The sequence below is a fragment of the Musca domestica genome, unplaced genomic scaffold, assembly GCF_030504385.1.
Source record: "Musca domestica strain aabys unplaced genomic scaffold, Musca_domestica.polishedcontigs.V.1.1 20, whole genome shotgun sequence".
Lineage (NCBI taxonomy): Eukaryota > Metazoa > Arthropoda > Insecta > Diptera > Muscidae > Musca > Musca domestica.
In genome coordinates this window covers 151,348-273,243 of record NW_026712250.1, presented here as the reverse complement: position 1 = coordinate 273,243, position 121,896 = coordinate 151,348, and the positions used below count along the sequence as shown (strand labels likewise).

Genomic DNA, 121,896 nt, shown 5'->3' with positions numbered 1-121,896 from the left:
CTGTTCGTTATTTGATTCCACGACATTATTGTCGTAATCGTTAGCATATCTTTGCGATACAGTAAATAATATTGGGACAATTTCGTCCTGTTCTCTCCCTCTCCCGAGACTTGTGCCCAATCAAACCTCCCTCATAATGTCACATAGGAAAATCATAATAGCCCATTGTCCCACCCTTTTGTTTCATTGAAATAGCCACAGCTACCTGCTCTCTGGATGCCCTTCCCCTATTCGCTCGAAAAGTGAAAGAGTGAGACGATAGGAAAAAGAGTTAGAGCTGTACCCGGTGCATAGGTAGAAGAGAGAAAGGAAGCCTGCACTGCCTGGTTTGCCTGTCAATGAAATTGCAACGCCGGCGCGTAGGTGCTGTAGACGTGCAACTGGCCTGTGTATATAAGGCCGGGCGTTTTCGTTTTCAAATCAGTACACTTCGAACATTGTTTAAGATAACACGTCAGCCTGCGCTGTATGAAAAATCAAAGGATCTCAAACAATTTTTGACACTTACGAAAAAATCTATCTCCGAATACCGACATACAACCGTAGGATTAATTTATACGCAAATCTCTATCTCCTGGATTAAAACATACCCAAGCTCCAACATGATGATTCACGAAAAACTGATGTCCGGCCAATTTCTTTTAGATCTAAAAAATGGTTAGTATTTTTAAAAGTCCTTCGCTCTAATACAACAACGCATCACTTTGATGCGCTTGGAAAATTCGTTACTAACAGACGCATTCTCTCCTTGTTTCAGATCGCACAGGCCTACTGCAAGCAGCCGCTGCAGTACACCACAGCCATCAGCAGCCAATGCATCTACAGCCACCGTCCCCACCGATGCCTGCACTGGATTTGTATTCGGCATACGCCTACCAGCAACAGTTGCAACAACAGCTAATGAACACGGCCTTGCCGCAACAACACACGACTTCCCATGGAACGGAAGTTCTTGACTTGTCACGCCGATGCGACTCGGCTGAAGCTGCCCGCAAAACCCCCTCACCATACCACACCAACTCTAGTTTGGGCACAGGCTCTCCCGCTGGGTCGCCCACATCAATGGTTTCGCAACAAGCTGCTGCTGCTGCCGCTCTATTGCCTACCAACATATTGTACGCAGCCCAGGCGCAACAGCAACAGTCTCAAAACCCACTGCCTTCCGGCTTGGCTTCATTGTACCCGGGCTTATATTACGCCAACGGTATCAAACAAGAACCCATGTCGACTACACCGCCGCCATCTGCTGGTGTCGTCCCATCCACAGTTCCCGCTACATCGGGAAACAGTCTCTTGCAAACGTTTGCCGCCGCAGTTTCCATGAAGAAGGACATGGCTGAGCCACATTCGCCACAGCAGCAACAGCAACCCACTGCAGCTACCACACCAACCAGCAGCACCAACATTTCCGTTCCCCTCGATGCCAAGACCACTCGTCCATTCAAAGCTTTTCCCCGCGACCCCTTAGTCATAGCAGCCAATTTCGCAGCAACCGATGTTTTGCTTGACAACCCACGTGTCGAGCGCTACACTGAATACCGCAAACGGGTGCTCGAACAAATACGCAGCTCAAATGGCGGTTCGCGCACTGTCACCAACCCAAAAATGCGACGCACAAGCTCGCGCAGCGGCAGCATCCACGAAGGCTCCTCCAGCAACAACAGCGAGAACGAAGAACGCCAGCAGTGCGAGGAATCGAGCGACTGTGATTCGAATTCCGGCAATGACAGCCAGTCGTCAGTGGCCGCCAGTGGCGCCCCAGCCAACGCAAACACCAACACCAGTGGCCAGAACTCTGTATCGACCTCAGGAGGCATAGTCAAAGATGCTGCCTACTATGAACGCCGCCGCAAAAACAACGCTGCCGCCAAGAAGTCCCGTGACCGTCGCCGCATCAAGGAAGACGAGATCGCCATCCGTGCTGCCTACTTGGAGCGCCAGAACATCGAGTTGTTGTGCCAAATCGACGCCCTCAAAGCCCAGTTGGCAGCGCTGACGTCAAAAATGTGAGCCTGACAATGCATCCCTGCCGCCTCCGCCCCGCTTGCGTTGAACGCTTCAATTACAAAAGCCTATCTGTGACACACTCGTAAACTTTACACTTACACAATTGTATTTAGACCTTAGGCCTAGCTGTAGATCGGTTGACTGACTGAACCAATTTTTGGGTTACTCTTGTACATACATACCTCCAACCTCCATCCCCTGCTTGTAGTAGTAAATAGTTTAGTAGTACTTTTATACAAAATAAAAAACAATTTAAAAAAAAAAACGTAAACGTTTTCATTAAAACAAAGGGATAGAATAAAATGCCGCAAAATCAAACGGAGTTAGAAAACTCGCAACATTAGAGGTGTGTATGATAATCCAATAGTTTGTACTAAATAACCGCCAGAAGTCCAGTAAGTGAGAACGAGTGCTGAAATTCATTTTGACAGTTGAGTTGCTGAGATTTTCTTACTCGAAAATGTTATTCGCCAAGAATTGTTTAGCATCATCAACAGCTGATTGAGAAACTGCTGTTTGGTGGCCGATGTAAAAAGGTGCGTACGACAACTTCTCCAGTAAAAGCTGCTCAGTAACTTATACTGCAGAATTATCTCTCCCACTTATAAATATTTCAAAAAGTTCGCGAACAGCATTAAGCAAAATATAGCAAAAACGGTTGTTCCAAACAATGAATGCACCCAACCTTTTAAATTGTTGAGAAAATGGCATCAATTTGGCATGCAATTTTCCAAGTGATAAACTAGTAGTTTAGTGGTATAATACAATTTTGAATTCTAATTATCTGAAAAATAATTAAAACAAAACTGAAGTTACGAGATAATTCATATTGAGTAACTTAGCAGTCAACATAAATCTATTTACTACCACCTTTTGGACAATGATTTATATTCGGACAAGCGATTTAAAAACATTTCGGCTAATTTTTAGTCTTTGCATGATTAATCTCTGTTTATGACGCACTAATTGCTTTGCTTTGACAAATCAGCTAATACTTTTACAGTTTTCTGGCAAAAGAGAATAAAACTACCTTACTGGCAGAGAAAGAAGTCGGTGTATAATTCCTGCAGGAAAAATAACCGGACACACCTTTTATATTATTACAGTGGTGCAAAAACTAGCCTTGGGCAGAACTTATTGCTGTTTTATATGATAAAAACAACTTATAGGAAAAAAATACGAATGCCGTAACATAAACATAATATTAGTTTCTACATAATTTTTAATCAGTTAATCTACGGGGAAACGTTTGCAACGTTTCGTTTTCAATGTTGCGTCAGTTTAGTTTTTGTTTCCACTCACCTACACAGTATGAAATATAAAACAGATCCCGTTAATTCATTTCGCACTTTGAGAAAATACAGTTTTCGTACTCTGATTAGACCAGCTGATTTCCTCCGCATTATCAAAATGGATGCACTTGCGATATGCGTGAGTGTGCGAATATAAAAACAAAAATGTTTACGGTAAGAGATTATTTCAATCACAATGGTCGATTTTCGTTGTGCTTATACGATCTCTTTAATGGACTTTATTTACAAGATGACACGATAAGGCCAGCGCTACTCTCTTCATTAGCTGTCGATATATTTATTAATAATATTAATTAATTTGTGAAATATACTTTGGACTGAAATCGCATCCTGTGTGATCTTATTGAATAGGCTCTGATTTGAACCATGGCGTATGAACCGAACCAAACTTCTCCGCTGCAACAAAAATTTCATTTAACCTCATTTCAATATATTTTTCCGCTACATTTTCACTTGCCAATGGCAACAACACTTAAAATACCACTTGAATTGCTTTGCTTCTCCGAAATCAACAAAATTATCATGGACTATCAGTGAGTAACACAATAAGTCTTCCAATTTCGCAGCTAAAATCGTTATTGCGCCAAATATTATATTGGGCGCCAAAAAATATTCATTGTGAATAAAAAAGTGAAAGCAATTAAAATTCTTTGTTGATTTCAAAGACACAAACCAACTAATGGTGCACAGTTTTTTTTTCTGTTTATTAATGCTGTCGGCTGAAAAAGTATCAAAAAAAATGTATTTGAAGTGAGGCGAAATATCTTTAATCGCTACGACAGAGAAGCTTTGATATTCAGACTGATCATATTTTAATTAATTCTCCTTCCGTCTGACCTGATCATATACCTAGATAAAGTACGTTTACATATAAAAACTCGCAGCAGTATAGATAGCCCCGACTATACTAGCATACATTAAATTTATTGTGATTGGCCAATTACCGGACAGAGAGTTTGAATGTAAACGTACTTTAAGACAGTCATCATAGACAAATGAAAATATGGCAAACAAAATGCTCTCACCGTTTATCTTGGAAAAAATCGGATCAACAGATGTCATCAATATAGTTTAAGCGGTTTGAGTGAGAATATTGAAGTAAAATGTAAAAAATATTATAAACTGTAGGATATTTGTCATTTAAAATAACAAATAAAATGTGTTTTCGAAGTCGAGTGGGTTGAACGCGTAAATGCTGATTTGATTGACTATGCAAAACATGATGAGCGCCATCTGGATAAAAAGACAAAACTAACTTTTCGTTGTCTATATCTTCATTTGTCTATGCAGTCATATTCAAATCTAAACCGATCGTCATCGACGAGATAGGATTCATCCTGGGGTCAAAGAAGAAATACATGAACATACGAGCCAATGAACTTAGAAAGTGATTCTGTGAAAATCATCAAACGTTAATATGGTGGCTACAACTAGTTAGAGTGTAATGATGCCAAGCTATAAAGACCACCTCCGATATCGGCAGGTAAGAGATAATGGAAAAAGAGTAAAACTCCTCACCTATTTATAATTCGTTTTCTTCCAAAAACAGTTTCCACTGCATCGTTTTCGGATTTTGTATTTATTGGTGTTCGCTTTTATTTTTAATTAATATTTATTATTGTATTGTTATAATTAAAAAACATTAATTTTTATGCTACAGATTTTGCTTTTCATGTCTTCACATAACATTTTGAAAATTTGTATTATTTTATTTCTGATAATAAACAGAAAAATATCGCTTTAAAAATAATAAAAATAAACTATTGATTTTTAAACGTTTTCAGTGTCATTTTTGTATACGAGAAGTTCCGATCGAGTGTCTAGTCCATCGTATTAGTAATGAGTGATGAATGCTGTTTGAGGGTTTTACTTAAGTGTATGTAAATATATTTATATAGGAAATGCATATGACAATCCAAGCATACACGCAGACGTTGGCAAGCCGTTTGGAGAGTCATATGTATTTGTTTGCGGGGATGCAGCATTTTACCATGTCAATGTGTATAGTGTTATTTGTTTAGGTTATGTGAATAATAATTACAATTGTTGTTTTGTTGGTATTGTTGTTATTATTACATATTTGTTTTCTTTATTACTATAATGTGATTTTTCTTTTGCATTTTTATTTTTGTTTATTATTACACGAAGTAGTTTACTACTAACTACTAATACAATATTTTATAGTTATTTGTAATTGTTTATGTTTTTTTTTTTATTTATTTATGATAATTTAATTACATCTACTTTTTATTTTGTATTTTCGCTTAGAAAAGAGAATAATAATAATAAGATGTGTGTAAATATATAATAAAGGAAATCATGCCATTAATATGTTACCTTTGATTCAAACATTGTTCATCATCTAATATTTTCGTATCATATAATTAAATAACGATTTAAAGAATAAAGTAAAAAATTATAGTTTAATGTATAAAAATTAGAAATTGCTCCATGTGACTGCTTCGTAAATCCTTGCTCTCCTCTGTTCCAAATCGGTTCTAGTAGCTTAAGGGGTTTGTTTTCCTTGCTTATATATTGTGGGGTTTCGTTGCCCTTACATCCAATGTGTGTCTGCTGTCACGTAGTTCCTCTTCTTAACTAAGTTTAATAGTGATTGTTATACTGCCGCTGGTTCCATCCAGCGCTGTTCTATAATTTATTCTTCTTGTAAACTTGGAGTGGCTTTGTTTTGTTCATTTTTCTTAATTGTTCTACATTTATAAACATAATATGCATTTCTAGTAGAGGTTTGTGGTAATTAAAAGTTTTATTTCCTTTTTGTGATATAGGGTTCTTTTCTTGTTTCTGTATATATTTATGTTATGTATATAAATTAATTTCTTATGACAACAAAGAGGAGATATATTCAACAGGATCCGATGTGGAAGTTATTTAGCCATATATTAAAGCGATTCTTCGAATGCTGCCATTAGATCACTTTGCATATTCATGTCAATCTGACCAGCTCTCTGGAAAGAATGGAAAATAGTCCCATTAGTAAAATACAACAATCGCATTGTTTCTGAATCATTTCTTTAAATATTAAACTGAGTATTGGCTTGGAACAGGTTAACATAGGTACTGGAGTGGTAGGTGCTACTTACCGCTTCTCGTCTTCTTCGTTCTTGTTCCATGCGTCTCAGTTCAGCTCGTTTGGCGGCTGCCCGATCTTGTGGCGATTGCTGCGCTGTGCCCGCAGGTGAACCACAACCCTGTGGGGAAGCCTTGATATCGTCCACTACTCGCGATAATGGCTGAATGTCGTGTACGCTTTTCCTAGGAAGAAAAACATGATCAGCGCCACCCTATAATGCAATGAATCCACTGTTCGGACTTACCTCCCGCTTTCCATAGATTCGATTATGGATGCAGCTAAATGCGGGTTGGCTACACTGCCACCATGTGCATGTGGCGGTTGCACACCGCTTGAAACATTCACCGATTGATGATGCGACCCAGAGAGACTATTTGGACCGGTGCTGCCATTACCGTTGCCGCTGCTGCTGGAATTCGAACTTCCGCCGACAATGTGCAGTGGTGGTTTTGAATGCTGCTTACGCTGCTGCTCTTTTTCGGCCGCTTCCTTTTGGCGCTTCTGTTCCTTTTCCTTTTCAGCGGCCTCCAGCTGTTTTTGACGGTCGGCCTTTTCTTTGGCTTTATTGCGGAATTGCTGGAATGAGTCCATGGCTGGTTTGGTTTTGTTCGAGGTGGGAGTGTTCTGTGGCGATCCGGCGAGTATTGACCATGAACTGGGATTCTTTACATTCGGAGCGAAGATTGCTTGATTGCCAGCTGCACCTGCAGCTGTTGTTGAGGGTATTTTTAAATCGGATGGCGACTGTAGTGGTGGAGCCACCACTGTGCCACCTATCGTCTGCTGGGATGCATGTTGGCCTTTCTTCTCGGGGGGACTAGGCATCATTGATTCGATGGGCTTGGGTGTTATTAGCAGCTTGTTTGATGAATGCTGCTGCGACTGGTCGCCATTGCTACTGCTACTGGAGCTAGCATCCTTTTTTCCACCCATTCCCGATATCGTTGTTCCAACGGTTGGGCCCCCGAGTGACAAGTTGCTAGGCATTCCAGCTGCTCCGCCACTCATCATCATGGCCAGCAAATGATTATCATTTCGACCCGGTAACTGGTCAAAGATAGAGGCGCCTCCCGCTCCACCTCCGTGCGGTAGGCCCAAACTTATCCCAAGGCTGTCGAGTGCGTTTGAAGTTGCCACATCACCCATATTGTAACCGTTGTTATGAGCATGCTGATGTTGAACGGCTTGTTGGAACTGTTGTTGCATCATGGAATTCAGACCTTCCATTAGACCAAATTGCATCAATGGAAAATGGTTGCCATTCATTCCCGGAACGTTTTCTGCGGCTGATGCCGCACCTTTCGACAGCAATTCATTCATAAATTCGACGTGGTGCTGATTGTTTCCCCCGCCATGAGCCTGGCTCGGCTGCGATTGTGCCTGGCCACTTCCAAACACTGGCTGCTGTTGTTGTACTGATGATTGCTGTTGCAATAAATGAGCCGCATTAATACCCGCGGCAGCAGCCATTAGGAAATTATCAGCAGCACTCTTGCTGGTGGAGGGTTGTGCCAACAACGAGGGCTGCTCCAGGGAAGCAAGTGACTGCTCGACAGGGTCATCGAACTGAGGAATTTGTTTGAGACCCGTCGCCAGAGAAGCTGAAGATGGCACCTGTGACGTGGTTGCGGGGCCACCTATGCTTGCTGGCGTATCGACAACGTCCGAAGGTAATTTGTGAAGGTTACTGGCAATGCGAATGCCTCCTCCCGCACTATTGCTTGTGTGTGTAACACTGCTGCTACTGCTGGCCACACTTGTCGCACTAACAGGGCAACCGTCACTGCTCAGTGCGCTGGTGTGTGCCGCAGCCGTGGCCGTCGCCGTGTTAACACTTACAGATGAGTTTGGCGGCATTGTCAAGTCACTTGGTCCATTTGTGCTGCCACCGCCGTTAGCCCCACCAACACCACCTCCGGCACTTCCAACATCAGAACTTACACTACTAAATAGGCCTAATGTAGATGATGTTCCTGTTGTCGGAACGACGGATGGATTCGCTGCTGATGTAGGTGTGACAGAAGGTGTCTTAATAGGATTTATGTTGTTGTTATTTAAAGCTGCTGCCGCAGACAGAGAGTTGTTACTGTTGTTGTTTGATATTATTGTGGCACTTCCCATTGAAGTTGGTGTCGTTACGCCCACTACACAAACGCATCATGCACACGTAGACAAATTCACAATTGAACAACGGAGGGGGAGAATGAACGGAGCGAGGAAGGCAAAAAAATGATAAAAAAAAGGAAAACAACAAAGAATTAATCATTTAAACGCTCACAGAAGCCAGTTCTCCATGCAACTAGAGAGAACTTACTCATTCCGGGAACATGTTGCTGTTGCGGCCCTGCAATCGACACATTCGTTGAGGCCATCAGAGATCCACTATTCAGCATTCCCAGTCCGCCCAGTGGTGTAGTAGTAGCACTTGCTTGGCTGCTTGATCCTGTTAACGTTGATTGGGTACTTATTACTGACGACATGGTTCCTGCTGAAGCCGTGCTCGATGCTGTCGGCACAGTATTCAAGGTTTGAGGTGGATCAGCTGCTATTGCTGCTGTTGAAGCACCAGCAGCTGCCGCCGAATCCGCACCGCCACTCGCACTAGTTGGTGTCGTTATAACTGTATTATTTACCTACAAAATGTTATTGACAATGGCCACAAACAAGAATATGAGTGAATTTCGTTGTTAAATGGGGATTTGATTGAGTACAGTGCCAAGTAATTGGCTGGGCTGCTATCCTAAGGTGGCAATACATGTAACATACATAAAACTCGGCTTCAACGATCGATTCTCGTGATTAAATGACAAATGCAAGTACCGACATAGCGAGTTCAACCGTTAATAAGATTAGTCACTAGAAGTGTTTTAGCTAGACCCGTTTATGTGAGGGTGGTAGTCGGCCAAAGCTTCTCTACAACAACAACAACAATAACAAACTGTGTGTGTGTGCATTGATTCATTAAAAAAATTGCAATTGCCAGTGGCTAATTCAACTAGGATACAGTTTTGATTATGTGTACGACCAAAAATAGAGAACAAATTAGATATAGCCTACGTAAGAAAAGGTGATTTTCATCGCCCCGCTTCATTTGTGCGGAAAGACCGACTATCACGAAAAATCTTGAAATCCTTTGTCATTTTCTGGTTTGATTAAGATCGCCTAATTAGAATTCGTTCGTTGTATAGACTAATACCAGAGGTTGCCTGAAGATACCATGCCAAAGATTGAAGCACCAGGATTTAAAAAAAAAAAAACTATATCTCGTTCTCTTTGGCCATTAAGTTTTTCATCGATTTTCTAACATTTTATGTTATTTCGCTGCATCTAATAAAGCCGATAAAGGTGTTTTCCGGGCGACATTTTGTCGCAGGCGGTCCCAACCCTGTTGAAAATTGACAGTTCGTTCCATTGTCGAATGCCAACTTTTTGCAAACTCTTATTTAAAAGAAATTCAATGAAGGATACTTACATTGCTGCCATTTGAATCGCGGGTTTTTTTCTTTTTCGGTGGACCTTCGGCATCGCCTAGAAATTGTGATGAAAAAATCATTATAAGTGAGTGTTGGCTGTCAACTTCCATAGCTTAATGGTAAATACCTTTGATGTTGGTTTTTAACAAATGAATAAAATACAAAATATCATTTCTTCTATAGAAAACCTGGAAGCAATTGTGTTGTAGCAGCAGCAGCAGCAGCAGTACGACGATGAGCAGTTGAACAATAAGACCGATCATCATAATTTAAGCCTATCATCCCTACTGAATTCCCAAAAAAAAACCGAAAATGGACTAGGTCAAAGATTGAAAAATAGCCGCGATTTGTTTTTTTTTTTTTTTATTGAAAACACGTTTATTTCTTGTATTGTTTCTGTGAATTTTCTTTAATTACTATCATCTTAGATTTATAATTTATTTAATGTTACTTCTTTTTAGATTTATGGGTTTCTTTTTCAGTTTCAGCCACTAATATACGAGTGTGTAAGTGTATGTATGCATGTATGTGTCTATTGGGGATCACCTCCTTCGGTTTGTGTGAACGAAGGGAGGGCGTTAGTTCAAGTTCAAGTTCAAGAATTGGTAATGTTTAGTGTGGCTCTCATTTAGAAATATATTTTGTAATAATAATTGAATTGAATATTTATATATAAATGTGTGAAAAATAAAAATACATGAAAGTAACCGACTATCAATTATAAAAATAATAGTATGTGTATTTCAAGGTGTTCTGTTTGAGTTTTCCTTACATTTTAATGCTAAACAACAATTGAAATGTGTTAGAAAATAAACTAACATTAAAAATATGTATGTATATTTATATATAAAATTTAAAAATTAATATGCTCTTAAACACTTTTAGATATCATGTTTGCTTGTTTGTTTGTCTGTCTGTCTGCTGTCTGTTTTTAACATATTTGTATTACTTTTTTTTCATTAATGTTTATCGTTTTTTTTTTTTTCTTTCTATAACACTTAAATTTAAACTTAGTTATTATAAATGATGCATGCCTTGGCAAAATGTTGTTGCATAGTGCATTTTATGTCATTGAATGTTTTCAGTTTACCACCGCGGGAATACTGTGAATGCAATGCAGAAGGTCTTCGACAGTACTTTCTTCAGTACGAATAAAAGTATACAAGAAATATTGCGTTTAGAGTCCAAATATGGCGGTTGGCCGTGGTATTTTTTTGACTCCTTATCTTCGTCGTTTGTCTTCGTCGCGGTCCAGGCGGATTGTGACCGTATTATCCGTGTCAAGAGAGAATAACTTTCAACAGTCTGCGATTCGATCGTTTGTGAATATTTATTAAACGTCGTGCATATCTGCAAGTTTTCGATATTACTTATGAACTGATTGATTGATTGATTGTAAATTAGAAATGTTGGAGTTAATCTCCGCAATGCACTTGCATTAGAACGACACAAACGCATCATTCGCAGCATTCGGATTTGAGAGCTACTACATTTATGACGTTCACGTTCAAGTTCAACGCTAATTCCCTTTTACTGATTTTAACTATTACAATGTATAATATATATTCTTCTCTGAGGCTGAGAGCTGCAAAACTGTAAAGTAATCGTAATTTAAATACACACAAATGATGGTACACACTTAAGTTTACAATAATAATAACATATTTCACTCTCGTTCTTTATGCTTGTATTTTACAATTTCAAAATTGTACGTTCTTTAACATTTGTTTCCAGTATCAGTGTAAACAATAATATTTTCTTAGTTCATACTTTATATTTGTTTCTTGTTAAAAAGGAATGAAAAACGTGCAAACAATGTGTAAAGGGGAAAGCCGACAGCCGAAATCTATCAAATTAACCGCATTTGGGGAAAAAGCGAACGACTCTTCACTCTCGCTCAGCTATAACAAGTTTAGACGCGCGCTTAAATCACCTAAAGTTTGCCTAAAATTCATGATTTAAGTTGTATTTTTGTACAGGTTGGACCAATTTTCCACTTCTTCGTGATACACAACATATACAAAGGACAACAAGTAAAAATATTATAAAATTAAAATACGTTAATGATTAAAAATATGTGGGGAGGACCAAGCATATATACATATACATATATATATCCATCCACAATACAATAGAGGGCAGTAGAGTTGGAATTTAAGAATGGACTTTGATGGCGTCTCGTTTTACATTAGAAAAGCCAACCCCATGGAACAGGTCCACAAGAATATGGTGTTTAAAAAGTCCGATTCGACCGGATTGCCAAGTTGCGAGGCAAACATCAATGAAGGGGGAGGGGTGATTGGTGGAGGAAGGGATCATATGTATTTAATTCGAATGAGACTTATAGAATATATAGCGATTGAAATGCCAGTCCAATGACTTTAAAATAGATGAAGGGAGGGATGTGTTGCCACATATTCGGGGTGGGGTTGGTATTGAATCCATAGGATCCATTGTACAATTATAAATCCAAACTGACTTAGGCTGCAACTTAAAAAAGAAATAAACAGACTGACATGAACTGCATTTTGTCGCTTGCTTCTATGTTTAGGAAGAATGTTACGCTTGCTGTTTTGCAGGCGTGCTATTATTTTCATATCATTGTCGTTGCAATCCCGAAGAAGGAAGACATTTTCTTAAAGTTATTATTATATTCTTAATAAGTAAGATATGTTGGACACATGACAGTATAAGTGAGGCATATATTGGTGTTTGTTTATCCATGTCGTGGGCGGAGGAGGATATCGTTTTGCAAATCTGTTTGTTTTTAACTTTACACACTTTTTACACATTGTCTGCAAGTGTACTACAATAATTTTAATTAAAACTACGAATCATAATTGTAAAGTTATTTTTACAATTTTGAAATCTGTAACTTGAACTTCTCTTACAAAAATGTAAAATACGCGCGACTTTAACGTGTTTCCTTATTTTTTCGTCAGCCGGTTATCTCGGAGTATTCATATGTATGTTTTCCATTTGGTTTGTTACGTACTTCTGCAAATGCGAAAGAAAGTATTCCTAACTTGTGCATTGACACAGAAGAAACCTGTCCAAACGTACTGACCGACCCCGAAGAAAAAGGCCAGGAAACTCACAATGCAAGTATGCTTCTTTTGAATACAATTTTTATTCTTTTTTTCTCTACAAAACGCATGGGCCTTTGAATTACAAACATTTCGCAAAAAGATACTTTTTGATTTTTTTAGTAGGACATGCGTTTTTGTTTTAGCACTGACGGTACGGTACGTTAGACATTTTCTTTCGCATTTACCGAAGTGAGTTTGCGTCAAAGCCAGGTCAGTGTCAGTATCAGTATCAGTATCAGAAACCTCCAAATAAAACTTTGAAAGTTGTATTTTCATTAGCCAAATAAACAAGTGAACAATTGAAATTTATGTTTTAAAATCTAAACTCAACGTAGCAATGCTCTGCTGCTTTTATTTTATGGTTTCTTTGACGTGTTGATTCAATTCGAGTTTGTCTTACAACTGCTATATGTTGCTTTTTATTTGCTTGGAATGATTGGCTGCCCCCAATACACAATTGCTTCACGATTTTCTTCAAATTCACATTCATATTAGGAAATAATAATAATTGGTAATAATAATATTAATAAGCATAGGGATAATAAAAAAAATCTCTCTACTTCGGAAATAAATATGTAAAACTTAGTGTTGTACAAGTTTAATGATTCAAGCATTAGCCACGTTAGTTAGTAGTATTAAAATGGTTTACAAAGGAAACGTTTTTATTATCGGGAAGATACATACATATATACCAAAAAATACAGTGGATATTCGTGATAGTTAACTGAACTATCTATTTCCACCAAAAAAAAAAAAAAAAAAAAAAAATCAGGATAAAAAAAAATAACAAACAGACTTAATGGGGAAGAAAGAAGTGCCAAATAATTTTATTTTCATGATCGTATGCAAGTTAAGTTTTGTGACCATTCGCGCTTTGAGCTAAAAAAGAAGTACTTATGCATGTCGGACTCGGCTGTATGGAACCATGCGCACAGCGAGCAAACCGGACCGACACTGGCCACATTAATGTCTATAACCGTCGTGGTTTTGATTACAACAGAAGGAAACAAAATTATATTGCACTTAAAAACTGGAACTTTGTTCCAGAGTGTTTTAAACGAAACAAACAAACAACCCACTTATTACACTTTCGTACATCGTGCCAATTGACATATGCAGAAAAAGGAATATACATTATTTTAAATACCTTGAACGGAAGTTATTTTCATTTTTCTTTGAGTGCACAGATCATGATCACAAAACTTTGCCCGTTTATGAAAATTATTTGAAGGAGGCTTTGCTTGAAGTAACACCGAACGCACAAAAACGCAATATAGTGCTATTGCTAAAGCTAACCATGATTAAGGACAAGGTCTTTAAGGTTCATTCAAGCAAGCAAGAGACATCTCTTGATGGAAAATAGAAAATTTGAAATCGAGTCGACTACTCTTTCCCGACAAGCATGAAATTATACGCAAGTTTTGTTTTTTTGAAATTTTCAAAGGATTTAATGCAACTGGATATATATACATTTTATGTATATATGATGATTTTTTAGTATATATATATTTCTCGACTTAAATACAAATATTCTATTATTACATCTATTTTCGATTGTTAGTAGTTGTGTTGTGTATAATGCTTGCAACCATAAAGAGGATGTTATTGTTGAAATCATAAAAAGAAAAGTATCTGAACAAAAGGAATTGCGGTCACTAAAACAATTTAGTGCTTAAGATAACTTGTTGATACATCCTTGTTTTTAGTTTTGTTCTCTAGTATAGGATAGGTAGGTAAGGGGCTAAGGTATATAGTATTAAGATAGGGTAGGTTTCATTTCCGTTTAAATCGATATTCTTGATGGTAATAGTAATAATAATGATAATAATAAAACATAATATAAAACAAAATTATTTGTAATAAATAAACGCGTCCTAACCTGCTTCACTGTCACTCGAATCGCTAGAACTACTATCGCTTGAACTGGACGAGGATGAATCGCTCGAACTAGAGCTGGATGATGGGCGATTTGCAGGCTGAACAGCTTCCACTTTATTCGATGATTCGTCTGAAATGAAAAATGCAAATGGAATATAGTCAGAGAGCAAACTAACATGGGAGAATATTATAGGTGATCTTCGGCTATGGTGTACAAGTCATCAAACTACAAAAACAACACGTATGTATTCAGGAGAAATAATTACCTTTTTTGGCTGTCTTCTTGTTGGTACCTAATTGACCGGTGACATCTTGTAAACGTTTCTCCAATTCCTGTTTCTTTTCGGCCATTTGTTCATCTTTTGATTTGCCAGAGGGCTTCTTGTCTGTGGAAAAAAGAGAATAGGGAAAAGCAGAGTTTTAAATATTTCTGACGTCACATACAACACAAATATAATCAGACTCTTCTATCGAAATTTACTAATAGCACGTTATTGTTAAACAATTGTAATGTAAAATTAATTGATAGGCTTTTCAAAACAAACTAAATCCAATTTAGACGGAAAAATAAAATCATGCACAATAGTCAAATTATAAAACCATCACCAGATTTTCAATTTTGCATTAATTAAACATGTTCTTTCCCTTCTCTTACAGACGAGACTTTTGGTACTACAGGGTATGAATAGAAAAGAAAGTATACATACAAGTGGAAATACATAGGATAAGATTAAAATTATAGTGTAAATTATAGATACAAATCGAGATATAATAGTGATATATAGTTTGTCTTTAGTTCATCCAATTAACACGTTCACTACTTTCCATTCATCTTCGCCTATTGGTTTCTGTTTCTGTTCAATTTGTTTGCATTGGCACTAGTTAGCCGATCTTGGCGGAGAATTTTTTGGTCGAAAATATGTACTGGCGAGATATTTCAACTTAAATTAAAACAAGACTTAAAACACACACATACTATTGAGATGCCCGATGACATCACATTCTCGTGCAAATAAAACTATTGGCAATAGATGATATCCTATACTTTGCTGGAAATGTATAATCAAAATGACCGAGCATGAGGGAACTAAATAAAGAGGCACGTTAAGAACAACAACAAAAACTCTTTATAATAAATTGTCATTTTAACATAAAATTAAAAAAGTTCCTCTTATACTGTATCGATTTGAGGGGTGTGGGTGTGCATAGATTCTTTTTTTTTTTTTTTTTTTTTTTTTTGTATTTCCAAAAGAAGTAAATTTGTCTTAAATTCGTTTCAGCTCCTTAAGAGCTGTTTATGATGTTCTTTTTGTCGCAGTTGCAACATTTGAGTAGTGCGTGTCATTGGGATAAACTTACAGTAAGGCTTACGGGTTTTTTTGCGTAGACAAGACGCGACATAGCTTTCCAGCTCTCGTAGAGTAGAGGGCTTCAGGGTCTCAAAGTCGATTTCTATTTCATCTGGATTTGAGTCGCGCAGCGATGGTTCTCGGTTTTGTATTATGTGCACAACACGTCCTAGTTTATCACCTGTGGAGTAACACTTAGAATAGTTAACTAATTCTGCAGTTTCTGAAACATTAACACTTACCCGGCAGTTTGTTAATGTCCAAAGACAGTTGCCTCTTCTCGTCATATGACATTGGTTTGGCGGTATCTTCCTCCTCCGAATCAAACACCATTGCCTGAGTACTTGGTTTCTTTTTATTGGGTCCTCTTGTTCCAGTTCCAGTGCTGGCACCACCACCAGCAGCAGAAGCAGCACTTCCTTTGGTACGTTTGGAAGCACCCCCAGCTGCGACGCTGGCACCACCGGCTCCGCCTCCAGCATTTGCCCCTTTAGGACCACGTTGCCCTTTACTCTTAGCACCTTTTCCTGTGGTCGCTGCAGATGTCCCTGTCATTCCCGGTGTCATAGCGGATCCCTTACCGCCCGTACCAATTTGACCCATAGCCATGGCAGAGGACATTTCATGGCCGTGCATGGCACCGGTAACACCAGAGGCGGCGCCGGCGCCGCCAGTTGCTAATGCACCACCACCCGTCGCCGGCACCAACCCACCGGCACCTATAGCTCCACTGACTGTAGCCTTCTTCTTTTCTTTCATTTTCTTCTTAGCCTTCTTTTTGTTGGAGGCCTCCTCCATTAGTTTTCTCATCTCCTCGTGCAAGTCGCGAAGTTTTGTTTCCAACATCTTCAACCTCGCATTACGCTCTTCATCGGAGTTGGACTCATTTTCGCTGTCTGACGACTCGTCGGAAGATGATTCAGATGCATCATGTTTGCCATAGCCGTGATGCGCTGCTGCTGCTACGGCAGCTGCATGAGCATTGGCCACCGGTTCATCCGGTATATTAGCGTAACGCATCTCGAAGACGTCTTGAAGTTTGCGGCCCATAGCGACGACATCATGATCTGGGGGATTGTACTTGTAACAATTGGTGAATATTAATCGCACATCAGCTGCGAACTCAGGTGCACTTTTATACTCCCGATTGTCCATTTTCCCCTTAACCGTACCCAAATCCATTGGTTTTTTGATAATATCGTGATAATCGTGCAGCCCCAATAGTTCGGCATCGACTGGCTTATAGAAGGGCCAGGCGTAGCCCGAATGTTTCTTCGAAAAGAGCTCTTTGAGAATCTCATTACAGGATTTCAAGGCATCTGACAGTTTCTCCTTTGACTTCGCCGATCCTGGAACGCCGACGGCGCCTCCTGCTACACCAGGAACCCCACCAACACCCATCGGTGACATGGGGTAACCAGCGTCCTGTGGAAGACAAATTACAGTACATGGATTATAACTACATATCTCTCCATTGTTGCTATCATGTTGTTATGGAGGGGGAAAAGCATGCATGATTTAATTTTGGATGAAAGAAATTAGGCGTTGCAGCGTGTGTGGTGAAAGCATGATGTTCAAAATGAATAAATCAATTGGAAATGACATATACATGTATGAAAGATCAGGGCATACGCCGAGTTGGAAATAAAATAACCAGAGTGTATACATTATTTTACCGCCAACTTGGCTGCCAAGAACATAGCTCATGGCGAGCGGACCAGATCGATTAAGTGATGATATGCAAAAGTATGTGATTGGCTACTGTGTGTCTATATTCAAGTATATTTATTTATGTAGGTATGTATTTTAAATGTACGTAATTGTGTACGCACATCATGCTCCAACACGTTTGCCTACCTTTTTGCCTACCTGCCGATTGGACTCACGCCTCGTTGCGATTTTTGCACTTTTGGATTCAATTTGTGCATAGGGCGATTCAAATGCATTCGCGGTGGGCGTGGTGGTGTCAGCCTTTCTTTTCACTCCTTTCTTCATTTTAGCCGGTTGCTGAGGTGGTATTACAGTTTCAACGCCTGCTGCTGTACTATTTACATGATACGCAGGTACAGGTGCCGCGGTATTAGCAATGGCCGTTGGGTTCGCTCCAATACCTCCGGCGGCACTGCCATCAATGGAATTAACGCCAACTGCACCAGCAACGGCACCCGATCCAACGCCTGACCCCACCAGTGAAACATGGCTAGCTACACCACTAGCTGGGAGGATACTTGCTCCCGGCAGCAATGTACTAGCTGCTCCGCCCGCTAATGCGGTAGTAGTCGTGTTCGTACTTCCCGGTACTGTCTGGGGAGGGATTGTGGAAATAGGTGGTATGCCAGTCGTAGACCCTGGTGTTCCTCCAGACGAAGAAACAGTTCCGCCCATCGCCGAAAGCGGCCGCCCACTGGCTCCACCCGTAGCCCTAGACGCAGCACCAGACGGTGTTGTCGAAGCCCCATGCAGCGATGCGTTTGTCGACGCTGGCTTAGCAGATGATGGTCTGGCTTTCTTCTTACCGCCACCTTTTGGGGTGACAGGCTCTAATTCAATTTCCTCCTTTGCCATGCCTTCGAGTTTTTGCAAGAACACTTTCTCCAACGTCTGGGCCATAACAACTACGTCTTCGCCAGGCTTATTGTAAACATAGCAATTGGTAAACATTGTGTTGAAGTCCTGTATGGCTTCTTTAGCCGACCAATAGTAATTGTTTTCCAGTCGTTTTTTCACTGTCCCCAAGTCCATGGGCTGTTTAATGATCTTGTGATAGTCGGGTAGGTTTAGCTTTTTGGCGTCGACCGGCTGCTGGAAAGGCCAAGCAAAGTGATGTTTCCAAATGGTTTTCATAACCGTCTTCATGAGATACTGTAGTTGGTTTGTATTACGGCCAGGTCGGTCAGGTGGCGGCACAATTGGAGGCTGCACTACACCGTTGACCGGTTCCACGTAGGGTTCAATACGGGGCGGTGGTTCTTGTGACATTTTGTTGGCTTTAATCTCCTCTGTTTCCGTTGTCAAAGAAAATTATTTCCAGCGAAGGTGTGATGCAGTTTTGGTCTGTTTGTAATTTCTATACAAAGTTCGTTTGTGCTTTTTCTGTAATAATCTGTCTTTAACGTGAGAAAGGAGGAGCCATTTGATTTATATATTATTCTGTGGATGTGGAAAAAACACTTATCTAGTGTTGTTTTTGGACTGACTGGTAATCGGGGTTAGAACCCTCCTTCCTTCCCTCCTAATTCGTTGACAAATCCTTCCTTATAGTCACTTGTCACACTTATATATATATAATATTTAATTCTTTGTTATTAAGAAATGTTGTTTATGTTTACTGTGTCTTGCAAATCTTGCGTTTTCAAATCCGTTGAAGTGGTCTGGAATTATTTTGATAGAGCAATTTGTATATCATGCTGGGCATATCTGAAGTAAGATGATCTTTGGCCATATAATGCTGCTTCTGTGCTTTGTCTGACTCTGTTGTTGGAGGCTGCATTTTACGGCAAAAATGACTAACAGAAATAAAAAAAATATACATACATATTAATGACCGTAGGCAGCGAGGAGTAGGAATACTGCTTATTGGAATTGCTAAACTCTGCTAAGGACATTTTTCATACTTACCATACATCTACTGCTAATAAATCGGAAGTCAGCTTAGTTTTTTGGACATTGTGCTTGCGTCTAGGTTTTTTCTGATTACTATATCTCGTGCAATGTCTCGGAGTACCTGTTCGTAGCAAATCTTGACTTGGAATTGTTTTGTGTCTTCTGATAGGTATATCTTATGACTTGTAACAACAAATGGTATTTATTTAGAAGCTTTCACTAAGGAGACGTCAGTATGTACATAGGTATTAAAGTCTTACGGCCTTGGTATTAAGGTGATATACTGAAAAGTAAAATAATTTTATCAGTGGAAAACATTTACGATGGTCAAAGTGAAACTTAATAAGGACTTCTGTTATAAACAAAGAATCAATGCATGCTATCTATAACTGATCTACCATCCTATTAAAAAAAGGACATTTTAATGACGTACTCTGTTTTTATTGATGGATCTTCCTTAAATCCTCAAAAATGTTTGTAAGCAATGCAATGCTTTCGTTTAAAACATAATTCATGAAACTTTTTCATTTAGGATTGTAGGTTTTATAATTATATTGAGTATTCGGATTCCCTTGCATATGCTTTGCTAATGAACGTAGGGGAGGATTTTGATAGGTCAATATCTGGGGGATTTACATTTAATTTTCTCTTTAGATGAGGCATATTCTACGTTAGGTATTGGTCACAGGACGAGTATTTATTTTATTCCAAGTGGCACTAAAATAAACAAATACACAAACGTCCAACGATCAAAACACCTGTTTCAATGTTCGGATGGCATGTAGCAGCAAAAGAAAGTATTGGATAGACAAAATGTTTACCTGATTATTTTGATATTCTTTCAAAACTTGTATCTTTTGATACACAATACAGAAAAATCATTTCTTTTCAAATTCGTCCTGAATGCTGTTGTCCTTTTCTAACGCATATACCCAACACAGCACATTTATCAGTTCACAACGACGCACTCTGCAGCAGATGAGCAGCAGAAACATATCTGGCGAATATAGTACAGTAGACATTGTGGTGAAAACTCGGAAGAATTATCCGATACGATGTCCATTTCGTTGTCTTTCTGTGTATGTGGAGTTATCGACGAGAGTGAATGATGGGCATAGAAAGAGAATTACTGAATGGATGAATGAAGTGGTAGCGGAAAAGTGTGAAGACTGAGGACAGCCGAGTAGCAGCGTAGGGGAACTTCGCTGCGTACAAAACAAAACCAATCAGACGAAGAAAACACAACAAAACGGAAGGATTGTAGAAAATAGTCGTCATGGCTAGAATATTTAAATACTGTTCGAGCTTACAATGATGCTTTTACAGTATTTATTTCACATGAACAATGTAAATGAAAATTAAGAATTATAAAAATGAAGAAGTTTTCTTTGTGCGCTCTCACCAACATCGGCAAAAGACTACAACGACGTGATGATGTACAATAAAAATACAAAAATAATGCGCGAATGGGCTGGATATCTGGTTGGAAGCAAATTTGAAGAAGTCTCTTTCACTCTCGAAAGAAAAAAATGGCGGTAGATTTTTAGTACAAACGAAAGAGACGTAATGTGTTAGACCAAAAGAAAAAAAACAACCAAGCCGTGTTATGACGGCGGTGCGGAACAATGCAGCCGCCACTACACTTTATTTCGACGTCGTCACTCGGTACGAGTGGTGATTATTGTATATAAAGGCAAAATTATCTAAGGCCTATATACAAAATACAATTTCGTGAACAAATTTCCAGATTGCACGATAGCTCTATAAACTCACCACATTCTTTTCCACAAATTGCCTATATGAGGCATTTCTTACAATCTCTCTCACAAACAGTTAATTTATTTCAATGCATGTTCACTTATCAAGGATTATACTAATGTTATCAATTGCATTTGACTAACAAAACTTCTAACGCCGACTTCGTATTTTGCGTGCGCCTCTAGACAAGTGACAAGATTCGGTAAACCTTTCTTTCTAGGACGCCAGGTTTTGACAGTAAACAGAGTTGCATTTTATAGGTCAAAATTAAGTCCATTTATTAAACGTTCTATTGATATGATATTGTGGAACACCAACAATTCTATCGAAATCTGGGGAAGCACAACAAACAATTTTATACAAGCCAATGCTTGTAAAAACCAATTTATCTGAATCGACAAAATAAACACAAACATGGAGTAATCATAGAAAATGTATATATACATATATTTACCATTTCAATGTAAATTCATGGGGATGTTTAATACTTGAAAATTACATTCTTTGAAATCCTTTACAAAATGCTGCTTTTTCACTTTTTTTTAATTGCTAAATTTGTTTTCTTTTTTTGATTTATTTATTTATATACCTCTGTTAGTTGGTTTTGTTTGGTTGCATGTATTTATGATTAGAATCTAAAGAATGCAAACATATTCACTTATAATCCTTGATAATTTGTTTTATTACTAGAATTAACTCCCGCGGGCAACAACAGTCGAGAAACTGGTTTTATTAAAACTTAGCACCTATACCGTTCCTTCTTCGTTGATACAAATAGACGAACGCACACTGGCAACAGCAATTTTTCCTTTTGTCGCTTTTTTTTCTGTCACCAACCAATTCGCATATACACGCGAGCGAGATTGAATAGTGAAAATTTTTGTATTTCGTACTCCTATTCTTCTTACGTTTTTATTCACATTTCTTTCCACATCTTCATCTGTTAATTGCTTTTGGTATTGTTCGCTCGTAGTGTTTTCTGTTGTTTCTGCCGTTTCTCGTTGTTTGTTCGGGTAGTTTCTCTGTATACAGTGCTGTTGCCCAGCGGAGTCTCACTTTTTTCATACACAATTTCCGATCATTAATTCAAAAGGCATTCATAAAATTTCACTCAATATTCTTGAAGCATACATTAAATTATATTTTTGTAGTATTTTTATTCAATTGCAATGGCTTTAAACACTATATTTAACAAATTTTCTGCACAACGTACGCGCACCCGACCGAAAGAACGCGGGTTTCAACCAAATATACATTTGTCGTCGAATTACTCACGAGTAAAATAGGGTAAGGAAAAAATATACCACTATGGTTATTGCATTCTCGCACAACGGACACTACGCACATGTAGACACGAGAGTGAGCGAGACGAACGCAGTGTGTACATTGATTTCGAAAAGGGAGAAGCAAAGAGTTCTACGTGTTTGTACTAAACGCTATATGTACTAAATGAATAACAAAATGGCTCGAATGAAGAAAACATGAAAATGAAAATCTACAAAAAATAATTCCAGAAATGAGCCCATGTTTAATTTGCTGCGAGAATTTCATGGGATCGACTCCATTTAGACCACATATTAAGTCATACATTCACAGTTTGGTCGTTGCCATTTTTCCCGAAATTTTCTGTGGTCTGGCATATTGATAGGGTATGGTAAGGGGGTTAATTACTTGTAAATTTCGTCACGTTCTCACTTGATTACGCATTTAAGTTCTCGTGCACTTTTTCGATTAAATTTAACTTTAGCTCACAACCCTACATATACGGGCCATTGTCCACGTAAAATTTAATGGGAAAAAGGATTTTTCATTGTTTAATATTATTTAGTGCGAAAATATTTCCACCATTTTCACTTTGTTTTATGTGCACGGGAGCAAACGAGACAAACGTAGTGTGTTTTTAGTTCGAATTTGTGTGGTGTGAATTTGAGGGGGAAACAGAATCCAAGAACCTCATCAGTTACGAATATTATGGAAAGCCGGAATCAAGAATACTGTGGGAAGCTTAAACGTTTAAGAGACAACTCAATAAATGCGTTGCGTCATGTCTTGGAACTTGATTCTGTTTCTATAAGAAGTGCAAAAATGTTACTACGATAATCGAATGAATTGCAAAATATATATTTTTTTGCTAGTATATTTTGTACAGAACCTGGTTTTGCATTTTTTCGATATTATAAAGAAAAAATCGGTTATCGTTGCCAAGAAACGACAACAGAACGAAAATGGCTGTTGACTCTGATGTTGTGTATGACATGAAGTTCTCCATTTTTAACTTTGGCAACTTTTTATTCAAATCGTTTGCCTTGTTTACGCTTTACAACTTTTGCAACATTTACTAGATTGAAAAGGAACAACGCAAATTTCAACTTTTGACGTTGATCTTGTTTGAGGATTTAAAGTGCGTATACACAAGCAGCTTAACACCGCCGCGTGGCATATTAAGTGACACTGTAAAAACGAATGACAGATTCGCAATCGAATGCCAATCTGCTTTTGTATTCCCACCTTTAGTTCAACAGAGAAAGTTTAGCAAAAAAAAGGAAAATAAAACGTTAAACAAAATCAACGTTTTAGCGGTTGTTAAATAGTTTTGCATTGTCGCCGAAAATCCTATCATTCATAGCACAAACAAAACATGGGATCGTTTACGATTTTAAGACCCCATATATATCTTCTTTCCAATCTATAGAAACCTTGAAAGTTTAGATTTTCGATCTGTTCAACCCTACAACATAGTATCCAAAGTTAATTTCGTACGCAGTTCAGCTCGTCATTAAGGCATTTACGAAAATAAAATCATATTTTATTAGTTTCACACATTAAGATGCCACGTGGAAAATATGTTAACCATAAGGGCAGAAGTCGCCACTTCACCTCGCCCGAAGAAATGCAGCAACAGGAAAGTGAAGAGGAAAGTTCCAGCAGTGGTGAGGATGAGGAGGAGGATCAAGATCAAGCGGGCGGAAGTAGCGGAAGGGTAAAAAAAGTTGCACCTGGCACCATGCCATCATCATCAGAATCGGAAGAGGATTCCGAGGAAGAAGACCGCGATGCTAAGAAGGGTGTTGCTAGCTTAATCGAGATTGAGAACCCAAATCGTGCCGTAAAGAAGGCAACGCAGAAAGTTGCAAAATTAAATGTTAGCGATCCGCCACCTAAGCCGGAGCTATCTAGACGAGAGAGGGAACAAATTGAAAAACAAAAGGCCCGCCTTCGCTACGAAAAACTTCATGCCGAAGGAAAGACTGCCCAAGCTAAAGCTGATTTGGCCCGTCTGGCTCTTATACGACAGCAAAGAGCCGATGCAGCGGCAAAACGGGAAGCAGAAAAGAAGCTCGCTGAAGAAAAGAAGAACACCAAGGCATAGTTAAAACAGTTGGCTGACGCTTCAGAATCTTCTAATCGATTGCTCTAGGTGACCTTTTGTCATAATAACAAGCTCTTGCAATGTTTTTTTTTATTATATTTAAAATATAAATAATTTTGATTCAACAAATTTCAGATGTATACATATTAATTTGCGGCTTAACGTAAATACATATCGCTACACTGTCAAATACAATTATTACCGTTTAGGGCATTGTCAATTAATGTTACGATTGGTTAATAGTCTTTTAAGGAATACTGGGTGATTTTCGTAGGAATAATGCATCTTGACACAGATGGGATACATGTGGGGAAATTTGCGTTCTTAATATTTTTTGGAAGCAGTACATTCAATTGGACTATGAATTATAGTAAATTATTGCAGGTGACATAAAGTTTGTGCAACAACTCGATAAAAATAGTTACATAGACATTTATTTGTAGAAGGCAATACAATTAACATCAGAAAATAAAAAAGCATACAGGTATGTGATGGGAATATTTCGACTCGTTTTGTCTATTTATTATATCTCAAAACTGGAGTTCTTTATTTTGAAATTGAGAGTAAATCTTGAAAACTTTATTCCACAAATCGAATTAGTTTCCCTTACAGATAGCTTGTATGACGCATACAGGAATGTGATGGGAACATTTCGACCCGTTTTGGCTATTTATTATATTTCAAAACTGGAGTTCTTTATTTTGAAATTGAGAGTAAATCTTGAAAACTTTATTCCACAAATTGAATTGTTTTCCCTTACAGATACGCGATAGTATGATTTGAAAAATGTTAAAGAACTAAATTGAAATCAGATATGGTCAACTTTGTTTAAAGACTTTATTTCATCAAGTTTTACTACACTATGCCCCAAACTTCTTCGAATGCTGAACACAGCTTGCAACATGCTATAGCCCCAGAGAGTGGGTAGTTGCTAATGGAAAATAATCCTTCTGTGTAATCACTCTTTAGGACACCATGAGCAAATGCACCTACAACTAAAACAATTGGCTCCTCTTCTTCACCTTCCTCATTCTTCTTTGGCACTATGTCCCGTATATTTGACAGCAGTTTTCCCGAAAAAGACATTGCGTACTTCTTACAGCCCACGGGCAAGTGGTCGGTGATAGGATTCTTAATGACCTTCATTAACTTGGTAGAAGTATCATTGGCCCGGACGGAAAATTTGTGAAGCAATTGCACCATCAAACCGGCAAATCTTTTAAACGTCCTGGGAATTCTTGTCTGGGGATTTATTTCAATAAGTACATTCTTTTCTGTCCTTATGTAAACCTGTAATAGCCCGGCACGATTCAAGGGAGAGTCAAAAAGCATTAATAGGCACTGATGTGTAATATCTGGTCTGCAGGAGCCAGGGTCTCGGTTGTTTTTGCGCATTATGTTGGCATGGTCGTCGCAGTTTAATAATTCAAAAGTGTTGCCCACCTAGAAAAGAAGTTGTATACAGTATTACCATCAATGCGTTTAATAAAGAATTTGTCCTATTTACCTTAACTGTTTCCAACTGCGCGCCTTCGAGCACAATTATTAGCCTCTTTTCCATGGATCGTACATGTGAAGTTTTTAAGTGTTTTTTGGCCAAATCGAATTCCGGGTCATCCTCCTTATGGCCTTGGAACTTTCGTTTCTTCCTTATAACCTTTCCTTGGCCTCCCATTGCTCTAGTAGTCTTATATATATTGCGACAGGATTTATTCCCAAGATGCTCTGCCCAAGGAAACTCAAATGTTTGTTTACACGTGCATAAGGGATGTATAAGCCGAATATTGAGGCGCCATAGGGATATATTATTCGGCACGCAGTTATTCAATCGAACTTAAGCGGAGAACACACTATCAGTTTTGGTCAAAAGTCAATTGCGTCAGTTTAGTTGAGTTGTGTCACGGTGTTATAGGTCTGTCTGGTTACTCTAAAATATTTAACAATAATGGCAAATAGTTACTGGACGTCTTCTAACACAAATGTTTTTGAAATAAGAGCGATTGGAAATGAGAAGTTTATAAATTCTCAATTCCTGCAGGAATGATAACCAGACATAGAACAGTTTTGGCATGTTTGTTTGGGATACTGTAGTATTTTGTTGTTGCAAAATAGTTAGTTTTAATTATAATGTCGATGTTTTTTTCTGTGAGAAAAGAATGTTGCTAATTGAACTTGAGCCAAACTTGGAGGGTTTCTGGTGTTTAATTCACATATGCTTAATCGCAATAGGTCCGAAATAAATACTACTTTCCAGAGAACGACCCTTGTAAGCCATCATCCACACAAAATATGCCTGATGAGCCGCTTAACTAACGGCGAAACGCGTCGCATAGTGGTGAGTGTGTGATAGTGCCTATCTGGCTTTTCTCTTCACTGCAAATTTCAGATGACTAAGCTCGTCTCGAAAGAGAAAACAAACACTTAAAAAACAATATAGTTTCAAATTCAATGATTCGAAGAGTTTCAAATTCAATGATTTTTCAAAACAATAAATACATACATAAAATTGGCAGAAGTCGGGCACACTTAGAAAAAAATTCTAATCAGCTGGTAGCTCTACCTTACCTTTTTATTGTACCATGGGTACAACCATGGTATAATGAAATAAAGGTAAACATATTTCAAATTAGCATTCCCAGCTCTGCATTTTCTGTAATTTACCTTGTCAAATTTTAATGCATAAAAAACAGACACCTGATTATAATATATTACCACAGTGATATGGTCGAAAACAAATATACATTCCTCGTGTATTTCACAACTGAAATGGCGACCATGTATCACACGATATATGGCAATATTTATTGTCCCCAAAAGTTGTAAATTTGAATTTCAACAATTTGATCTTTTTTCAAAATATTTTTGAATATTATTCAAAACAATACATACACATATGTACAAAATTGTTGAATATGTAAGAATTTGACTTTTGTTAAAAAAAAAAAAATGAAAAACAAACCAAACCAACTGTTGCATACTTGAAAGTCTATTTGACACTATAAGACTCCAGCACAGAGTTGCATTTTTCTAGTTTTTTTCATGGTACAATATGGAGGTAGAAAAGCTTCATAAAACTATAAAAATACAGCTCTGAGATTTGCTCTGAGAATATTTGTTTTTATTTTTCAAAACAATAAATACATACATAAAATTGCCAGAAGTCGGGCACACTCAGAAAAAAATTGTAATCAGCTTGTAGCTCTACCTTACCTTTTTGTTGTACCATGGTTTTTTTGAAGTCGAGCAACCTTTCATCATTGGTTTCATGACAAAATTTAAAAAATTATTGTACCATGGTTGGCATTTATTTATTTATTTCAGAATCAATACATAGAAATCATCTCCATACATTACGCATGTATTGGAGATACAATAAAAAATATAACACTAACATTAAAAAGACAATATTAGAAATTATGAATAATTACAAAAAAAAAATAATAATCATAAGTTGGAAGTTTGGATATCATGTAAAGATTTTGTTTTGGAAGAAAAAATGAGAACAAAGTTTCCTAAGTAAATATGCCTTATTAAGTACACCTCGCCTCTGCATGCTATCATTGCGACTTGTATGCCTGCATTACAGTAAACGAAGAAGCTCAGATAAACAAATAAAAAGCATTGAAATGTCCCAGGCCAAGAGAATCCAGAAATTTCAAGGCAAAGAATCGTTTAGCCGAATGAATTTTTTATATCAAGCCTCGACTCTGATGGCAGGAAAAAATAACTCTCTATCGGCGTATTATGGTGAATTGTGTAAGAACATTGCGAAGAAGTCGGTGCTCAAAATGTACGTATCTGGTATTTTTCTAACATTAACACTTAAGTGACTCTGAGTACACCTGTGCCCTCACAATAAGCGAATTCATCATATTCAAAACATTTTTCTAGGGAACCAAATTTGAAAAGGACATTTTGCAAGCGCTGTTCGTTGGCTCAAGAGCCAGGAACAACCAGTGAACTACATATAAAGAAATCCAACGTGGCGAATAAGGAATCTATCGATGAACAATCAAAAGTAATAAATCAATGTCTATTGTGTGGCCATCAAAGAAAATTTATTGTGAACATGAAATATAAATTTTGGCTTGAAAATGAAGAGGCGTCAGTAGCCGAGGTATTTTCCCACACAAAGAGTGAATGATTGTATACAAAAATAAAAAAAAAATAAATAAAAAAATTCTAAACCCCGCCCATGATTAAATGTTGTTCGCAGGATCAAACTTTTGAAGTCTGGACTGGTAATTTCTTTCTGAAAATCAGGGTTTATAGCATTGACTAACATCATTGTCGTCTATGTTGTTTCATATATTGTATTAGTCTATGGTATGAGTGAAAAACTATTTTTGAGACATCTGTTAGCAACCGATATTGAAAGCTTTCTTCCTCTATATATTCATTTTTTTTACAAAAAGTTGACCATATATCTGAAAAAATGCATTTATTTCAAAGGAAAGATGAAATAATGGACACTCGATAATGTGAAATTTCGTTTCATTTATTTACCTTGCAGTGAAATATAAAGCCCACAGGGACTTATATCTACATACACTACCCTAATATTATACAAATTCAATGTTTTATTAAAACTTAACAATTAACAGATTGATCCTAATAGTTTATTTTACAAATTCACTAACAACTCGAATCCTACACCACGATTCACCATCACCAATTAAACAAAAGTCTAGTAAGGCAGTGAAAAAGTGCAGCAGAATCGATTTAAAAAAAAATACTATTTTATTACTCACTTAAGAGAGTATAACACCCTACACCCTACAAATAAAATTAAGAAGATACCCTTTACTTTTCTTAAGTAAAGAATAACAAAACTGGACTATAAAGAAAATATATAAGAACGGGCCTTCGTTTGTCTATGACATAGCTATCATTTCAATGTACATAGCTTCCATTGTCATGTTTGTTTTAATTTTTATCTTTTATCACTCATTCCCGCTATGTTCCTCGTTTCTTTTCAACGGCGTCGACAATTTCCGACCAGACTTTGCAATCAGTTAGCTCTCCTTTATTGTTTCACTGTTGTTGTCGGTTGTACTTTAGACTTGAGGTCTTGGTTTTCAATTCTTGTTATCAACATTACTGGTAGAATCGAAGGAGTTTTAGTAAATTGAAGTGCGGGAAACTCAAACATGTCGTTGAGGCAATTGGTAGAAGGAGACTGTGGCGGAGTTAATCCTCTCATGCAGTTAGGCGGAGAGTTTACACGCGACGTCGCCCGCAAAGATGAAGGTTTCTCACAGGGAAGCATATTTGAACGTAGCATGCGTCCGGATGAACAAATGGTGAATGAATTTTTGGGACAAGTATCTGCACCGCCACAATCATTTCAGATGGAGACCCTGTTGCAAGAAATGCGGGAAATAGAGCAGGCTAACTGCCAGCCACAAGCAGCACCACGGGTAATTGATGAAGTGGTTGGTCAGTGGTCAAAGGAGTTTGCCAGTGGATTTACCAATCAAATGGCTCGTCATCAACAAGGTCATGTCAAAGATTTTTTTGACGAAGCTCCTGGTACCTCAGCATCCTTTCTAAATCGACACGCTCCATACATGCCAATGTATGCTCCTCTAACAGATGTTGGTCACTCAGACCAGACGGGATTAACGGACAAATTTTTTGAAGAAGCTGGAGCATTGGATGCGTTAGGTCATTCTACAAATGTGCAGAGTGAAGATTGGGTAAATGATTACAAAGCAAGCAATGAAAGTAATGAGCAGGCAGCAGCGAACTACAATGAAAAATTTTGGCAGCGTCTTCAAGACGAATGGGCCAAAATATCGGAGGAATCGGATCATCCTTGGCTTTCGGAATTCGATGAGACCTACGACCCATATAAGGAATATAAGTTTGCGGAAGAAAATCCAATGCAAGATGTGCACAATCCTCTGGAAAAAGGAAAAGAATATCTGGCAAAAGGAGATATCCCCAGCGCTGTTTTATGTTTTGAGGTAGCTGTAAGTAAAGACCCCGAAAACGCCGATGCATGGGAGTATTTGGGCATTAGTCAAGCAGAAAATGAAATGGACCCCCAAGGAATAGCCGCCCTCAAGAAATCTTTGGATTTAAAACCGAATAATCAGAAAGTTCTGATGGCCTTAGCCGTCTGCTATACAAATGAAAGTTTGCAGTCACAAGCTCTAAAAATGTTAACCACATGGCTGGAGAACAATCCGAAATACGGGCACCTGGCAACGTCTTCAAATGCTGAAACTGCTGCTGACACGGCTGCAACGCTGGCATCGTCTTTGATTAGAGGTAATAGACTGCAGGAAGTGCAAGATATGTTTTTGGAAGCTGTTCGTATGAACCCACAGGATGTTGATCCTGAAGTGCAGGAAGCTTTGGGTGTACTTTACAACCTCTCAGCCGAATACGACAAAGCTGCTGACTGCTTCAGCGCTGCACTGCAGGTTGACCCACAGAACGCCAAGGTTTGGAACCGCTTGGGCGCCAGCTTAGCTAATGGATCTCGATCGGTCGAAGCCGTAGAAGCCTATCAAAGAGCACTGGAACTAGAGCCCGGTTTTATCCGAGTCCGTTACAACGTCGGAGTTTGCTGTTTAAACTTAAAGGCCTACAAGCAAGCTTGTGAGCACTTGCTAACAGCACTAAATATGCAGGCAAATGTGGCCGCAAGTCGAGAACTGGCTGCAGGCGCCCTAGGAACTGGGCAACAAATGTCAGAGTCCATATGGAGTACATTAAAAATGGTCATTTCCCTAATGGGTCGCAACGATTTACAAGGTCATGTGACCGACCGCAATCTATCGGCATTGAACGAAGCATTTAAAGATTAAATTCATTTAAATAATTAAGTTTATGGTGTGGGGATTTTTCACTTCTGTAGAATAAGGGTCACTAGTAAAATACTTGTATATATACAGCCATAATAAAACACATACTTTAAAATTATTTTCATTTTATTTCACACAAGGTAACACATTTTAAACGGTAGGAATGACGGTCTCAATTTCACAGCATCACGTTAGTTCTTAGCTAAAACTTTTTTCACCAAAAGCACGGCAACCGCTCCAATTACCACTGACGCAAGGCATATTCCGATTTCCCTGTGAAGACATGTGATAAATTTAGTCAGATGTCAAACTTATCATATGGTGCATTAGAATTCTAATTGAATCTTAGGACAAATTGAATAAACGATAACCCATGAGGAAAAAACGGTGCGATCAAAAATGAAATGACTTAATTCGCATCGAAACTTACTTGTTGATAGATATGTACTTATTTGACATATTTGTAGGTACATGGAATATTTCTCATTTGCTTGATTTGAAGTATTTAATTTTTCTTGCGGCGTAAAAGTATCTACAACTAACAAAAAGTATGTATGGATGGATTAGCAAACGATTTACAATGAACAAAGAAATGGGAACAAATGACTCGGACATAACGCCGAGACCCAAAATGGGCCATACTTTTTTCATTAATGGGAATACATTGAATTGGTGAGGAACAGTGTACCTATATTGACAGCTAGATTAAATATTAGCAGTGCGTAATGGATTTTTTGAGAATGAATGCCAGAGTTATGTAAGACTTTGGAAAAGAAGATAAAGCATGCACGTTCCATATGCGGCCATTTTTAGTTACCTGAGCGGCAGTTTGCCTTTGCAATCCTTGGCTGCCAAATCGCCAACATAGTACTTCTTCATAATTTCCCTTTAATGGTTAAAAATTAAAAAGAAAATAAACATACCAATCTATTAAGTGACCAAATATCGATCCCACCTTGCCTCCTGGCTATGGCCAACGTCGATAAAATCCTTTGTTGCATCCCGTCCCGCTACTTCGTCAAGTGTCTCCTCTCCGCCTGGATGCTAATAGAAAATCACAAGGTACATTTTATCGTAAGAGGTTTAGAATAAAACACCGTTTCATCTTACTTCGCCCCGAAATTTGGTCAAATCATAAACTTTGTTTTCTATTACTACCCAGAGGTCACTTGGTTTGTTGTGCAGCTTTACAGTTTCCAACGTAATCTCAACCATTCTTGTAAATTTAATAAGTTATGACGAATATGATAAACTAATATGAAATCCACAACAAGTTTTCTTCTTGTGTCGGGTTGGTGTGTGTGTTTTTTGTGATGACAAACCAAACGTCACTAGACGTCAAAAACAAGTTTTGATACGTTGGGAACGTCTAAAGAAAAAGAAGAAGCATGCGAAGCCTGCATGTTGGTTGTTAATTCTGAATCCACACAGGATCCAGGCGCAACCCGTGAGTAAGTTTTTCGTCAGAGCCTCTTTGGCGAAAACAGGGGTCACCATGTGTGGGCGAGGTTGACATTTGGAAAGGAGAGGCTTTGTGTACAAATTAAATTTTTATTCGCTTCGCTTTCCTATGTAACCCCCATCTACAACTAGAAAATAAATGTGTGTATTAAAAACAGGTAAAGTTACTAAACACTAAAGATACGTTTCAAACCAATAATGCAATGCTCTAAAATTGGTATTATTTGGTCGCTTCTACCATTGCTTGCTCGTTTTCCAAAAATATATCACTGTCGACAGCGGCAATCACGTTTCTGTTGAAAATAGCTTCCGCTTTATCCATTGGCCTGTTTTAGTATGAATACAATTTGTAGTAGCTTGTTGCCAAATGAGTTTTTTGCAATCGCGAACAAGACTTATTACTAGCATCCAAATCGTTTTGAGAAACAAATATTTTGAAAATTAGTGCGGGAGAAGCGACATCTGTTTGGCCAACCTGATTGTCTAAAAAGTAATTTAATAAGTTAGCAGCAAGTGGGGAATATCGAACATACAATCTTCTGAATTTGGATGAAAGCACAAACGATTTGGTCCAAGATAGCCGCGGTATTGCTGGAACAAGTGGACATGTACAGAATGTCTATCGCAAATTAGTAAAATTATTTTTAATGATAGCCCCCTTATGCCAACGAAGTATACCTTTCATTACCGCAATTCCCGTGTTAGTAAAAATCCTAATGGTATCCTTCACTCGTTACATATCCCACTAAGCTGCAGTTCTAAAGAATATGTAACGACAATACTGTCCTAGTCAGTAACTTTCAATGAATCAAATTTTTAAAAACGATTTCCTCGACATTGTTTCCAGAATTTAATTATATAAATTGTAAGGTGTATATAACATTATTATACAGGTGTTATATATACAATTTGTACATCATTTCATATGAGAATTGCGACGTAGCTCTGCATTTTTGGCTTTTTACCATGTCGAAAATGTGTATCTATATCCTCTTCAGGTAAACATCTATTAGTTGTCTACGAGTATACACATTTAGTTGTAGGAAATCATATGCAGTCTCTATTGCAGTGAGCAATGTTTTTCAAACGAAAATGACAGCTTTGCAATACGCTGATCGCTTACCAATATCATGATTTTATTTTATCCTTAAATTTGAATCCGAGTAGGTGGTTATGTCGTAACATCCTATTGTATATTTGGGTCTTATCATATAATTTCTATACCACCAACCATATCCTACCTTTAAGAATAACTTTAAATTCAAATATTTTTTGATATCCTTTCCATTCCTTGGCATCACACTCACGAAATTATTTTTTTTATTATTTTTCAAAACCAAAAATACACACACAAAATTGGCAGCGGTCGGGCAAACTAAGAAAAAGATTATAACCTGCTGGTTGCTCTGCCCTACCTTCTTATTGTACCATGGGTCTTATTATATTTGTTTTTTTTTTTTTTTTTTTAATTTGCCAATAGAATGAACCGAAACCTGTGCGCCTAATCCGTGCATATTTAAGCATGTCTATTTTGTTATGTATTTGAATCCTATTCCTTAAGAAAAAAAAAAAAAAAAAAAAAAAAAAAACGAAAAAAGAAAGTCGTGTTTTATTTTATTTATTTTCAAAATTAATTTTTATTCAAGAAAAATTGAGATATTTCATCTATCTGAGTAAAAACGTTCGAAAGCACTCGTACTGAATTTTTGAGACATATTTTAGTTGACCTTTTAATTTTAACATCAATGAAAAATATCAATTCTCTTTTATCACGCGCTTAATTTAGAGAGCCTCCGCGAAGACGAAGAACCAAATGGAGTGTAGATTCCTTCTGGATGTTATAGTCGGAAAGCGTGCGTCCGTCCTCCAATTGTTTGCCAGCAAAAATCAAACGTTGTTGATCTGGTGGAATACCTTCCTTGTCCTGGATCTTGGCTTTAACGTTCTCGATGGTATCAGAAGGTTCAACTTCTAAGGTGATGGTTTTGCCAGTCAAGGTCTTTACGAAGATTTGCATACCACCACGCAGACGCAAGACCAAATGCAAAGTAGATTCTTTCTGGATGTTGTAGTCAGATAATGTACGACCATCTTCCAACTGCTTGCCGGCGAAGATCAAACGCTGCTGATCTGGAGGAATACCTTCCTTGTCTTGAATTTTAGCTTTGACGTTTTCGATAGTGTCGGAAGGTTCAACTTCCAAGGTGATAGTTTTGCCAGTCAAGGTTTTTACGAAAATTTGCATACCTCCACGCAGACGCAAGACCAAATGCAAAGTAGATTCTTTCTGGATGTTATAGTCAGACAATGTACGACCATCTTCCAACTGCTTGCCGGCGAAGATCAAACGCTGCTGATCTGGAGGAATACCTTCCTTGTCCTGGATCTTGGCCTTGACGTTTTCAATAGTATCGGAAGGTTCAACTTCCAATGTGATGGTTTTGCCAGTCAGGGTCTTTACGAAGATTTGCATACCACCACGCAGACGCAAGACCAAATGCAAAGTAGATTCTTTCTGGATGTTATAGTCAGACAATGTACGACCATCTTCCAACTGCTTGCCGGCGAAGATCAAACGCTGCTGATCTGGAGGAATACCTTCCTTGTCTTGAATTTTAGCTTTGACGTTTTCGATGGTGTCAGAAGGTTCTACTTCTAAGGTGATGGTTTTGCCAGTCAGGGTCTTCACGAAGATTTGCATACCACCACGCAGACGCAAGACCAAATGCAAAGTAGATTCTTTTTGGATGTTGTAGTCAGACAATGTACGACCATCTTCCAACTGCTTGCCGGCGAAGATCAAACGCTGCTGATCTGGAGGAATACCTTCCTTGTCTTGAATTTTAGCTTTGACGTTTTCGATGGTGTCAGAAGGTTCAACTTCTAAGGTGATGGTTTTGCCAGTCAAGGTCTTTACGAAGATTTGCATACCACCACGCAGACGCAAGACCAAATGCAAAGTAGATTCTTTCTGGATGTTGTAGTCAGATAATGTACGACCATCTTCCAACTGCTTGCCGGCGAAGATCAAACGCTGCTGATCTGGAGGAATACCTTCCTTGTCTTGAATTTTAGCTTTGACGTTTTCGATAGTGTCGGAAGGTTCAACTTCCAAGGTGATAGTTTTGCCAGTCAAGGTTTTTACGAAAATTTGCATACCTCCACGCAGACGCAAGACCAAATGCAAAGTAGATTCTTTCTGGATGTTATAGTCAGACAATGTACGACCATCTTCCAACTGCTTGCCGGCGAAGATCAAACGCTGCTGATCTGGAGGAATACCTTCCTTGTCTTGAATTTTAGCTTTGACGTTTTCGATAGTGTCGGAAGGTTCAACTTCCAAGGTGATAGTTTTGCCAGTCAAGGTTTTTACGAAAATTTGCATACCTCCACGCAGACGCAAGACCAAATGCAAAGTAGATTCTTTCTGGATGTTATAGTCAGACAATGTACGACCATCTTCCAACTGCTTGCCGGCGAAGATCAAACGTTGTTGATCTGGAGGAATACCTTCCTTGTCCTGGATCTTGGCCTTGACGTTTTCAATAGTATCGGAAGGTTCAACTTCCAATGTGATGGTTTTGCCAGTCAGGGTCTTTACGAAGATTTGCATACCACCACGCAGACGCAAGACCAAATGCAAAGTAGATTCTTTTTGGATGTTGTAGTCAGACAATGTACGACCATCTTCCAACTGCTTGCCGGCGAAGATCAAACGCTGCTGATCTGGAGGAATACCTTCCTTGTCTTGAATTTTAGCTTTGACGTTTTCGATGGTGTCAGAAGGTTCTACTTCTAAGGTGATGGTTTTGCCAGTCAGGGTCTTCACGAAGATTTGCATACCACCACGCAGACGCAAGACCAAATGCAAAGTAGATTCTTTTTGGATGTTGTAGTCAGACAATGTACGACCATCTTCCAACTGCTTGCCGGCGAAGATCAAACGCTGCTGATCTGGAGGAATACCTTCCTTGTCTTGAATTTTAGCTTTGACGTTTTCGATAGTGTCGGAAGGTTCAACTTCCAAGGTGATAGTTTTGCCAGTCAAGGTTTTTACGAAAATTTGCATACCTCCACGCAGACGCAAGACCAAATGCAAAGTAGATTCTTTCTGGATGTTATAGTCAGACAATGTACGACCATCTTCCAACTGCTTGCCGGCAAAGATCAAACGTTGTTGATCTGGAGGAATACCTTCTTTGTCTTGAATTTTAGCTTTGACGTTTTCGATGGTGTCAGAAGGTTCTACTTCTAAGGTGATAGTTTTGCCAGTCAAGGTCTTTACGAAGATTTGCATACCACCACGCAGACGCAATACCAAATGCAAAGTAGATTCTTTCTGGATGTTGTAGTCAGACAATGTACGACCATCTTCCAACTGCTTGCCGGCAAAGATCAAACGTTGTTGATCTGGAGGAATACCTTCTTTGTCTTGAATTTTAGCTTTGACGTTTTCGATGGTGTCAGAAGGTTCTACTTCTAAGGTGATGGTTTTGCCAGTCAGGGTCTTTACGAAGATTTGCATACCACCACGCAGACGCAATACCAAATGCAATGTAGATTCTTTCTGGATGTTGTAGTCAGACAATGTACGACCATCTTCCAACTGCTTGCCGGCGAAGATCAAACGCTGTTGATCTGGAGGAATACCTTCCTTGTCTTGAATTTTAGCTTTGACGTTTTCGATAGTGTCGGAAGGTTCAACTTCCAATGTGATGGTCTTTCCAGTCAATGTTTTAACAAAAATCTGCATACCTCCTCTTAGACGAAGGACCAAATGAAGTGTTGATTCTTTCTGGATATTATAATCTGATAATGTGCGTCCATCTTCAAGCTGCTTACCAGCAAAGATTAGTCTTTGTTGGTCTGGAGGAATGCCTTCTTTGTCCTGAATTTTAGCTTTAACGTTTTCAATAGTATCTGAAGGCTCCACCTCCAAGGTAATGGTTTTGCCAGTTAAAGTCTTCACGAAGATCTGCATTTTGTTTCTGAAAATATATTTTTTAAATTATTCAAACGTTATGACAAAAAAAGAAAAGACTAAGCTAGTTTGTCAGTCTAAAGAAAGGTAGAATGTGATGATGAAATTATACTGGTTTCAAAATCATATGAAATAGTCTACGATCAAACAAAATTCTTGCTCATCCCTGTATTCTTAATGCGCATTGGAAGGGAAGTTTTTATTAAAGCTGACTCATATGTGGACCTATAGAAACATTTACGACTACATCGTTTAGCAAAATCTTTCAGTTTCTATTTTATTGAAAAAGAAGTAATACAAAGGCGACGAAGTAAACGAAAAATGTATTCCTGTCGACAATTTTCTTAAAGATTGCCGTGAACAATGCACTTCCACACTACACGAAACGAATGTCATTGACGCCATTTTGAAAATGTTTATGTATGTACAGTTGCAATGGGACTGCTTACCACCACGTACGTAACAATATTCAACGCATACACATTTTCTTCTTTTCGTTGCATTTTTCATGCGATTCTAAGGATTTTCACTTCTCACTGTCGATGATTTAACTAATTGATTCTGCTACGTAATAACCTCGCACAAATGCATCTAAACAGTTTTTTTTAGAAAAAAAAAATATTCCTTTGCAATGTCACACCTAATTTTTTTTAATTAATTCTGTACTGCGTAAATTAAACTCACCTTTACTTTGTCAGTATTCTTTTTATATATTTTATTCAAAAATTAAATTTACTTTTTTTATCTCTGTTCAAGTGCGCTGCTCTCAATACAATAAATTGGCAGCGAGAGAGTGGCTCCTTATATACCCTCTTAGTGGGAAACTGGAATGCCTTTGTTCGATTATATTTACCTCCTACCCCTTCTACCATTGGAAAGTCATACACACATAACATTTTATCTCTCGCTCTTTTTCTTTGTTTGAACTAGTTCTGTCGTCAAAACTACTCTAAAATAATAATAATAATAAAAAAGCATTTCAGAACACAAGCCGAAGAAATATTAAATTTGTTATCGTCCCCATTGTAAAAAAAATATTAGCAATTTCAATTTCATCCAGTGGGCCCAATAACCAAATATTACGATATTTCTGCAGTCTCATTTCTCTTTGAGTTTATCCGCAGTGTTGGAAAACGTATTTAGAGGCAGTATTGCCAACTCTTGGTATACTACGAATTAATATAAAGTTGATTCTGAGGAAATAAATTTAAGCACATAACAAGTTTTGAACGGCAGTTTGTTTGGAATTTACAACACAAATCACACATCCATCACAGAACATAACTCTTAATTGAGTCCCTAACAAGACCAGAAATTGTAGTAAAAAAATTGAGACACTTGCCAACACTGTAATTGAGACAAAAAATTGTTTTGGAAAGTTCATTTCTCACTGGAAATCATTTTTGGAAAGTCGATGTCTCTCTGAAAAACATTTTGTTATTTACAACTGAAAATAAAATTATCTAAGGAAGGAACATTCGCGATTGACAATTTGATTAACTAATAAACATTGAAGTTTAAACTTTTATTTCGATGTCTCTCTGGAAAACATTTTGTTATTTACAACTGAAAATAAAATTATCTAAGGAAGGAACATTCGCGATTGACAATTTGATTAACTAATAAACATTGAAGTTTAAACTTTTATTTCGCAACCCCGTCCATGAATTACATATATACATGACTCATACCAACGTACGTATGTGTGTATTTACGTATGTTTTATGTACATCCCCAACCATCCCCTGAACATTTGTTAGGGAAAAACATTTTTGAAGAAAAACTGCGTTGTTTTCAATCTAATTTGTATATAAGCACGCAATAATTTCCGTGGAATAATTCTTTGTTTTGATTTCAAAGTGCGATAAACAATTCGGTTTCTGCTTTATTATTATTGTTGTAGTATATATGTATGTGGCATATCTGTGCATATGTATGAATGTGCATACAACCATACGTGTTATGTGCTGGTCATTCCCCTGAAAGAATGTCTTTTAACAATTTTAATTCTGAAGTGCGTGTTTTCCGAGACATTTCCCTTGAAAAAATGACTTGGAGCTTATTACTCAAAAATTCTTCTTTTACCATTTAATAGAGTGAAGGAACAATGCAAAGCAGCAGCTGCGTTGTGTCTGATACCTACCTATGTACATATAATTTTCTTTCCTCTTGAGAAATGCATATTTGTTTGTTTCCTTCTTTATTTTGGGGTTAAAAAATAAATATTTTTGAAAAAGTAATTAGATTTTAGATGTTATTCACAGACAGCTGGCACACTACCTTGATTGCGTTGTTTTGACCCATATTTCTTCATTTAGGTACTCTATATCCTTGTGCACTTATTTTTAAAGAGCAAAGGGAAAGGATATCCGTGGTTGTGTTAGGCTAAGTGTACCAGTAGTCGGTAATTTAAGAATTTACTCACCTTCAGAAATCGAATTCACCTGTTTCGAATACAAATATGTACAACTTATTCGGCATTGTTATTGTACATTCCAATCGATTTAACATTGACAAATTTAATAATTAAAAAATAAATGAATACTTTGTCTTTTTCAAAGATGCCAAACTTCTGCCGACCTTTGGATTGCTGTTATCCTTTGTATACTGGTCCGCCATATTCACATCAAAGATAGTAAAGATTTCAGATCTGGGTTATATCGACTACTTGATTCACCTTTACATGAGAAATGTAATAATTTTTGGAAAATTAAGAAATGTGACTGAGATACCAGATAAAGTGAATCGAAGTATTCCACTTTAACTAATCATGAGAACAAGTATTTTGACGAACATATAACATTTATTTCCAAGTTTATGCGAATAATTAATAAAATTTTAAACATTTTGTGGGGAGGTACCAGAAGATGTGTGCCGATGAATTCTATATTCACTTCAGATCTCTGGTTACCAAGTTTTAAAAGAATCGCTGACTTGTTTCGCAAATTATAAGAGATATTAATATTGAAAATTGTGACTCTTTGCGGAGGAGATACCTTATCTATCACCTTCACACCAGATCTTGGATTAATAGAAATATTGGGATGTGTGAAATTTGGCGGATGCCTTCTACGCATTGTTAAGCGTTTTGGTTATTCAAAATGTTGACCCTTTGTGGGGGAGGTACCAGAAAGAGTGTACCGCTATATTCCGTCTTAACGCCATGTCTTAGCAGAAATATTGGGATGTACAAAGTTTAATGATAATCTGATGCCCTTTTCTCGTTTCATCAGCTTCATTGTTATTCAAAATGTTCCATCTTCACACCAGATCTTTTGTTAGCAGAAATACTGTGATGTGCGAATGGTGGAAGCTTATTTTGCTTTTTATAAGAGTTATAATTATTCAAAATGTTGAGGTACCATCTTTGAAATCGATCCAAGTTTGCTAATAATATTACGATGTACCAAGCTTGGACCGGACCGGACACTTCCTTCAAGAGTTATTGTGCGCATCAACCAGCCAGACAGACGGACGGACATTGTTAGATATGAATATTGAAAATTGTGACTCTTTGCGGAGGAGATACCTTATCTATCACCTTCACACCAGATCTTGGATTAATAGAAATATTGGGATGTGTGAAATTTGGCGGATGCCTTCTACGCATTGTTAAGCGTTTTGGTTATTCAAAATGTTGAACCTTTGTGGGGGAGGTACCAGAAAGAGTGTACCGCTATATTCCGTCTTAACGCCATGTCTTAGCAGAAATATTGGGAAGTACAAAGTTTAATGATAATCCGATGCCCATTTCTCGTTTCATCAGCTTCATTGTTATTCAAAATGCTGAACCGTTGTTGGGGCAGGCACCAAAGGAGTGAACCGACATATTCCATCTTCACACCAGGTCTTTTGTTAGCAGAAATACTGTGATGTGCGAAGGGTGGAAGCCTTTTTTGCTTTTTATAAGAGTTATAATTATTCAAAATGTTGAGGTACCACCTTCGAAATCGATCCAAGTTTGCTAATAACATTACGATGTACCAAGCTTGTACCGGACACTTCCTTCAAGAGTTATTGTGCGCATCAACCAGCCAGACAGACGGACGGACATTGTTAGTTCGACTCCAAATGTCCTGAAAAAGATTTGGTCCAAAGATACCTAGGGTCTAAAATCGTTATTTCGACTAGGCACCTTTTGCCCGAGGGTATAATGTAGAATTAATACTGCCAACGAAATTTACTTTACGTTTCAATTGGAAGACCAAACTGAAATTTTAATCAATTATGATTTGTTATTGACTTGGTCACTGAAAACGTAAAGAAGTTTTATTTCGATGGGTGCAAACTGGTGGGACTATAGCTGCAGACCATGCAAGATTGGCGCTTGTAGTTATTGCATTTGATCTAACTTTTGTATTACTGCGACAAATCAAAACCAAACCACGTTAAGATTGTCAAAAAAGGCTATTTTTTTTTGCTTCAAATTACTTCAACTTCGTTAGCTTATTATGTGTACATTTTTATTAGCATATTGTTTTCAGATAATACTGATTGAAATTAATTAAATTTATAAATTCGCCAATTTCAGCTTGATAACCATGTCGGACAATTTTATTGCCCAAATATATGGTAAATTTAATGAACTTATCAAACTCGATTTCATCATTCGCCAGTTTTTCATACCGGGAATGCGTGTAGAATTCTTCTCCTGGCTTCAATTTGAACTCTCTAGACTTCAGGTTGCTGCGAATAAAAAACAAATCGATATTTTAGAAAACTAAGGGATTAGAAACGGAAGCAGATGCCTACTTGTAAAAACGTATTGTAATTTTGAAGACATTGTCTATGGCATTGTAGAACTCGGCACTCCTTTTATTTAGCATACACAAGAACAAGATGCGTTTTATGTAGGTGGCATGCTTTCGATAAATGTCTTCGATGGTCTTTGCCGAAACAAGTTCATCTTTGAAGGTTTTCCAGGAGGCTTGCATGGCATTTGACGTTATATGATTTTGCAAATGTACAACAAAGTGATAGAATTTATGGCGTATCAGCTGGACATGTCTGTACTGGGGTGACCTTAGTATGCGTTTTCCATATTGTTTGACGTTCTCCTTTAGAATTTGGTAGCTCTTTTCCAAAATCCAACTTATGCGTCGGACGCGCACAAGGTATTTGAAAATATTAGCATACTGTTCCAATGTTTCCGGGTTCAGAATGAGATTCAGTGGCCAGCTTATTCGATAGCTTAGGCTGAGATTATTCAAAACATCTGGCGACGTGAGTTCAAACTTTTCGGGAACATCGCTTACTATGAATGACAAGTTCTCTGCATTTTTATCCTTTCCTGATCGAATAAATAACAGAACAAAATATTATACGAGTTCACGAAATCTGCTTACTGTCGAAACTCACCCGTAATACTTGCACCCAGAGCAGTGTCCAAAATCGAATGCAATATTTGGTAGTTTAGCAGCTTTTCCGGCTTCGCTCCAGTTTCTAGCTTGCCTATAATTCCATCGCATATAATAGAACCAAATTCTCCGTCCATCATGAAAAAATAGTTGCGCAAGCTGCGGAAGTGATCCAGCACTTTAAGGTCATGTAAGAACATGCGCATAACTTCATTGTTTATCAATTCCAAATGGGTACTCATTGGAATAACTACAGATTTCTGCAGAAACTCAGTTAAAAATTCTGTTAAAGCAGAATCCTTTCTCACCGGCGCCGAATTGTGTGTAAAAGTATTCAATCGCATGAAAGGACTAGTCGTTCCACATTTAAAGTTCGTGGCCACTAATTCTTGACAGCGTTTATATGGATCGTCGTAGGCTCGTTCAGGTAAAGTATCTTTTTCATCGCCACCTTCTTGCTTAAGGTGTTCGGTAAAAGCCGTCAAGGCTGACGCATTTTTCTGGTGCTTGGTAGGAATATAATCGTCGGGAAACAAAAATCCTTGCTTGGCCATAATACCAGCTGTGTTCAATGCACATTCAGGTGTTGCCTCAGAAAGGGTACATGCCGTCGTTGAAACAGCTTGTTGAGTGAATTCTGAAGATACAAGGACACTTACTTTCAAATTGGGTCTACGATCATTTGCGTCTGACATAAGCAGTGCCTCTGGACAGGAGTTTCCATTACGTGTATCTGCATCCTTTTCACTCAAAACGTCTGTTGTTAAGTGAACATCGTCCGATGCCGTTGACATGGGAGTTAGGGGTGTGTCAGTGGGAATTGTCACCTCCGAACTAGCTCGTTTGATATCTAAAGCACCGGTTATAATATTGTATTCACTTTCTAATACTCTCTTGCGATTTTTGGCCCTATCACTGTTCAGATCAAGGTACATTAGTGTTCGGTTCTCCAACGCATTTTTATTGATTTCACTGAATAAATCGTTTTGCATCATGCGTCGGCGATTTCGCTGCAGATCGGTCAACAGGGTTTCCTCTTGGTTTAGATTTATATCTGACTCCATAACGCCTTGGGAATTTTTGCTTGGAATTTCAATCTCCTCAGGTAAAACTTTGAGTTGATTTCCTTCAGTTTCCTTTAACGGTATCTTATTTCCAGCTACATTTGAAAACAGGAAGGACATTGGTAGAAAAGTCGACAGGGAACATAGCGGTCTTAAAAGGGAGTGTAGAAAAATACTTACGAAATATTCCTTTACGCCCCTCTTGAAGGTTTGTAGCGGCAGAAGTGTTTTCAAAGTGGACACAGCATTCAACATCTGTGCCCGACATTGCTTTCTGTCGGTTTTGCAACAAAACATTATCATTATCTGGTAATTCATTCGAGTTTAATACATCTGAGGCGCTACGCTTTATCACGGTATTATTAAAATTTTTTCCTTTCATATCGATTACCGCTGTAATAGTGTCGTGTTCACTTCTTGCCTCTTCATTCCTTTCTTCATTAGCCTTCGTCATGATGTGGAGTGCATCTTCGTTTTCTTGGAAACCCTCTATAAAGTCCTCCGAAGTACATTCTTCATACTCCGATGTTTGTTCCTCGTCCCCGAAACAAGATTCAAATTCTGTTCCAGCTGTACTTACTGGAGTACGAGGCGATGGCTGCACCACAACAGAGGATGGTATAACTAATGATAATTTACTGGCTTTTTCTTCGTCCTTTTCGCTTATTACGTTGTGCAATTCCTGGTAGTACTCGATGCGTTTGCGGAGATTTATATTATCAATTGCCAAACGCTGTTGTTCTACTTTTTCCGCTTCTCGCAGGTACTTGAGTTCAGTTTCTACGTTAAGCTTGCGCTCAAGAATTTTGCGCCTCCTGGCATCTTGCAGCTGCGCTGAGAGTTCCTCCAGTTGTTTTTTCTTTCGCTCTGCTGCTGCCTGAGCCATATCGTTTCGTTCATCATTCCAACGTTCAATGTTAGCTTGAGATCTTTTAAGCATTCGCTGAAAAAACTGTCGTTTTGCTTCTTTCCTGGTTTCAAAAACCTCGCTTATCGTTATTGGATTCGAGCACAGCCTTCGCGCTTTATTAAAATACGACTTGCATGTTTCTTCTAAACGCTCTATCTCAGCCACTGAAAGGCACACCGATATGGGCGGGTATTCCAAGTCAAACAAAGGGTGCTATTCAATTGTTTATATGTGGGTAAAACCAAACGATTACTGTACTCTACTTTATGAGAAAAAAAAAACTTACATTTGGGTCATACGCCTTGAGCAGCATGGTATATTTGCCACATTGCAGTATTTGATCCTCGAAGCTTTGAAAAAAGTCTGGTACAACTTCCCTTCGGACTGAATATGCCTTATCGTAGAAGTATTTTGTATTCTCCCTGTAATGGTCCACAAATGCCACAAAGAGCTCATTACAAGGATCTTCCAACAGACCATAATATATCCACTTTTGTAAGTGCCTGACAATGGAAACTTGTTAATGGTGTTTGCATTGAGAAAGTGTAGAATATATTGTTAATTATTTTGCTCCAAATCAAGTAGTACTTTTCGTTTACGACCACATTGGATCCACACGCATACCTACTGGCTTACACTTACTTACTTGAAATAAACATGACAGCACTTCTTTAACAAATATATTAAGACTGAAATTAAGTCGTTCTCCGTCAAACGCATAATTTCTCTATACAAATAGCCCAGGAATTGAGATCCCATTGGGGGTTTAACACTGGGGTCCACTGTAATAAGGTAAAATAAATGTCTCAGGAGAAATATAGCTTAAATCCGCAATTGCTCGCATACCTTTTGGATGAATGGCCAATGTGTAAGAGAGGCAAATTATTTGTTTCATTACTTTCTTGAGACGCTGGTGTAAGCCTAGTATGTGTTCATCGGAGTGCCCGAAAACGAACTGACGAAAGGTCATCAAGTACTCGTCAATGGCACTACACAAGGCCTACATTGATAATGAGTACATCATATGATAATAGTCCTCCATAAATGTCATCATTCCCCACACCTTACCTTAAACATGAATCCTTCGAACATGAGCTTATAGTCTCTCTTCATTATCATGGTTTGCATTCGTTTGTAGCAGGTTCCACATTCAAGGAACTCGGATACTAAATTCTTGATTGTTGTCGGCAATACGCCTTCAATGGTAACGTTGGACTCCATATGAAACACGATGAGTTCGTCATGCTGGAATGTGTCCGATTGTATTCCAACTGTTTGAAAAGGGACTTGTATTATAACAACTGTATGCGAACTAAAGCTTGTGAGTACCTGTTAACAATTTTAGATCGGTGATAAAACATTTTTCATTCATAATTTTTGCTTGGCTATGATAATTTCTTGTTTGATTTACATAGCCCTGCAAAAGCAATGTCACACTAGCATCGCCAGCAAATGGTTTTAAGCACGAAACTCCGAAACAACCAAGCCCTTCCCAATTCCAAGAGAAAACACGATGCTCGTTTCCAGGGTCAAGAGGTTCGTTATTTGCATGCTTTTGGAGAGGTATTTGCTGCGTTTTCTTGGCTGGTTGCAAACGGTTAATGGGCTGAAAAATAGACTCCGGAAATAACCGGAGGGCACTGGAATTTATACGCATTGCTGTTCCAAGCAAGCGCTTTGTCATTCCTGTGAAAGTTATTTCAGACGGATCGTCATTATACACTCTTGAGTGTGTACTAGCAAATTTATCATGCATGGTACTCAATCGGTCCCTTTCGCCGTCGAAAATGGATCGGGGCAAATAGGGATTATCAGGTGACTTAAGTTGTTGAACACCTTTAAAAAGTCTTGGCTTTGGATTCATTAGGTCATAATCACTCGGTTCGGGATAGTGTCTATTATGGCTGGAATCGGCATGTAGGGTAAAACTGCCCGGCATTAGCAATGTTGGGGGACTTATATAGGCCTGGAAAACGCAATAGATACCTATTAGAATATATACCAATTTTGGGCTGTGAATGAAAAATCATACTATTTCACGTTCATCGTGTCCGCTCCGCTGTAGAGCCAAAAGAAATTTCACTACATGTTTGCCTGGTCCGACATTAAAGTAGGGCTCATTTTGTACGGCATCAATTTGCTTTTCGAAGACTGAGAAGAAGTGCTCATTATTTGCGTGAGAGCCGATTTTAGCCGCAAACATTTGCAGCCCCAATGCTCGCTGAGGTTCAAACTCCGCTTCTGATTCATTTTTGGCATATTTCGAGAGCAGAATAGTGAATGCCACCGCCTTTAGTTTTCTCAGACATTGTTCTCCACTGTCGTTTACAATTCCTTCCTGCTGTAAAATGCACCAACATAGCCGTTTTACTAAATAATTTACACTATCTTTGTTTGCTTCCAAGTCGTGCATTTTTTCAAAATATTCAATTATACTTCCATCAGAATCGAAAATCTGCTTTAAATCCAACCTTATGGAGAGGAATAAAACAACCTCCTTATCATGAATTGGATAAAAATTAATTATTTTCCAAAATCAATTTGACAAAAAATTTTAATTTCGTAGAACACCAAAGACCTCGGACACTTCTTACAAAAGTTTCTTCATATATTTTAAGGAGCAATTTTTATTTGCTCCACTCTGGATCCTGTTGGAAAGATATTTTCATATTCATTTTTTTGCACATGTGTTCGGTTCTAATTAAATTTCCAACATCAAAACTCAATTTTTATAACAAAAATGAAATCCAACTTCACCAGGACTGAACTGGATTTCAAAGTCTAAGTCCAATTTCATCGACGCAGTTGCAAGGCAACAAAGATCAAAACGGGAGTAGGTGATAAATGATAAAATCAAAACAAACATAGGGATAACTCAATCACCTGGAAACGTTCATTAAATGAGCTGCGGAACTAGTACACTAGTTCCAGAAAGAACGGGTAAAGAATGAAAATCAAATATAATACAAACAAAAATTTATCTTCCACTCCAACAATTCGAGGGGAGACCTACTTTTCGTCGAATGGAAAGGAGACGGAAATATATCTTCCACTCCTTTACTGCAATTCCACCCGTTTTTGATCTAAGTTATTAAGGCGAAAAGTGAATGAAATGCCTGGATTCTCTGTCATAAATATGGTCCAAACTGTTCTATATTTTAATTCCATGGCAAAACTGGTGAATATCTATAGTGAGAGCCCGCAATGTTCCTTCCTTTTAGTCAATGATGTTTTTTGTTTTGAAAAATAAAAACAACAACAAAAAATGTTTTTTTTTTACAATAGTTAAAAAGCAAAATATTGTTGCACAGTGCTATCTAGCTAAAATCATGATTTTTTTGTTTAAATATTTTTCCAAGGGGTCAAGCTATAGTGAAAATTGTAAATATTTAAATAAATAAACGCTCATTCAATCTATAGAATCGGTAGGAAAAATACAAGTCGAGTTTAAAACGAAATGCATTATTAGAGTACTTCATTAAAATTCAACATCTGTAGTTAACCAGTATTAAAAATTGTATAAAATAATGTGTTTCTATATTACAAGTGCAGTTGTGTCAGCCCTTTGCCGTTTTGGTCTTTCCGATAATACTTGCATTTCAACAAGGAATGATAAAATCACATAAGAATTATATATATGGCCCGTGCTTTTCTTTTACAATCCAAATTCGATCGATAACTTCTCCGTTTTTGTCGTCAGACACCTGTTCGAAATATATGTGTGTTTCATTAAAAACTTTAAAGCGGGTGTAACCAAAGTCCTGAAAAGATAAACCATTAAAAGGAGTGACAGATGTATTTTCAAATGAAATGTCACCTGGCTGTGGAAAGCACTCCACTTCGGAATATTTTTAAAAAATGGCTCTCGTCCCTCCTTATTTCCGGCGGCGCCTGTTATTATATGTACTGGAGCTTTGGGGTTATGATATGGTGCCGACGCAGAACCGTTAAAAACTGTATAATTATATATTGGCCACGTACGCTCATAGCAGTGTTCGTGTGCCCATATTTCAACATCGACGCCATACCTGTAAAATAACTCCTCTAAACCAAAGCCACCTAGTATTGGAAGACCCTGCCGTACCACAGTATTGTGGTGGGAGCAGTCATCGCCGTTGTCATTGCTGCAATACATGGGCCGATGTCCGAACGTAACTATCCAAGGACGTTTTGCACGATTCTCCGGTAGTGAGGCTAATCTCAGATCTTCTTCCAGCCATTTATATTGAAATACCAAAGGTTTCAGCCCAAGCTGCAGAAAATAGTAAACCTCAGTTGAGAATCCAATAAAGTGAACAGGGCCCATATCAAAACTGTAAAATAGGTTGTCTTTTCCGCCTCCCGGCATGCTAAAACGTGCTTTGTAGTTCGAGAAATTGCTATGGGATAAAACGTGAGGGATTAAATGACGATGCTCTGTTCGCAGCATTAAACAAACTAACTAAGCTTCTTCGTGGTTTCCTGGCACTACCATGTATGGTACATAAGCTGATATGGCCTCTATTTGTCGCATGAACTCGTCACCCACTGTTCCGTCCAAGGAATGCATGTCGTAGGCAAAGTCTCCCACATGCAAGATAGCATCAATTCCGCCCATCTGAATTTCTTCTTGTAGCCGTGGCAAGGATTGAGCATTTTCATTGCCCATGTCTCCGTATATAACCAAGCTGGGGGACCACACGTCCTGTTTCGGCGGGGTTTTAAACCAATAGAGCGAAGACCATCCCAAAGCACTACCGCAATGGTATATATATCGTGTATTTTCCTTTAGATTTTTTAATGATACCTACCCAAAAATTGCTTCAATAAGGTTGCACATCAATTAATCTCCATATAGTACTTACTCTGTGGATATACTGGGTCTTTTTGGCCTTGCCGCCATCAGTGAACTTGGACGGTCCATATTTATTATTTGCGATATTTGTTAAGTTCCCCACCCCATATTTGCATACGGAAGCCTTGGTGTTGTCTCGAGTGGACCAGGTAACAACATACTCATAAACATTTTCTACAATAGATTTACGATGAAGTCTTTTATATATTCCTTACATACTTGGGACAAAAAATAACAAAAAAAAACCAGATACGTGAATGAATTGCTGACAAAGACTGCGTTGCTAACCCGTTGTTTTAGTTTTGAAAGTTTCTGTCTCCAATAAAGGGACCATAAAAAACATACTGTGGTCATTTCTAAATAACAATCAAATCTACTCCTCATACGGCTGAGGAAGATAAAGCGTATTTAAAGACAGAGGCATGCGAGAGTTATCACAGCCGTTTTTGAATCTGTAAGGAGCATACAAACGTAGTAACACACACACACACCAAAAATTGAGTATAGAGAATGTATTATCAATAAAAGAGTCAATTTTGCGACAGTCAATAATAATTACATATATATGTGAATAAAGATAAATGAAACGTATATTGTCCACTACAGCTAACACGTCAAAATTTTGGGTCACAGCATAAAAGCAAGAGGATTTCATCGCATATTACAATAGGATAAAATTGCAAGCAGCATGCTCCCAGTGAAGAAGCGGGGAAAATCACATATCAGCGTAGGAACAGTGCTTGTCTTTGATTATCCAAAAGGAATCAACAATATTCCCGTTCTTGTCGTCAGAGACTTGTTCCAAATACAGATGGGTGGCGTTGAAAGCCTTCATGCGGGTGTACCCATAGTCCTAGACGAAACAAACTTATTAAAACAATGTGGCATTTTAGGAGACTCATTGCATACATTACTGTGGAAGGCGTTCCACTCGGGCAGTACTTTAGAAAACGGTTCCCGGTTCTCGTTGCAGCCTGCAGAGCCAGTTATAATCTGGATAGGGGCTTTTGCATTTGTGTATGGATTCTCCGTCGAACCGTTGTAGACCTTAAAATCATAAATCGGCCACAGCCGGGTGTAGAAATGTTCGTGAGCAAAAAATTCCACATCAACGCCATACTTGTAGAACAAGTCTTCCAAACCAAACATTTTCACAATGGGCAGGCCTTTGCGAATATACGTCTCCAGTTTATCATTGCAGTCATACTCCTTGTCATCGCTGCAGTACATGGGCCTGTGACCATACGTAATTATCCAGGGACGGATTGCTCTATTTTCCGGTCTATTCGCTTCCTTTAGATCATTTTCCAGCCATTCATACTGTTTTGTTAGCAGCTTGTAGCCGTAGTTAAGAAAGTAATAGACCTCAGTAGAGAAGGAGACAAAATGGACAGGTCCCAGATTGAAGCTGTACCACAAGCTGTCATGACTACCGGGCATACTGAATCTGGTTTTGTAGTTGGAGAAATTGCTGAAATTAAAGTTAGGCTTTGTCGATCACTCTGCATATGTATATTTCCTGTAGCATAAGGATATTACTATTTTTCCTCGTGGTTGCCAGGACAAACCATATAAGGGACGTAGGCGGCAATGGACTCGATTTGACGCATAAAGGCATCTCCGACCTCGGCATTGTCTGTGTCCATATCGTATGCAAAGTCTCCCACATGAATGATGGCATCATACATTCCCCTTTGTGTGTCCTGTTGCAAGCGGGATAACGATTGTGCGTTTTCATTTCCCATATCGCCGTATATGGCCAAGGAAGGTGACCAGTTTTCCCCCAACGGTGGCACGACGAAGGAATATGTTGCCGACCAACCTAAATCGCTGCCACAATTATATTCGTAACGCTGTCTCGGTCTTAGTCCGCTCAGAGTTACTTTGTGAATGTACTGAGTGGAACCTTTTGGTCCACCGTCCACAAATAGTTTTGAAACTCCCTCAGCCCTTTCAAGCGACTGTGGTTTTCGGAAGCTTTCGCCAAAAAGTACTGCAGACTGATTTGTGGCATTGCGTGTAGACCACGTTACGACTATGTCATTTAATCTCTCTGAAAATTAAAATTCAAATGTCTCTTTTTATTTATTTTTAATTAGCTAGAGCTTGCCTATTTAGAAAAAAATGGAATTACACTAATTTCGATTTATTTAGGCGTGTGTTATTTTGCGATAAAGGATGATGAAGTTGTTACTCTGGTCCATCCAGGAACACACATAGCAGGAAATTAATTATTCAATTGTAAAACGTATTATATAACAAGCTAAAAAATATAAATTGAAATCATGAGCCTAAAACTACCTCGAATCTGGCAAGACAGACATGCTGCAAGCAATGGACGAAATGGAACTCTTCAATCAAGTTGACGATTGGAATGAATGCGGATGAAAAGGAAAAATTTAAATGCATCATGGACAGTTGCTGCCATTGCGAGTTCCATTTTAAATAGCAAATCCTAGAAAAAATTGATAAAAATATCCAATATCGAAAATGGTAGTGTTCGAAAGTGGGTCTATGAAGATCATCGAAAGTAAAAATAGGAACAATAGCCCTAACTATTACTTTATATTTTTATTTTACAAACAAATGCAGTGTCCTGCGGATAAAGATTTATCGAAGCGAAGATTTTCAAGTCATTCAGAAATTTTTGCAAAACTATAACTATACCTATACATACATATCAACAAATACATTTCAAAAAGTTACGATTTCTCTTGAAATATATTCAATAAACTAAATGCGTCACATTTTTCCTGTTATCAACAAAGCCACTTGCTTTGTTAAAGCCCAAACTACGGCAATTTTCTTTGTTGATGATAGACGATGATTGGAAGCACAAACAAACAAATATACACACCTCCATATGACAAATGGATTTGCTCCGGTTGAAAATACACTGCAGCGGCATCCAAACGCTTTTCCAAGTTTGCTTGTGCTGTAAGGGGAAACGCAAAAAGTGCGCAGAGGAACGGCAACAACATTTTGATGCTAGAATGATAGAATGGTTTCACAAATTCGTTTTGTTTATTTTTTTAAACTGGAACAAAGAAGCAAGAACAAGAAGAGCCTCTGTGCAATGACTACCAATTGCACTTACGAATGACTACCCATTTTATTGCCATATCTCTTAAGTGCCCCGTAGACGGTCAAAAAGCATGACATCAAAATCGTGTACGTGTGCATGAAGCCTTCAGTTCACACGGTTCATGCATTAATTTGTTATTGATTACGTGTCGTAAAGACAATGTCGATAACCGGCGATACATTTTGGCGATTTTGGCCGTGTGTTAAAAAGAAAGAAAATAAAAACAGTAAGAGAAATAGCAGAGTCTGGATGAAAAAGTGGCACAAAAAATTGAATTCACGCTATTCATGAGAATATGCATGATCCCTCCCTCGACTGCACACACGTCAAAATCGAGCGTCATGCGCGAGAAAAATCAAAAAAATGCTGATTTTGCTCCATGCATCGTAGGTGATTGAAATCACAAAACAAAAGATAAACAATATCCAAATAAATGTAAACAAATTTTGACTTTACATATGGTTTATAAAATTTGCAGGAACACTTTGTTATTGCGCCATGGATGTGAGCAAGGTAGAAGAATGGAGGTAGATGCATCAACTCTTGCGAACATTGATATGTCAAAAATATTTAAAAATATGTCAAAATAATGAATTTTAAATACTTTCTTATACGATGCCGTTCATAGGCTGCGATTTTTAACATATTTCACTAATTTAAATAATATTTCATTCCAAATTTAGAATTTCAAAAATGTTTTGATAGCTTACTGTACCATTTTATCATGGATGTGAGTAAACGATAAGCGACGCTGGTTCCTCCATTTCTTCTTAGTGAACAAACAATTGTATATTATTCGAATAATAGGGCTTTGTAGTTCTCTTCTTCATTCTTGGGTAAATCGTATAGCTGTAAAGGACTACTTCTAGTTCTTGGAAGAGGATATCGGAGTGTTTCCAACAGTTGTAACGTAAAAAACATAATGTCATATTCGCGACCTGATATGTCTGCTGCTGGATGGAGGTATTTTGCGAAAGCCACCAACGATAACTGGATGGCAAAACTCGACAGAAATGGAGAAAAAAATTGATCTGTTGGTTTTCGGATACGCAGTGCAAGATTTTTCGTGATGATGATAAGGCACGCGAGATTGACCAGGGCAAACACCTCATACCGTGGATGGGCGACGACACTTTGAAAATTGACAGGTTAATATTTGTTCTTTCTCCATTTAAAGATATTACTGTTTGTCTGATCTTTTAAATGCCGATTTGCTGTTCGCTTGTATAAGACCGAACATTCTTTAGAAGCAGAAAGGACCACACTATTTGTAGTGGAGTAGCTACATACACACATACCGAATATACGAAGCAGTCCAATCAAAATAGACTCCTATTGCGTTACATTGTGGACAAGAGTCCGTACCATTGTAATTCAACTGGGAACCGAATGCAGTGCAATTGTCTCAGTTGTGCGGTTGAACATTTGGCGATTTCGATTTGATTCTTCTGTGAAATGAAATTCTGTGGTTAATGTAATGCAAATTTTCAGGAGCGTAAAAATAATATATGTACTTTGGCGAACATTTGTGTAGTAGTTTTCCTCAAAACTATCCCAGGAAAGCCATGCTTTTCAAGAAAGGATTTATGTAATGGAAAGCCCTCAAGTTTAAAAGAATGTCTTAAACTCAACAGAAGTCAAAATAAGGTAGTTTTGCAGCTGATATTGTTGTTTGTAATCAGATAAAGTATAAAAAGTACAAAAACCGTATGAGTCAAATTTAATTTTTCTAAATACATGGAGAGCAAGTTGAGTTCATGGGGCTATGCTAGGACCATTTTCAAATTTTTATTTTTTTTTTAACATTTTCTTAAACCTGATGCAGGTTAAAGATACCTGCATGTGATAAAAATTTCAGGTTATTCTGGGAATAGACCTAAAAATCAACTTAAGCCATACATGGTTCGCTTGTTTTGTTTAATGACAAATTATATCCTTTGGCTTCCATCGCATTCAACTGGTAATGTACAAGATTGTTTCAGATAATTGCAGTTGCATTTCGCTATTAGTTAGTTGTCATCCCGGGCAACGCTTCAAATAGGATAAATGGGTGTATTTGCATTTGTTCGCAACCAATGAACCCAATCCTCAATCTAACTAAACCCAATCTAAAAATAATTTCTTTATTACTTTTTGTGTATGATACGTGTTCCAGATAGAATGCACTGGCTGGTACGTATTATTATAATATTTAATTCAACCCACTGGACTCTGTGACCATTAGTTTAGCTATTGTATCTTTGCAATAATGGCTTTTAATATTTTGTCATTTCCTTTTTTTTCAAACAACCTATTGTTGACGGCCACTGTTGCAACTATGGGATGCTCCTCACTGCCAAAATCAATTTCTAGATATGATGTACGTGGAGCTCTCTATGATTTAACGCCGTATGAGCCTCCACCTGGTGGTGGTTATGAAAATCGACTCGACTGCTTAACTGCCGAAGAACAAAGGGCCGAACAGCTTTGCGAAGAGGAACGATATATGTTTTTGTACAAGAACGAGGAAGACGTAGTAACCAACCAAGGTAAGCTGGAAACGAATATAAGAGGTACCCACAACATTACATAACCACGAAGCGTTTCTAAAAGTTCCTTGGCGATAGAAGCCTTGCGACATGCGTTATTTTTTAAGTACCTATATAATTTTAAAACGAAAACCGACAGTTTGTACATTTAGAAGTGCAGATTCCACGTAAGTAGCTTTCTTCAGGTTGGAGTTAGCTGTTGAGGTGACCTCGCAAAAGTGAAAATCGCTCACAACAAGAGTCCAACATTGGAAATAATAACAATATTTGACCGCAGGTAAATATTTTCCATAACTTACACCCGATTAATGTTTATTTTCAGACTCGCCGACTCCATACATCCCGGCGCCTGCAGATTTGGATTCGAATAGAATCCTACTATTGATCAAAAACCAATTTCAATTACATTTTAGAATATGTTCCTAATAATTGTTAAATATTTTGAGCGGCTTCGGCTATTTCGATTATGTTTATCTTAATGTATGCCATGGACAGTGACTCATGCTGAAATGTTGTGTTTCTTCTAACGTTTTTTTGGGTTTATTTTGGGCACACTTGGCTACCGTTCTACTCAACTCGCTGCAAACAGAGGAGGAATTGAAACGATTGAAACAAGAAACAAATGGTGGCGGCTACAGTCAAGTGGGTCACACTTACGACGAACCGAAGCAGAGTGGTCCAGAGTTTAGTAATTCGCCAACATGTGAAGAACCTGAGCAAATATTCCAATTGCCTCCAAGTTTTTACGTTCCTCCAGACATGCACTTGGTGAGTTTAATATTTCGCGTTTTTTTAATGTGGATGTTAAAATTTTAAGGCCAAAATCATTTCAACTTTAGCCTGAAACAATGAAACAACACGCAATTATTGAGAAGACAGCTCGATTTATTGCCTCACAGGGTGTTCAAATGGAGATTCTCCTGAAAGCCAAACAGTCCAACAACATACAGTTTGAATTTTTGTCGCAAAGTTCCCAGCTATACCCCTATTACAAACATGTTATAAGTGCTATTAAGGCCGGAACATACCCTGAGACGTTCAGCAAGAAGGACACTGGCAATTGCGAAGACGACAGTTCATTTGCAACGTCCGGAGACGCAGACGTGAATGCCGAGGAAAAACCAGTTGTTTTAGTGCCCATGGTCAAGTACAAACCATCGGCAGATTGTGCGTATACGCAGTTGATTAGTAAAATTAAGGGTGTACCATTGGAAGAGTTGCACGATGATTCATCACGGCAGAGTGCAACATCGCAACAAGAGGCGACAAACGTTTCTCCATGCATCACTCCTGTTCTCTTGCAATACAATGGCGCAACATTTATGACGGAACAAGATGATGGGTCCGATTCTGGTAGTCGAAAGACAAGCAACATAGCGGCAGACGCAAATTTAGATGATACCGTTCCCAAAGTGGAGATTCTAAAGAATTCCAGTGCATTAGCTTTGGCACAAAACTACTCTTCAGACTCCGAAAGCAACGGCGAAGATGAGAGCTCTTCCACGCCGTCATTCAATAAAGAAAAAACTCCACCGAATCTGGAGTTCCCCGTACCAACTGAGAATCTAAGAAATATAATTGACAAAACAGCGGTGTATGTTATTAAAAACGGACGCCAGTTTGAGGAGACACTGCGTAGCAAATCGGCGGAACGTTTTACTTTTCTATTGCCAGATAATGAATATTATCCATACTATATGTACAAAATAACAGGCGATGTTAATGCCGCTTCGAAGGAAAGAAAGCAACGAAAAGCCAAAGAAGTTGCAGAGGCGCTGATGAATAAAAAGGGATTGACGCGAGACAAAGTCACGAATCGTAAGAAGACAAACACACAATAGAATCATGATATGTTTTTTTTTAACGAGTATTGGGTTTTATTCCAGATCCCGTTTGCTTTTCTATAAAAGCAAAAGAAGAGTCATCCAACGCCACACTACAGCCTCCAGTCCTGCCACAAGATACAAGTGATGACGAAGAAAAGCAAGTTTCACCATCTCCTGCCGCGACGAACATAGTCACCAATAGGGCTGCTACGACAACAGCGACAACCAACAACCCCAACAGGCACGTCCCAGAGCATGTGCAAAAGGCTATTTTTGAGGTTGAATCGCAATTAATGGCACGAAATGCTCAAATTGCCGCTGCAGCCTTAGCCTTCCGAACTTCTAGTATTCTACCCGTCAATAATTTGCTTCCGATGCCAACGATTCCTGCAACTCACCAACCTAAGCCCGCCCTGCTTTCGGGGCCAGCGGTACTGTCGTCGAATTTATCAGCCGCAACAAAAGCCGAAGCAGAAAGAAACGCGATATTTGAGCAGCAGCAACAGCAGAGACATAAGGAATTAAAAAAAGGTATCTATTCCGACCACATGCATTCGAACTAACTGATATATTTTTCTATAACATTAGCCGAGGAGAAGGTTAAAGACAAATTGGCTCAAATTGCCAGGGAGAAATTGGGTGGACTTGTATCAAAGGAAAAACAATTGCAGCTCGAGCGAAAACGAAAAGCTATGGCATTCCTGAACCAAATTAAAGGTAAGTCGACATTCCGAGCACATTCTGCGTCTGAGACAAATATTTAAGGGCTGTTGCGCATTTGTCAATTTTAAAAATGTAGAACTAGTCGTGGTCTTAACTAATTAAGACCATATATTTATAAATTGTCGAAGTGGGTCGTATAAGAATTTTGCCCTCTGTAAGGAATGATATTGTGCATATAAATTACTGATTGGAGGCCGTGTATGGGACATCAACCGGTTCTTTGCATAAATTAACTCTGTTCTTCGTTATGTTTATGATTTGTGATGTGGTTTGAGTTCTGAATTTGTTTTATGACGAATACATTGAATTTCCCCTTCTTATTTGTCATTATGAGAAGATACTATTCCTATTTTTTTGTTCTGGAGAGTAAGTCATTCCTGACTAATTGCAACTTCACTTGTTAGCTAATTTTACTCAGGAGCTCTGGCAATAATCTCACCGGTCGCACTTTATTCTCCAATACCCTTCCAATCTATAACTAATCGAAGCCATACAGAAGATACTATTCCTATTTTTTTGTTCTGGAGAGCAAGTCATTCCTGACTAATTGCAACTTCACTTGGCTAATTTTACTCAGGAGCTCTGGCAATAATCTCACCGGTCGCACTTTATTCTCCAATACCCTTCCAATCTATAACTAATCAAAGCCATCAATAACGAGAAAGCTAGTTGTCTCCCTACATTTAATTCTGATAAGTAGTAACAGAATTAATTTATTTTAGCCGTCGCCTCAGGAGAAATCAGCAATCAGGAGCAGATTACAAAAACTGATGAAACTAACGATGAACCCTACAGAGAAGAAGGTGCTAGCGATTCGGAAGATTCTGTGCAATCGATACCCATTACGTCCTACGGACCTGAAGATAACAGCGAAGAAGAAAACCCGGTTAATATTGAGACTGAAAAAGTCATTCCCCAATTTGTACCTGTTAGAGTGACTCCATCGACAAAACTTACCAAACAGCTTGACGATAGGTTGCCCATAACAGGCAATACTAACGTGATCGGAAAAAGAAAGTCACGATCGAGAAGTAGGCCAAAAGAGAGGGTTCCATCTTCGACGCCTGTCTCTGACAATAAGCGTCAGTATAGAAAACAGGAATCGCGATCCACATCGTCTTCCTCCGAAACGAGCAATGCTGGTGTTGAAGACAATAAGAAGCGGAAACATCGGTCGGAGTCCCGATCCAAATCAAAATCACACAAATCAAAGAAAAGCAAAACCAAAAAATCAAAATCGAAGAAGAAATCAAAAAAGTCACAAAAATCGAAATCAAGGACCAGATCCCGATCCCGTTCACGTAGCCACAATCGACACTCGGACCGTCGACATCATCATCGGCATCAACGGGATAGATCACGTTCCCGTACCTACTCCGATAACTATTCTAGTGACAGTTCGGATTGCTATCAAGCTGATCGCTCCCACAGAGATAAAAGGACAACGTTATGGCTAATCCGGACTATGTCTTGCGTCCAAATTGCAATGCAGTGCTCTGACATGGTACTGTTGCGTGTATAGGCATCATAAGCATATTGGTCATAGGCAATAATGTAAAAAAATAAATAAATAAATAAAACATTTTGAGGATTTTTTAATTAAATTATACATTTTTCCATTCAAACTTAAAACAAGTGGAAACGATGTCGTTTGTTTGATCACAGTGCACAGTTTTCAAAGCTTACATATTTCTAGAATTCCAACTCTCCAGGTAGGTATTTATCTATTAGGCCTTGGTAGTAGGGCCACAGAGCTTCAATGTCGGGAACTTTTGCACTTTTGGTGTATAAATCATAGCGGCTGGTTTGGAAAGTAAAAGGTAATGGTATTCTTAAAGCATCCGCTTTAATGTTGTATCAGACAATGTACTTACTTGAAGATCAGAACCCATTTCTTCGTTTCTTCGTCTTCGGGCTGAGCAAGGTGCTGGTAATCTCCGCCGTTGTGCCAAGGGTAAAATGAATGGAAGCGTATTATTTTGCAGGCCATGTCTGGTAGTTTTGTCTTGTTGTGTTTCAGCACTTGATACATGTACTCATCGTGGCCCCAGGACATCATGAGATTGTCCACGCCGCAATTTGGTTCGTACATACCGTATTTGGTATTGTACAGAGGGTTCTGCCCATCCGGGTTGCCTTCGAAGCTGTCCTTTCTGTAAACTATGCTGTCGCCCCAGGCACATCCAACGGGAAAGGTGTCACCTACCACACACCACTGCGGCTCGTCGTAGAATGCCATTATTTTCCCCAAATCATGAATTAAAGCAGTCAAATGCAGCCAATCCAATTCGGGATACTCCTCTCTGGCCCGTTCGGCAGCTTGGAAGGCATGAACGATATTCGGCAAATCTATATCGGGATCAGATTCGTCTATGAGGTCGTTAAGTTTCTCCAAAGCTTGGCGCACCGTAGCCCTCATTGTGTTAAATTTGAGCCAGCGTTCGTGTCGACCTTTCACGAAGTCCACCGTTTGGTTCAAATGCATCAGCCGGTAAGTTTGCCTAACACGCTCCTTGAGCGGATCCTTTTCGTCGATGCTGTAGTCGCGGAACTTGGATATACTTTTCTCCGCGAAAGTTGGCTCAGGCCTCAATAATTCCGAAGGATCAATGAAATCGATCTGATTCTAGGATTAAATTAAATTTCACATTATTAAGATGGCATACGTGTGGACACATTGATATATTTTTGTTTCACTGTATCTACCTCCTGTAAAATGCGCATTTTCCGTTTTTTTTTTTTCAAATTTGCTTTTGAGTTTGTATCTGTGTTTGTGTGTTTTGGGATTATTTAATTTTTCTTTTATTCAAAACAATTTACTAACTCTTAACGCCGTAACCGTTTCGTTCAAATTGAAATTCGCTTTTGAAATGTTTGTGACAAAAGCCTGCTTTTTTATACTCGCCAAGAGAGGGCGAGATCCGAGGAGAGCGAAAGAGAGCGCGAGCCTGATAACCCAAATCATGTGCAATTAAAAAGCGCAAATCGTTCTGTGCAAGGTATGTGTATAGGTTCGTCTATAGTATATTTGATGTATGATGAACGAATTGAATGGATGGAATTCTTTTTCTTGGGTTGGAGAAGTAACCTGGCCTCTCAAGTCTTGGTATTTATCGATTTTCGTCTTTTTTTTTTGAAATTGCAAATGTGGCAAAGGGTTTCTAATCGCGTTTCCCATAAAAATGATGATAACGTTTGGGAATCTATCGGTGGCGCCTAGTGTTAGTATGGTATGCATCTCGGAATATGCTATAAAAATAAGCCAAGCAATGCCCGCTTAGGAAGCATGAATACACATCTTTTCCGGTTAAGGGGATATCAGAGCATGTGCCTACGCTTTGGATGACGTTAAGCAGATTATCAGCATGCAGTAATACGTTGTAAGACTTATTATTTAATTCACATTTTGCAGCAATCGATTATTTAACGACTCTTGACTTTCAAATTGATCGCGAGTGTTAACGTCAAACCATAGCGCTCTGATAAGAAGGGTCTATTTCGCACAAAACTATTCCATTACAAATAAACAAACGGAATGTGAGGGAAATCGCTGACTTGTTATGTCCAGATTAGGTTTACAAGTTCAAAATGTAAATAACAATTTCCATTGTTGCTCATAAAATTTCCATTTTACTCCGACTCTAAGTTCGGCAGAGAAATGAATGCCACCGATTTTCACGATTCACGTTCACGTTTCAATTATTTGATTATTTGGTGTGTTGGGTTTGATCTCGACTCAATTTCATTTTTAATCAATTCTCCGGAGGTTAAACCAAATGGTCGGTCATAAGTTTTCCGAAATTCGGACTGTGCCTTATCGGCGAAAATGACATGCAATAAAAACAATCATAATAATTAACTTGAACATGCTCATTAAATTGTCGTCCAAAAATAATTTTAATTACACGTTGTGGACCAAAGATAATTTATGGAGGTTTAGAAGTTCAAAGCCTGCAGACGTTATCGCGGAAATTCTCGAGATTGTAGCAAAAATAATTCCCACAGCATTAATTGTAGTTATTGTAATTAGTTATGGCGCTGATATGCTTGCGTTTCCGCCTATTCCTCGAATGTTGTCACGTGCCTGGACACTGAAGATCTGTAGATATTTGAGAGGACTGTCGGTTCAAATTCCGATAGATATAAGACATAAATTGTTATATAATGTGTCTATGAATAACTGTTTTGGATTGTCTTGCCAGATAATTAGCCACCATAAGAGTTTAACACAACACGTCGAGAACTAAAAACAATGGGAAAGAACGCCAAACACATCCTTTTGGAAGAATGAGGAGATTGGAAGAAACACCAAAATTAAGATAAACAATTAGCTTAGCAAGTTGCCGAATATCGTTCATGCCTTCCAAGCTGCCGAACGGGCCAGAGAGGAGTATCCCGAATTGGATTGGCTGCATTTGACTGCTTTAACAAACAGACATTAGTAGATTGACATGTGTTTTGACAAATCACCTTAGCCTGCAAGCATAGTTAGAGAAGAGAAGTTAGAGAAGTTATGGAAAAGTTGAGACACTTTATTTGTCGTTGCCTCGTTTTGTCATTGCTAATCTAAGATCCCAGTGTTTGGGAAATTATGCTATACCGGACCTTAATCGAATTGGATCGACTGGACTTGGTCCGAATATTTCTTCCCCCTTTTCATCTTAAACTAATTGAATGTCATTTGTTCATGAACGTCTAGCATTTTAACGCCTAACTTTCAATGACCGATTGTTATTTATTAATAGATTGGTAAATTACAATTTGCAAATGTTACGGAATGCATGCGATAAATTACAATCTATATCTGGCGTAGCATCAATATATTTAAGAGGTGTACATTTGTGAGTTTAGAAACATTAAATATTAAATTCGTGTTGTAATAAATGTCTGTACCTAACACAGTTTTCAAGATGTGAGTAGAGCGATGATAAAATTGTGTCATTTAATAAACTTGTTACTTCATCTTCATTTATTTTAAGTTTATTAAACTTTCAATACTGGACAAAAAACAATAAAGTGGAAGGTACTTGGCTGCCTTGTATTACATAGAGAACAGATTCCATCGGTATGGGCTTTAAACGCCTTTGAGTTTAAGTCAAGTAAGCCGCCTCTAGCCTTTATGATTAGGCTGGTTGCTACACGTGATGGAAATTTTGAAGTAAGTTTTGGGATCGCACTATAATCTAGCAGAGGGTGCAAGTCATGGAACTGAGCATTTCGTCCTGCTATTTCAAAATCAATTCATTCTTTGGAGTGTAAATAGATGATGAAATCTTTCCAATTGAAGCATATTGGAATGCTATTGTTGGGATGTATATAATATATGCCTTGGCATAAGGCCGACCGATTATTTTGTTACCTTATTTTTACTTATTTGTACAACCAATGAATGGCCTAACGGACAATATATCGTCCGTGTCGTGCTTCATATTCCGTACGCATGTTCATGTTCCATACGCCAATTACCAGTTTTAAGAGCAGCACCTTTCCACATTTTCGTCTGTGACTTATAATTTTGTTCAAATTTCTTGGGTAAAAATGACATTCGAACGCTCCGTAAAACATTTTAGACGCGTATCTATTGAAATTAGAATTTATGGTTGTTTTCATATCCGTACTTTTTCCTCTATGGCAAAATAATTTGTTTGTCTGTGTCCTTTTCCGGTAATATTTACTCGGTCAGTTCTTTCGAGAGAGTTGGACAATTCTCTTTCTTTTTTACAGCTCATAAATATCTTACAGTGGTTAATATTTTTATCATTTTTGGTTTGAGTGACTTCAATATCCCTGAAACGACATAGACGACATCTGCTGCTTCTTATGTTGTTCGATGTTGTTAGCGGAGAGAGCGTTAGGTATTTCAATTGGGAAAAAATACCAATATCTGTAGGATATTAGATAGTTAAAAACTATCCCATAATAAGATTTGAGTGTATATTAACAGATGACATCGAAAAATACGCCATTAATCCAGTGCAATTCTCGAACAACGATTAAATGTGTGTTTCGAAATCGAGTTGGTCGAGTGCCAAAATCAGCTTGCAGACTAATGAATATATGGACAACGGAAAGTTAGTTTTGTTTTTTATTCAAGTGGTATAGACAGAAAAGTTTACCCATTCTGGTAGAGGCCACCATGGGACCGTAAATACACTCGACTGCGAGAACAATTTATTCATTTTTCTGCTAATTAAGTTACATGTTTTTATATTTCACGACGTAGTTGGGTAATGCAAATCTAAACAAGGCCAATGTCTTGTTTTCAATCGATAAACAAAATAAATCATAAAAATATTCAATATTTTGTATTTGGGGAGTATTGAGTGAATAGACTTAAGCTCTCTCGCAGCAGGAACGACGAAGCACTTTTTTCGAAGACAACATATGAGACAACTTTCTAGTCTATACCTTTACTTGTCTATGCTCATGGACAGGGCCAACCCTTTTCTCATTCTTAGAGTGAAAATGTCCGATGCAGTGTTTGAATCTGATCATTTTGAAGTCAGGGCACAACCCAATGTTGCCTGCCTGGAATTTTGCATTGTTCAGATTTGGCGATTACCAATCATCGATAGAGGGAAACACTTTGAGCGTGTGTGTGCGGAGTTTATGACCACTCTAGCATTATTGGGCATCGTAAAAGCGATAAGGATCTTTATTTTGTGTGTGTGTGTTTCAGCACTGACCTCTTTGCGATAGAACCAGCCTGCACCAACCCCGATCCCTCGCCGTCATAGTTCAGCGATAAAGTTGTTTTGTTTTTCGTTTGATAATGAATGTTCATATATGTATATGTGTGTGTGTGTTTCATTGTTTACCTGTGGCGGGCGTCGAGATTCTTTCGTTACTATATACCGACTTCCAAAAGAAGAAGAGATACGATTTTACCAATCTTCCCAAATGTCCGAATTACACCGTATGGGGTTTTCATCGAAACTACCCCCATTTGGGGGAAGGGGAGGCATCACTGGCCTACTTTTATCAATGCATGACCTTGCAGCGGGAGTCGGGTATTTGGGGTGTTCGAAGATAACTCGATTGTTCTAGCCAGCCACTTTCGGCCAGTAGTGTTTGTTGTTCCACAAAAATAAAAACAATCACGCGATAAACGATGGGTTTTATTTAGTAAACAAACGTAGGTTCTAGCTAACAACTTATGGGGCTACAACTACAACTACTACTACTATTAGCACAACTAAATATAATCAGTTCTGGGTCGGTTGGTGGTCTGTACATTGGCCGGGCCGGGTCCACTCAACGATGGAATAATGCGCACAGCTCCTTGTGGGGTGCTGCTTTACGCTTTCCGATTGGTCACGATGCTGGCCTGATTGGCCTCGGCTTTTACTATCGTTATATTTTTATAGTTACTGCTGCACTGCGAATCGGCAACAGAGCGACCGTCGCCCTCGTCCCGGCGACAGAATTCAGTGAACGGACTGGGCACGCGTTTCAAGCTCGACAGGGAGCTTGTCGCGACTGGCGGGGGATTGGCAGTTTCCTTGTTGACACTGGTGCGGATTTTGTTCTGTCTCTCCAGGATGTCGGCGGTTGTTAAGTCGCTGGCCTTCACTATGCTGGAGGGCACGTTGCTGAGCCAGGGCTTGTGAGAGGCTTTCTTTTGGACCGTAGCGGCATTGCAACGACAAATAATATCGGCCGGTTCGCCACATGTCGGGCATTGTTCTCTATGCGAGGCGGTGGCTACCATGGAACTTTGGGTGTTGAGAGTCTTGGTGTTGGTCGTGCTAACGGAGGAGGTCGATGATGCGCCACTCAGCTCGATGTCATTGACTGCATCTGACAGGCTCTTCAGAGCCATGGTGTTGGCTGGTGTGGACTTGCAGGTTTCAGTCTCTTCGTAGTTCTTGCTGAGCAACAACTGAGAGAGGGGTGGGGCCAAGCCCAGCCCCAAGTTGCGCTCGTGATAGACCTCGGATATGGTTGGCGTCATTTCTCGGTTCATGTGACGCATTATGGAGTCCTGAATTGTCTTTTGGCTAGGCTTGCTGTTGGCATCTTTTGCAATGGCACCTTGAGGCGTTGCGCTGCTTGATGCAGGTCCACTGTGGGCGCTGGGCTTCAGGTCCTTCTTCGCCTCCTGCAGCAGGTCGTTATCGGATTGCGAGAAATACAGATTGGAAGCATTGAACACAAGGGCGCTGTCATCGTCCTCCGGTAGGTTGATGGGCTTCCTACTGCCGGCCGTGTTATTTCCGGATGCCATCGCAGTCGTTGTCGTTGGCTGGCTGACTGGCGCTACTTGCGAGTTCGGTTCGGCCCTCACATTTAGCCGATCCATAAACAGGGCATGCTCCTTGCTGACTCTCGACGCCACTGAACTCTGGGCACTTCCAAGTTTGATTTTTGGTTTGAGTCGGAATTGAGACATTGGAATTTGACCACCTTTTAGGCTCCTTTCGAATTCGGACTCACTACTATTGGAGTCGGCTGCGTTGCTCACGGTGTTGGAGGCTGGCAAATTGGCATTTAAATTATTATATACAGGGACCATTGGTGCCAGGGGCCTCAAACTGTCAACCAATGGCATGTTTTGACGAGGCGGTGGTAGAGGCGGCATGTGGTTGCCCCTCCTTAAAACGGTGGCGTGACCGGATCCCTCCCAATCGGTGGTGGAACTGGCTGAACTAGAACTATCCGGCCTTCGGCTTGTTGCGTTTGCATTGGACGTCATCTCCGGTATGACCGAATCACCTAAGTAGCCCATTCCCGTTCCAGAATATAGATTACGTATTCTGGTTTGGTGGGCCAGGGCCATAGACACGTTTGGATCGACGGGGTTCTGCGTGGTGACTGGAGGGCTAGGTGTGAACGCAGCATCGCTCTCTCCTCCCCCACCGGGCCTGGAGACGCGAACGGGGCCTCTCAATGTTGACGACCCCAGACGGCAGGCGTTCGTCTTGCCGATGTTGGTTTGCGATATGTATCCATCGGACAGTTCACTGTCGGTTGTGTTGTTTAAACTGGAATCCAGTGCTGGGTACATAGCTGAGGAACTACAGGCCACGGCCGCGGCTGCAGTCGGTATCGACTCATTGTCCGTTCTGCCACCATCGGGCTCCCCTCGTCGGCGTACATAGGATATGAATGCGCCACCACCTGTACTTATTAGGCGCGACCTGTTAATAGGCAGTGGGGGTAGTGTCACGCTCACATTTTGGGATTGCTTGCTGGGCTCTGCAACCAATAGCTGGGGGTGATTTGTCGTGGTACCTGAGGCCACCGTGTCGGTGATGGCTTCGTCGTCGATTAGAGACTCACAGCTACTGGACGAGTCGAGGCCCAGGCTCTTAGGGGCTTCCTGGGTGTCTGAAAAGAAACATTGAAAGTAAACGCTTGGAATGCAATGCCACGCTTACTTACCGAAAAGAGCTAGAAGAGCTTGCAACACAAATTGGCAGATTCGGCGGTTAGCCTGTTTTCCGGTCCGCAGCGTTACTTGGTCTTGGCCGACTTCCGTCAGATCGAAGCCCATAGAAGCCAACAATTCGTGACATCCTGCAACGCGCCAAAGTCTTACCGACAGAGGAATTTCGATCGTAGTTTCCGAATCGGGACTACCCTTGGGCGGATACTGGGCCAAAACATTTCGGATTACGGCTATAATGTCGTCGGCCATGTCGGAGCTACTGACTAGCTTGGCCAGGGCCTGTAACGTCAAAGGAGTTAGCGCCAAAAGGGCTTGAAGACTTGCGGAGCACTGTGACAAGCGATCCTCGGGGTCGGACTGAGGGAAGAAGACACTGGATGGTATGCCGTTGGCGGCGGGCTCAAAGCGGAATCCCACTGCCATTAGGAGATCCTTCCATCCGGCTACGTGTCCGGCTTTGTTTTCAATGCTCTTTTGCGTGGTGTACATTGCGTTCTTTTGCCCTCGATGAATGCGCTGAAGACTCTTCTCCACCAGATGAAGGCACACACGCAAGGCATCGCGGCACTTGTCCGGCGTGCGCATCAGCTCACACAGGGCATGGCCCATTAGGGCCACCTTGTTCGAGAGACGTACATTTCCGCCCACCAACAGAAATCCAGCCCAGTTGGCGGGATGAGCAAAGTGCTTCGTATGCTGAACAGTTTGCATAGCTTCGGCGAGGGCTCTAAAAAACAAAGAAGAAAGACACGTTAGAATAAACGGGCCGATTGGAAACGACGAGGATGCGATACCTTGCGGCTCTGGCTCCCTGTAATAAAGCCGAGTAAAAAGCTCTCAGTAAAATTTTGGCAGCCGTTTCCGGTACCGGCCATAGCGATATCAGCACAGCACCAGCTCCGGCGCACAACCAACTGCCAGCTAAATTCGCAACGCCAGATCCACTAATGGGCTCTATTGAATGATAGGAACTTAAAACGACCAATTTTGCGTTCAACTTAATGTTCAAGACATCGGCTGCGGATAGAATGAAATCGGACAACTGCGGCAGCTCCATGTTGCCACCGGAAAGATCTGGAGGCTCATTGCCTGGCCCAGTGGCATTCTCTGAGTTGGACGACTGGTAGAATCTTTTCTGCGACTGCGAGTCTACGACATCGCCAGGACTCAAGACTACGGCACCCAACTTCCAGCTCAGATTGGCCGCAAAATGAACGCACTCCGCCGTGGGCAATTCCGAGATGACGGCTTCCTTGGTGGCGTTACAGCCAGCTAGAGTTTTGGCCTGCAGCATGTCCGCCACCATTGCTGCTTCCTGCAACGAGGCAGGCGATTCGGACCAACCCCATGTTTCGGCCAAGGTTGCCGGTATGCGCGGGCCACCGACTACCAACGCGGCATTTAGGTTTTCAGCTAGTTCTCGGGATCGCAACGCTTTGCTCTTCACACGCAACGATTGCAGAGACGGCACCGTTATTAGGGAGCACCTCTCCGACAGATATTCGCCGTCCTCTTTGGAACTGCGCAGAATGGCAAAAGGAACCAAATAGAGTTCGTTATCGAGGACCAAAATAAGCTCCTTACGTCCCTGTCTAGACACTGCACCGCCGGTGGGCAACAAGTCGTCAAACGGGGCCATAAGAATATTGAAAAGAGTGTGCAGGCAGCTCGGGCCTTGCCATACCGTTGGGGTTCGACGCGACCGTGACGAGCCTTGAAGGCTTCCGATTGAGCGCGTCGATCCCTGGAGGCTGGCCACAGAGCCACCCACAGAACCCAGGCTGAACAACGAGCTGAGAGAGTAGTTTGAGGAGTTCATGAGGTGATTCCGGTTCACCATGCGAAGGAATCCCGAACGTTCGCTGCTGAAATCGTCTAGCAGATTCTCTGTCGAGGCCCTCCATCCGCTTCCGTCTCCCTCATGCAGAACACTGTCGGAGTTCACTCCCAAGTTGTCCCGTACCATATTGATGTACCGTTCCAGAAGACTCTCCCTCTCCACCGCTCCCTTGGCATGCTCGGCCAGCTTTTCCGACGAAATCTTCAGCGATTCTTCACTGATCTTGACGGCATGGAAGCGCACAATGCCCTTCTGCGGCTGCAAGAACCAGGCATACAGCTCATCGGTGGCCAAGCTGAAATATAGGACGTTGTTCTTGGTGCGATTGACGATGTCGTAAATGTGCTCGCTGCACGTCATCATAGCCTTGCGGGCTACGTTGCTGGCATCGGGGCCGGAGCGCGCTTTGCAACGTTCGGCGGCCACCAATGCCTCTTCGTTGCGCTGCATGGCCACAAAGATCTGCTGCAGGATGTGGTAGCAGGACGTCTGCAGTTCGTAAATATTGCTGCGCGCCTCCGGGCTACGCTGGTCGTAGCGCACCGATTCCAGAAGTTGAGCAGCACTCTCCATTTGAAGTCTGGCGCCTTCATTGTCACCGGAAGCTCTTAACGCAAGACCTATGGACACAGACGAAAAAAACACACACACAATTAGTCAGATGTCCTCGAGGGAAGTTGCGACCAATACTTGCCTAATTGGTGTCTTATTTTCGCCTCTTCTTCCGATTTATTGATGGACTGAGCGACGGCCAGACCCTGTTTCAAATAGGTAACAGCTTCCGAGTGCTTTCCCATCTGATGGTACACCCTCCCTGAAATGAATATTTTGAAGTCAGGAGGCGGTTATTCGATGAGGTGTTCTTGGCTTACCCAGTGATCCGCATGCATGGGTTTTGCTCAGGTGATCCGAGGCCAGTGACAGTTGCTTCTCGTAGAACTTTACAGCATCGTCGTAGGAACGAATGGCCTCGTACACTGCTCCCAAGTTGCCACATGCCCGTGCCTGCATGTAGGCATTGCCCAAGTGCTCTCCCATTTCCAAGTCCATTTTGTGTAGATTCAGTGCACCGTCGTTGTCGCCCATCCGCTGATAGACGTTGCCCAATGCGCTGGTCGCATCCGAAACCAATTTCCTGTCGCCCAGCTCACGGGCGATTTCCTGCTGATGCTCGAGGCAGTTCCTTGCCTGTTCGTAGTTACCCAAGGCACAATGGATGTTGCCGAGGTCGCCATATGCCACGGCCTTGACCTCAGCTGGGCTGCCCAGTTCATGTGCCACGACCAAACGCTTCTCCAGGCACACCAATGCTTCTTGCAGGTTGCCCAGGGCTCGATGGCTGTGGCCCATTCCCCGATACGCCTTCTCCTGATCCCTTAGGCTCTGTAGCGATGTCGCCAATTGCAGGTGGCGCTCATGACACTTGATGGCTTCCTCGTAGTCGCCCAAGGCGTCGTAGCAGTCGCCCAGATGGCCGAGGGCCCTCGCTCTGTCGTGCTGCGTTGTTGGCTGATTTACTCGTTCCAAGGTACCCAACTGTTGCTCCAAGTAGCCGATTGCATCCTCGTAGTGACCCATGTTCAGTTTAGCTATACCCAGGTTACCGAAGGTTTGGGCCTCCATGGATGAGTCCTGCAGTTCTTGGGCTCGTGCCAGTTGATCTTGGTAGCATTTTACGGCGAGCGTGTAGTTGTAGAGGGCCATGTGCACCGCGGCCAAATGTCCGTGTGCTTTGCACTCCCCCTTCAGGTCGGACATCTGTTGGCGCAGCGATATCTCCTGTGTGTGGTACCCCAGGGCCTTGTCGTATTTCTTAAGTAGTCTATGGGCCAGGCCCAAGGCGCCACAAGCTGCCGCTTCCATGGACCGTTCACGCGCATGGCGGGCCAAGGCCAGTTGGCGTTGGTACATTTTTGCCCCCTCCTCCATTTCCCCTGTCCGCACAAGGATGTCGCCGATGTTGCCGAGAGCCCGAAACTTGCCCGACAGGTGGTTCGTCATGTGCGCTACAGCCAGGAAGTATTTCTGGCACTCCAGTGCCGCTTGAGTGTTGCCCAATGCCAAATGGGCCAGACCCAAGTTGCAATAGGCCCTGCCCATGTTGACTTTGTCCTGCAAGTCTTTGGCCAGGGCCAAGTCTTGATCGTAGTAGCGGACCGCCTCTCGATAATTGCCGAGGCAGTAATGGACGTAGCCCAAGAAGTGACAGGCTTTGCCTTCGGCCGACACATCTCCCAATTCCTGAGACAACATCAAGTACTGTTCGTAGTAGGGGACGGCTTGGCCAAACTCTTGCCGAGAACTGAGACAATTTCCAAGGTTCAACAGGGCGCAGGCTTCCCCCTGCGTGTCTTTCAGTTCCCTGGCTATGTTGAGGTGAGCCCGATAGTGGATCAGAGCCATATCGTGGGCGCCCAAGGCTTGGTAGGCCACCGCCAAGTTGCCATGGGTGGACGCTTCGGCACTGCGGTCGTTCACTTCTTTGCTTATTATCAACTCCTGCTTGTGGTACTTAATGGCTGCCTCGTATAGACCAGCCGATGAGTAGGCATTCCCTATGTTGCCATACGCTCTGCCCATGCCAGCGCGATCGTGCATCTGCCTCGCTATGGTGAGATGGGCCTGGTGTAACTTCAGTGCTGCGTCATGCTCGCCCAACAATTGGTACACAATACCCAGGTTGGAGCAGGCTCTTCCCTCTCCGATCTTGTCGCGCGATGCCAGGGCAATTTCCAATTGCTTCTCGTGCCACTTCTTAGCCTGGACAACATCACCGGCACATCTAGCTGCGTGTCCCAGACCAGCATAAGCCCGCGCCTCGATGTTCCTATCGCCCAACTGCTGGGCTATTCGCAAGACCTGCTCGTGATAAGTCATCGCCTGGGCGAAGTTGCGCCGGTAATGGTGACTGGATCCCAAATTAGAGTACGCCTTGGCTTCTTCGACTTGATTGCCCAACTTGCGCGCCAGCCTCAAGTGCTGAGTGTGACAATCGACGGCGGAGTCAAAGTCCCCCATGGCCAAGAAAACAGCACCGACATTGCCTATCTCTCTGGCTTCCTGCAAACGATCTCCGATCTGCTTGACCAGCTGGACACACTGCTTGTGACTCGCCAGAGCGTTCGGATAGTCTCCGGTGGCCGTGTACACATGACCCAAAGATGTTAGGGCCGCGGCTGCGGCCTGTGTGTCCTTGCACTTCATTGCCAGCACCAGTTGATAGCGATGGGCCGTTAGCGCCTCCTTGAACGAACCTTGACTGAAGTAGGCCGAGCCCAAGTTGCCGTGCGCCCGACACTCGCCGGCCGTGTCTCCCAAGCTCTTGGCCACCGCCAGATCCTGTTGCATATAAGCTATGGCCTTGTCCAGTTGATTGAGGACCCAGTGCGCTGAGCTGAGGGCACTAAATACTGAGCCCCTTAGCTTGAGCGAGCACGACCCAATGCGCAGCGCCGCCTCCAACACCGTCACAGCCGAATGGTATTGTCCAGCCTGCAACAACTCTTGGCCCACTACCGATATCACCACAAAGGGCGACTGATCCAGGTTCATGCAACGCAGTTGCTGGAATGTTGGCTCCAGAGCATGCCTCAGGGGACTCTTGATCGAAGCCTCCACCAGTCCGGCCAGCAACTGTTTATTCTGCGGATCTTGTCCCAGGCCGGCGGCAAAGGAAGCAAGAGCCTCGGCGTATCTGCCGAGGCATTGCAGGGCAACCCCTTGTCTAAAGTACGCTTTGGGCCATTGCGGACACAACTCTCTTGCCTTGGTGGCATCCTGCAGCGCCAATGCAAATTGTCCTTGTTTCAGGCGAGCTGCCGAACGATTGCTGTACAAGATGTAATTGCTCGGATCGAGCTGCAATGCATCTGTGTAGAGCTGAACAGCAGTTCCGAAGTCGCCGCTCTGACAGGCGGCATTCGATTGTCGTACTTTTTCCAGGAACAGTGCTCGGTTGGCAGCCGTCAGTTCTGCATTGCACTCGGGTTCATTCTGCAAGTAAAGACCAATGAGAGAGGTAGATAATTAGAAACATGTACTCTTCCCCAAACACACCGATCCCGATGGGCTTGTTCGAAAATTGTCTATAATTGGTGATTGACGTGTCCACCCAAGAGTGTACATTGTAAATGTCATCCGACTGCTCGGCTAACACTATGCCACACCGAAAACTAACTGCAAACCGGTTCTTTAAGCCACAATCGACCAAAGACCAAAGATAGAAGACCAACAGAAAGGGAGGCCACAATGGGTGTGTTTGAGTAAGTTGTTCGGCCAAACTCTTAGCCTATATAAGATCTACCGATTTAAAAAATACATATTCTGCTTTCAAATTCTAAGAGAGTCAAATCGGCAAAGTGCGAAAAGTACTAAGTTTATTGTCAAATTGTTGTCAGAAGTGGTCTGCTTGGCCGACCTTTTAAAGGTCTTAGTCAAACTGATTTAAGACAAAAAGCCAAATGTGTGTTCAATTAGACCGGATAACCGATTTATTCAATACGTTGCTTTGTAATTTCAAGTCGGCACCTCTGAGAAGATTTCAACGGTTTCCGTCAGTACATCCAGTTTAATTTTGGAGACAATTTATGCTGTAATAACCAATATTGTTTTAATGATTGAAACTGTTTTAGGAAGAATATTTAGTTTTGTTCGAGCAGTCGTTCGAGCGGGAGGTGCTGTCGGATATTTTTATGAATACACCGTAAGAAATATTGTAGAACATAATTATATCTTACTACATATTTGAAGCAAATATTTCCGAAATTGTAAAATTTACAACTATTAAGATTTATCTTTTTTTATTGAATTCTATTTTTTAGGAATAGAAATTCATTTCATGTTGATCAGCAAATTTATTGTCCCTCCAAATTGATGGAGATTTTCATATCCCTTGATTTCTATGAAATGATATGTACGTTCTTAGTCATGTCGACTTATATATTTTTGAAGGATATTTATTTCATTTTTTTTTTAATTTTAAAATAAATCATAATTGAAATAATTGTGCAAATATAGCTTCGATTGTTTAAACAAAAGACACTTGCAATATTTTATACCCTCCACCTTGGAAAGGAGGGTATATTAACTTTGTCATTCCGTTTGTAACATCCGTAAATATTCGTCGTAGACCCCATAATGTATATATATTCATAATCAGCATAAAATTCTAAGACGATTTAACGATGTCTGTCTGTCTGTTGAAATACAGCCAACATTATTTGACGTAGAGCGTCAAAAATTAGCAGAATATTGTGTCTAGGATGGTTGGTATTGGAAACGAGATATATCGGTCCACGTTTTGGTATAGTCCCCATATACCGGTACATCCCGATATTCGGTATTTTGATTATTTTTGCCACATTCACCCACGAATATGCCTAAAAATTGGTATTTGTGGGTCATAATTGGTTCTAGTGCTTCCATTACCCTAAGGTGGAGGGTATTAAAAGTTCGGCCCGGCCGAACTTAATGTTTTTACTTGTTTTATTTCAAAACACAAAAAATCATAAAATAATTTTGAATTTCTCCGCCTACCACTGATTTAAAAATATTGTTTTGATAATTATTTGTAAGTGAAAACTTGTGTGTTTTAAATTACGATAATTAAAAAAACAAGATTTTCCTTTTTCAATAAACAAAACAGGTACCTTCATTCATCGCAATAGAAGAGAGAAGGGTAAAATTTACCACCACCTCGTTGGTTTAAGCTTAAATGGGATACTTGGAAGATGATATTTCAAGCAGTAGCAGCAGTATTTTCGCCAACAAGCTCTAACAAGAAGACACTTCTTTCGATCACATTAGGGGATAGGCAGACAAGGCGGTGGGTGATTAAGGTTTCTATTTTTTCTGCGAAATATTTCTGCATTACTTTGGATCGACCATAATATCGAAAAGGAAAAATAGTTAAGCTCGGCGAGCCGAACCTTATATTTCCTACATATTTTTCGTAAGATATCCATTGAAAATGGCAAGTTTAAAAGAAATATATAATCCAAATAGATCCATTATTGCAAGGTGTTTATTGTCTAATAAGACTTCCGTAAAATGTGTTCACCAAAATGTTTGTTTATTAGTGGAGAACGAAGGTAATGTTTACCAGGAGGTAAGGCAGGAAATACCTAGGTTTCGGAAATAGCCACCAAGCATCATCAGTTCCCTTGTTTTTTTGTCTGGGATATTCTCCCCAGAAGTTATATTAAAAATAACTTCGATGACAAAAAAAAAAACATTTTTTACCCCCTGGTAAACATTACCATCGTTCTGCACCAATAAACAAACGTTGTTTTTATAAAAACAACAATAAAGGGATTGAGCCTGACCATTTTGCAACAACAAAATACTATGGTATCCCGAACAAACAATCCAACACGGTTCTATTTTAATTTTTTTTAACACAATTTTTAAATCGGGGGGAAATCCACAAAAATGAATGGAATGGAAATGGGTTATTCCACAAAATACAATCTAAGATAGTAGGACCATACAGTGTTATTGTACAATTATTGTCGAAAATACGTATTTATTTTCTAACAGCGTAAAATAATTCCCTTTTTCAAAAATTTTGTTTGTTGATTTTAATGGGAATTTATACGAAAATACATGAAATTCTCACTAACTTAAATAGAAGAAATTATTGTTTTTCTTCCAAAGAATAATTATATCATTAATTCTACAATTTTGACATTGTGAACATATTTTTGTATTTTTTTATTTTTATGAGAGACACTTGTCAAACATTTTTTCTGCCGATACAAACATTTTGAAAATATTGCCTCTTTTGTTTGCAGTTTTCTGTAGAAGTTTCAACTCGTGAACCAAATGCGTACCTCGAATGAGAGAGAAAACAAAATGTACTTTCGTTTGAGTGTACATACGCCATTCAACATTGTAGTTTTCATTCATAATTTTCAGTCTTCCCAAAAATTTTTAAAATTTCATTAAATTTTTCTAGTTTTCATTTTTAATGTCATAATTTATTTTTTCGATAAATGCTCTCATTTGTTCCGGATGGGACATTTTTTTCGTTGTTCTGAGAGTGATTTGAATTTTGTGTGAAGAATTAAGCAGTTTCTTCACAGTTAAGGATCAAACAACGAATAGAGAGAGAATCAAGTGCAGTGGAAGCGCCATATAAAATCAAAGAGAATCTTAACCTTGGAGAGAGTAAAAAAGTTTTCGAAAGAACATCTTCGCCTGAAATTGGCGTCTCAGAATATTGCAATAAGAGTTGAAACAGCATGTGGGCGTTCGTACCAATTGCAGTTTTCGTAACTCGACCCGATGACATGGACATCAGTAATTCAGGCATGGTTGCATTTTTTATGTTTTCTTTCTTTGTTTGGACTTACCCCACACTCTCTTCGGTTCTAGGAAATATTCTATGAATTCTCATTGGATTTTAAAAGGAAAGCGTCTTTTGTTTGTGGTTGGGCGCCAATTTCAGAAATGACATCAAAGTACGTAGACATGTTTTCGTATCTGCGGTTCAACTCGATCCCTACAACGAACAACGAACAACAAGAACAATTACAAGCTACATACCGATTAAGATCCAGACAAAGCATAACAAACGCCAACGAGGCGCGGCGCTTGAATTCGGCTGTTTTATGTTCCGAACAGCAGATTCGTTTAGGCAAAATAAAATTGAAACCCACAAGAAAACGAAGTGAGGGAAGGAAAGGAGTCAAAGAAAAAAATAGCAAGACAGGAAAATTTGGCCCTTTGAATTGTAGGACTCATGTCTTTAGCTAAATATTTCTACAGAAAAATGCACACATGTTCTATCCTTAGAAGGGACCATCAAAAGATCAGCCCAACATGTACAGTGGCAATCGAACACACAATCACACAACAGCGGATCGCCGTTTCGTGTTTGCCTGGGAAGACATTTACAGGCAACGATTCATGTGACATGACAGCGGCACAAAATGAAAGGAGTCCCGGTTCGCATCTTGCTATTGTTTTTGGTGGAGCTGTGTTTTATTCTGTCCACTAAAGGAGACTCTCGCTTGAATGGATGCCACTTCAAATATTCCATTTTTCGCCAAGGCCTTTTCTGCGGCGACTTGTTTCTGTGCTACAGGTCGATCGGCCATGGAAATCATTCAATCAGGCAGGCAGGCAGGCGAATGCGCAAACACGTTTCGCAAAACACGGCCAGCACTTTGAAGGAATTCCAATCAACACATGCCGATCACCACTGATCGCATTCCAGATGGCAAGCCTTGGCGCATAGTGTTCTTTATTCTCTCCCGTCTACCCAGTCAAGTGTAGATGCGGCTGCTGCTGCCTTCGTGCATGGGAATTCCTTTGTTGTTTCTTTTGTTTTCGCATGGTCTCACAGATGGTTTTCGCATTTCGTATTTTTCTCAGTTGGGCTGACCACGACCACCGCTAGGTTTCTGTGGCGATAATTGCTAATGGAGAGACGCGGCTTGAATTCCAACCACTTTATGGTTTCTAATTATGGGGTCATTACGCTCTGGATTCCAGATGCAGAGCAAGAAGACTACGTTAGTTGCTTTGACGCACAGCATTCTTGTTTCGTTCTCGGTTAATAAGGGAAAGTTGCAACGTTCTGGCTTCCTTATGGTAATTGCAGGTGAGGATCAAATGATGTTCGAGTGGGGTAGGGCCCATTTGTTGCGCCGTTCAGTTTCCAATCGAGCTTTTGAGCCTCCGGATGTCCAGAGGATTTAAAGTTAAACCACCTGAATACAATCGGATGCACGATTACCTACATCAATCTCCGAGTTACTTGTTATTCCTCATCCAGGCCACTAGATTGTGACATTTTTTTTACTTGTCTTGTTGTCGTTAATTAAGCTAAGATACCTTGTTATACCCTCGTGATTCTCTTTACCGCATGCCAGGGACGTACGCAGGAGGAGGGGGCGCTATTCTAACTTTTTGGTTATTTTTACATTGGGCCACGCACTCGATCTGGTCTAGAAATGCATTTCTGCGTACGTCCCTGTCTCGTTGCCATGGCAAAAAGGAAAACCTAAAAAGAATGCATTTCCGAAAAGAGCTTGATTTCGTCTTCGTGATCGTTGAGTTTCCCCAAAACTGTGATTTGACAAACGTGACACGGGCTTGGCTTGTTGTTGTTGTTGTTCTTTCTTTTGGTCGATAGTTGCCCTTTTTGTCTTTTGTCACAGCTACCGCAGCTATTGCAGTGGAACGAAGCCATTTACTTCGATGCGGCCAGACCGACAAACTGCTACTCTTTACGGCACATTCCGATAGCGTTGACCAAATAGCCAACTCCTTCCTGGCTTCACATCTGTCTATGTCTCTTCAAACCTTCGACTTTCATTCTGTTGTGTTTTTTTATTTTTATCTTCTCTGTTTTGTTTGGTTTCCTCAACATCCTCTATGTGGTGCTGTCCCATCCAAATGGACTCGCGAGACGTGAGTTGATCGCAAAGATTTCAAAGTAAACTCGTTCACTTTTACTAACTTCATCCTCATGGCGGTGACTTCTGTCTGTCGGCAGTGGACGCACAGGGTTTTCCAACACAACGTCTGGGTGATTTTGGCGGAATGAATTCAATTCCTGAGAATTTGGCACATTCTCATGATGACATCGCATGGACAGAACTGATTATGCATTGAATGCCGAATGTATTGTCCTTAGGTAAGAATTTTGGCCCTTGTCTTCTTTGCTCGATGCTTTCAAATGACAGTTTAGGAGCGTTCCAGCGTTATTCTCAATTGCATTGCGTCCAACGGCCATTTAAATGATCGTGAGGAATGAATGATTTGATTGTTGGCTTGGAGTATGCCAAGTCAAGGGCGAATTTTCAGGGTATTGATTTTTTTAAAATCCTATCCTGGCTTAGGCATGACACACGTATTTCCAAGTATCAGTCGTTTGGTTGTGTTAAACATTGATAATAATTTAATATTTATAATTTATTAAAAATAAATTCTGCCCGATGTTTGTCATGATCTTAAGAAACAGTCGGAAATGAAGAAATTGTTGGAAAAAGGCGACAGCTTCAGATGCGTTACTAAAAACCCATTGAGTTCTGTCGGACTATATAGGACCCTACAACGTTTAAAAAGCTACACTTTTGAATATATATCTATAAGGGCGAAGGTCCGTTATATGTTAGTTCGATTTTTCGAACCTTGCGATACCAATTTTCTAAAGTTGGCTAAAATGATCAAAATACGGAATATTGGGAGTTAACGCAATATTGGGGCTATTGGAATATAGAAATTTTAACAATTCCGACGAAAAGAGTGACGTAAGCATCAATAGCTGAATAAAACATGGATCTGTAACCAACTTCTATTGCAGGAGAATTTGTGTTCCAAATTCCCCAGGAAACTTGGCTAAAATCGTCGAAATACTGAATGTCGGGAGATAAGACTTTATGGGATCTATAACACAACTTGGACCTGTATGAAGAGTACATTCCAAGAATATTTCCTTCCCACTGGAAATATAAAAACTACCGATTTACAGCAATTTTCGATCGATCCTATTTCAATTTTCAATTCTTTTTTTTTTTGAAATAAAACCCTTCTTTTGTTTGCTCTGATATAAACAATGTTTGAAATGCCGATAATTAAAATTGAAACAATCACTTTAATGGTCGAAACGGTCGTTAATTTTATTTTGATTGGCTTCATAAATTCAGTTATCAAATCAATGGAACGTTATCAGAAAGAAATTCATGCGTTCGATTCAAATAGCTTTTGTTTTGAGATAAAAAAATGCAAATAAAAATGTTGAAATGGGATTGGAAGTTGTGACTCAAGAAGTTGTCAACGCTTGGACATTTTATACGACACAGACGCGCTAGAAAGGCAGAGATCTGACTTCGATGCTTCAAATAAATAAGTTTGGGCACAAACACACATGTACATACACCCCGCTTTATTTTCTCACCCAAATCGCAGTAGAGATGGAAAGGAACCTCTCGACCCGCAAAACCCTCGTATCCGTATTGTGGTATCGAATTTAGTCCAATTCTAAACTTGTTTAGCTTCTAATCCCAATAATGAAGGTCTGCTCTGTTCAAGGTCAAGTAATACCGGGGGAAAGAAGCGAAAAAACATAAAAAAATACGAAGACAGAAGGGACTGCTACAGTTTTAGGAAATTTGTTGTGAATTTCTTTGGGTCCATCATTGGTAAGCCAAGGAAAGGAGCATCTTTTCCAAAACAAATTAATGCCCTATCCCTTAGATATCATTTTTCTCGAGACGCTTCCCATTTTTTCCCTTGCCCGCACCAGGAAAGACTTTCGGTCTGCAATGGCCTGTCAGTCGGTGCCCATAATTTCATATCCATTTCTACTTACCTCTGAGAAATCTCTTTGGGACATTTTTACAGCATCATGTGTGGCACTGTGGTTGGCTAAATCGGCATTTAATTCGTTGCCATTGAAATTTAATGGCAGATTTAATAGATTCTCATAATTTGTCATTTTTCTACAGTGGAGCTATGCCGTGAATGCATCTTAATTCAGTTTCCGTAGGTTGGTGTCCTCCGTTTCGTTTGTCTGTTTTATCTGAAAAGAAAGAAAAGAGGAAAACTATTCTTAGTTCACACTGGAGATAGGCTGTACTAGGTTTCATGGGTTGATGTAAAAATATGACCTTTACGCCATTTACAGCTTTCTGGCGGTCTATGACAGGGTCAAACAAAAATGCATGTCCGTGTGTGTGTCTAGGGGAAAAAGAAAGCATGTTTGTGGGAGCATATGAGAGAATTTTTTTATTTTAAATCATTCAAGTGATTGAACGTAAGAATCAAATATTTATTCTGTTCGCCTGACGGTCGTGTGCATTCGGGTCATATGCGTGTGAAAAGGCAAAAACTTCGTGTATGGTGGAAACCTCCAACAATAATCCATCGGGATGGACCTAAAGTGTGCCCTAGCATTGTTAATAAAGTGTCGAAACGTAACGGATTGGTTACCCTGAGAAAAAAAATAGGAGTTCTTCAAAAAAAAAAAAAAAGTATTGCGACTTTAACCTGTTCAAGACACTGGGATCTATTTTTCATGTGGACTTTAAAAATATATACAAGATAGAATAGCATTAAGCTAGGAATGAATTTCGGACACCCTGCCCCACGAGAACAAACTTTAAAAGCAGATTAAGGAATTGAGCGATGACAGTGAACTCAATAGGAAAATGAAAATATCTTGAAGTATGTGGACCCCGATTGTCAATCTTCGAACTCGACCGTGCAATTGTCAAAGGATAAATATGTGTGTGAAACTGAAGCTTATAAATTAACTCGTTCTAAAGAAGCCGTGATTTTAATAGAAAGAATTGACACTGTGTATTGACACCGACCATAATGGCGGCAGATGTTGCCACACTCTTTTTATACCCTCAGCCACATGGCAATTGATACCGCCAAAACGTGCCTAGTCGAAATAACGAGTTTAAACACTAGGTCTCTTTGGACCAAATTCGATTCAGGATATTTGGAGTCGATTTAGCGGTGTACGTCTGTCTGTCTGGCTGGCTGGTGCGCACGATAACTCTCGAAGCGAGTATCCGATTTGGTCTAGATGGGCAATATCCTTCTGGTACCTCCCCCACAAAAGGTCAATATTTTCATAGAAAAATAATTTACCGCATAGGAGAAGAGAACAGATAGTCTGATTTTATTAAAAATTTGCAAATCGTGATATTTGCATTACCGCAAGATCGGGTGCGAGAATGGACCAGATCGGACTACTCCTTCTAGTACCTGCCCCACAAAGGTTCCCATTTGGAATATCTAATACGCCCATAAAATGCGAAATGTACTCCAGATTCTCTTCAAATCTCACACATACCAATATTTTTACCATTACAAAATCTGATGTGAAAATGGGATATGTCGGACCATTCCTTTGAATACCTTCCGCACAAAGGGTCAACATTTGGAATAGCTAATCGCACATCCCTAAATTTCTACCAAAACAAGATCTGATGTGAAGATGGGATAACCCCACAAAGGGTCAACATTTGGAATCTCTAAAACGTTCACAAAATGCAAAATATACATCAGATTCTCTTTAAATTTCACACCTGCCAATATTTTATTTTAACCATTACAAGATAAGATAGAATACACCGGTTCACATCTTCAGGTACTTTCTTCACAAAGGTCAACATTTTGAATAAGATGGGATATATTGGCCCATTCCTTCCAATACCTCTCCCACAACGGGTAAACATTTTGAATAATAATAACTACTGTAAAATGTGAAATAAGAGTCATCAAATTTCGCACATCCGAAAATTTCTACAGACACAAGATCGGGTATAAGGAACTGATACCTCCCCCACAACGGATCATTATTTTGAATTAACAAACATGAGACAACTTCACACAACCTAATACTACACAAAATCTACTATGGATATATAATATATCGGTCTTCTCTTTCTGGTAACTCTCATAACATGCGAAATATGTCAACGATTTCCTTCAAACCTTGCATATTACAATATTTTTACCAACAAAAGATCTGATCTGAATGTGAAATTTATGAGCCCACTCCCCCTGGTACCTTCTGCACTTTTTAACATAATGAATAATTATAACCCTTATACATGCGAAATAAATCAGCGATTTTCTTCCAAAACCATATAGGGTAAGAGTAGGGTATGTTCAACCACTCTTTCCCTTTTGAGTTATTACTATTTAATTCCCAAAATATTGGTTTTGATGCATATAACAAGAAATAAGATGGGCTGATATTGCCTTCGAAAATGTTTCGAAATAAGTCTACACCTTTGTGCTTTTATTTTAGCGATAATTCTAATCGTTCCTCGCGGAGAACTCGATGATCGAAAGCCTTCCAAGAAACATAAAACAAATGTTGATTTCCTATCAAACAGACATATGCTCCTTGTTGGATAAAGGAAGATGTGCTAATGCGAACAATTTGTACTTTAATGTGGTTTATATTGGGATTTTGTGACGTCACTTCTTTTCTTCACTGTCTGGGGTCAGATGAATTTCTGATGACTTTAGATGGCTTGGACTTTTTAGTTGTGGCCAACATCTATTTATCCACCAACCAACAACAATCAACAACTTTGGGCGCCACTTGTTCAAGTTCAAGCCCTGCTGACAGTTTATCGCAGACAAACGGTTTAAAGACATTTCGTTTGCCGGATGTTGGTTTAGATTTGCTCAGATAACACTATTGAGCATTTCAAATTCAAATCATCTCAAATGCCTACCGTCCGGCGAATCTTTGTTCCCAGAATCGCTATCGCCGAAGCAAATCAAAAAGGCGGCACTTTCAAAAACAAAAAAGGTCCGCTGCAAAAGCTGTGGAACTACGAGCACACTTGATATTTATGCGAATACAGTTCGCGCTCCTAGCTGTCAGAGCTTTCTCATATTTCTGCTTTATCATCGCATTGATTTGTGGTCTGCGTGAACTCAGCCATTGAACATAATATCATTGGGGAGTATTAGAGGCACAGGTTTAGGTGGCGCCGTCATTTGTCCGGTGACAACTTCAATGAAACACTTGTACAGCAATGGTGAAACTAGAAACGAGAGGCAAACGGCGTAAGCGAGACCAGACTGATCTACAAATATCGAGTTGTGTGTACGATATGTATGTGCGTAGCAATGACATGTGAAGATGATGACAGTGCGAAATGATACAATCGACCTAGAAGTTAATTTCGGTTTCGCTTTATGTGCATTCATTCAAACATACATGCATACATCCATATGTGTCTTGGTTCCTCAATGCATTCGAGTTTATATATATTTCGGCTTAGGGTTTGCTTCTCCTCGTCCCCGATCATGTGGAGCAGTACTGGTGCATTTGCGATTTGTTGGTCATTTCCATACCTTTTTCTACAACGTTAAGTGCAATGTTTCATCTTGGAGTTGTCGGTCCTTTGGATAAAATAATGCGCCCTGCAGAATAGCAATGCGGATAATGTTCAAATCATTTCTCTGAATTGGCATTCTCCTCTAATTCCTTAGTTCTCACGTTCACCGTTCACGGCAGAAGATCGGTCATTCAATTCGCCAGTTTACAGCTCATTGCTCAACTGAGTTCAGAGTTCGCTTGGTCTTCCTGTTCGGTACGTTTGTTATTCACATAAAACGCAGTCGATGTCTAGGTAATTTAACGCGCAATTGCCAATGTGGAACACCTACGTACGCTTTTGAAATGGCCATTGTGGGATAGTGAAATCTCAAATAAGTGAACTCTCAAATAAGTTGTTGCCCAATAATGCAAAGGCAGAATAGCAATGCGGATAATGTTCAAATCATTTCTCTGAATTGGCATTCTCCTCTAATTCCTTAGTTCTCACGTTCACCGTTCACGGCAGAAGATCGGTCATTCAATTCGCCAGTTTACAGCTCATTGCTCAACTGAGTTCAGAGTTCGCTTGGTCTTCCTGTTCGGTACGTTTGTTATTCACATAAAACGCAGTCGATGTCTAGGTAATTTAACGCGCAATTGCCAATGTGGAACACCTACGTACGCTTTTGAAATGGCCATTGTGGGATAGTGAAATCTCAAATAAGTGAACTCTCAAATAAGTTGTTGCCCAATAATGCAAAGGCTCAAACGACCTATTTTTCACTGAACACAAAAAAATAACTTTTCTAAACTATATTTTGTATTTGGTGCCTGTATAATTAATTAGGTGCGGAATTATTCAAAAAAAAAAAAAAAAAAAAAAAAAAAAACACACAGCACATCTTCGATTTCGTAAGTTAAGCACCTCCACATCTAAAAATTAAGCTATGAAATTTCACACCGATTCAAATAGTTATAATTAATATACTTGGATATGTCGATCGTTAAATATATTTTTGGTCAGCGTAGAATTTTAGCTCGATACTGCAGTAAACACGATATATTTCGAAAAAATCGAGATAAAGGGCTGCCACTTTGAGTCCCAATACTTTTACTTTTAAAAGGTTTCATTATCCAATAGAGGAGGGTATACACAGTTTGTGTTTGTCTTTTTAACTTGGTTAAAGTTTGAGTTTCACTTTGAACAGAAAATTTTACGCTCGTCGGAAATCAAAAGTATTTCTACTGAATCGTGAGTGTTTGTTTAACAAATGATGTAATTCTATTTTGATTCTGAGAACATGCTGTTAATTTTCTTTAAGATCAGCGGTAGGTGGACTATAAAATAAATCGGAAGTATGAATCGGAACAGTTGACTCACATTTTTGACACTTGATTTTTTTTACAGAAATTTCCTGGCATGCTTTACCGACCATTAACTAAACATTAGCAGCGCTCTTATAATGTGATTAGGTTGTTATTTCTTCGAATTGGAGAGCGACAAAAAAAAAAAAAAAACGCAGACACACACTCACGTGTACTTCCACGCATTGCTGGGCGAAATCGCACCGAATGGCATGCAAAGTATTCAAAACGAAAGACTTAGGCAACAAACGTGTTCCACAGAATGTCGTTCGTCTTTCGGCTGGTCGGAGGTATTGACTTTTCGCTACCGCAAACAAACCGTGTGTTTCTTTGTTGGTTAATTGTCTCTGCACTGCGACCAGCCCAAACGGGTCACTGCTAATTACAGGTGGATGCACAAATTGGGCAAACTGACCGCAAAAGCCAAGAAAACGACTTGAATGGCTTTGTTTTTGTTTCTCCGCCGAGTGGCGTAGACGACAGCGCGATCGGCAGCATGGCCCAAACACAACACACTACTTGTATCAGCATTGAGCTAAAACCGGATCCCGTCTTCATCATCTCGGCGACCCCAATGATCATTTAACCAGGAGAAGCCAAATAGTTGGACAGAGGCATGCTAACAAAACTCGTATGTGGTGTTGCGGTGCTGTGCGGTGCGGTGCGGTGCGGTGCGGTGAGTGAATGAGTGTGTGTGTGCGTGTGGTTGATTGGATCTCCTTCGAAAAACAAAACAACAAAAATGCTGGCAAAAAATACCAAACTAGTCGGGCAACTTTTCTGCTGCTAACACTGAGGAATGTCGCAGAAGACGTCAACAAGAAAAACAACAAGAACTGCTCAAACACAATGTCGCACACAAACACACTCGTCCACTTTGGCTTTTCCCGTGACGGTGCAATTTTCTTTTCTTTTCTTTTTAATCGGTTCATCAGTTAATGAAACTGCAACGTTTTTCATTTACCATTTCAGCTCAGCACGTAACTCCAGCGAAGACAAATCTGTTGGTGGGTACTTGCGGCCCTTTTCTTCCTCAAATTTGGTACCGAATTCGCGAATACATAATTTTTTCAAACATGTAGTTTTCCTTATGATTCACACTGGGAGGCGTATTCACTTCAATATCGATTTCAATTCGAATTCTGCTGCTCCCACAATACTTTCAGAAGGGAATTTGAATAATTTCGCACTTTTTTCCCCGAAAATATTCGGGAATATTTCTTTTAAATACTTATTTTTCACAAACAACGAATCACTTGCAATGAATCTGATATGTATCTATTGCGCTATACAGATGTGCACACAAACACACCTAAATGAATACACTCACACACACACACGCGCACAGAGAGACAAGCAAAGTGACGATTTGTCTTTTTCCGCGTATTTCTTAGGTTGGTTGCTACTCGCTCGCGCTCCGTTCAAAACTGAATGATTTCAAAACAGTCGAAGTAAGTTGAGTAAGTTTGCTCTGTGCGCTTGGACCACAACGGTGATCATATGGTTGGGCAGACTGGAGAGCATGCCTCCATCCACAGAGTTTGGTTTTGTTGCCTAAGAGAAATGTTGCATTTTTGTTTACATCTCATCCAGGGGCTGGGGGCCACATAAGATGAAATGTTCAAGGGAGCAGGAGAAGATGTTATTTTTCCAATATTGTTAGGCGGATTGATAAGTGATAATGTGCCTTACAAGGCATTGTCATGACTCCAATGGAAGCCATAATTTGCCACTGAGGTCGGCTCGAAAGAGACAAGCAAAAAGCGCCCCCGCGCTCTCGCACTAATAAATGTCTTCAAAACCAAAATCAATCCAAAACAAAGCTTCGAAAAGGTAAAAGAAAATTTGGATGAAAATTCAAATATTGTTGTTATAGAAATAAGCTATGTGTTCTTCGTTGGTGCTGTCACCCTGTCTCCGTTATGCCACCTATCTCAGACATACACCCGCTACGGAAACGATTACTTCAGTTGGGGTGTGGTGAAAAGCTTTAGTTTCTATACCCACCGCCTAATGGCTACAGCGTGTATTCCATCTTTTGACACGCCCTACATGTGACTCATCGATATAACGGTTTAAGACCCCAAGTCATAGACCTAAGAATTGATGGACAACAAAATCTGAGGTCTGTCGTTAATCAGAGCCCACTGATGTCAAATATTTACTTAGAAAAATTTTCTGATTTTTCTTTTTTCCCAGAACAGTCACCATGCTTTTTATATTTGTGTAGCGGTTACATACATTGGCGAGAATTTCTCATTATTAATTTTCCATCTATTATTTATTGTTATTTTTTAACATTAATTTAAAAAGTATTAAAAAATATGGGTTTCCCCCTACTATCTATGGGGAGGGGGTATTTTTAGCGTCGATTTTTTTAATTATTTAAAGATTGCTCGATTGTTTAAAGATTACTTAGACAAAAATTTGTTCAAAATTTTACTTTTTTCATACATAAATATATTTTTTGAAAAAGGGTGCATTTACTGTTCGAAAAATCGAACAGAAAAGCGAAATGGGTTAAATGTTCTCTTTTGCGGATGATGTTTTAAAGGAGGTGGTTCTCGGCACTGATTTTGCCAATCGACCTACTCGACTTCGGAAACACATATCGTTTTCTCAAGAATTGCAGTGGATTAATGGCGTATTTGTCGATGTCATCACTCATATGTCCTTCGGTTGTTGATATTTTTAACGTTTTAGATTGGAGTGACTTCAATATCATCATTCATTCTCCTGAAACGACATAGAAGACATCTGCTGATTCGAATTTTCGATGATAAGCGTCTTGGGAATAGAGAATAATATTTTACCATTTTTATCCTTTTCATATCGGTTGATATTTAATTTTAGTGGGTTGCCATACGATTTTTTACATAATTTTGAAATGCTTACTAGTTTTTTTGTTCCCCGTGTATTTGGGCAGATCAGTTCTTTAATTAATGTCGCCATTAATAAAGGAAGCTGTCAAATGGAATATGTATATATCAGTCCACACCTTCTACAACGTCCCCCAAAAAATCTGAACATTTTAAACAATTAAACTTGAAAAAAATGTTGAAATTTCCAATAACCATCTGTAAACTTTCTGTTTAAAACATTGATAATATAATAATATAATAATAATAATAATAATAATAATAATAATAATAATAATAATAATAATAATAATAAGAATAATAATATAATAATAATAATAATATAATAATAATAATAATAATAATAATAATAATAATATAATAATAAATAATAATAATATAATAATAATATAATAATATAATAATAATATAATAATAATATAATAATAATAGTAATATAATAATAATAATAATAATAATAATAATAATAATAATAATAATAATAATAATAATAATAATATAATAATAATATAATAATAATACTAATAATAATAATAATAATAATAATAATAATAATAATAATATACTAATAATAATATATAATAATATATAATAATAATAATAATAATAATAATAATAATAATAATAATAATTAATAATAATTAATAATAATACTAAAATAATATAATAATAATAAATAATAATTAATCATAATAATATAAATAATAATAATATAATATAATAATAATTAATAATAATAATAATAATAATAATAATAATAATAATAATAATAATAATAATACTAATAATAATAATAATAATATATTAATAATAATAATAATAATAATATATAATAATAATAATAATAATAATAATAATAATCATAATAATAATAATAATAATAATAATAATAATAATAATAATAATAATAATAATAATAATAATAATAATATAATAATAATAATAATAATAATAATAATAATATAATAAAATATAATACTAATAATAATAATAATAATAATAATAATAATAATAATAATAATAATAATAATAATAATAATAATAATAATAATAATAATAATAATAATAATAATAATAATAATAATATAATAATAATAATAATAATATAATAATAATAATAATAATAATAATAATAATAATAATAATAATAATAAACATAATAACAATAACCTTGCACATCTCAATTTATTTTCGAATGTAAGATCCACTGTGAAAATGAGCCATATCGACACCCTCTTCACAAGAGTTCAAAATCTAACAAAAAATGTATGACGTTCAAAGTTTTGGACTCTGGACACATCAGAATAGAAGCAAATTAAGATCGAACTATGCATGCCATGGTTCGTACTTATAAATGGTCATTTGCTAAAGCTAAGACGTACACAAAAATACAAATCGAACATATTTCCCGGGTGTTGGGCAGAAAGCAACAAAGTTACTTATTTTCGAGTTTCTTATAAAACCGAAATTGTATCCCCTTCCCCCCGCATGCGACCCAGTGATGATGGTATATAACACAAATACATTCTAACTTGTGGTTTTTAACTCAACGACCACCCAAAGACAACTTCTCACTGATGGCAAAGTATTTTGGATCTAATAAATATTTAACGGCTGCAGTTAAGCAAATATTTCTAAAGTATTTAAATACTTGGATTATTTCAATTTCATCTGAAGCACTGTTCATTTCAAAACGCTGCTCAGTTCATCTTAGAAACTGCTGTATATTAAGGCACGCATGGCGGGGGATTTACAAGCCAGCCGAACTAGTCGTGACACATTGACGACGACTGAAATATCAAAACAATGTGGTTTTTGGTTTCTGTATTGAACAAATAAATAATCTTCACGTAGCAGAGCGCAGCGTCAGTTGAATTCTGATCTGGCAAAGAGGAACATCGTGGTGCTAATTAGTAAAATGTTCAAAACTGGTACTATTGTCAATTGGCTGTCGGTGTGGGTAGTCCTAATGGCTTCGGTTGCTGCTATCGAAGGTTTGTAGTTGACTTGAAATTAGGCACCCATAGCGTTGAGGTCACTGTGCGGACTCTCTTGTTTGTTTCTTCTGTAGCGTCCGGCCGGAACTGCCCACCGAATGAATTTTACACGCCTTGCGGAGACTCGTGTCAGACGATGTGTGCTACCTTGAATCAGCCGTGTTTAATTCGCCACATCAGGTGTCCAGATGGTTGTTACTGCAACAAAGGCTATGCTCGCGATCAAAGCGGCACTTGTATTCCAATTGGAACATGTCCAAAATACTAAATAAACTATTCTTGCAAAATATTTGTGCTGTATGCAATTATTGGAAATATCGCCACTTTATGAGGCTAATACGAAAATGTTACAGATGTATTCCAAGGGCTCTCCAATAAACAGATTTCCATTTTGTGTTCTGAGCACTGAAGTAATATTTGAAAATTATTTCATAGGGAGGATAGTTTCAGATTTTAAAGAGCGGAATTTTAGTACAATTTTCGCATGTCTCTGGAAAGGAACTTATCCTCAACGTAGAAAAAACTTGATGTAGTCTACACTACAATGTTTGAGGAGATTGCGCGATCCTTTGTGAGTAAATCTACAGCAGATGATTTTCATTTGTTGCAAATGATACTTAAGAAAGATAGTTTAGGATTTGTGTATTCTCTTTAAACTCCCTCATAAAATTTGAAGGTCACGTTGCTGTACGCCAATGTTTGTCCCCATTTTTAACGAGTAGTTTTATCTAAGGCTAAGGCAAGTTCAGTCACAGCCAGGGTCTACTCTAGGACCCACAAACCTTAATTAAAAGCACGAGTCTAAATTATGATTAACATGAGAATTGGTATGTAGGTGATGCAGCATTAGTTTTCAGTGAGTCGGTGATTTATCTCAGCTGGGAGGATTCGTACTGTTAGCTCGCCGACAATCGTCTCCGGGTTGAGGTCTTGTTTTCAAACTTACCATATGTAGAAGTTTCACACATCGTGTGATACATGGACGACATTTCAGTTGTGAAATACATAAGTAAAACACAAATGTCCTTTGATCACACCCAGCTCTATTTTCTTTGGAAACAAAATAATTTAATCAAAAGTGGTATTTGTTTGTTGTGTGAAAATATATCAAATCAAATTTGCGGTAAAAAGACATCCAAATAATCAAAGTGTAACCAAAGAAAATAAAAAAAAACATATGCCAGTGTGTGATAGCAAGAATTATGAGTCATATGTAAAGTAATAATTTTGACATATACATGGAAATACACATGGATAGACAAAGTGACAGCACATATGTAATACCCATATCGTCTGCTAGCAGATTTAGTGGTGTGAAGAATAGAGGCGATTTTTTTTTTGATCAGATCAAAAGAAAAACAAGTAAAAGACTCTTAATATCCTCCACATTTTTGAAGAAACATTAAAAATTTCAGAAAATTACACTTCAATGTTTGAGGAGATCTCCTCAGCTTTAATGGTGAAAATAGAAGCGAATTTTTTGATCAGATCAAAAGAAAAACAAGTAAAAAACTCTTAATATCCTCCACATTTTTGAAGAAACGTTAACAATTTCAGAAAATTACGTTACCGCTCGTATGAAATTCGTTATATGGGGCCTATACTAAGACGTGGAGCACCCACTAAGATTTCAAATACGAAATTTGATATAATTCCGCTAAATAATGTCGCTAAAATCAATTGTTTTGTTTTGACAAGTCAGCTGATTGCTTGCAAGTTTCTTCAGGGATTTCCCCCGTTCAACAGAGAATACAAATACCTCATTCTCTCAGAAAGAAGTTGCTGGACAATTACTGCATGAAAAGAAACCGGAAAAACCTTATGTTTTTACATTAACAAGGGTACGATGTGAACAAAATGTATGGAGGCGATTTTTTATTTACGTTACGCCATCCATTTAGCGAAGGCACGCTCCAATACCAAAATCGAGGTGAATTTGCCTCGCCTCAAAGTATGTTTTGCATTCAACGATGTTTTTTTATTCCAGTTATTTATATCTTTTTTATACAACGATACTCTTGATCTGGGCCCACAAATTGACACAAATTGTCCCAAATCATTTGACAATTAAATGCATAAACGTAGATACAAAATATATGTTTGAAAAGGCTCAAGGCGTTTGAGTTTGAATTCCTTTCAATAGAAGTTACCCGAATATCAGGCTCTATATCTCTTTTGGGATCGTACGATCCCATCCTAGGGTTAGAAAATTGACTATTGCAATTGATTTTTACAATGATTGATAGTTGCATCATAAGTCGGTCTAACAATAACACGGGAAGCCCATAAGCTTTTGCCAATTGGAACAAATAAAAGATTTTATTTTTTTGCTAAACTTTAAATCCAATGCCCGTCTTATCAGCTGGTCTATTATTTAGAAGTTTTGTAATAGAACTGCAAACCGCATTTGGGCAAAAGTCCACAATGCTGGCAACCCTGATGGACGTCAGTTCAAGAGAATGGCCCAATCCCACCTAATCTTGGTGTGGCATATTGGCCGGCATGTGTGTGTTTTTAATTTCAATTATTCCAGTGGATAATCTCTTGGCGGGCAAACGAAATCGAAAACTAATTTGCGATAAGAAACCGTCAGCAGGGCGAAGTCGACATGTAGAATAGCTACAGTGAGGTCGGGACAATCGATCTTCAATGCTTCGGTTTGATTTCGCATGAATGAATATATTTGAGGGTAAATATTTGGAAATGACGAATGGATGGATGGATCTGGCTCTGTACGCATGTCATTAACCGCAGTATCGTGCTGGCTAAGCCAGAAAGCGCATAGAAGGCCGTTTACCGTCTGTAGCGTGCCAGCCGATAAGGCTTCTTATCAACTGCGACTGTTGGGGAAATTCGACTCAATAACTTTTGAAATTAGTACGATTTGAATATTGGAAGCGATCGCTGAAGTGCGTTTGACGAGACGAAATGACAAAGTTTAACCTGGCGGCAATATTTGTGGTTCTGACCCTAGCTGGTTGCATCCACGCTCAGTATAGGAACTTCAACAAAGAACTGCGTGACTATTTTCCGACACAGGTCGGCAAATCGAACTTCACCCTGGAAAACGCAAGAGATCTGCTCTACAAAAAGTGCAAAAAGGTCTTGCTGAATGGCACCACGCCGCCCGAGGATCAATACGAGAAGATAGAGCGGGCGGCCCACCAACTCATCGACTGTGCCAACAACATTGTCAACATCACCGTTGTCATGGAGGAAATCGAGGCTGCCAGCCCCACCGGAGATCTGGACGTGGTGCTCGCCAAGTACTGCAGGAAAATGCCGCTGGCCAAGCAGTGTCTGGCTGAATTCAATGACCAGCTGATGATGTGCTTGACTCCAAGCGAGCGTTCGCAGAACGCTGAGATGATGCGTATCGTTGACTCGCTGTTGAATTTTGCCTGTCACCAGAATGGCGAAGCAATCGCCCTTTTCATTGCCGAGGACGGGCCAAAGTGCCTGGAGGACAACAAGGACAATATTGCCAAGTGCATGAATGCCACGTTCTCGGCCTACCTTCCTGCAGAAATGCCGTCGGAATTGCCAGAGTTCGTGATGGGACCCAAGCAGTGCATAGACATGCAAGATTTTGAAAAATGCTTGATTCGCCACATGGAGACCTGCACTGAGGCAACCCCAGCCGGCCTAATCGAGGCGTTATTCCGGTATGTGCGCAAGGAGACGGTGTGTCAGGCGGAAATTGATAAGACTAAGGCGGCCACACAGCACTCGAAGAATTCCTCGCCGATGCAAACGATGCCGATGATGCCTTGGTCTGCGACCATCTTTTTGTTGTTATTCATTCTCCAATAAACTCGAATAAACCCCCGCAACCAGAGTGTGTAATTCTTAGCAGTTTTAAGTGCCAGGATATATATATTCAGCCATTGAGTATGTTGTCGTCCTGCCATCCATTACGCAAACGATATTGCCATTGCAGCATTTGCATATTCTTCAGTCGCCAAGAAGTAATTAGGTTAATTGAACACATTAGTCGCAGTTTCAATGGCCGGTCGCCTTTTCCGACCGTCCAAAGACACGCCAAACAAAAAGTTCAGTTTTGTTGCATTGTGTGCACTGTAGTGTGGCACACCAGCCACCCTCCGTCTTTTACCCGGGAGGCAATGTAACGACAATGCTGCAAATTTGAAACCCTTCGCGAAAAACGGGCTTAGATGCACTCCACATTCAGAGGTTGAGCGGTATTATCCTCGTTAGTATCCCTCCAAAGGGATGAGAAGTGTCGGTATGTGTGTGTGCGCGCATTTGTGCGGCAGCTCTGTTGTAAGCAACCTCTAGGTAGTGTCCCAAATGTGTCTGCCGCTAAAGCGAAGATGGTGCATTTTTTGTAGTTTTCATATTTTTCTGTCTTGGGGGGTTGGGTTTCTGCCCCGCGTCATGGCAATGAGAATAGACTGAAAGAGAATGGCGTGGAGACGAAAAGTCCTAAAAGAGAATGTCGACGAATGCAAACATAATAAGCGTTTAAAACTTATTAAACGTCAACTTGAAAACAATTTGGAAAATGCAGCACTAATGTGCTTATCCATGGCGAAAAACACCCAGGAAAATGGAACTGGTAAAGAGCTGTAACCACTTAAAGTGAAGACAGGTCTGAGGTTGGATAAGTAATGCCTTATACTTTAAAATAACTGATAACAAAAACAATAATTAGTTTTTTTTTATTTGACACTTTTGACCATTTGATGACATTTAGAGCAAATAGCGAAAAGTTATTGGAATGTTAACCCTTAGGGTGCAAGTACATAAGAAGCTTGAAGTCGTGGTTAGGCATATTAATGTCAAATTATAAAGGAAAACGACGGCAGGATTTAAGTACGGCTCTGTCAAAAAATATGCCCAGCCATGAGTTCAAGCTTCTTATGTACTTGCACCCTAAGGGTTAAGTTTTTTTTTTTTTGATGAAGTGACGATTTTCGAATTTGTGGATTTATAAAATTGTGAAATTAATGCCATGTTTATGTTAGAACTTTTTGTAGGGTTAACCTACTTTAAGAAGATTCATTTGAAGCATATGTAAGCCAAATATATATATAGTTAACCCGTTTATATGTAAACGGCCTGTAAGGTGACAGTAAGATGCCTGGCTGTTCCGTAAAAGAACAAATCTGTGTAGGTTGACTTAGTTCAATTTCGGCCCGTAATTTAAACTTAGTCACCCTCAAATTCCTTGTTCTAGCAAGCTAGCCCATGATTTATGCCAGAAAAATTCCTACTACATATTCTGACCTCTAATATTTTAAAAACTACTGGAAAGGTATATTAAGAGAAAAGCTTTAGTGGCATAAATGCACAACTATTGTTGATTTTACATCCTCTATCTTATGGCTCCTTGGTCAAAATGTCGCTCATCGAAATTACGGTTATAGATCCTCAACTCTCTTCAAACATCTTTTCCGAAGACTTAAGGCAGCAAAAAACTTGTACTGTATGTTCTCACCTTGACTTGCTCTAATGAAAATGACATATTTTCTAAATATCTGTGATCAAAATCGAACATTATTGGATGTTGTAAATGTTGAATGACAGTGCCTTCCATAGGTCCCAAGCAAAAAAAAAAAAAAGATACATAGGTGGAGGCCCAAGCAAAAAAAAAAACATTGATCAGTGTCTCGTCATGTCATGCCGACTTCTTAAATATAGGGGCAATGATGCACTTACTAAACACTGCGAATGTTGACTGGTGTAAAAGACAGATATCCTCGACTAAATAATGCAACAACAATGACGATATTTATCCCAACATTTTATTTTTACAGGTATTTTATATTCCCCTGTGCATTAAGGTAATGAGTTTTGATACAAATTCAAGAGAAGGTTGGAATAGTGCGACGTGTATACACTTTTTTAATCAGTGTCCACACATTAGCCACATACCTTGAGATATATTGTTCTGATCATAAACCAGTTCAGTGAAATAGAGGAATTATTTCAAATTCTTCACGAAATCGGCGGTACTCTATCATTTAGGGACATCTGCATACCGATACGTACATGGATGCAACATTTGATTGAACCAATTTTATTTTCGAGCGTTGCCACTGTTTGTTGCTCTTCCCTCGACAATCCTGGCGGGAGCGAGCTCGTTGTCTGTTGTGGTACTGTAATTGAATTTACACAACATTTTACATAATTAAGTGCAACAACGATACACTAAACATGAACTGGGGGAGGAAATGAGAAGCAAAGCAAAGTCAGAGAAAGGCAACGGCAGGGCCACAAGCGGACTAACGTCACTTTTTGTGCCGCAAACAAAAAAAAAAGCAAATTCCAAGTCGAGAGTTTGTGCAACAACTGGGTTGGGAGAGATAAGCGATTAAGACGAATAAACAAATTTAAAGGAAATGACAATTCGGGCTTGAGGACGCAGCTACTTGTCGAACGTTTTGGCAATAGCGATTGATGTAGACGTTGGAGGACATGGCGAGACGCCAAGTGAAATAAAAAAATAAATGGAAAGCTCTTACTCGACTCCAATCGGCCTGTGGCGATCCGTTCGTTCGCAAATGTTTCCCTTTATTTTTGCTGGCTCTGAAACAAGTTCCAATATTTTCGGTGAGACATTCCGGCCAATATGTCTGTCGTCTATCGAAGTAAATATTTGCATTTCAATTCTTTCTTGGGTTTTTTTTTCTAAACTGTTTTGTGCTGTAATCCTTTTTTGGCTGGGCCGGTTGCCGTTTGCCGGTTGAGCTTAACGAACTCAAGTTTCTCGTTTACACCGGGAGCAGAGCTAAACAAACACATGCTGCAGCTGAATGCATCTTTGGCCACTTCGCCCATGATGATGATGATGGTGATAATGCTGAAGCTGAGCTGGTGGCGTACAGCATGTTGTAGTCTTTATGGTGAACGTGTACGGCGAACCCAAAATATACTCACACAAATCCAAAGTTTGCTTAAAACTTTTATGAGAGATAATCTTGGTGAGGAGTGCCCTACAGTCGAATGTTGGGGACATCACAGCTAGTTGTGGCATTGCGATGTAGACCGAATGACGGCATTTCGACAACTTGGCTGCTATATTGATTGGAATGCTGGAATTGCTGCTGTGCTGTGTAACAAGTCAAGTGCGATGCGCCCAACGGGCATCGAATACTGCCGAAGGTGAATCTAAGTCGCATCGACTGTCTGCTTTCGACTCGCTTTGTATGGATTCCCGCACGCACTTGTCTATTGCTGTTGCAGTTCTCCTCGAATGTTTATTGATTTTCTGGGTAGGAGGACTCAACGACTGTAAGGACTTACGAGTGGCTTTATGTTATCCTGTTGGTATCGTTTTCAGAAAAGTGTGGAATTTAAGTTTGTACGGGTGTTGTGTCTTTAATGTTGTTTATCTCTCCGACGGCACAGTGTTGCCAACAATGCGCATAAATCCCAAACTTGTTTTGGGAGTTTTGACGGCATTTGATGTAGGACATAACTCATGTTAATCTCTCCAACAACTCTCTTTATCTCTCTGGACTATTGTGGTTGAACATTTCACTTTTTGTCATAATCATCTGGAGCTTTTAAATTATTTTCTATGTAGGCGGACTTCGCCTTTGTCCGCGACTCGAGCCATTACTTCCCCGGCGAGATAGAAAAACCGGAAACCCTAACTAAAAGTTTGGAAAGCCGGCCTTTCTTCGGCTAGTATTTACTATTTCAACCCGTGGCAAGATACAAAAACAGGTTATGTGCCCTTCGAAATTTTTAAAAGACCAAGAGTCCACAATTCTTTCCCTGAAGTTGTTAATAATTTGCACAAAAATGGAAATCAAACCTTTGGCCGGCCATGAGTCACGGATATCTGTTTTTTATTTTTGCCTCAGTACAATTCTATGTTAAATGTAGGATATACCACTTAATCGCCGAGCTGTGATACAAAATTATCAATTTATATCGGAATTCTCAATATCGGAACGGAATTAATAAAAACAATCCCCCCAACGTTGTAGTCAAATCAGGCGCCAGACATTGATAAGGTTACAGTTGGAGGTTTTATTGAAATACCGGCCATTGAGATATCGCGATGGGAGGGAGATCATTGATTAATCGCACTGTTGACATCCGGTCCGATTTCTTTCCCCACGCATCGAAAACTTGCCAGTTTAATGACCTAAAGATGACCTATGGCAACACTTTTCGCCTTGTTGATACTATTCATGTAAATTTCAAAGTATTGGTTGATCCACTTTCAAATACAATCGACTTTGGCCATGTTGCACAAGAACAGAATAACTTTGGCAGGATAGTTGACTGACTGGGTGGTGGATGGCTGGTTGGTGGTATGAGTGAATGAATGAATGAATGAATGTACTTTCGATACAGTATGTTTACATAGATCGATACATACATCCCTAGCTACGTACACTGCGAATGATACATGCATACCTGCTCTCCCCCCCCAACCCTCCCAAGCGGTGAGCGAACATTGAATACCATTTCGATTACAATACGTTTTCCATTGCACTGCACTGCATTTCAAATTGAAAAAGGCAAATGTTTACACATGTTTGATTTCAATTCGGTCCGATTTCGTGTTGCCCCAACTGCTGCAGACGAACAATTGCCAAGGAGTCAAACACTGCCGGATGCAAAGTCTAAATAGACCGACTGAACGAACGAACGAACGGTCGACCAATCGACAGTCAGGCCATTCCAATTGAATGGCTGGCTTAGCCCGTAAGACTTACAAAAGATGACAGTGTTGAAAATTGAGCTCAGGAGGAACCTTGTGCACTGAGATGACCAGGGGTGGGGGGCCAGGGGTGGCAAGGCAGCGTGATGTGTTGATTTTCTATTTCCGAAATAATTTTGGGCTTGTCAATCCGAAATTGTGACATTCTAGATTTACCTTTTCTTGCTTTTGTTTCCGTTCTGTTTGTATAAAGGTAAAGGTGTGTGTGTGCGTATGACTATGTTGCCAGGGATGGCATGTCGTATGCTGTAATGTAAATGGCACATGAGGTAAACACTGAAAACAGTTTCCAAGTATTGACAGGAGCCTTATTGATGACGTGCCCTATCGGCGGTTTTGCCGACGGGTCTTATATTCCATACACATTGTACTCCTTCTACTTGCCATTCCTGGTTCTTGTACAGGATAAAAGGATGTCATCACGTGTTTCCGACGAATATTGTTTGTGTAGTGTTTTTGTTTGAATAAAATGCCCAATTTGTTGTCACAATGCAAAATGAATATTTGCGCAATAATTCAAATGTCTCGAAGGAAGTCGAAACACACGAGGTGTCCGTTTACGTTACGAATATACATACATCTATGGGATGCGACCAATACATGTCTATTCTGGATAACACATAGGGCAGACCCTGGAAATTGCCAGCCCAGTGTGGAGCACATCACTTCAGCGTTGCAAGGTGTCGGCAGGGTTTTTTTGTTGTGGGTTGGCAATCTGTGGGGTATATCCTCATTTTTGACTAAACCTACTCCAGCATTCTTCCATCGATCTGAAGGTATCTGTACCGTTTGTTCACATATACATAGAGTGGCTGTCATTTCCAGTATTTGAATTAAATAAATGTGACCTCTTCTTTCAAAACAAGATACCCATGAAGGAATCAATCGAAATATTGGATAATGAAATGAATGAAATCAACAACCAGAAGTCTAGCCAAACAGGCCAACACGAACTTAATAAAAAAGGGCCTAAAATTCCTGGGCATATAATTGACAAGGGAGGAAGCCTATTTTTGAATAGTACCTTTAGACCTGTACAACATTTAAACTTGAATATCATTCCATTTTTTTCGAGAATGTATTCTATGTATTAATTATTATTAATGAATTAGGTTTACTCGAAAAGCTGTTCTGAAACAAGTTAATGCCCAACTTTGAATTCAACTGGAAACCAATGACGTGTTGTCATTGAATTTGATTGCCATTGAATTTGAATTAAATACTTCAAAAAAAGAAAAATAAATAAATAAAAGAAAAATGCCTTGCACTCAAGATTATTTATGCCCCGATATTTACTTACCTCCACTTCTATGCATACAATTCGTACAGATTTTCTATTAATATTAGTTTTGACAACTTAAAAAGTTGGCTATATGAGTCCGCAGCAGCACCGCAGCAAAAACTCTACATTAAGGTCAATTGTATCTTTTTTAATGCCTAATTGTTACTTTTCCATCAAATTTTTGTTTTTGAAATGAATAATTTAAACAATTATTGTCTTGACAAATAAAAAGCTTTCATTATCAGGATATCTTAACGGGGACACATTGGCTTATGTCCGTCAATGCATGGAAATGGAACGATTTGTTGGCACTCTTACTCGGCCGTTCGTTCTTTCCAAGCACACATACACGCACAAACACACACGCACACATCCACATACATTTGTGTCGTTTATGAATAGTTGATGTTTTTATTAGTTTCTTAGAAAACATACAAAAACAACAATTACACAAAATATTATTTGAGTGAAAAAATGCTCAGAAGTAGAGCAGGATAATTAGAGGTCAAAAGTAACAATTAAAAACTTTTAATTGAGGCAAGTGAAAATATAAAGTTTTGATTGAATTTCTGACATCGCAAGTGGATGGAATGCGTAATTGCAGGGCTAGTAGACCAGTAGCCCAGACTCAGAGAGAGAGAGAGAGAGAGAGTCGTAACTCGCAAGATTTGAATCTGCAAAAAAACGCATTCATGTTTCGATGGAAGATGGCATCTTGACACCCTTAAAAAGAAGATTATTCGCAAAGCGGATCGACAACGATGTAGTTAACGCTATATCTGTTATATATGTGTGAAAGATCAATCATGACCTATTACGTAGTACGACCTTAAGTGCTCCTAAGTAAAATTATTTCTCAGGCAAATACGCTTATAAATTTTGAAAATTACTTTTTTTGGAGTTATGCGACTCTTTGATAAACAAGCGCTATGAACATACATATGTTTGGTGGCTATCGGACTTATCATAAATTTTCAAAGTTTTCAATTAGACTTTAAGCAAATTTAACAGAAGTTTAAAAACATCTATAAAAATGGAAGGAAAAGTATTGTGTAAATTAATCAGAATATTAAAAAAAATATTCCGTCCAATTAATTTCAGACATAGCAATTCGGTACCATGTTACAATAATCAATTCTTGGTGGAATGGGCCTTTGTGTCTCGGTTTAGCTAAAGCTCGTTTCAACGGCAGAAAAACTGAGCTATTGAGCCATGTCTGCGTGTCCTTGGCAAACACGATGCGGCTCCATCAACAATGTGAAAACCAACCAACAGGACATGCAGATAAATATGTCATAAGGCCAACGTCAATTTCTGTTCTTCTTTCGACAATTAAAACACGAACTCAATTGTCATGTCGTGTGTAAATGCAGGACCAAAGGAGATGAGGTGTATTTTCCGTTTTTCGCTTTCTTGCGATTTTTTTACCCGTCGCAATGACATGATAACGAGTATAGATAAGAACTCGTTAATCCGACAGAATTCTGGACGACAGTTCAATTCAGCCATGCCTTTGTTTTAAACAAAAAGCAGAAGACAACGCTAAAGAAATTTCAGAGCGAAAAACGTAACTAGATGACCTAAACATAAATTTGTTGGTGCAAGAATTTACTTTTAAGGCACAACGAAGGATTTGAGGGTCAGATGAAGTGGAAAACGGATTTTTTAATCAACCGTGAAATTAGGTTTTTGCAGCAGCATTTAGAGGCAGAGAAGCTCGATTTTAAAAACTAGGGAAAGATTGATTTCAGTATTTAAAAGAAAAAACTTTGTAGATGCCATTAAATGGTCGTATTCGACAGGTATGGGTTTGAGGAAATATTTATGTGGTCGTAGAGTAGGTCGTAGGTATTTGCATCAAATCTGCCCTTTTTGCGAACAACAAAGTAATCTGAAAAATATTTTTTTCAAAATTGTATAGACAGTCAGTTTTATGTCACATTAGGTTTTGGATTGACTTTCCGGAAAGCATTTCTTTTCAAATTTCCCTCAGAGCTTATGGCGTTCCTTACCAACATCGGTCGTTTTATATCGAAGGATATATTCTGGCGTTCAACTTGCCGCTTGAATCGTATTCCGAGACGTTTCATTTCTTGCGACCCTTACCATGATACACTGCGGAATCTGGTGCTCTGCAAGGACACCAAAGTCATCTGCCAGGGCTTTACGGGCAAACAGGCCACATTTCATTGCAAGGAAGCTTTGAAATACGGAACGAAAATCGTCGGTGGCGTTTCGCCCAAAAAGGCCGGAACGAAGCATTTGGACTTGCCCGTATTCGAGTGCGTCGAGGAGGCTAAGCAGGAAACCCAGCCTCATGCTTCGGTCATATATGTCCCGCCTCCGGGAGCAGCTGAGGCTATAATGGAGTCCATCGAGGCAGAGATTCCGCTAATTGTGTGCATAACGGAGGGCATACCCCAACATGACATGGTCAAGGTGAAGGCCGCCTTGATGCAGCAGAACAAATCCCGTTTGGTGGGCCCCAATTGTCCGGGAATTATCGCGCCGGAAAACTGCAAGATCGGCATTATGCCGGGTAACATTCACAAGCGTGGCATGGTGGGTGTGGTGTCGCGGTCGGGAACACTCACATACGAGGCCGTCAATCAGACCACATTCTACGGCTTAGGTCAGACGCTGTGCGTGGGACTAGGCGGTGATCCCTTCAACGGCACGAATTTCATCGACTGTCTAGAGCTGTTTCTGGAAGATCCCGAGTGCAAGGGCATAGTGATGATCGGGGAAATCGGAGGTGACGCTGAGGAGAAGGCGGCCGAATTTCTCATGGAACACAATTGCTGTGATCCTCCGAAGCCAGTGGCTGCATTCATTGCCGGTCTTACCGCGCCTCCTGGCAGGCGAATGGGGCACGCTGGTGCCATAATATCCGGTGGCAAGGGTGGCGCCCAAGACAAAATCAATGCCCTGGAAAGTGCCAATGTCGTAGTCACCAATAATCCCACCACGATTGGCAAGGTGCTGTACAAGGAAATGGTGAGTCTCGAGATCGTTAAGGAGGATGCCAAAAAGAAGAAATGAACAGCAAAGCTCTGATCGACGAGTTTGAGCTTTTTCCATTTTATTTTCTGTATCACAGCCACACATCTGAATAAATAAGAATGCATTTTCTTTCCGATTTTCAGCAGTGTGTTTGTCAGTGGGGGAAAGTAAGAAAGTACTCAGGATTCTCATATCTCATGCTAGTGCATTCTATTTAGCCACTCTCAAGGATGTTGCCCTCAATCTCAAAATGAAAAATCAATTTTCACCCGTCCCCTCATTGGCCACTCGAAGGCCAAATCTATTCCTAGAATCCAGAGTAAATGGCATCCTTATGGTAGTGCATAATGGATGCCACTTATTCCCTTTCATGTTGATAATAGGATATGTTGCAAATCCTTTCCAGTTGCGAAATGAAATTAAGCAATTAAATAGAAATCTCTGCTAATGCATCTGGACCGACCCAACAACAATGGAACTCTGAGCTTCTGCTCTGTCAAATGAAATTCATTTGAACTTTTACTTATCGAACTGATTGCTTTGTTCTGTCATTCGAAATTATCGAAAATGGAAACGCACACACGTCGACACACACACACACACATACATCAAGATTGTGGACACATTTTCCAATTCGATGTCATGCAGTCATCATACCCAGTCCTCAGCATTGATGTTCCTCGATGGTTGGATGCAGCACCTTCCCGTTGCAGCCTCAGTGAGGTTCTGAGGTTCTGGTATATTTATGGGCACCGAACGAGGCCAGATTTGCATACATCTTGTGGCGAGCGTTTGAAGGCAATGTTGCAATGTTACAACGAGACATGAAACGTACTTTGGGTGGACCGGAAATGGGCAAACGAATAAATTGGGGATATTTAAATTTGTTTGACAAATTTTATTTTCAATTAGAAACGTATGCGGGTTAAGAGGGATTATGTAATGTTGTCCTTTGAAGAAGTATTGGCAATTGGTTGTTCACAGAAACCCTCAGTGGATGAGTGGGAGACTTAGGGGATGTAAATCATAAGGTTTTTGGTCTATTTCAGATCTGATGGCTAAATTGTCAACCACATTTTTATATTATTTTATTATTATTCCTCTCTCATAAAAATAAATAGCCTTTTTGTTTTCAATTTTAAGAAGAAAAAAAAAACGTATGAATGGGAGCAACGAAATGCTTTCATTTGAATTTATCTCTGGTTTTGGGGATCTAACCCCATTGGGTTCTGCAAAGGGTTGTATTTTTTCCACTGAAAAACAAAATACCAAATAATAAGTTAAAAAAAAACTCTGAATTCCCAAAAGTACCTTAAATTAGGAAATGCCCAAATAGAGGGCCTATATATAAAAGTGGACTTATCTTCAAAAAATTCAGCAGGAAAAGATGGTCAAAATATCTAAAATGTGAAATTATCCACACATAATAGTGGTCCTATCTTCACAAAATTTAGCAGTGCGAGATTCTGTCTGCTTTGAACTCATAATGTCAAGTAACTCGTGATTCGGTTTAAAATTGTGGTCGAAAACTTCCAAAATACCGAAAATTAGGAGGTACGGTAACATGATTTGTATCAAACCAAAACGGAAAATGCGAGTCTGCCTTTTGTAGGGATCTCTACGAGGGAACATAACTTTGAATCGTCAAAGCCGAAATGCGAAACAAGTTTCCTAGTTTCCCCAAACCGTGCAGCTCCAAATTTCCATCGACTTTAGCTGTTGTGTGATAATGGGATATATTAATTTACTATATATTTTGGGTTCAAAACGGAAAACATATATTACGGAAAAAATAAAAAATTGGTCTCTTCAAATCTTTTCGATCTGGTAGTGTTTGACCATAACGCGTGGACTAGTTTTTCTATGGAGGATGAGTGTGTTCATGTCTCAAAATGCTGCAGATATTGATGATACCACGCCACCTAATCCTAAGGATGTTTCCAATTTAGTCTCTCTCCGTGCAATGGAAATCCTCGCAGAACAACATTGGACCTCTAACAATTTCAATTCGCTCGGTGTCGCTCCTGTTTGCATCAGGTTTTTAGTTGTGTTAAACATAACCCCAACACAAAGTGGGGTGTGGGAGTGGCAGCTTCTCTCTCAAAGATTAAATTTCATTTTGCTGCTCTACTTGAATGTGCTTGAGAAGGTAACTGTGATCTTCCAGCCTGGTTGCTTATCTTTTCGCATTTTTATGGACTCCGTAGGCCTTTGCATCATGTTTATGATTATGTGCTAATAATCATTAGACCCTTGAATGCTCCCTCCCCACCATTTGGTGTGCATTTTTAATGGACTCGCTACTCCTTCACTCGACATTAACTTAAGTGTTTCCCGCATTCGGCAGAATGTTGAAAATTTATTTGGGTCGTGGTTTTCGCCATGGCTGTCGGGAATGGATGGGGGTTTGTTTGCCGACATAACATTAACTATTTTATTTGTGTTTGTTAATTATGTGTGGGTGTGGGTGTGCTTGTGTGTGTGTGTGTCGATGTGTTCTTTATTAACCTTACCGTACCCAAACTATTTTCAATGCTACTTAAGTGCTTTGGAAAGTTGGGATTCACTGGAGAGAAAGGCAAACGGATGTGCAACATTTTCGATCCAACAACGTTTGTCTGTATATGCGTGCGTGCGTGTGTGTGTTTGTTTTTATTTTTCACCTTGGAGAAATAAACACATACGGAGGCTGCTGGCGAAGTGTGTGTAATCTGATCATTGCATTGGCAAAGGCCTAAATTGTCGCCAACATCGGAACTCTCTCTTTGTTACCCCGACTGTTTTTCAATGTCTTAGCCATGGCTGAGTGACTGCTTAACCATCGACTCTTTTGATTTAGTTTTAACCTATTTTAGATCCACATGATTTCCCGATTGCCAGGGTAACCTCGTCTTTTCCTCTCCCTGTGGTTGGAAGTGGAAAATCGAAATGGCTCTTCTCGACCAACTATAATTGGATGTACAACAACATAATTTGTGTCCGGTTGATTCTATGAAATTTGATTCGCTCGAACGCTGCGTTCGTTCGTTCCTTCCTTCCTTCCTTCGACTGACGTCTGTGGCCTGCCGGGCGGCTTGGCTGCTCGCTTCGTTCGTATTTTCATTAACCGAAACATAAATTATTACAAAACTTTTGTGGATGTTTGCCGTGGTTGGAGTGGAGTGGCATGGCATGGCGCGGAGTACTCGTTGTTGTTGCTGTTATTGTTCTCGATGTTACGAGAGGTAATTAAATATTACATGGGAAACTAATTGCGCCAGGATGTGTGTGCAAGTGTGTGCGGCGCCAAAGAGGCGGGGTGCTCGCATGTGAATGCCAACATATGCTGCTCCAGGACTGCCGTCGAGCAAAGAAAAACAAAGTTTACTAATTATTAAATCATAAGTTTCCCATTTCCATCGGAGCCATTTTCCATTTTTTGTTTCAAATGCTGAGCGTTGACAAATGAAATTAAATCATCGCCAGCTACGGCGGCTAATGCCGAGTGGGTGCAAGGGTAAAGTTGCTGCAGAACTGTTTTCCAGCAACTTGATGTATTGGTGTACACAAGCATGCACATATACGTATGCATGTGAACAGTGTGCTTTCCCTCCTTACCTCTACGAACTGCTGAAGTTAGTTCTGCCACTGACTTTCTTTTCGAAGCGACATGGGTTTGACTTGCTGGCGGAATTCATTACAGGGAGCCGGCACAATTTGAATTTCTGTCGCATCTAAATCAAGTTGGGCGGAAAGTAAAAGTTGACTGACTTTCGCCACCAGCCACCCCGTGGAACCCTGCCCCCTACGCCTTCCCATCCAAAGACCGCAGGCAACATTGTAAGCCACACCTAGAACACGCTGTCGTCTACCGCAATTTCCTTTATTATGCAAATATTAGTTTCGAAAGTATTTAAATATTCCCAAATGGGTTTACGGCTGCGTACTTCACCAATGCTCGCACCCCGGAGATTGTCTGCTCGCCGAGAACAACAAGTTCGACGCCGCAACAACGAAAAAAAGCCTCAACTATAAAAGTTTGTCGAAAACAGCATCTTTGTGTGTGTGTGTGCGCGTGTGGATGTGATAGTTGTCTCTGTATGTGTGTGTATGTGTTTGAAATCCGCAAATTATAAGCATTTTGTGGTCTAATTTGTGGTTTCATACTGTCAAAGCTTAATTTAAATACAAACATTGTAGAAGCCACAAACCCCAGCTGAGACCCCGCTCCCTGCCAACAGGACACGGCCAGCAGTTTTGGGCAGAGTCAAACCAGCAAAAGTCATTTTAGCTGGGAATGGGCCATAAAGTGCGGTCTGAATACATTCTTCTCCTTCCACGGCGCCACGGAATTTAATTCACATTTTTTGTTCGTTTTTTTTTGGATTGAATATTTTTAAATGGCTGTGTTTTAATCTGAGCTGCGGCAAGGGGTGAAATGGAATGAGACAATTATTCGAAAAGTGGTTTCATTATCTCCCTGGCCAAAGGAACGCCTTTTCAATCGGACATTATTGAAGAAAGGAATCTCGTTCCGAATGAAAACTCCATATTCAGCTCCAATGTTGACCCGTGCGAGTCACCGCATTGGATGCCCTACAACTCTGTCTGAAGCATTTTTCTGTCTGTTCCCAGGATGGGAAAGTATTATTGGGGTGTCACAGCTTCCTTCCATAGTCTAGAGTGGATGAGCCAAATAAGAAAACATCTTCAAACACGAAGATGATTGTGACATTTAAAACATAACCAATTGCGAGAACATTTAACTGAAACATGTTGGCCATTTGCGAACTGCATCAGATCGAGGGTGTGGGTGTGTCTGTTCGACAGGCTGATGTGTTTTGCTTTTGGAAAACTGCCTGCCTCCACGCTCAACTTTCCACATCATCACACATCCGAACGAACCACACTCGAACTTGTCTGCAGGAAATATGTTGCGAGATGTGTTCGGGAACAAAACTTTTTTAATTTCGGCAGCATAAAGTATGCAATGATTAGGCAAATGTTATAGCACTGAGCCGAAGTTCATGCCACATACAGTGGAGCATTCGAAAGTGTGTCCTTCACTATTTTTTTCTTGGCTCCTAATTTATTAATAATGTTTGCCTAATGTTTCGCAATGCAAAGTGCCAGACATGTGGTACATTTTTTGGTAGCTACAATCTGGTCATGAGTGACTCACAACAACAATTCCAGACACCTAGATTTCTAACGCCGGAAGGGAACACTTGCAGTGGAATGCTTAGACAAGGTAAGCCATTGTCACACAATGGACTCAGACAGCAGACAGAAAAATCCCAACCAAATTCCATTTGGCTACGAAATTCTTCTCCTGGGTAGGGCACAACTCGTACAAAGAAATGCCAAAGCCCCGGTGTCGAGAATGTGGAAAAGCAATTAACTTAAAATGTTTGCTATCAAATTGTTCTTTAAAAACATTCGCACGCACACCGGGTCGTTTCCATTTGATGCAATGCGAGCTTTCCTTGGTGAAATGCCAGACGACGGGGTGGGGGCAATGAAATGTCAACTGTTGGAGATATTTGAGTTTGGCCCGGTTCGAATCAACAGATGGGAACACAAACAAACGGCGACATGAAATTATGGAATTTGTACAGTTTCAAATAAAAGAGTTGTCAGGACTTTCTGCTGCATGTGTGTGTGTGTGTGTGTATGTGCGTGTGCGTGAATTTAATACGCATCAAATTAGATAATATTATTGAGCATTGGAAGAAAATATGACCCCTCCATGACCACTGACTATGTGTCTTTTATAATAACAATCGAATTCCAAATTGGAGAAACTTCCTGGCATTAAGTTCTGCCGATATTTTAAAATCTTTTACCATTGAGGAATGTACGAAATAATGGAAATGTCTTGATTTCGAAATTCTATTCCGAACGAACAACCATTTTTGTGCTTTGTCCAAGATAAGCCTCTGTCTGAGCAACCTTCAGACATGTCCCCTCCCCAGCAAATGCAACCATTTATCGAAGAAATAAATATTTCTTCCAGAACCTACAACCTCCAGAATGTGTTTCAGTGTTTCAGTTCCCATACTTTCTGGGCGAGGCTGTTCTCACTCAACAACAATTATAGTCCGATTCTCACGAAGTTGTATGTGCGTTCTGGGCTTGAGTCAAAATAGGCGAAATATGAAATGAGATGAAAGGCATTTTCCTGATTTACCAGTTCCTCTACAGGTCAGAGTCATAGACCAATTTACAACTTTCGATGATATGTAGTCTCTCTTAAGCCTCTGTCATCCCATTAGTTTCAGACGTTTCTGTCACACTCAGCCCCCTGCAGAGAACTACTGTCTGGAAAAAGAAAAGAAATTAAAGAATTTATTCATTAACGACCCACGCCGAATCCATTCTGTCCACAAAAAAAAACTATTCTCCATTTCCCGAATTGAATTTATTGAGGCATTTCCCAATTGCGGTAAATGTGATTTCTATGTTCTGCGGATTAATTCTTTTTTCCCCACTTAATTGTTTTTTTCCCCGAAAGATACACGAAAGCTTTTCATAAACACTCCATATGACATTCATTTTCCGAATTGGAACAAACAAATTAAACTTTTTCTGGCATCGAGACATCAAGGATTAAGCCTGCCCTGTTTTTCTTGTTTCGTTTCGAAAGGAGAAACAGTCCTGACATTCTGTTCAGAGAATTTCAATAAATGTGGACATTTGCTTTTCCACTTTCCAGCACGAGGACAAATATGCAAAAAGTTCGTGGAGCACAAATTTCGAATGCATGTTCGGCGTTCTCGAAGTGTTCATGGTGGCTGTGTCACATGTCGCCGGGGTAGAGTGGGTGGGATACACACACCGCGGAACCGATCTTTAGGTTATTTCCGCTATGGACTATTCTAGCCATGCCAATCTGTTGGCGCCCGAGATTGATCCTCGTGCATCTCTGTGTCAGGAAAAACTTTTGCTTGTCATAATGGAAAAGTTTGTTTTTCTGTCAAGTTTTAGTTGTGTTGTCCTGTTTGTTGTACTCTATTGTTTTTACGACATACGTATTGTGCTCGAGCACAGCGACAGTGCAACATACACAATGCAATGTGTAGCAACCAACAACAACAATTGAGAGTGGCAACAATACAAACCACTTTTCTGCTGCCACATAAACTGAATCAGAGATCCGCATACCCTGCCCCGATTGCGCGCCACCGAAGGAACGGCAACTGCAATCAAGTGAAGTATCAAAAAAACTTAAATATTAAGTGTAGAACAACAGCAACAACAACAAGAAATTGTGAAACACACACGCACACACACACAACTGCCAATGGCAAAAAAGCAAAAAACAAACATGGCAATTAGTTTATAGCTGCAGGACAAAAGGCCAAATAGCAAAAGTAATAAAATACACTACAATTTATATTAACAAACAATTTTATGACGACGACAACAACAACGACAACAACAACGGGGTAGTAGCATCGTCATCGTAAGTAACGACAATGGCAACAACAACTGAAACAGCAACTTTGTGCCTCTGGAAAAAGTTTTGCTAAACACTTGGATGCACTGCACCCCTTACCCCTTTGCGTACCAGTCCGCACACACACACTTAATACAATTTTAAATGGATTTATGTGTATTGCAGTGTGAGTGTGTGACACACGTTCTCAAGCCGCCCCTTGCAAACTTTATGTCCTTTCCCTGCGAAAGTTCCTGCGAATAGCCAACCAACAATAACTTCATTAGCTTTGTTTCTGCTTGCAGAGAAGCAGTCAAAACTACACTATTTACTGTGAAACACAACACCGTGGAGCATTTTCAGGGCCAGTCCGCGGTGGCGGAGACATATATATTTTGAAACTCCAAAAGGGATTTTGAAACTCCAAAAAGGGGTTCGGTTCGGTTCACTAAGACGACACACAACTTTTGCATCCGACTCGATAAAATAAACTCTTTTAAGACGTTGGACTAACGATTTGATTGGAAACATATTTTTGCTGAAGCTGCGTATTGAGGACGTTTAAATTAGGGAAGTGGCGAAGTCACCGCAGCCCGATTTGACCATGGCCTACATAAGGTCGGACAGTAAGCCCAACTAAGAATACTGTCAAAAGAGAGATAATGATTTGAAATTCAAAGAGAGTCGAATCACAACAGTGAAAAAACTACCAAGTTTATTGTCTATTTGTTGTCAAAAGTAGTCTTCTTGGCCGACCTTATATAGGCCTTTGATTCGTGCATCGAAATTTTCAAAAAAATATAGATTTTGCTCCAACTTTGCAAATCCTAATATTTCCATCAGTGCTACGTCAGGTGAGAAAATGGACAATATCGGTCCACTCCATCAAGTACCCCGATTGTCTTCAAGTTACACTGATCACAATATTTTTATTAACTCAAGGTATGGCGTGATGATGGAATATATCGGTCCACTCAATCTCGTACCTCCCACAACAAAGGGGTAATATTTTGGATATCCCTAAAGCTCATATAATGCGAAATAAACGTCCGATTCCATTCAGACTTGAAACATCTCAATATTTCTATCAACACAATATCTGTTGTAAAAATTGTACAGATCGGACCATTCCTTCTGGTGCCTCCTTCACAAAGGTTAAACGTTTTTAATAACCACACATCCCATTATTTCGACTAACACAAGATCAGCTGTAAAGGTGGAATATATCGGTCCACTTCCTCTGATAGCTCGCCACCAAAAAGGGTTAAAATTTTGAATACCATGAAACTCATAAGAAGCGAAATTAAAATCCGTTTCCATTCAGACGTGGTATTTCTAAATATTTTTATCAACACAAGATCTGTTATAAAGATGGCAGAGATCGGGCTATTCCTTCTGGTACATCCACATAAGGTTCAAGATTTCGAAAAATATCGCTCAAAGAAAGCGAAATAGCATCCAACTCCATTCAAATGTCGCACATAGAAACATTTTCCCAACACAACATATGTTGTGAAGATGATGTATATGTCTGCGAACCCGATCTGGTACCTCACCCACAAGGGTTCAATACTTTTATCTAAATATCACATATCTCATATAAAGTGGAGCCCAAACCTGGCACATCGCAATGTTTATATCATGTTTATTAAGGTCCGACACGAAATGGACAATATTTCCGAAACTTCTCTATAGAGGTTCAACCATTGGAATAATCACAGCAGAAGTCAACATATATTTAAATAGTCAAACATTAGCTGAGGGTATACATCTGTCGGCAATACCGACTGACACTTCTTAACTTGTTTAATCACATTTTTTTAAATAAACTCTATTTAGTAGTTTTTTTGACTTTTGTGATTTGACTTTCTTCAATTAATAAGTCACAATATGTATTCTGACAGAAAATATAGTTGTCAGATGGGTTTACTGGCCGACCTTGTGTAGGCCACGTTAATAACGATAACCTCAAATATCTATTCACAAAATGACGACGAAATGTTTCTTCACATTTACCTGGTTTTTTGACAATTTTTAAATAGATTTTTATTTGTTTTTTTTTTCACTCTTGAGGATCTGAAATGCGCAGTGAAGAGAAAACCCAGAGAGCCACTATCACACACTCACCACTCACAATGCGACTTGTTTTGCAGTGTGGCTAAGCTGCTCATCAGGCATAGTTTGTGTGGATGATGGCTTACAAGGGCTTTTCTTTGGAAAGAGGTATTTATTTCAAAGTATATAAATATGCGAATTAAACGCAGAAAACCGTCCAAGTTGAACTCAAGCTTTTTTTATCGATGGATCTACGTTCTCCAACCGGTAAATCTGCAAGTGTTCTTTGGTGATTTTTGATCTGATGTGGAGTTCCATATATTTATTGAATATTTGGACACATAAATTGAGGTATCTAAATAAATATCGAAGCCATTGCCTGTACTTGTGATGTTGTGAAATTTGCTTAACGAACTTGATCCGGCTTCAACTTTTACCAGAAATACTATTTTAATGTCCACAGTTATTTCATCGTATCGCCCAAATGAAAGAAAAATCGGGGCTCTCTGAAGAAAAAGAAGTGACTACGATTGCTCAAAGGTTGCACACCCCTCTCTCCCGTCATCCTCGTCATCGAATTCAGTCGGAGTATTGTTGAGGGTATGCGTGCTTATCTCCTCCGCCGGACGAATGCGTGTGTGACGTTTTTCACAATTTATTGTTCAAACTTTTTTGCAAGTGTTGTGTTATAGTGGTTGTTGTTGTTGTTGTGTGTGTGTTTTTTTTATTTTTTCAACTTGAAGTTTCTTTCATTCAAGTCCTTCTCCTCAAGGATTTGGGGATTGTAGTTCTTCGTTTCGGTTTTCCTCACCTGGCCTGGTTAGAGGCAAATAAGTGCAAATAATTTCAGCAATTCATCATGAGGTCGTTTAGTAGTTTTGTTTCGTTTGTGCTGAAAGACGGCACGACACGAAATCCCTGCCACGCAGCACAGTAAAGCCTGTCGAGATCGACCATGGTGTGGCATTTCGTGGTTGGGGGCATCGTGCGCGAAGACTGAGTGCATTCTGGGAGTCCTGTCTGTTCGATTGGAGGTCTTCTCATGCAAGGTATTGTTCGGTGTGTTTTCGTTTTCTTTTTTTTTTTTTGAGAATCAGTTTTTCTTTCATTTCTTCCATCCGGCAAGCTTAGTCGTCTATTTCTTTTTTTTGCATTTTTAGCAACAAAAGGAGGATGGATGGAGCGCACGTGTATTCACTAGTGAACGATGCTGCAACTACACCCTGAGCTTTTGGGATTTTTTGCTCGGGCTGCGAGAGATAATGCGTTTCATTTTTCTTCGGGTTAAGAGAAAGAAGCAGCAGCGTTAAGCCGCCCTGCCAAGCAGAGCACAGCGAATTCCCGGCTAGGAGTTGGTAGTGTGCATCCAAAAATAAATCGCTTAGTTTTCAGTACATTTTGAAATCATGAAATATTTAAAATGACATTTTGCTGAGCTGTGCACCAGCAGACCGTGGAGTTCTTCAACGCTTGCCTTAAGTTTTGCTCCTTGCGGCTCGCTGTTTTTAATATTCTAAAACGCACCGACTGGAGACAGACAAAGGTACACATTTAAGCTGATCGAAACGTTTTGCAGTTTTATTTTCAACTTGCGAATAATCTGATCAGGGGATTGCGAAGTTTTTCCAATTCATCACCATCATCGAACAAAAGATTGTCAGTTTTTCGTTGGACCCTCGCATTTGAAATCAAAGAAGCCCCTCCTCCTTCAACTGGCATTAATGCACGCCACAATGGATATTCAAAAGAATAAAATCTCGGGCCGAAGTGAAAAAACCAATGGTATTATGAAAATGGAAAATGAGCGCCATCCCCAGCAATCCTTAGCGGAACAGACATAAAAAGATGATTTATGGTCTGCATTTCTCATGGCAGACAAAAGGAGAAGACATTGTATGGAACGGATGGCGGACGGGGCCGTTGACGCAGCTCTGCCCACTCACAAAAACCAATTCAGCTGCTCACATGAACAGCAGAAAACATGCGGAGCACAAAAACTCTGAAGCTGGGAAATTTATTACCGTCTTCTTCAGAAACAGGGAACTGATGGGCCAGCGGAGTAGATGAGTAGAGATGAGACGATGACAAGGATAACTTGGCTAAAACGCAAAGCGATGACGACGACGACAAAGATGATGCTGTCTATGATGAGGATGATGATGATGATGATGATGATGGGTGTGAGTGTGATGAGGGGATTGACGATGATAGTGATTTAAGCATCTGAATTCATAACTAGCAAAACAATAACAGCAACAAAAAGGAAAATCATAATAAATTGAGTGATTTGTAAATCTATTGACGAGCGACGCTTAGGGCCAAAACGGTAGTCATGGGTGGGGTGGGAAAAGAAAAAAAAAGAAAAGAAATCGATTTTTGATAGGCAGCACCAAATATCCATAAATACGTATATGTATATTTATATGAATCTGTGGCCCGAGTGGACCAGCCCAGCAATCAAATGTCTGCAGGTTTTTTGTCTTCACGTCGTCTCGAGTGAATATCCTCAAAATGGTGGTGAGGGAACAAACGTTTATGGAATCATATTCGTACAATTAGGTGCGGATTGAATAAGAGAATAACTCTCTTTTAAGAAATTACCCATTAGCCAGTCCCAGCCAGTCTGGGACTAGACATCTTCCATACATCCACGTCGAGTTGGATTCTTTAATTGCTGTTTGATGGTAGATCTTGAAGTGATACGTTGTAAGATGTGGTAACTTTGAATGAATTTTATTCCAGTTCAATGCTATAATTTGCACAGATATCTATCTGCTGGCACTGCACACAGATTGAGCGAATCCTTAAAGTGTTATATTTCCATCCTTTTTATATCCCACACCTCACTGCTTTGGTGACCTCCAAAGAATCACATTCTGAGTCGATTAACGCATGTCTGTCTGTACGTCTGTGTGAGAGATGGTGCAGTTGTTGGATTCAAGAACCACATCCATTGAAGATGCTAATAACCGGTGCACATAGCTCCCATAAATGTCTTTATCCGATTTCCTGTTTATTATGCATTCAATACAATGGATGTTGGCACTTAGTACCGACATCAGTCTAGGAGTAAGGGAACTAATGAGGATTGGTGGCTCTTTCCGAAACCTAGGTATTCCCTGACTTACGCCCTGGTAAACATTACCATCGTTTTTATAAAAACAACAATAACGCGAGCCTCACTTTCTTACAACAACAAAATACTACGGTATTCCGAACAAATATACCAACACTGTTCTAGTAAGTCCTTATAATATATCCACCATATTATATCGGTTCAGGTATAATTAATAGCTCCTGAATATATGTTTCATCCGACTTTATATTAAGACCTTCTTAATATATTTGTTACGTGAGATCACATATTGCAGAAATTGCCAGCCCCGTCCGACTTCTGTCCCTTACTTTCCTCGTTAGTTATGAACAATGTGTGGATGTTTGAAGAAACACTAACACATATACATACACACATACATAGCAACCCATGTTAATGTATTAACGTTTTTAATTTCGCAATTTTAAGCGGCTACAAACAGCTTAATGGAAAACAAAACACAGCATGCTTGTTCATCCTGCATGTGTGACGTGGCCCTTACTACCCCTCCAAGGAGTGCTGCCGGCTAAATGACATAGCCTTCGCCAAGACAATCTTTCACACGGAGATAGTCACAGGTGTTCGTTACAACAAAACACTTAGCAATGCTCGGTTTCCCAGAGATGCATCCTGCAGAGCAGAGACAATCCATTTGGAGTTGGCTGGTTCTTTACGACACAACTGTCGCTGTCACCCTGGCCGTAAGGAAGGGGTTTATGTGGCTCACTTTAGTCAACTCTTTGCTGTTGCACTCTCGCAGCTGGTGTTTTCTGAAGTGGAACACTTAACGGCGAGTGGGGAATGTGTATGGGACCAGTTACATTGGCATTGGGTGGGGATGGCAAACAGACAGTCATACCCACTCCATAGCTGAGGAGGGGCAATTGCTTGGCTTGGAGACTTTTTATTCAAAAAATTACAATTTCTGCTGTCCTTGCCTCCGTTGTAAATTAATTTAGAAAGCAATCTCAATTTTGAAAAGTTCTGACCGAATGTCCAAGAACTATGTTGCCCCTCACATAGCCACTATCAAACGTTTGGCAATTAGGAAAGTTTACTTAAGTCGTTGGGGTGTTCTCTTGTCATCTGCATAGACCAACGATTGCAGGAAGCACTGAAGAGTTGAATTGTCAAATGACAACCACACTCTAACGCCATGAACCAAATTGCTGACCTTACGAGGAGGATAGAGGCTACAAGAAACAGCTAAAATGAATTGGATTTTTGTTTTGAATCGCGTCTTAGAAAGGAGCTTGAAAATGTAATTGTTTATCGTAATTTTAACCATTTTTTACTTTCGATAAGGAATGTTCACATCAGATGTCTGGTTAACAGAAATATGTAGAATATATTTAGTTTGAATAGAATCGCTGACTTCTTTCGAAAATTCTATTAAAATTGTGACCCTTTGTGAGGGAGTTAGCTGAAGGGATAAGCCAATATCTGTCATTTTCATACCAGAACTTGCTTTATGTGAAATTTGAAGAGAATCGGATGCTTATTTTGCATTTCACGAGAGTTATAATTATTCAAAATTTAAGGAGTGGTTCGACATGATCCATTTTCACCACAGATATTGTGTTGCTGTTAGGTTGGTATTAGGCTGTGTACAATTTGAAGACAATCGGACTATTATTTCAAATTTTGGACCTTTGTGGGGGAGGTACTAGATGGGTGGTCCGATGGAAAAAATATTGGGATTCGCAAAGTTTGAATAAAATCGGATGATCTTTTCTCGTTTTATACGGTAAATTATTTTTTGTGGGGTAGGTACGAGAAAGAGTGGATCGATTTTGTCCACCTCCGAACTCGATCTAAGTTTGACAATAGTATTACGATACACCATGTTTGGAGAAAATCGGACATTCCCTTCGAGAGTTATCGTGTGCACCAGCCAGACAGACGGACGGACCTGAAACGGGTTTGGTCCAAGGAGACATCGGGTCTGAAACCATTATTTCGATGAGGCACGTTTTGGTCGTATTAAATGATATATACCCTCTGCAGCCATATGGCTGAGGGTATAAATATCTTCTGCGGCTCTTAGAGGCTAAGGCACAATCGAACATGTTATGTTTTGATGTGTGACATTACGTGTTTGGCCGCTTTAATTCTGCCGTATCCTATGTTTCATATTTATTCATGATTGCCTGTATATGTAGGTGTGTGCGCGCACTTCTTACGGTTTCCACTACCACTGTCCAGGTGCGCTTGCTTCTCAATATTCGCAAGTTCTGCGAAAGCTTAACTTGTGCTGGACAACGTGATTTATTGACACTTGCGGTAAGTGCTGCCTACAAGCTGGACATGAGAAATTGAAATTGAACACCTGCAAATGCCCAGCATCTGAAGTAGTCCACGAGGGAGAAGGTAATTCGTGCGATGCGATGGGATAATGGGTTATGTGTAAAAAGTTCCTACTGAAGCGACATGTGACCCAGCCGATTTTAATTGACGGCCAGGCATTTCCTGGAATTGATTCAGGAGGTCGACGAATTATCCTGGGAGGTCCTAAGCCGCTATTGCATCAGTTGAAAAATGATTTGTTTATTTCGTAGACTTAGGCCACTTGGCAATTGCAGCGAAACCTTCCATCGATTAAACCCTTCCAGCCATGCATGTCAGCCATTCGCTTTCATTCAAAAGCCCGCTGTTTGGCACTCGTTGTCCCTGCCAGCCGATTCAGGATTTATAGACCGGAGGATGGCGGGCAGAGTGTAGCTGTGTGGAAGCATTTTAATGCGACTGCATCGTCTGAAGTTCGTTCTGCTGAAGTGTTGCATTTTAATGAAGTTTGCGGAGGGATTTATTTGCCAACCTTTGCGGCTTGTCGAGTGGTTGGTGGTGGGACAGAAGGCAGGCGGCAGAACAAATGTGGCAGAAAAGTGAGAGATTCTCATTTGTTTTCCGACTCCTTCACTGTTATTATCATAAAGGATTTATTATGTGCATTTATTTGAATCCATGAAAGATTTAAGGCCTCACAACGGATTTCAATTCACTTGGCACTGCTCCGCGCGTGTAGGTGTGTGTGTGTTCTCGGACAAAATGTCAAGGGTTTCCTAGTCGAAGTGAAGGGTGGCGGAGCAAGGCAGCCAATAACTCAACAGGATCGATTGTAAATGAAGTCAAGTGTGCCCTAGACCGTTGTCTGAAGAGAATTAAGTTTGTCATTCCGTTTGTAACTTTTCGGAGCAATACTTTAAGACCCGAAATAATAGTTTTTAATTTCCCATTCTGGATTCCTCTTTCCACAAAAAATATCAACATGGCACAGTGGTCCCGGGCCATGTTTTAATATATCAAAAGTTTAATATTCCAGCAATATTTTTTAGCTTTTAGCGCATTTGGTAAACCAAGATTAGATTGAATTTTATGGTTTATGGTACTATCGACATTCTGTACTCAAAGACATATTTATATTTCCGCTTCCAACTGCAGTAGAAATAAACTCTTAGAATTCCCCCTTTTTTTAGTATTTTTTCGCAGTATACTACTTATAGCATGACTTGGCACTTTCAAACTATTTTTCATAAGTGTCTAGGTTCAGCTCCATATATCTGCAAATGTGGGTCCTACTCGTGTTTTAAAATTTCACTTGCACCTCTAAAATACGGCGAATATGGAGGTATCTTCTAGGGGAGGTATGCCAAACAGTGGGACCTTTGTGATAATTATTTGCAGGAAGGTATATTTTGTACTCAGAACCCAAAATGCCACATTGCTTAAAAATCGGATGATAATTTTTGTCAAAATCACGAAAATTCCTCAAATCGCGGGTAGAGTTCTATGGGAGCTATAGCAAAAACATGTTCAATGTTGACTACTTTTGGTACATCAATTTGGTAAAGGAAATTTCAGTGGGAACCTAAGACTTGCTTCTGCTTAGCTAAAAAGACATGACTAAATTCCAATGTCACTACTACTTGTCACTACTTGGTACGCATAAAATGCTTAAAAATATTTAAAAACTAATTATTACTATTATTTTTATTATTATTGTTATTATTATTATTATTATTATTATTATTATTATTATTATTGTTATTATTATTATTGTTGTTATCATTATTATTATTTTTATCGTTTTGATCAATTTAAAATCGAATCTCCCCTAGTTTAAGATGTTACACTAACTAAAGAAACAAGCAATTACATCTGCTATAGCTCAAGTATTCTCCCAATAAAAGCGTCTGGCATGCAGTTGCTCTATGGTCCATTGGAGGATGGACGTTTTCGGTCAGCGGTGAGGGTAGACAGCTGTCACTTTAGTCCTCCTCGTGTATAGTCTGAAAAGAATGAAAAACAAGCAAACATGTCCCAATGGTTAATGGCCCATTCGTCAAAATTTGCCTCTGGCACTGACCTCCTTTTCGAAAAAGTTGAGCTCCTCAAATACTTTTAGGGATCTGGCTATTACCTCGTCCTTGTAACGCCACATATTTGTATCGACTACTGGGTCATTGAGGGTCTTTCGAATTAGCGGCTCTCGGTAATGCTGGAGCTGCGCATCAGCGGCATCGAACGAATAGCTGGGACACACATCCCAGGAGTAGTGCATCGGGAAGTGGTTGTGCGTTGCTATGACCCAGTCTGTGTTGTGTAGGCATTTGGTGGCCCATTCTGGGCGGATGTGCTCTCTCACCCGATACACATGCCGCATCATGTAGAAATACTCGGGAATGTCGGAGCTATAGGTTGGCTTTTCCGGATACTTGGGGAAATAGACGCAACGGAAGCAGAAGCTGGCGAATCTCTGACAGTTCTGGGTGTGGATATGTTCGCCATACTCCATCAGGTCGTGCCAATTCGAAAAGTTGCCAACCGGCGTTGGCAGCTCGTCGATGTCAATCACGGCCACATGCTGATATCGGTACATGTTCCGATACAGGCAGTCATTGTAGGGTACCACCTCGTGCAGGATGTATCCATAAGCGTTTTGCGCTATTTGCAAGTGTCGGTAGTCTGGTGAGTTTGCCCCCTCCAATGACAAGCTGAAGGGCAAATACTCCAGGAACCCGGTGCGCTCGTAATAGTTTAGCACCTTGGTTGTGTTCGGGTGCACCTGCAGTTTGTACATGGTCACCTTCTCGGCGCCCAGTGCACGCAAGGTTTCCATAAACTCCACAATGCGATGTGACATGTCGCCGTATGGATAGTCCAAGCCCTTGACACACACGGCAAAACCCTTCTTCTCCTCGTGTTCTCCCAACGGCTGATAGATCACCCTCACGTTGTTGGTGGCCTGGTGGCAGGGCGAGGCAACCAACGAAACAGATTTAGGTACCCATTTGTAGTACTTCTGGGGAATAATGCAAGTCAACAAGTGGGCGTAGTTGTTCCCCGAACCATGACCCCAAGCATACAGCCAAATGGGGCGTATGTTGGTCACCGGTACAATCTCCGGCTGCGACTGTTCATCGTACCACAGCTGGCAGTAGCTGGCTGGATATTCGTTGGAATGTTGTGGCATGAAGTTCATCATGGTCAAGACCCGGACCACATGCTTACCACCAGTGATGGTTGGCCTCCGGTCTAGATAAGC

General features: G+C 39.6%; 15 protein-coding genes across 28 annotated transcripts in view; 6 read left to right on the top strand and 9 right to left on the bottom strand.

The window, feature by feature from the left end:
* Positions 1-361: 361 nt before the first annotated feature.
* LOC101896862 (protein giant) lies at positions 362-2,272 on the top strand. Its single transcript, XM_005177343.4, has 2 exons — positions 362-657; positions 758-2,272. Exons 1-2 carry the CDS (start codon positions 603-605, stop codon positions 2,008-2,010), a joined length of 1,308 nt encoding a protein of 435 aa, XP_005177400.2. The 5' UTR covers positions 362-602; the 3' UTR covers positions 2,011-2,272.
* Positions 2,273-6,068: 3,796 nt separating this feature from the next.
* On the bottom strand, positions 6,069-23,441 carry LOC101896324 (homeotic protein female sterile). 7 transcript variants are annotated; one of them, XM_011298143.3, is made up of 13 exons: positions 23,236-23,441; positions 22,019-22,199; positions 19,822-20,089; positions 18,061-19,709; positions 16,446-17,628; positions 16,214-16,384; positions 15,121-15,240; positions 14,856-14,984; positions 9,887-9,942; positions 8,729-9,047; positions 6,659-8,558; positions 6,425-6,596; positions 6,069-6,289 (listed from the first exon to the last, which is right to left on the bottom strand). In XM_011298143.3, the coding sequence occupies exons 4-13, from the start codon at positions 19,180-19,182 to the stop codon at positions 6,224-6,226; spliced, it is 5,238 nt and encodes a 1,745-aa protein (XP_011296445.2). In that variant the 5' UTR covers positions 19,183-19,709; positions 19,822-20,089; positions 22,019-22,199; positions 23,236-23,441; the 3' UTR covers positions 6,069-6,223. The 7 variants fall into 7 exon arrangements, with proteins under 7 accessions (XP_011296445.2, XP_011296447.2, XP_011296448.2 ...); XM_011298145.3 differs by lacking the exon at positions 23,236-23,441 and adding an exon at positions 22,696-22,832; XM_011298146.3 differs by lacking the exon at positions 22,019-22,199.
* Positions 23,442-24,242: 801 nt separating this feature from the next.
* LOC101896153 (28 kDa heat- and acid-stable phosphoprotein) lies at positions 24,243-25,129 on the top strand. The gene has a single exon (XM_005177240.4). It carries the CDS (start codon positions 24,392-24,394, stop codon positions 24,932-24,934), a length of 543 nt encoding a protein of 180 aa, XP_005177297.1. The 5' UTR covers positions 24,243-24,391; the 3' UTR covers positions 24,935-25,129.
* A 628-nt stretch (positions 25,130-25,757) lies between these two features.
* Positions 25,758-26,734, bottom strand: LOC101895994 (ribosomal RNA small subunit methyltransferase NEP1). Its single transcript, XM_005177239.4, has 2 exons — positions 26,442-26,734; positions 25,758-26,377 (listed from the first exon to the last, which is right to left on the bottom strand). Exons 1-2 carry the CDS (start codon positions 26,607-26,609, stop codon positions 25,790-25,792), a joined length of 756 nt encoding a protein of 251 aa, XP_005177296.2. The 5' UTR covers positions 26,610-26,734; the 3' UTR covers positions 25,758-25,789.
* A 3,211-nt stretch (positions 26,735-29,945) lies between these two features.
* LOC101895819 (peroxisomal targeting signal 1 receptor) lies at positions 29,946-31,864 on the top strand. The gene has a single exon (XM_005177238.4). It carries the CDS (start codon positions 30,085-30,087, stop codon positions 31,750-31,752), a length of 1,668 nt encoding a protein of 555 aa, XP_005177295.2. The 5' UTR covers positions 29,946-30,084; the 3' UTR covers positions 31,753-31,864.
* Positions 31,858-33,108, bottom strand: LOC101895524 (cytochrome b5). Of its 3 annotated transcripts, XR_009342128.1 has the most exons (5): positions 32,860-33,108; positions 32,705-32,793; positions 32,567-32,635; positions 32,180-32,287; positions 31,858-32,022 (listed from the first exon to the last, which is right to left on the bottom strand). XR_009342128.1 is itself a non-coding variant. In XM_005177236.4 (4 exons), the coding sequence occupies exons 1-4, from the start codon at positions 32,962-32,964 to the stop codon at positions 31,941-31,943; spliced, it is 345 nt and encodes a 114-aa protein (XP_005177293.1). In that variant the 5' UTR covers positions 32,965-33,095; the 3' UTR covers positions 31,858-31,940. The 3 variants fall into 3 exon arrangements, 2 of the variants coding, with proteins under 2 accessions (XP_005177293.1, XP_005177294.1); XM_005177236.4 differs by lacking the exon at positions 32,180-32,287 and having other exon boundaries at positions 32,860-33,095; XM_005177237.4 differs by lacking the exons at positions 31,858-32,022; positions 32,180-32,287 and having other exon boundaries at positions 32,563-32,635; positions 32,860-33,097.
* A 1,704-nt stretch (positions 33,109-34,812) lies between these two features.
* LOC101895238 (polyubiquitin-C) lies at positions 34,813-39,033 on the bottom strand. 2 transcript variants are annotated; one of them, XM_005177234.4, is made up of 2 exons: positions 38,876-39,033; positions 34,813-38,198 (listed from the first exon to the last, which is right to left on the bottom strand). In XM_005177234.4, exon 2 carries the CDS (start codon positions 38,189-38,191, stop codon positions 34,988-34,990), a length of 3,204 nt encoding a protein of 1,067 aa, XP_005177291.2. In that variant the 5' UTR covers positions 38,192-38,198; positions 38,876-39,033; the 3' UTR covers positions 34,813-34,987. The 2 variants fall into 2 exon arrangements, with proteins under 2 accessions (XP_005177291.2, XP_058978257.1); XM_059122274.1 differs by lacking the exon at positions 38,876-39,033 and adding an exon at positions 38,641-38,664.
* A 3,599-nt stretch (positions 39,034-42,632) lies between these two features.
* Positions 42,633-48,533, bottom strand: LOC101895064 (uncharacterized). Of its 2 annotated transcripts, none has more exons than XM_011298137.3 (11): positions 48,117-48,533; positions 47,555-47,993; positions 46,852-47,488; positions 46,591-46,793; positions 46,369-46,522; positions 46,169-46,304; positions 45,809-46,025; positions 44,793-45,735; positions 43,550-44,707; positions 42,944-43,481; positions 42,633-42,877 (listed from the first exon to the last, which is right to left on the bottom strand). In XM_011298137.3, the coding sequence occupies exons 1-11, from the start codon at positions 48,128-48,130 to the stop codon at positions 42,658-42,660; spliced, it is 4,659 nt and encodes a 1,552-aa protein (XP_011296439.2). In that variant the 5' UTR covers positions 48,131-48,533; the 3' UTR covers positions 42,633-42,657. The 2 variants fall into 2 exon arrangements, with proteins under 2 accessions (XP_011296439.2, XP_011296440.2); XM_011298138.3 differs by having other exon boundaries at positions 47,555-48,019; positions 48,117-48,532.
* Positions 48,534-48,963: 430 nt separating this feature from the next.
* Positions 48,964-53,471, bottom strand: LOC101894798 (acid phosphatase type 7). Of its 2 annotated transcripts, XM_005177232.4 has the most exons (5): positions 53,214-53,471; positions 50,367-50,530; positions 49,965-50,308; positions 49,340-49,901; positions 48,964-49,283 (listed from the first exon to the last, which is right to left on the bottom strand). In XM_005177232.4, the coding sequence occupies exons 1-5, from the start codon at positions 53,335-53,337 to the stop codon at positions 49,152-49,154; spliced, it is 1,326 nt and encodes a 441-aa protein (XP_005177289.2). In that variant the 5' UTR covers positions 53,338-53,471; the 3' UTR covers positions 48,964-49,151. The 2 variants fall into 2 exon arrangements, with proteins under 2 accessions (XP_005177289.2, XP_005177288.2); XM_005177231.4 differs by lacking the exons at positions 48,964-49,283; positions 49,340-49,901; positions 49,965-50,308; positions 50,367-50,530 and adding exons at positions 50,854-51,209; positions 51,266-51,827; positions 51,896-52,409 and having other exon boundaries at positions 53,214-53,454.
* Positions 53,472-54,258: 787 nt separating this feature from the next.
* Positions 54,259-60,122, top strand: LOC101894528 (protein suppressor of white apricot). The gene is given in 8 exon segments (XM_005177229.4): positions 54,259-54,493; positions 54,495-54,589; positions 55,794-55,969; positions 56,559-56,737; positions 56,809-57,787; positions 57,856-58,326; positions 58,384-58,512; positions 59,241-60,122. Coding segments are annotated over 8 exon segments (2,868 nt in total). The 5' UTR covers positions 54,259-54,454; the 3' UTR covers positions 60,041-60,122.
* On the bottom strand, positions 60,090-61,400 carry LOC101894367 (inositol oxygenase). The gene is made up of 3 exons (XM_005177228.4): positions 61,225-61,400; positions 60,393-61,144; positions 60,090-60,319 (listed from the first exon to the last, which is right to left on the bottom strand). The coding sequence occupies exons 1-3, from the start codon at positions 61,240-61,242 to the stop codon at positions 60,211-60,213; spliced, it is 879 nt and encodes a 292-aa protein (XP_005177285.2). The 5' UTR covers positions 61,243-61,400; the 3' UTR covers positions 60,090-60,210.
* A 4,215-nt stretch (positions 61,401-65,615) lies between these two features.
* LOC101894192 (tetratricopeptide repeat protein 28) lies at positions 65,616-87,354 on the bottom strand. Of its 3 annotated transcripts, none has more exons than XM_011298135.3 (7): positions 86,885-87,354; positions 81,070-81,279; positions 70,622-73,742; positions 70,444-70,563; positions 68,704-70,369; positions 67,903-68,636; positions 65,616-67,848 (listed from the first exon to the last, which is right to left on the bottom strand). In XM_011298135.3, exons 2-7 carry the CDS (start codon positions 81,193-81,195, stop codon positions 65,816-65,818), a joined length of 7,800 nt encoding a protein of 2,599 aa, XP_011296437.1. In that variant the 5' UTR covers positions 81,196-81,279; positions 86,885-87,354; the 3' UTR covers positions 65,616-65,815. The 3 variants fall into 3 exon arrangements, with proteins under 3 accessions (XP_011296437.1, XP_058978256.1, XP_058978255.1); XM_059122273.1 differs by having other exon boundaries at positions 87,233-87,336; XM_059122272.1 differs by lacking the exon at positions 86,885-87,354 and adding an exon at positions 84,454-84,844.
* Positions 87,355-93,659: 6,305 nt separating this feature from the next.
* Positions 93,660-94,642, top strand: LOC101896502 (27 kDa hemolymph protein). Its single transcript, XM_005177341.3, has one exon. It carries the CDS (start codon positions 93,725-93,727, stop codon positions 94,607-94,609), a length of 885 nt encoding a protein of 294 aa, XP_005177398.1. The 5' UTR covers positions 93,660-93,724; the 3' UTR covers positions 94,610-94,642.
* An 8,063-nt stretch (positions 94,643-102,705) lies between these two features.
* LOC101896325 (succinate--CoA ligase [ADP/GDP-forming] subunit alpha, mitochondrial) lies at positions 102,706-103,927 on the top strand. The gene has a single exon (XM_005177340.4). It carries the CDS (start codon positions 102,781-102,783, stop codon positions 103,822-103,824), a length of 1,044 nt encoding a protein of 347 aa, XP_005177397.1. The 5' UTR covers positions 102,706-102,780; the 3' UTR covers positions 103,825-103,927.
* Positions 103,928-120,398: 16,471 nt separating this feature from the next.
* Positions 120,399-121,896, bottom strand: part of LOC101896154 (uncharacterized) — a 2,848-nt gene continuing 1,350 nt past the window's right edge. The window contains exons 2-3 of the mRNA XM_011298134.3: positions 120,718-121,896; positions 120,399-120,640 (exon numbers count right to left, since the gene is read on the bottom strand). The exon at positions 120,718-121,896 is cut by the window's right edge and continues 200 nt beyond it. Of these exons, the coding sequence (XP_011296436.2) occupies positions 120,620-120,640; positions 120,718-121,896 (1,200 nt within the window). The 3' untranslated portion in view covers positions 120,399-120,619. The remainder of the gene's footprint in view (positions 120,641-120,717) is intronic.

Bases quoted from the DNA above. Each gene is read 5' to 3' on its own strand.
- LOC101896153 (XM_005177240.4), top strand. From the start codon at position 24,392: ATGCCACGTGGAAAATATGTTAACCATAAGGGCAGAAGTCGCCACTTC.
- LOC101896324 (XM_011298143.3), bottom strand. From the start codon at position 19,182: ATGTCACAAGAACCACCGCCCCGTATTGAACCCTACGTGGAACCGGTC. The intron at 15,241-16,213 runs GTAAGTTTATCC...TTTTTTCCACAG, and splicing joins AAAAACCCGTAAGCCTTACT to ACAAGAAGCCCTCTGGCAAA. The intron at 14,985-15,120 runs GTAATTATTTCT...TTTTCATTTCAG, and splicing joins CAAGAAGACAGCCAAAAAAG to ACGAATCATCGAATAAAGTG.
- LOC101895994 (XM_005177239.4), bottom strand. From the start codon at position 26,609: ATGGGAGGCCAAGGAAAGGTTATAAGGAAGAAACGAAAGTTCCAAGGC. The intron at 26,378-26,441 runs GTAAATAGGACA...CTTCTTTTCTAG, and splicing joins CGCAGTTGGAAACAGTTAAG to GTGGGCAACACTTTTGAATT.
- LOC101894192 (XM_011298135.3), bottom strand. From the start codon at position 81,195: ATGACAAATTATGAGAATCTATTAAATCTGCCATTAAATTTCAATGGC. The intron at 70,564-70,621 runs GTAAGCCAAGAA...TATTCATTTCAG, and splicing joins CCATGCATGCGGATCACTGG to GGAGGGTGTACCATCAGATG. The intron at 68,637-68,703 runs GTATCGCATCCT...TTTGTTTTTTAG, and splicing joins CAGGGAGCCAGAGCCGCAAG to AGCCCTCGCCGAAGCTATGC.
- LOC101895238 (XM_005177234.4), bottom strand. From the start codon at position 38,191: ATGCAGATCTTCGTGAAGACTTTAACTGGCAAAACCATTACCTTGGAG.
- LOC101895064 (XM_011298137.3), bottom strand. The intron at 46,523-46,590 runs GTAAGGTGTGGG...TTATCAATGTAG, and splicing joins TCGAAGGATTCATGTTTAAG to GCCTTGTGTAGTGCCATTGA. The intron at 42,878-42,943 runs GTAGGCATCTGC...TTTTATTCGCAG, and splicing joins ATTACAATACGTTTTTACAA to CAACCTGAAGTCTAGAGAGT.
- LOC101896325 (XM_005177340.4), top strand. From the start codon at position 102,781: ATGGCGTTCCTTACCAACATCGGTCGTTTTATATCGAAGGATATATTC.
- LOC101895819 (XM_005177238.4), top strand. From the start codon at position 30,085: ATGTCGTTGAGGCAATTGGTAGAAGGAGACTGTGGCGGAGTTAATCCT.
- LOC101895524 (XM_005177236.4), bottom strand. From the start codon at position 32,964: ATGGTTGAGATTACGTTGGAAACTGTAAAGCTGCACAACAAACCAAGT. The intron at 32,794-32,859 runs GTAAGATGAAAC...ATTTTCTATTAG, and splicing joins TGACCAAATTTCGGGGCGAA to CATCCAGGCGGAGAGGAGAC. The intron at 32,023-32,566 runs GTAACTAAAAAT...ATGTCTTCACAG, and splicing joins AAAGGCAAACTGCCGCTCAG to GGAAATCGGAATATGCCTTG.
- LOC101896502 (XM_005177341.3), top strand. From the start codon at position 93,725: ATGACAAAGTTTAACCTGGCGGCAATATTTGTGGTTCTGACCCTAGCT.
- LOC101894798 (XM_005177231.4), bottom strand. From the start codon at position 53,337: ATGTTGTTGCCGTTCCTCTGCGCACTTTTTGCGTTTCCCCTTACAGCA. The intron at 52,410-53,213 runs GTGTGTATATTT...TTTAATTTTCAG, and splicing joins AATCCATTTGTCATATGGAG to AGAGATTAAATGACATAGTC. The intron at 51,210-51,265 runs GTATGCAATGAG...TGTTTCGTCTAG, and splicing joins GGAACGCCTTCCACAGTAAT to GACTATGGGTACACCCGCAT.
- LOC101896862 (XM_005177343.4), top strand. From the start codon at position 603: ATGATGATTCACGAAAAACTGATGTCCGGCCAATTTCTTTTAGATCTA. The intron at 658-757 runs GTTAGTATTTTT...TCCTTGTTTCAG, and splicing joins TCTTTTAGATCTAAAAAATG to ATCGCACAGGCCTACTGCAA.
- LOC101894367 (XM_005177228.4), bottom strand. The intron at 60,320-60,392 runs GTAAGTACATTG...TTTCCAAACCAG, and splicing joins AAATGGGTTCTGATCTTCAA to CCGCTATGATTTATACACCA.